The sequence below is a fragment of the Pecten maximus genome, chromosome 2 (assembly GCF_902652985.1).
Source record: "Pecten maximus chromosome 2, xPecMax1.1, whole genome shotgun sequence".
NCBI lineage: Eukaryota > Metazoa > Mollusca > Bivalvia > Pectinida > Pectinidae > Pecten > Pecten maximus.
The window spans coordinates 11,332,775-11,450,601 of record NC_047016.1 but is presented as its reverse complement, the minus strand read 5'-3'; the positions used below and the strand labels follow the sequence as shown (position 1 = coordinate 11,450,601).

The 117,827-nt window shown below is 36.6% G+C and overlaps 7 protein-coding genes across 12 annotated transcripts; 3 read left to right on the top strand and 4 right to left on the bottom strand.

The window, feature by feature from the left end:
* Positions 1–8,804: 8,804 nt before the first annotated feature.
* On the bottom strand, positions 8,805–13,175 carry LOC117317533. The gene has a single exon (XM_033872351.1). The coding sequence runs from the start codon at positions 12,823–12,825 to the stop codon at positions 10,684–10,686; it is 2,142 nt and encodes a 713-aa protein (XP_033728242.1). The 5' UTR covers positions 12,826–13,175; the 3' UTR covers positions 8,805–10,683.
* A 6,159-nt stretch (positions 13,176–19,334) lies between these two features.
* LOC117317523 (probable cytosolic iron-sulfur protein assembly protein CIAO1 homolog) lies at positions 19,335–24,073 on the bottom strand. The gene is made up of 3 exons (XM_033872340.1): positions 23,981–24,073; positions 21,152–21,542; positions 19,335–20,886 (listed from the first exon to the last, which is right to left on the bottom strand). The coding sequence occupies exons 1-3, from the start codon at positions 23,981–23,983 to the stop codon at positions 20,276–20,278; spliced, it is 1,005 nt and encodes a 334-aa protein (XP_033728231.1). The 5' UTR covers positions 23,984–24,073; the 3' UTR covers positions 19,335–20,275.
* A 221-nt stretch (positions 24,074–24,294) lies between these two features.
* LOC117317513 (ras suppressor protein 1-like) lies at positions 24,295–42,807 on the top strand. The gene is made up of 9 exons (XM_033872331.1): positions 24,295–24,507; positions 26,894–26,944; positions 29,580–29,647; positions 30,058–30,110; positions 30,671–30,789; positions 35,568–35,650; positions 36,229–36,343; positions 39,549–39,681; positions 40,919–42,807. The coding sequence occupies exons 1-9, from the start codon at positions 24,399–24,401 to the stop codon at positions 40,998–41,000; spliced, it is 813 nt and encodes a 270-aa protein (XP_033728222.1). The 5' UTR covers positions 24,295–24,398; the 3' UTR covers positions 41,001–42,807.
* Positions 42,808–44,974: 2,167 nt separating this feature from the next.
* LOC117317484 (tetraspanin-31-like) lies at positions 44,975–59,197 on the bottom strand. Of its 4 annotated transcripts, none has more exons than XM_033872306.1 (6): positions 59,054–59,197; positions 55,911–56,078; positions 55,327–55,545; positions 53,914–54,090; positions 52,879–52,989; positions 44,975–49,910 (listed from the first exon to the last, which is right to left on the bottom strand). In XM_033872306.1, exons 1-5 carry the CDS (start codon positions 59,114–59,116, stop codon positions 52,915–52,917), a joined length of 702 nt encoding a protein of 233 aa, XP_033728197.1. In that variant the 5' UTR covers positions 59,117–59,197; the 3' UTR covers positions 44,975–49,910; positions 52,879–52,914. The 4 variants fall into 4 exon arrangements, with proteins under 4 accessions (XP_033728197.1, XP_033728205.1, XP_033728189.1 ...); XM_033872314.1 differs by having other exon boundaries at positions 52,897–52,989; XM_033872298.1 differs by having other exon boundaries at positions 44,975–52,989.
* Positions 59,198–61,227: 2,030 nt separating this feature from the next.
* Positions 61,228–73,790, top strand: LOC117317473 (solute carrier family 25 member 40-like). The gene is made up of 9 exons (XM_033872287.1): positions 61,228–61,492; positions 64,458–64,645; positions 65,714–65,781; positions 66,016–66,146; positions 66,848–67,021; positions 69,553–69,662; positions 70,606–70,687; positions 71,100–71,177; positions 71,531–73,790. Exons 1-9 carry the CDS (start codon positions 61,375–61,377, stop codon positions 71,650–71,652), a joined length of 1,071 nt encoding a protein of 356 aa, XP_033728178.1. The 5' UTR covers positions 61,228–61,374; the 3' UTR covers positions 71,653–73,790.
* Positions 73,791–75,082: 1,292 nt separating this feature from the next.
* LOC117317450 (TRAF3-interacting protein 1-like) lies at positions 75,083–95,507 on the bottom strand. Of its 3 annotated transcripts, XM_033872264.1 has the most exons (16): positions 95,235–95,507; positions 93,279–93,347; positions 92,538–92,586; positions 92,132–92,244; positions 91,600–91,707; positions 90,955–91,152; positions 89,663–90,547; positions 88,651–88,710; positions 88,001–88,061; positions 85,787–85,813; positions 81,357–81,453; positions 80,647–80,730; positions 80,417–80,525; positions 79,915–80,040; positions 78,407–78,630; positions 75,083–77,864 (listed from the first exon to the last, which is right to left on the bottom strand). In XM_033872264.1, exons 1-16 carry the CDS (start codon positions 95,355–95,357, stop codon positions 77,708–77,710), a joined length of 2,490 nt encoding a protein of 829 aa, XP_033728155.1. In that variant the 5' UTR covers positions 95,358–95,507; the 3' UTR covers positions 75,083–77,707. The 3 variants fall into 3 exon arrangements, with proteins under 3 accessions (XP_033728155.1, XP_033728163.1, XP_033728168.1); XM_033872272.1 differs by lacking the exon at positions 85,787–85,813 and having other exon boundaries at positions 95,235–95,492; XM_033872277.1 differs by lacking the exon at positions 89,663–90,547 and having other exon boundaries at positions 95,235–95,492.
* A 6,677-nt stretch (positions 95,508–102,184) lies between these two features.
* Positions 102,185–107,231, top strand: LOC117317441 (uncharacterized MFS-type transporter YhjX-like). Its single transcript, XM_033872255.1, has 4 exons — positions 102,185–102,409; positions 102,885–103,058; positions 103,948–104,154; positions 104,465–107,231. The coding sequence occupies exons 2-4, from the start codon at positions 102,893–102,895 to the stop codon at positions 105,481–105,483; spliced, it is 1,392 nt and encodes a 463-aa protein (XP_033728146.1). The 5' UTR covers positions 102,185–102,409; positions 102,885–102,892; the 3' UTR covers positions 105,484–107,231.
* Positions 107,232–117,827: the final 10,596 nt, after the last annotated feature.

The following is a 117,827-nucleotide window of genomic DNA, read 5'->3' as shown; positions in this document are numbered from 1 at the left end:
GCAGTGTTCTCTGTGATACATATACACCTCAGGTACAGGTCTTGTCTTTCAATACACAAAGCTAAGTATCTGTTAATACATGCAGTGCTCTTGAACATGTTAATTAAGACACTATTTTACACTGTACCAATGACTGTTTCCACATTCACCTGCCAATACAAAGAATCAGTGATAATTGTAGGCAGTGTACCAGTGTTTCAGTTAATGTTATTGCCTTCAGTCAGGGAAGGGTAAAAGGAATGTTTACAACTTTCATTTTCAAAACTTTAGCAAAAATATTGAGTCGTGTTTTGTCATTGATCCATCTTCAATTCCCCCATATTGAAGGCTCAGTCACAACCACATTATGATCGAGGGCTGAATCAAGGCCACCTTGTGATCGAAGGCTCAGTCATGGCCACATTGTGATCGAAGGTTCAGTCATGGCCACATTGTGATCGAAGGCTCAGTCATGGCCACATTGTGATCGAAGGCTCAGTCATGGCCACATTGTGATCGAATGCTCAGTCATGGCCACATTGTGATCGAAGGCTCAGTCATGGCCACATTGTGATCGAAGGCTCAATCAAGGCCACATTGTGATCGAAGGTTCAGTCAAGGCCACATTATGATCGAAGGTTCAGTCATGGCCACATTGTGATCGAAGGTTCAGTCATGGCCACATTATGATCGAAGGCTCAATCAAGGCCACATTGTGATCGAAGGTTCAGTCAAGGCCACATTATGATCGAAGGTTCAGTCATGGCCACATTGTGATCGAAGGTTCAGTCATGGCCACATTGTGATCGAAGGTTCAGTCAAGGCCACATTGTGATTGAAGGTTCAGTCATGGCCACATTGTGATCGAAGGCTCAATCAAGGCCACATTGTGATCGAAGGTTCAGTCAAGGCCACATTATGATCGAAGGTTCAGTCATGGCCACATTGTGATCGAAGGCTCAATCAAGGCCACATTGTGATCGAAGGCTCAGTCATGGCCACATTGTGATCGAAGGCTCAGTCATGGCCACATTGTGATCGAAGGTTCAGTCAAGGCCACATTATGATCGAAGGTTCAGTCAAGGCCACATTATGATCGAAGGTTCAGTCATGGCCACATTGTGATCGAAGGCTCAGTCATGGCCACATTGTGATCGAAGGCTCAGTCATGGCCACATTGTGATCGAAGGTTCAGTCATGGCCACATTGTGATCGAAGGCTCAGTCATGGCCACATTGTGATCGAAGGCTCAGTCATGGCCACATTGTGATCGAATGCTCAGTCATGGCCACATTGTGATCGAAGGCTCAGTCATGGCCACATTGTGATCGAAGGCTCAATCAAGGCCACATTGTGATCGAAGGTTCAGTCAAGGCCACATTATGATCGAAGGTTCAGTCAAGGCCACATTATGATCGAAGGTTCAGTCATGGCCACATTGTGATCGAAGGTTCAGTCATGGCCACATTATGATCGAAGGCTCAATCAAGGCCACATTGTGATCGAAGGCTCAGTCATGGCCACATTGTGATCGAAGGCTCAATCAAGGCCACATTGTGATCGAAGGTTCAGTCAAGGCCACATTATGATCGAAGGTTCAGTCAAGGCCACATTATGATCGAAGGTTCAGTCATGGCCACATTGTGATCGAAGGTTCAGTCATGGCCACATTATGATCGAAGGCTCAATCAAGGCCACATTGTGATCGAAGGCTCAGTCATGGCCACATTGTGATCGAAGGCTCAATCAAGGCCACATTGTGATCGAAGGTTCAGTCAAGGCCACCTTGTGATTGAAGGCTCAGTCAAGGCCACCTTGTGATTGAAGGCTCAGTCAAGGCCACCTTGTGATTGAAGGCTCAGTCATGGCCACATTGTGATTGAAGGCTCAGTCATGGCCACCTCATGATTGAAGGCTCAATCACGGCCACAATTGTAATCTTCAAAAGAAATACATCAGTTTAGTGATTGGTCAGGACTTTTTTCCCGACACCAATCAAATAGTTAGTTACATGTGGTTCTTTTACTGAATTTGTCTCCTACTTATAATGTTTGGCTAATGATAGTGGATAACACTTAGCACCAAGGACTAACAACAGACGTTACAGGGATTATTTCTAATATCTGCATTTTGCCAATATTTAAGTATAATTGGGTTTTTTTCCAATTTTAATTCATAATTCTCTAAAACACAAATTAGGTGGAGCACTGATGTACATACTGTATACTGTAAATATTCCTTTTCAGGCAGAAATCTTGTCTTATAACCATTTGCGTTGGAAGCAGTACTCTCATTATGCTATAGTCCTGTAATATATGATATTGAGGTTCATATTGGGATTTTTAGCATTTTTTATCGGATATTTAACATTTTCGCTATTTGTAGAATTACAATATGAACCCTGAAATTCATATATTATAGGACTCTATTATCACTGATTCTATGGAAAATAATGTAGGGTGTGACATTCATTACTGATTTGTTAAAATTTGAGAACATGCTAAGATTTTAATGTGCCAAAATAAGTAAGTTCATTTTAGATATTTGCATTGGAAGTCAGATGATTTCGTATGTAAGTACTTTACAGCACCATTACTGATATATCTTTGTCTGTTTGACTTGTGTGGTATACGAGTAGAGACGGCAATACGTGGCATCTATCTTTTATATAGGTAATGTCCTGACATTGCTATATCAAATAACATATGTTTTAGGTTGTGTTTATACAAATAAGAGTGTATGAACTGACACACTGGTCTTCATAGCGGTGTTTACAACGATGTACGTCATTGTTTAAGTGACTGGAAGAGACAAATAGAAATTAGAAAGTATTGTATAATAGATTACTTTCTTATCTACCCGAGAAAATGTGACATGTTTGTGCTATGTATTTTGAATCTTACACTCACATTGGCATTTGTTATGCTGTGACAACATTTTGTATTTGTTATGAAGGTGTTGTATTTGAAAATGTTGTTTTTGTTAAAAAAAATGTTTTATTTTTTTAGATATCAAAGTATAGTAATCTAATATGGGGAACAAAAATATATTTATTTTTTTATGCTTTTTCCATCCGAACCCCTGTTGAACCATGTTAAAGTAAAAGTTGTTAAAAGTGCAACAATTGTCAGAAGTAAACATCCTCCCATCTATGTAATGGTAAGACTCCAACCATGTCTGTTAGCACACAATCTTTGCCATTCATTTATATTCTGGAAAATATTTTTTCAAACTTTGAAAACGAGAATTTCAACAACTATTTTGTGATATTTAAAACAACAATTTTAGGATGTAATTATGTACAATCACTTTCGGTATATTGGAAGATCAATTAGAGAAGATATCAGAAACCTGTCGATATCAGAGAAGATATCAGAAACCTGTCGATATCAGAGAAAATATCAGAAACCTGGTCGATATCAGAGAAAATATCAGAAACCTGTCGTTATCAGAGAAAATATCAGAAACCTGTCGATATCAGAGAAAATATCAGAAACCTGGTCGATATCAGAGAAAATATTAGAAACCTGTCGATATCGGTGCTCGTGAAACTTGTGCCTTGTCTTTTATCTACACTCATTGAATATTGATAAGCACTCTCTAAATTATTTATAATTACACCCTTAATTTTTTTTCTCAAATTCTTTAATTTGTAGTTTGATTTGATGTTAAGCCAAAACACAGCAGGTTACTTATCATTTCAGAGATTTTAGAATCAACCATGGCATTTAGATTACCATAGAAAATAGTGTTTTCCCACAAATTATCTCCCTCCATGTCAATATAATTTTGTGCCTTGCTTTCAATATAAGTAGCATTAATCTTGATATATTGCCTTACCACTGAAATAAGGACATGCTTTGTACTGACTGTCTCAGGCCTTTACCATCACCAACTGATGAGTGTGTGTTGCAATATTTTGAATATGTAAGAAATGATGTTTAAATTCAGCCTCAGAATCAAGTTTACATATTAAAATAGATAAACATCTTGAACAGTTTTGAGTTTTTATTTTGTGTGTCAAAAACAGTTATGGCATACCATTACCAATTCCTTTTTGGGAGTGTCACAAACCAAGATTGGGTGTCATGCCTCACTATAAAATGAAATGTTAGATCTCCTGGTCAGACCAAGGTGAGCCATACTGTGTTATCCTTATACAATTTAACAAAAACGACTTCTTCTTAATTATTTATTGGAATTTAACCTTATTTGACTGGAAGCATCTGTAAGTGATGGGGATTCAAAAAGCTACAAACGGCGGAACGCTGAGGGAAAAGGGGGGGGGGGGGGGGGTTGCAAAAGGGGAACAATTTGGATATATTGTTGACTGTGGTAGCAACCCTAGGTGGTGGAGCTTCTAATGGTAGGGGCTGACCACCAGGGGGAGGCTGAGGGGCAGCGCCAAAAGAGAACAATTTGGCTATATTACTATAAAACAGATAATTTTAAAATTTGGGGAGGTATCGGGGTTGATACTAAACAAGAATAAAACTGACGGTCTTTGGATAGGGAAATTAAAAAATAGTAAACAAAAGATAGGTGGTATAAACTGGCCAGAAGATCCGATCAAAGCACTAGGTGTATACTTTGGTCACAACAAAAATCAATGTGAACAGTTAAATCGGAATGAAAAAATAGCTAAATGCACAAATTGCTTGAATTTGTGGAAAAGAAGAGACCTAACAATTATAGGCAAAACTATAATTATAAAAAGTATCATAATTCCAAAATTCACATATCTTGCACAAACTCTAATAATACCCAAACACATAATAAAGCAACTAGAAAAGATAATTTATGATTTCCTGTGGTCTGGGAAAAAGGAAAAAATTAAACGAAAAACTCTAATTGGTAATCACAGCTGGTGGAATTAACTTCCCTGGTCTAGAATCATACTTCACCAGTTTAAGGGTAAAATGGGTTAAAGCGTTGAAAGAAAACACCCCTGCTAACTGGAAAATTACACCAAACTTCTTTCTCAGAAAATATGGGAATGACTTTTGTATATTCAAAATGAATTTGGACAGCATTAAATCCTTACCCAAGCTCAAACAAACACCTACTTTTTATCAAGAAGTTATAAAAGTATGGATCACAACAGGTAGGGGGCAAACTCTAAAACCAAGAAACCAACTTGAAATAAGAAAACAATTAATATGGGGAAACAAACATCAAATTAAACAATAAAGTTATAATTTTCACTAATTGGATTGATTCGGGTATACTTTTAATTGATGATTTATTTGAAAATGGCCTATTCTCTCAAAGAAAGATTCTAGCACATTTGACGAACAAACGAGACTGGATGTCTGAAGTAACCCAATTAAAAAAGGCTATACCAAGAGAATGGGTGAATAAACTCAGACTTACACCATACCCAACTCTGCACTATGTAATTCAATTTGGAATTTTAAATAACACAACCGGTTCAATAATTCCCTTAAATATGTTGAATAATAAAATTGTATATGAAACATTAAAAATACAAAAATTTGTGAAACCTTTTGTGTATGACTCCTGGAATAAAATACTAAACAAAACGATAAAGGAATCAACATGGGCTGGAATCTCAGAATTTGTTTTTAAAAAAATAAAGGATAATAGGATTGTTCAATTCAAATATAAGCTCATCAATCAAATAATCCCTACTCAGTTACAACTCGAGCAATGGAAAATTACAGACAACCATGCCTGCAAACATTGTGGAAAGTGTGAAGACTTGAAACACTACTTCATAGAATGTGCTTACTTAAAACCCTTCTGGAAAAATGTTCATTCAGCACTCTCTACATGTAAGATAAACACAAGTAGAATGTTTGAATTTATTGTGACAGGAAATAACAAACAATCCTGTATATCACACACCTAATATTATTTATACACTAATTGGATACTCAATCTATAGGACCTACCATATTAGTGACTGTAAAACATCAGCAGTCAGTGTCTTAAAAATGTTCAAACAGGACCTTAATAACTACATATGGAAAACAAAATCAACTCAAGAAAAGAAACACCTGAAACAGTTAAGTCATCATCTTAAGTCAGACGAGTGAAAAGAATGTACTGAATCAGTGAATGAATGAGGTATGCATGATGGTAATAATATATTCTATATTATATTGATAATTATTAATTAATTAACGCACCTTGTACATATTGTATCTATTACTATTTTTCCGTTTAACTCATATGCAATTTGTAATACTTACAATACTTTTTCATTGAAAAAAAAACCCAACTAGAAACGACTTCTTCTCTGGAACTAAGCAATGGATATCGCTCATATTTGACTGGTAGCATCCCTAAGTGGTGGTGGTGGTGGTGGGGGTGGGGGGGGGGGGGGGGGGGGGTGTTCAAAATTGTACAAATAGTAGGGTGGACCCCAGTGAGGTGTGGGGCAGTGCCAAATGACTTCTTCGCTAGTTATGACAGATGAAGCAAAGTTAATCAGAATTAAACAAGGAGTCGAGTGACCAAACGTGAAGGTCATTGGATCTTGGTGAAAGGTCAAGGTCAAATTTTGTATCTTTTCACTGGTGAACCTTTTGTCATGGCATTATGAAGCAAAGTTGATCAGAACTCAACAAGGTGTCAGCAGACAAAAGGTCAGAGTCATCAGGTCAGATGTCAAGGTCAAAGGAGCATTATTTCAGGCGCTATAACAACATTTAGACGAATCCTGTTGTAACTGAAAGATTAATTAATTATATATTTAATTGTTTTACATGTTTAGCTCATCTGCCATTGGGGTATGAGCGCCTGCAGTGTGGTGTGATGGCCATTGTCCATCTAAATGTCAACTTTTCCATTTAAACAACTTTTTCTTAAAAACCAAAAAGCCCATTGCAAAGACACTAGGCCGGTAGCATGTTGGAATGAAAAGCAAATAAGTTTGCAAATGGATAACCATGACTTATTTTCAAGATCACAGGGGTCAAATGTATTAAAATAATTCAACAACTTCTCATAACGGAATGACCAAGGGTCTTGCTATTGGGCAATTAGCATGCTGGAATGGAGAAATACCATTCAATGACTCTACCCAACTTTAAAGATAACTTCTTTCCATTGACCAAAAGCCCCAGAATCATGGTATTTAGACAGAAGTATGATGAGATAAAGGACAAGATTTTTTTCTTCTTCTTCAAATGACTCAAATGAACCTAGGCCCACTTCTAATGTTATAGGGCCAAACTTGTTTGAAATATTTAAAACTGCATCTGAATAGCCAAGATGTTGGTTTAATGGAAGGAATTAAAATGCTCCACATATCAGTCCAATGGTTTCTAAAACATATATACAGCTGGTGTACTGCTGGGCACAGCCACACTGGTCTCGCTTTCATCCATCTTTGTCACCCTTTGCCTCTGCTATTCGGTTTTCATACTTGGTTCTCCGGCTCTTATAAATCTCCCACTTCCTCAGCCTACATCCACAGGACTGTGAGCTAAATCAGAATGGATTTTCTTTTTTTCATCGGACAGAAACCAACGCCCCGGCATCTGGAATAAATACGTCCATACCAGCTCCCAGTCTCCAACTAGGCCTAAGGTAAATTTGATTTGTCAAGGAAAGGAAGATGGCAAAAGTCACAGCACCTGGGGTTAGCCAAAAGTCTTACAATAATATATTGTGTCATAAACGATCTTATGTCCATAGACATATTGCGTCATAAACGATCTTATGTCCATAGACAGATTATGTCATAAACGATCTTTTATTAATGAGCACGCTAAACACCATTAGCTTGGCCCAGATGCAACTGTTGCCGTCTTTCTCTCTTTGGCCAATCAAAATTCCGCCTGCCAAGTTTTCGCGCTGTTGATTTTCTTTCTCTTCCCGTGTAAAATCTGCTTTCAGAGCACATAGCTGTACATTCAGGTATACATCCGCCGAGTAATTGCTACTCAACATGGAGACCGTATGTAAGGCAGGGTTCCACTTCTACTCCAAAGTAGGCAATTAACATTTCCGACTTGGTTCCACCTATCTGGATTTCCAGGAGTATGGGTAGTACCCTACACTATCCAAAGGAGATTCTTTGGGTACTACTTACAGATTACTGACCAAGTAACCTCTATTGACAATGTAGAACTTTCCACTGCCTTGTCTTGTTTCCTCCCATCACTCGGCCCCTTTCTGGACCAGTTTCCTCAGTGTGCTAAAACAAAGGACCTGGACAAAATTGAAAAAAAATTCTGCGGAATAAACTCTTTCCGGTAAATATGCTATGTAATGAATTAACAGTTAACTTAGTATCAATCTAATTAAAATCTAGATGGTCATTCTCACTACGTGTACATGTGACGTATGTAGTGAGAATGACCATCTAGATTTTAATTAGATTGACTTAGTATCCATAAATTATAAACAGTTGACGCGACCATCATCTCCCAGCATTCTTTGCGCTACGCTGTACACTTTGGTATTCGTCCTACAATTTGTAAAATGTCATGAAATACTCCGTACGTGGCACATGTACGGAATCCTGCTTACATGTAGTTCCTTAAATAGAAAACTACTGATAAAACTGATTCGATACTGTACACAATAGACACTATCGAGAGATTACGTCAAAGGCAACCGGAATTTGATAACGCCGTTAATCTATATAAATATACGGGGAAATTCTTTGTTGTGATGTAAGTACATCAGACACAGCTCTCTCTTCAATGATAGACATAATGGGAACGATAGGCCACTTAGAGTTAAAAATACGAGGACATTTCCCGCGAAAATAAGATAAGATGTATTATCATTTCCTCATTTTAAGTAAAAATCGACCGGGGAAAATGAAAATAACCATCTATACGGTATACATGATCTTGGATGATGCCTCAGCCTTATGGTCGTAGAGATGCTTTCTTGGACCAATTTGCTTGACAGTCACGACCCTTCCATCATATCAAAAGAGCGCTTTATTGAAGGTTTAAACGACACCTACCATAATTTATAATTTCTTGAAAACACACTTACACAGCATGCGATAGCATTAGACTTTATGTACATATATTTTCTTATTTTCTTCTTACATTCAATACAATCATGTTTTTTTCATCAATTTTTGTCCCTCTGTCAATTGATTTGCCACATTGGTTGGTGTTATGCTCCTTTTGTGGTAGATAATTTTACATAGCAATTTGCAATATAAAACTAAAGTTTTTTTAATTAACCTGATCAATTGTAAGTTCACGCGGGTTGGGAATTTTGTTTACATTGTTTATCGTCCTATCAACAACTTTGATTGGTGCGTGCGTGTGACGAGTGTGTGTTTGACAGTCTGTATGATTGTGACAGCGCGAAGCTGACAACAACTTCATGTTTCCGATAACCTTTAGTACATCGACATCTCAATGATGCAGTTCTTCCTTCCATTTTTTTTATTAACAGAATTCCATTTCGATTGACATTTCGTACATTGGCCACTTTACACTTCATGACACATAGCCTTGTCATCTGTCTTTGTTTAAGACGATATATTGTACTCATGACAAAGACACATAATTTCGAATGGCTGTACTATATATTTATGAAATTCTATTACATACGAATAAATAAATGTTATGTTAACAAATAAATTAATGAACTTTGTATGTATAAGTGGCAATAGCCACATGTTCATTTACAAATGATATCAACCATTTGTGTGTTAGTGATGGTCAGGACCGAGTTAAACTTGACCTGCAGACGAAGAAATATAGTGGATTATGATACTAATGTCTTTTAACATATAAAGTGACTTGACTATACCCATCATCGCTAGCCAAGGTTTCTTATCAAGTTACACTCCACGAAGAGTAGTGTATACGTTACATTCAACGGAGAGGGGAGTGTTACGTAATCAGAAGCCTTGGCTAGCGAAGATGGACTTTATCAGACCTCTTTAATATTTATATCTTATCATGGATTAATATTACACCACACGAAATAAAAGCATAAAACACGTGATTTCAATTATCGAAGACAATCAATATACTATACGCGGTATTGTACTGAACCATTCAAGCGAATCAATAACTCATTGTTTATTGTAATAAGAATAAAAGTTATTTGGACCGACCATACTATAGAAAATGAAGATTGCCGTGTCCCAAATCACTATCCGTGACAAAAATTCTTTTTCGCGAGGAGAGCAATCACTATCCGTGAGGACAAATCATTATACATGAGGATATACATGTAGTACTATCCGTAAAGAAAAAGCAATATCCGTGAGGGCGAAGTACTATCCATGAGGAGAGGAAAACACTATCCGTAAGGATACATAATCACTATCCGTGAGGATATATCACCATCCATGAGGACATATCACCATCCATGAGGACATATCACTATCCGTGAGGATACATAATCACTATCCGTGAGGATATATCATTATCCATGAAGACCTATCATTATCCGCGAGGACATATCAATATCTGTGAGGATATATCACCATCCATGAGGACATATCACTATCCGTGAGGATATATCACCATCCATGAGGACATATCACTATCCGTGAGGATATATCACCATCCATGAGGACATATCACTATCCGTGAGGATATATCACTATCCGTGAGGATATATCACCATCCATGAGGACATATCACTATCCGTGAGGCCATATCACTATCCGTGAGGATATATCACTATCCATGAGGACAAAGTGATATCCGTGATGAGGAATGAGTGATTAACTGTCCGTAATAAAAATCACTCATTGTATCTGAGACACTGGACGTTGCCCTTACAGCCGCCGACCCACAGATATCCGTCCGCATCCAAGCTGATGTCACACGGACCATACAGTCCGCCTAGTCTTTGAGAGTTCAACAACATTACACATTGACCACCTCCATTTAATAGGTGAATGATATCCCTGTATATATCACAGACCAAAATCATACCAGCAGGCGTGCATGCGATTCCACCGGGTCGGAATGAGTGTGCATCCTCCTTGAAACCAGTGTAAATGAAATTGAGTTTACCTGTTTGGTCAGTAACGACGAGTCTGGCCTCCGCGGAGTCGGTCCAATCAACCACGCATACATCGTCGTTTGCGTTCTCGCATATCCTGTAAGGAAGGGAGTAAAGAGCGTTTCCGGCTTCATCTTTCTCGAATCTCTGAAGAACGCTGCCTTTGGCCGAAATTTTGACGACGAATTGCCTGCTATCAGCGTGTTTGTCTGGAAGCCCCCCTCGAACCAGTCCGACGAACACGTGTCCTTTAGGAGACGCAAACAGGCCACAAGGATACATGTCTTTGAATTTGACGAACCTAGTGATGTCTCTGTTGGAGGAGAGCTGCCATACATGGCTATCGTGGACGGCAGAAATCAAGAGATTCCCGTCAGCGTTTACCGTGATGTCGTATACTTTGGTCGAGAGAGTGACGGATCTAAGAACAACCCCCGTCTTTGTCACAAGCCGGATTGTGGAATCCTCGTGCGCCGCTATCCACGCAGATCCATCGCCATGTGTCACAAGCGCCCATATTGAATTCTTGGAAAATTTGAATGTGGTATTGAGTTCCAGATTCTCCCGTTGTGGTCGTTCATCGCTACTATCCTCTGTCGTGGTGATGGTCCCAAGCATCTCAGTCACCATATCCAGAGACATGTCCTGACTGTCTGCCAATGTCGGTGTTAGTATGGTTCCCTGCAGTTCTTCGAGTGCGGCATCTAGCGACTTGAGGGTTGATCTCAGATCTTTGACCACCTTGAAAGCTTTGTCTGGGGTACACACCGTATGACCCTGTTTCACGAGATCTCGTATATTGACTAGTCGATCATCCCATTCTGCTTCAATCCGGCTTGATGTTTCCTGCTGCTGTTTTCTGTGGTTCCGCAATGTAGTAATATTGGCAGCAGAAGTGTTTCTAAGCAGAGTTTGAATTTTTGTTTCTCTGGTTTTGATTTCGTTCATCAACTCATCTATGCGATCCTCATACTTTCGACTGAAATGTTTATTCGAGATAATACGTTGGTGTAGTTTCGGGATGTAGTTTTCTGTAAGGATGTCCAGCATCTCCACGAGCTCCTGTTTCTTTGTCTCTATAGAGTCCTCGACCGGCTTTAACTGATGGCCAAGGTGTCGGCTACAGACACAACTCACACACGCTAACTCATCGCACACTTTACAGTAACTCTCGGCCACAGCATCTGAATGTTTATTACAGGGTACAGTAACTTTTTGATTCCTGATAATACTCCCTGCTGCAGGTTCTCCTGATTGAACAACAATTTCACTATCTGCCTTTGGGCACGAATATTCTCCTTCTTTTGGCGGAGCTTTATCAGCTTCCGGTGAATGCTGTGGAAAGCACATATCGGCTTGGACAGTTATTTCATGTTTTGAATCTGGAGAGGAAATGGACACCTCGCCTTGAACAGCGACTATGCTGGGTATTACCTTTGGGTCGGGTGGCTTATTGCATGTGTTTGGCGTTATCGCCTCATCACTGTTCCTCACAAGCACGTCGTCAGGTCTGTCTTCATGGCTAACTGTAGAATACTGAAAATCATCTGGATATTGTAACACCGAACTCACATAACCTCCAAAAATTTCAGAATCAAGTTTGATAGGTTCTTCGTCCAGAGTATCTATAACGACGCCGTATTTTGAATTGCTTGTTTCTACGGTCTGTCCCACGGCCAACCTTACAGAAATATCTGACTCTCCCCCAACCATTCGGTGTTCCTCAGCTGTCTCATACGCCAAATCGTTAAGCTTAGATATTTCCGCAGCCAAATCCTCCTCGTTGACGTTTGCGTAGCTCGAGTCGAAAATCCAGTCATTCCAGGCTGTGTCCAGAGACGAGCACTGCACTAGTCCAGAAGTCGAACCGCTGTCCATGATTCCGTGTCGTTAAAACTGGCTGATATGTTAACTTGTGATACAGAAGGTAGAGTTGTCCATCAGGCAATATCCATGTTGTTAATAGGATTATTTGTGGATGTATCGTGGTGTAACGTAACGCTCCTACCGAGATAAGTGTTATCTGTTTACATTTAGTTCAATGCCCGTCTATTTATCTCAAGGACACGTCAGAAGCACGAGACTTTTGGAGATTTTATCACTGCATGGGCACGATATTCATACAATATAGATACCACTCATGTTTGATGGTGACACAATTTTGGATCACGTCCTAACTATGTCACCTATATATTCACATCTCTTTAGCTGAATATGTTAACTTATCAATCCCGAGGATATGTGTGTCCTTATCAGTACAAAAGCATGCGTGTTATACAATATATTAAATAAATACTCCACACACATATGCGTATACACAGTGACAACGACCTGTCTATGTCATAACATGGAGTTAACTCGACAGTACAATCTATCTCAGTCTTACGCGGACACAACATGTATATGACGTATCTCAGTCTTACGCGGACACAACATGTATATGACGTATCTCAGTCTTACGCGGACACAACATGTATATGACGTATCTCAGTCTTACGCGGACATAACATGTATATGACGTATCTCAGTCTTACGCACGCGGACACAACAATGTCAACACGGATGTGCACGGCCTATCTCAGTATATGGCCTATCCCTGTCTCACACGGACACACAATTTGGTAGGACGTCTTTGGCCATTCTCTACGGAAATAAAGGTTACAGCAGGGTTTATTTTTCGAGTAGTGAAAACTTCTGTTTTATGACTCCAAGTGCCCTGTTGACTTTATTAACAGGTGTTTGAATGCGACTTGTAAACTGTAAGTTTTTTTTCCTATTATGACGCCCAGGTGTTTCTCTCTTTATGGATAAGAGTATTGCCCATTTTGTAGTTCCAGTGTCCGTTGTTTCTGTTCCTGGATGTACATGTTTACATTTCTGAATTTTGAACATAAGTTGCTAACCGTCAGACAATTTCACTAATTTGTTGATGTCAGCACATGCGTCTGCTTCTGGTTATCGGTCAGGATAAATTCTTGTTGTTTCCTCTGCAAACTCATTGGTACTTGTTGATGATATTGTGTCTGGGCCATCACCTACGTTTCTAACTCCCCTAAAACATATATCTAGTGTTCTTATGGAATTTTTGTTGGATTTCTGTTGTATCTGTCTTTTTCTTTCTTGTCTCCTTTTTGTTTTCCATTCTTTGTCTGGTCGTTAGACGTTCACTATTGATCGCCCTTTTACACATGGAGCAGGTTGTATTGATCGCTTAGAGAAGTATCTGTCTTTGAAGATTTTAAGTGGTCTTGTTTTGTGTGATTCCCCTAATCTAATGGCCGATGGTATTCCTACATTAATCTCCAGTTCGTCGAGGATCATTCTGAGTGCTTCCGTGTCTTCCATTCTCCTCATCTCTCCTGTTACCATATTGGTTTCCGGGAGATTAAATGCTACATCCAGAAAGCTTTCATCTCTAACTTGTTGAGATAGATTGTTGGAGATCTGTTGATTTACTTCTCGTTGTATTTCTTTTCCCTGTGTTGTACAAGTTTCTTCCTCGAACATGTTTGCTAACTATAAGTGGTACTGTCCAGTGGTGTACTTCTTCCTCAACATGTTTGTTAATTAAATAGTAGACTAGTTCAGATTCTATTTGGTTCATTTCATCCTGCAGTATCTCGAATCTAGCTGTTGTTTTGAGTACAGACTTGCCAAAGATGTTTCATACTGTTTTAGTTAGAAAATATGATTACACTGTCGTTCACCTTACACGAGAGAATTCGCGCATTTTTCTTCCGCCAGGAACTTGTAGACAGTTCGTTATACATATGGTGCATCTCATTAATTTAAATAATTCCTCGATGTTTTAATTGTGTCTCATTATCACGTACCGTGGTGAGCTTGGTACTTGAGTGTCACTGTTCTAAGTTCTATTTCTAGGTTTAGAGTCCATTTATTGGTTTAATATGATTACAATTCCATCGTTGGTTTCAAAATATTGACCTTTGTTTTGGTTCAAAACTCTAATGCATACATATAGAATGTCCTAAGACAACACAATAGCCCCGTTGATTCTCCTTAAAATAAAATTTTTAGTTATTGGTATCTTGTTGGTACACATCCCGCCGATTCTCCGCTGTCAGTGTTTACATATCTACCATTTCCCCATTAATTCGCAGGTACCGAACCATATCGGTAGGATCAGATTCGAGATTCTCACGGTATCGTGCAGTATCCTCTCGAGTTCAGTATCAGATGACGATGTATCTCCTTTGTAAATAAACTTTAGATGATATGTACTTCCTGAGGCAAGTTCAGGGATTTGCTCCTCCATGTGTCTACATTTGCTGTCACCGACGATGATGACTCGCCGTTCGCTACCATTGTTTTCGTGTCATTTGAATAGCATTGCCTCAATTCATCATTGCTAGTTGATCAACAATCCCAATAAATTGAACTGAATATTTCATCCGGAATACATATCAGAAAGTTTTTAAAATAACAATATAACGGACAGCGAGGGGTACCTGAATAATTAATGAAAAAGAATGTTTCAGGCATATTAGACAAATTAAATCGTTTCCATCCTAAATCCTTGACAAATGTGTTTCCCGGATAACTACTTCTACTTTTTCTTGAAGTACCGAACAAGAACACGAACTGTGACCTATCTCAGTCTAACACGGACATAAACTGGACACAAAGACCGGCGTCGGTCCAAAGTGGACACAACCTGGATACTACGGCCTACATCGGTGTGACGCGGACATAACCTGGACACTAAGACCCGCGTCGGTCCAAAGTGGACATAACCTGGACACTAAGACCCGCGTCGGTCCAAAGTGGACACAACCTGGACACTAAGACCCGCGTCGGTCCAAAGTGGACATAACCTGGACACTAAGACCCGCGTCGGTCCAAAGTGGACACAACCTGGACACTAAGACCCGCGTCGGTCCAAAGTGGACACAACCTGGACACTAAGACCCGCGTCGGTCCAAAGTGGACACAACCTGGACACTAAGACCCGCGTCGGTCCAAAGTGGACATAACCTGGACACTAAGACCCGCGTCGGTCCAAAGTGGACACAACCAGGACACTAAGACCGGCGTCGGTCCAAAGTGGACACAACCTGGACACTAAGACCCGCGTCGGTCCAAAGTGGACACAACCTGGACACTAAGACCGGCGTCGGTCCAAAGTGGACATAACCTGGACACTAAGACCCGCGTCGGTCCAAAGTGGACATAACCTGGACACTAAGACCCGCGTCGGTCCAAAGTGGACACAACCTGGACACTAAGACCCGCGTCGGTCCAAAGTGGACACAACCTGGACAATAAAACCCGCGTCGGTCCAAAGTGGACATAACCTGGACACTAAGACCCGCGTCGGTCCAAAGTGGACACAACCTGGACACTAAGACCCGCGTCGGTCCAAAGTGGACATAACCTGGACACTAAGACCCGCGTCGGTCCAAAGTGGACACAACCAGGACACTAAGACCCGCGTCGATCCAAAGTGACATAACCTGGACACTAAGACCCGCGTCGGTCCAAAGTGGACACAACCTGGACAATAAAACCCGCGTCGGTCCAAAGTGACATAACCCGGACACAAAGACTCGTGTCGGTCCAACGTGGGAAACGGGGAAACAATCAAACTGTTGACCGTGTTCATGGTGTAATATGGACATATGATGACTGATTTGTATCATTTGGTGCCTTTTAAAACAAGATTTATACTACATAATAATTCGGCTGAGATGTTGAGGTTATCTTGAGAATTGAGCGGATGTGAAAAGCACACTTATGGCGTCACTTTTTGATAAAAAAAAAGAAGATCGCTGTTTTTATTCCTCTTCTATTGTACTATGATCTGTTCAGCAATATATTTAAGTCTACATTTGACCTCCCAGTCACGTGTGGATGCAAAAGTTTATCTATAGATATCGCAGTTTAGCAGAGATCAATGGGAACTTCGTCATAATATTTGTACAGCCGATAACAATCTGTTTGATTCCCGATAAAAATGTCGGTGTATGTAAGTTCTAGAACATGTAAAGACACATATTACATCTAAAGTCGTGTCATTGTGGGGGCGTGGTTCTGATAGTGGTCAATAACTAAAAATACTAGTCCAAGATCTCTAAATATCCACAGGGAATATCATTGACGTGGTTAAATGATCAGCTTGTTAATATTTGTTTATAACTACTAATATTTCACCATTTAAGTCAGTTTGAGGATATCTGAATAATCACTACTCTTGTGTTAACTGGGACCAAAGTTGCGAAAGCAAGACTACGGTGTTTCTGTTCCGGTGTCGTCGTCAGCAATACATTTCACTTTAAGTTTTGCATTTAGATCCGTTGTACAAAAAGTTATGTCCAAACCTCAAACTTGGTATATAGTCAGATTACAAAATAGACATAGCATCTAGAATGTATGGTCCAGTGACAGGCAATTCGGGATGCAGGGAATGTGGGCGTTGACATTTTAGATTCTATCTGTGGTATTCAAAAGAAACCTGAAGTCTAGTTTACATTTTAGTTTGGACATCTAAACACACCCTTTAAATAACGTGAATTTCTATAATTTCTTCCGTGTATTTTTCGTTTAAATGAGTGAATATTGAGAAATACTGGTTTTACGAAATTCAACATTTCTGCTGTAGCTAAATTTAAATGTTTGCTTAAAACTAATCACATATAAATACGCGTAATTCTTGTTGAGAAGTACGTCTCTGTTTTCTACCAAATAAGGTATATATTTAATATTTTAAATACTCCTGAAATGTTTCATAAAAATCCATGGCAGTACATCAAAAGATCGCTAGCGCATTGTTTTGCTCTGCTGGCCATGAGAGCTAGCCTATGAGAAATGATGCCGAAGTGCGACATCACTCCCGTCTGATTTCTTTTTTTTTTTTCACTTTGAAATGCTACAAATCTAGGACGACTGCATGGAATCTTATCTAATTGGTCTACATAATCCACAAAGGGAAGACAAACAATATGGGTTAGGAAGTTTGGAGTTAAGCGCCATTAAATGGAAGAAGGGTAATGTCCAAATAGGACAGAGATTGGTCAAACAAGAGGCCAATGCCCTCGTAGCACGATGGTCCAGTTAACTGATGTTCAGTGAATGGTTTCTTGATTTATCATTTTGTCAACAAAAACAAATTGTTTTAATTGTTGAGAGATTCGAGAAAGGATCAGTGACCTAAGTTTTCAAAATTCATGTTCAGCATTTATTACTCCTTCCAGATGTCAATTTTCAATGACCTATGGCAATATGTCATTGGTCACTGTGATCTAATTTTGCAAAAGTCAAGTTCAGCATCTATTGCTCATCCTAGATGGTAATTATCATTGTCATATGGCAACATTTAGAAAAGTAGGTCACTGTGACATAATTTTGCAAAGTGCAAGTTTAGCATCTATTGTTCATCCCAGATATCAAGTGTCATTGTCCTATGGCAATGTTTAGAAAAGTAGGTCACTGTGACCTAATTTTGTAACATTCATGTTCAGCATTTATTGCTCATCCAAGATGTCAATTTTCATGGATCTGTGGGAATTTTTTCAAAGGTAGGTCAAAGTGACCTAATTTTGAAAAATTTAAGTTAAGCTATCTGATTAAAATCAGCTGTTACTTGGCTATGTTTACTACGTACTACGCTTTAAAATCTTATTCCTTTTATCACTTCTTGTCAGTTCTTCAGTTAAATGATCAACATTTCATGGATGATTAACACTTTTCAATTATTTTAAATTTTATCTCAAATTTTCAATTAATGTTAAAACATAATGGTCATACATGTATTATATCAAACAGTGACTAACCAGATACTCTGTTTCATTACTCACCTCCACATTGCCATTTATGTGTGTCAGGTCTTGTTGGACTGGTCAATGAGGGATGACAGGCTTGTTGAGGTATTGGGAAGCACTGGCTCGAGGTTCATGAGCAGGGGTTAGAGTCACTGTTATCTGTATGATGGAGGCATGGGCCGGCGAGGTCCATAGCCAAAGTACGTAGTCAATATAGCCATGTAACTGCTGATTTTGATCAGACTGCAAGTTCAGCATCTATTGCTCATCCCAGGTTTCGTTTTTCATATACAGGGTCTGATAAAGGTGTACGAGTGATCGCTTGCCTGTTCTCACCTTATATATACTGACTTAGTATTTATAAATACATGTATTCAAAATGATAAAATCACCAGTAGTTGTGTTTCCTAACGTTTTCAGGACTAATATTTACCTAGAACGAATATTCATACCCTGCCTACACTGCTCTCCGGCACGACCATCTGTCAGAAATTGTTCGTCCGTCGTCCAGAGCTACGTACGTTATCGCAGCTAATATTTACCATACCATCCTCCACAATCCAAATGTTGCTGAAAACTTTTGTTTGAAAAAAAAGAATTGTATACAAATTTTAATAACTGTGAATGATTTTATTTGAATGTTATTAAAATCATAAACATAATCATACTTATTCTGATTTAAAGCAAGACAGTATATCAGTATATCACATATATAAGACACATCGTCCGACAGATTGGAATTGGTGTCAAGTCTCTGTGGGATTCAAATATAGACAACAAAATTAAGTTAATGGTTAACAGTTAATGTGGATAATCAGTAATAACTTTATTTTTAACTGTTGGGATAGAACTGGGATATCAATTAAGCTGCTTTTTCCTGACAATAAATTTCAATCTTGAATTGAAGATTCTTTCTTCGTGACATATAAAACTCTTTAACATTTCTCAAAATGTACTGCCATCATGTATCGAACCATTTATGAACAAATCACAAGCATTGTTAATCCTTTTTGAAGTCTATTTTCCTCAAAAGCTTGTATTATCACATTTTTTTTTACAAATTTATATTATATAAGTCTATTATGAACACATACAGGCAGTCTGACCATCTGTTGCATATTCAATCATACATGCAGATGTGACCTGTCCCTGTCAATCAAAATATCTTTCATCTGTCCATTTTATATTTCAACTGAACATAATGTAGCTCTGCATATTAAGACACATACATTCATCTTGACTGTTGTCATCAGTGAGGTAACTACAATACTACGAGACAATACACAGTTTAGCAAGATCAATCCTGCTACAAAATGGTCAGTCTAAGCAGTGCATTATTTAATTATTCTTGGACAGTCACAATCAAAATAGATTTTTCTAATGTTCAAGCTATTCATGTTAAAGTGCACTGTACCTTCAACACTAAAGCCATTTTATTATAGTTACAGCAAAACATACCAGCAAAACTATTTTATAAACATTATTGATGGTGCTGGGGAATAAAGAATCTTAATGAATCCTAATGACCATATGAAGAATAGATTAAAAATTCAGCCTTTTGAGTATTTCCACAATTTAACCTCCCCATTATCACTACAGGAAGCTAGTAACTGAGGGTCCTTAGGGTGCCATGAAATAGAATTCACATCCTGGCTGTGGGCTTTGTTAACTGTCACTTCCAGTCGGAAATCAGGCTGATTTTTGTCAGAATTCGGTTCCTCCACAAAAACCCGTATAGCATCATCTCCAGATGCTGTAGCTATGTGACCAGTCAGGTGACACCAGTCTAAATCGTAGATGACACGGTTATGGTATCCGGAAAGGGTACACACACATTTCCATGTTGGATCAGTACCAGTGGTAGCCACTCCCTCCGTGTTACCTGGGGGGTACTCCTGCCATATCTTCAATGTCTGGTCATCACTACAGGATGCAAGTCTCGATCCAGATTTATCAAAGCATATTTTCCATACGGTGGAATCATGGGATTCCATGGTGGCAAAGCAGGTCCAGTCATCAGTGTCCTCCTTGAAGAGTTTGATGGTGTTGTCATAGCTACAGGAGGCAAGGATCTCCTTGTTTGGGTGCCAGGTAACACACTTTACATCTTGGGTATGGGAACTCAGGACACTGGCACACTCATACTCCTCATCCTCTGTCACTGTCAATACAACACAATGTTAATATTTAATATAGTGCATATTATATCAATCCACAGTGTCACAATTTTGTAATTGTTAGTATGGCTCTGTCATGATCAGAGCAAATACATTCATAAGTGTCATTACCTTATGACTATTTCATGCATGTGGAAATCTATTTGAGCAATGCTCCTCGAAAAGGTCTTTATCCCTATTATAGATCATTTGATGAATTAAATCTTGGATGGATTATTGTATCAATGAAAAATTATTTAAAGTTTTTACCTTCCCATATCCACACACTTTTGTCACGACTACATGTTGCCAGGAGGCTGCCACCTGGAGACCATGCCCCACACTTGACCTCATTTTCATGACCTTCAAGAGAAGCTATACACTCAAATTCTCCCTCTTTGCGACTCCAGATCCCTGTGGTAGCATCAAAACTTGCAGTAGATAGATAGTTCCCACATGGAGACCACGCAACAGACCTGACTGTTCTCTGGTGGCCATCTTCTAGAACTGTCTTACATACCCACTTGTCCCCCTCTAGGCCCCAGATGCGGACAGTCTTATCACCCCCACATGAAGCCAAAATAGTTCCAGAGGGGTTCCACTTGACACACCACACCCGGTCCTGGTGACCTTCTAAGACTGACACACATTCCAGTCTAGACTGTAATACACAAAACTAATTTCATGTATAAAGTTCAATGTTATTTCATTTTCAGTATATATAACACATTCTAAAACTTAAAATACAATATTACTTTTGGCAAGGTACACAAATGACAAATGAAAGCTGAACTCTTTACAGTGTTTATGGGAAAATATGCATGTGCATTGAAGCGTACTTTGTACAGTAATAAAAACTAGAGGTCCATAGGGGGTGTCAATTCCTCCATTTATACACCATGCAAATAATTCTTCAGATCAAATTTCATCAAAATTCATCGAGTTATTCTGGACTTGTAGCGTTTTAAAAAGATAAACCTTCATCCCAGGTGAACCAAAAAAATTTCTTCATAATGATATTAATACAAAGGACAGTAACTCTGTAAATTACTGTCAAACAATTCCCATTTTCAAACTCGAATGAGATCTTGTCGATATATGGCTACATACAAAGTTTCATCAAATGTGATTGATATTTACTCCAGTTTTCATGTTCACAAAGGTCAATAATATTATTACAAAGGAAAATTACTCTGTCAATTAAAGTTGAATAATTCCCATTTTTGTATTCATCCGAGATCTTGTCGATATAATATGGCTTCATACAAAGTTTCATCAAACTTGGTTGATATTTAATAAAGTTTACTGTTATCTTGCTCACAGGGTCCAATTATAATATTATTACAAAGGGCAATAACTCTATAAGTTACTGTCGTGTAATTCCCATTTTTGAAGTCGACGGAGATCTTGTGACGTCAATTTATGGCTACATACAAAGTTTCATCAAACTTGGTTAATATTTCCACCAGTTATTGTGTTCACAAGGTCTAATAATAATATTATTACAAAAGGCAATAACTCTGTAAAAAACTGTTTAATAATTTCCAATTTTTGGAACTCGTCAGAGATCTTGTTGATATATATCTACATACAAAGTTTCACCAAGCTTTGTTGTTCTTTACTCCATTTATCGCGTTCACAAGGTCTTATAATAATATTTTTACAGAGGGCAATAACTCTTTATGTTACTGTCCAATATTTCCCATTTTCGATCTCATTCATGATCTTGATGATATCTAACTGCATACAAAGTTTCATCAAACTTATTTGATATTTACTCAAGTTCTCACGTTTACAAGGTAATTGTTGACAGACAGACGCTGGACATCATGGTATGGCATAAATTCCTCTCAAGCTTATAGATGGAAAAATTGATACAACGTAACAGTGTTGATCCGCAGACACTCCGTCACTTTCGTCACCTTTTTTTTTTTACATTATCTCTGTAGGGAGCGATCATTATTTAGGGCAAAAATGGTGGTAAAGTGACACTTTCCGATTCCAATTTTTGTTTTGTTTTTATGGTTCATCTAAATAGTAAATCAAGTGATATTTTTCCAGATTAAAAATCACCATACTGTTTCAATTAAACAGAAGTAACTTGAACAATTGTTAATAATATGTCATGGCTATCTATGGGTCTTGATTTTGACATTTAATTTGTAAGCTACCTACTAATTTCGCCAAAACAAGCGTAAAATGCAAGTTTCAGCAGAACAAATAAAGCTCATGTACCAGTAGATCAAACTTATTGCACAAACTAACCATGCTGTTGTGGCATGTCTCTGGTTATGGTCAGAAGTGTCTACAGCAGGTGGTGTGAGCACTTGTTTGACCAGATTTTACTTTATAAAAGCATAAATGTCAATTCTTTTTTTACCTTGAAACGCAAATGGCGGCTGTAAATTATATAACACAGTCATTTTTGGCATATAGGGAGGCATTTCAATCTTCCAAATAATGCTCTTAGGCACTATAAAGAACTCTGATCATAGAAAGTAGCCATTCTTTAAGAAAAATAGTTCAACAGCAGAGTTTGAGGTAAAATTGAATAATCAAATTTCTGAAAATAGACCAAAACTTCACTATTTAACGGTTGAACGGTACGTATACAGTGATAGGAATTACTTCAGTTCGCACTTCTGGTTTCACGAGTTTAACATAATTTCATTGAACTATGAAGACCATTAGTCTGATTTTTTTTTCAAAATGATACCGGCACTATGATAATGAAAATAGATCTTTTGATTTCCATGACAATTTGCATATATATATATATCACCTAACACTAACAATTTAAGTTACATAAAAGTTTATCCATTATGAAATTTATTTCATCAGTGACAATGAATCACATCGCTGAATTAGCTGTAAGTCGGATGAAGGGTTATAAGCTACAGTGTACGTAAAGCAAGGGAATGTAATCAACTAGGCCTATTGTAAATTTGTTTTGTAAGGTAACATCCGTCAAAACTGGTGACATATAAAAAAAAAAAAGGAAACCATGCCTCAACTTTCAGGGATGATTTTTTGACAACACAACTAACCAAGTGAAAATAATGATTGACACGTAAACATCTAATTGTCAGCTAGTATTACCATTGTTAAAACCCTTGTCTCGCAAAACGATGTTAAGTTTTTCCTTCTTCAACTTTGGGTAGATCTAAAGATCATGGGCGCTGACATCTTGAATGTAGTTCGGAACAAATTATATCGTTCCGCAAAAGATATTTTTTTAATCAGGAAGACAGTTTAGAGTCTGATATTAAATATCTAGAAGTGTTCAGTATAAATTCATTTCATAATATATTCATTATTTCAAAATCAAATGGAATATACTTCATATACTTCATTTCCATGTAATTTTCACAAGGTACTACATACCTCGGATGTATTTGATAATAAAGCTGTTGCAAGGCATTTCCGGTTTTGATTTCTTCCAAAACGGGACATCAGTGAAGTTTGGTGAACAAATTAGTCACTAGCGATCTTATATAGAACAACTGGGAACTTGAGCATGGCAGGGAAGTCTAAAAAGTATGTTGATGAGAACAGGGAATCGAAAAATCCCGATTTGGAGCTTGTAGACAAGTCCATCGCGAACTTGTCGGAAGTGCAAGGACTGTGTAAGTATCGTTGCCTCCTGCTGATTCGATCTTGAGTGTTTGTCTTGTGTGGTATATTTTAACTTTTAGCTCACCTTTCCAAAGGGCAAGTGAGCTTATTCCTTGGCACGTATGTCCGGCGTCAACTTTTCCATTTAAACAACATCTTCTCAATAACTAAGAGCAAGAGGCCTATACTCCAACAATGTTAGAGGATAACACGACGAGAAACTTATGACAGGCGCCGTGCATAAGTGTTTAGCACGTTTATAAGTCAAAGACCGATTATAGACTAATAAAGAGAAAGGTCTGGAACTCCTCCGTCCTGCAAAAATTGGTCAATTTCATTCAAAGTGTCGTTAAATTTTTAATAAAAAGTTAGATAGTAATATAGCGAAATAACCGGGGAACTATAATCAAAGTCCCGCAGCCCGCGGTAGGTGTCCTCAAGGTAGCATCAGACACCCGCCACAATACCTGAGTTTAGAAATAGATAGTGGGTCGTTGAGAAACACACTTCAACACCGTTGTAAAGTTTCAATCTATGTATATTCAGCAACATCAGCAGTGTACAGAGCATATATACTAGCAACACCACTCTCGCTCTCATCAAAACACGTAGTAACATCCAACAAAGTAACACCTAGGCACTCCAACTCCAACTCCCCGAACTTCTCTCTCGCTTTCACCCCTTTTATACCAGAACCTGCAGGAGCGCTGCCGGAGCAGTGCGCACCTGTGCCGGAGCCTTCCACTCCGGTTCACTTAAATGTGTAAATACTAATGTACATAACACTTAAAAAAACAATTAGCCGCGAGTAAATGTTGACCATTTGTAATATAGATGGGGCATCACTGGAGCTCCCAGACGGGTCCAGCCATTTGTAGAGGGTAATAGGGATGAGAGGCGATTAATACCTCTCTGACAGGGGCAATAAACATGAACGGGAGCCGAACAGCCAATTACTGCCACGGGCGTGGTGAATTGATTACTTCACGGATTATCATCCCGATGTGTCCCCTCCCCACCCCCCCCATCTAATTACCAACGGTCAACAGATAGACCGGCTATTAAAATTCCTAAAGCAAAGATGGCATAACAGAAAATAGAAAAATACTACACTAATAGAGAAAATACTACAGTAACCTTTAACATAACACCAAGAAATCATACCTAAATAGTATATTTCTTTCACGCGCAGCTTTGAAACTCTGAATTTAAGGGATGAATTTTCTTTAGTGGGATACGATTGAGAATATTTTTTGTAGCGAAAATGTCTATTTGCTACACCGTAAACGTGATGGTCTACAATTACAGGGTTTGGTGTTATCAAATATAAAGTCTAAACAAACTTATTTACTAGTCTAATGCTTCACTCTATTTCTCCTCTCGTGCTCCCCATGGTTGTTTTCTGCATCAACAGGTATCAGTGTCAAGTTGATGGCCATCTGCCCAACTAAAATTACTCTCAGAAGGTGGTTTTGGGTTTTGTGTTATATATAGCTCAAATGGTTAATGTGTCTGTCTATAGCTTATTTACACTTCACAGGTTCAAGTCTAAGTCCCGCACTAGTCATTGCATTTTTCCTCTTTAATCCATTTGTCACCCAGCTAAAAATACCAATGGAAAGTGTTGTAGGGACTTGTGTGTTGAAAACTTTTTTTTCTCCTATTATTACATCTTCGCTAGCCAAGGCTTCTGATTACGTTACATGTACACTTCACAAACATGGAGTGTAACGTAATCAGAAACCTTGGCTAGGGTAGATGATATTATTATAGACTATCCATGTTTGGGTGTCCTTTTAAATTTTGCTAAGTATGTACACACAACACATATCTGGATCAAGTTCATGCTTTCCCATAACAGCAGCTCTCCAGTTTAGCTTGATGACCAGTTATATATATATACACACCAGGTTAAAAGGGCATATTCTTTCGTTCGGACATCAGAAATATGCACAATTTCTATTGCTGAAATCTATACCTGAATGGCGATAATACGAGTGTTTGTGCCTACATGCAATGAAATTAACGCCGAAATGTACAAGAGAAAGGCGTATTATATACAAATACTGTATGTCTTTGCAGTAATTAGTGATACTTCGGTTCGAATTAAGAATTTTCAGGACTTATTATATAATTACTCAAAGAATTTTGGTTTATCTTGAGAGTAATGTAGAGATTATAACTTTTACTACATGGAAAAAATACATATTTTCCAGTAAGTTTAATTTTGACAACCTAAACTGTATTCAGATGAAGTAATGTCTCTTTAAGTGTCTAGAGTTGGCATATTTGTCAATAAGGTTGATTGCATAGCTGATTGTCTATTCAGAATCTACACAGAGTATTGTTTAACATAATTTAAACAGTTGTGATTAAGTTTGATTTCTTCTATTTCAGTGGATTTGCAGCACATCACCAGACTTACTCTGACACATAATAAAATAACAGGTAAACAATGGGTTATGTACTGGTTATATATAGTCATATTATGATATGCAATACAATAATTTATTGAAAACTGAAAATCTCATTGTCTTCACTAATAATTTTTTAGCAATTTGGATTTTTCTTTTTAAAAAATAACGAATTACTGCCTCACTATGTGCAGTCACAACTATTTCACAAGGCTCCAAATTGAATAAGTCTAAATAGTTTTACAGTTGAGGCAAAAAAATTAGCTGTGTTTCCACTAACGTGCCAAAAAAAACCAGGGTAGGTAGGTGGAAATACTTTATATTTTACTTTTTTTTTTTGTATCTTAGATTTGATCAATTAAACACTGGAATATGATGTTATATGCATAATGTAACATGTAAATGTACATTTTATATTTAGATTGCTTCCCCTCATGATTGTCAAATGTGGAGAAATAACTACAGGGTTGTACTCTAATTAATAAATTCTGAAATAAAATGTATACCTCTCAGTTTGCTAGTGTCATACAGTTATTCAACAGGAGCTAGCATCTTATGCAAAGTCAGTGTTTTAGTGCTTTGTGTGTTAAGTTACCTAAGGTACAAAATAAAATACAGATAAATAAGGCCTCTCTGTCACTTTTAATTGGACCACAATTCCTGAATTCAACCTGATTAAATCTGATACGTACAGAACAACATGACAAGCGACCCTGTTAATGCTATGTTGTATTACATTATTAGGTCATCTGACCCAAAGGGTCAGGATGACCTATAGTCATCGTGCTTCGTCCGTCGTCGTCCGCCGTGCGCCGTCCGTAAACTTTTTCTTTCAAAACGCTACTCCTCCTTAACGCTTGGGTGGATTACTTCCAAATTTGGTTTGAAGCATCATTGGGGGAGGGCAATCATATTTTATATAAATGAGGCTGGTCTGACCCCTGGGGCCAGAAGGGCGGGGCCCCAAAAAGGGAACTTAGGTGAATATTGCTATAAAATCCTACTCCTCCTTTACCCTTAGGTGGAGTACAACTAAATTTGGTGTGAAACATCATTGGGGGAGGGCGGTCATATTTTATATAAATGAAGTTGGTGTGACCCCTGGGGCCTGAGGGGCGGGGCCCCAAAAAGGGAACTTTGATGAAATTTTGCTATGAAATCCTACTCCTCCTTAACCCTTTAGTGGATTTCAACCAGATATGTTGTGAAACATCATTTGGGGAGGGCGGTCATATTTTATATAAATGAGGCTGGTGTGACCACTAGGGCCTAAGGGGCGGGGCCCCAAATGGGGAACTTTGATGAAATTTTGCTATAAAATCCTACTCCTCCTTAACCCTTTAGTGGATTTCAACCAGATATGTTGTGAAACATCATTTGGGGAGGGCGGTCATATTTTATATAAATGAGGCTAGTGTGACCCCTGGGGCCTGAGGGGTGGGGCCCCAAATGGGGAACTTTGATGAAATTTTGCTATAAAATCCTACTCCTCCTTAACCCTTTAGTAGATTTCAACCAGATATGTTGTGAAACATCATTGGGGGAGGGTGGTCATATTTTATATAAATGAGGCTGGTGTGAGCCCTGGGGCCAGAGTGACGGGCCCAAAAAAGGGAACTTTGATGAAATTTTGCTATAAAATCCTACTCGTCCTTAACCCTTTGGTGGATTTCAACCAGATATTGTGTGAAACATCATTGGTGAAGGGTGGTCATATTTTATATAAATGAGGCTGGTGTGGCCCCTGGGGCCAGAGGGGCGGGGCCCCAAAAGGGGAACTTTGATGAAATTTTGCTGTAAAATCCTACTCCTCCTAACACCCATAGTGAATTATTACCAAATTTGGTGTGAAACATCATTGGAGGAGGACAATCATATTTTATATAAATGAGGCTGGTTTGACCCCTAGGGCCAGAGGGGCGGGGCCCCAAAAGGGGAACTTTGGTGAATTTTTGCTATAAATCCTACTTCTCTCTAACCGTTGGGTGGATTAATACGAAATATGGTGTGAAACATCCTTTGGGAAGGATGGTCATATTTTATATAAACGAGGCTAGTGTGACCCCTGGGGCCTGAGGGGCAGGGCCCCAAAAGGGGAACTTTGGTGAATATTTGCTGTTAAATCCTAATCCTCCCTAACCTTTTGGTGGATTACAACCAAATTTGATGTGAAACATAAGGTGACGGCAATCATATTTTTTAATGAGACAGGTTTGACCCCTGGGGAAAAAAAGATGGGGCAAAAGGAGCGCTTAGGTTAAACATTTCTTAAAAATGCAATTCCTCCTTAATGCCTGAATTGATTACAACCATATTTAGTATGAAACATCATTGGGGAAAGGCAATCCTAATTGATATAAATGAGTCTTGTCTGACCCATTGGGACAGAGGGGCATGCCCCAAAAATGGGAACTTGGCTAAAATTTTGCTTTATGATGCTGCTCTTCCTGGACAAGCTAAATGGATAAAAACCAAATTTGATCTAAAACATAACTGGCTGCGATAAATAATTTATGGTAATAATGCTGGATTGGGGTGTGTGTCCCTGCTGTGAGTGTAAGTGTTTGTCAGATGACCGTTAAGGCCCATGGGCCTCTTCTATATATTTATGACAAGCAGAGGTATTTGTTTCTATCAGATAAACTTATTTTTATTTTGAAAAATTGTAGCAATTCCTGCCAACATCACAGAGTTAGCTAACCTGGAAAACCTGAATCTCTTCAATAATCATGTTAAGGTTGGTTAACATTGATTGGATGATATGTAATTATATTATCAATGGGCACCTGTTTTACTGAAAATATTACATTGTAATTTGTACGTACCTGTAACTGATTTACAACTGAAATATAAAGGATGTATAATGACTAGCCTATCATCCAACAAGACCCTGTTTCTTTATGATAATGAGAATTAGATTATATAAAAGTTCATTTATGTGAATGCCAAATTTCCATGTTGCCAGTGTTTCTGAAATTTACAGCCTTTGTTTGAATGCACATCCTCCTTCACATTAAATCAATTATTTCTGCATGTATCAATATAAAGATCAAACGCTGTGAATAAACCCCTAGAAACTTGAAATCATTGCTGATATCAACTGTTTGAATGTGCAGCTGGATAATAGTTATAGTATTTACCTTTCAGGAAATCCCAAGTACGATCAATTCCATGATGAAGTTAAAGATTTTGAATTTGGGGTAAGTTAGGTTTGCTTCAATTTTTTGCATTTAAAGTTTAGGTACAACTTTTCTTGTTCAGTTCAGTCAGAGATAAATATGTTATGATCCTCAGTAATGGGGTCTAAAGATGATGGTATGGATTTGGTTTGTGAACATTTTTTCTTTTTTTTTTTTCTTATATGTTTAGGACTTCGCTTTTTTGAGGATTTTGTTTATTAAAGTTTTATATAGTTATAGAAATAGTGAGAAATGCACATTGCATTCACCAAAAACCTGGGAGATGCATTGCTCAGTAACAGCATCGAACTAATGCATCTTGGGACAAAAATCTGAGGGGTGTGGTTCAATTCTTACCTTAAAGTAGTTTGTGTTTGTCAGGATGCTGAGATCACAAATTAGTCTGTGCCGGTGTGGTTTTGGTTTTGTCATTAGAAAGACTCTTTATCTCAATTGCTCTGGATAGAATACAGTTGGTCCTTCCTGTTGTTGAGTGAGGTAGCCACCAGTTACTATAAGGAGACTTGCTTCAAAATGACTCCGGCTTGAAAGTTAAACTTAAAAATTATTTACATTTTCAGGATGAATAAATTGAATTCCTTGCCTCGTGGATTTGGTGCCATTCCTGTACTAGAAGTTTTGGATCTGACATATAACAATCTGAATGAGAGGTCACTGCCTGGAAACTTCTTTTGTTTGGGTAAAGACAGTACTATGTATATTTTTAGGTAGATATTTGTAAAGGGAAGGAGTAATGAAAAATACCCTGCCCATGGTGGGCATCAAACTAACGACCTCTTGCTCTCATCCTACCACTAGGCTAAAGTGAAATTCTCGCTAGTCTGTGCTGGTAAGGTGACCTATACTCTCCATGTCCTACCACAAGGGTAAAGGGAAATTCCTGGTAGTCTGAGCTAGTAAGGTGACCTATACTCTCCTTGTCCTACCACAAGGGTAAAGGGAAATTCCTGGTAGTCTGAGCTAGTAAGGTGACCTATACTCTCCTTGTCCTACCACTAGGGTAAAGGGAAATTCCTGGTAGTCTGAGCTAGTAAGGTGACCTATACTCTCCTTGTCCTACCACTAGGGTAAAGGGAAATTCCTGGTAGTCTGAGCTAGTAAGGTGACCTATACTCTCCTTGTCCTACCACTAGGGTAAAGGGAAATTCCTGGTAGTCTGAGCTAGTAAGGTGACCTATACTCTCCTTGTCCTACCACAAGGGTAAAGGGAAATTCTTGCTAGTCTGTGCCTGTAAGATGACCTATTATTTCCACTTTTTACCCTACTCCCTCCCTCTTAAAGTTTTTGTCCCCAAAGACAACCACAACCAAGGACTTTAGCTCCAGGGAAACCTCTTAATCTCCTATAGATAACACTTAAGAGTGATCAATGACACCAAATCTGTAATAGGATGGAATAATGAAAAATACCCTGCCCAATGCTGGGGCTTGACCTAGCAACCTCATGGTCTCAAGGCAAACATCCTCTGCTAGGGTAAAGGGAAATTCCTGCTAGTCTGATCTAGTAAGGCGACCTAAAATATCCACATCCTATACCTCTAAGGTAAAGGGAAATTCCTGCTAGTCTGATCCTCTCCACATCCTACCACTGGGGTAAAGGGAAATTCCTACTAGTCTGATCCTCTCCACATCCTACCACTGGGGTAAAGGGAAATTCCTACTAGTCTGATCCTCTCCACATCCTACCACTAGTGTAAAGGAAATTCCTGCTAGTCTGATCCTCTCCACATCCTATACCTCTAAGGTAAAGGGAAATTCCTACTAGTCTGATCCTCTCCACATCCTATACCTCTAAGGTAAAGAGAAATTCCTGCTAGTCTGATCCTCTCCACATCCTATACCACTGAGGTAAAGGGAAATTCCTACTAGTCTGATCCTCTCCACATCCTACCACTGGGGTAAAGGGAAATTCCTGCTAGTCTGATCCTCTCCACATCCTATACCTCTAAGGTGAAGGGAAATTCCTGCTAGTCTGATCCTCTCCACATCCTACCACTGGGGTAAAGGGAAATTCCTACTAGTCTGATCCTCTCCACATTCCTATACCTCTAAGGTAAAGGGAAATTCCTACTAGTCTGATCCTCTCCACATCCTACCACTGGGGTAAAGGGAAATTCCTGCTAGTCTGATCCTCTCCACATCCTATACCTCTAAGGTGAAGGGAAATTCCTGCTAGTCTGATCCTCTCCACATCCTACCACTGGGGTAAAGGGAAATTCCTACTAGTCTGATCCTCTCCACATCCTACCACTGGGGTAAAGGGAAATTCCTACTAGTCTGATCCTCTCCACATCCTATACCTCTAAGGTAAAGAGAAATTCCTACTAGTCTGATCCTCTCCACATCCTATACCACTGAGGTAAAGGGAAATTCCTACTAGTCTGATCCTCTCCACATCCTATACCTCTAAGGTAAAGAGAAATTCCTGCTAGTCTGATCCTCTCCACATCCTATACCACTGAGGTAAAGGGAAATTCCTACTAGTCTGATCCTCTCCACATCCTACCACTGGGGTAAAGGGAAATTCCTGCTAGTCTGATCCTCTCCACATCCTATACCTCTAAGGTGAAGGGAAATTCCTGCTAGTCTGATCCTCTCCACATCCTACCACTGGGGTAAAGGGAAATTCCTACTAGTCTGATCCTCTCCACATCCTACCACTGGGGTAAAGGGAAATTCCTACTAGTCTGATCCTCTCCACATCCTACCACTAGTGTAAAGGAAATTCCTGCTAGTCTGATCCTCTCCACATCCTATACCTCTAAGGTAAAGGGAAATTCCTACTAGTCTGATCCTCTCCACATCCTACCACTGGGGTAAAGGGAAATTCCTACTAGTCTGATCCTCTCCACATCCTATACCTCTAAGGTAAAGAGAAATTCCTACTAGTCTGATCCTCTCCACATCCTATACCACTGAGGTAAAGGGAAATTCCTACTAGTCTGATCCTCTCCACATCCTACCACTGGGGTAAAGGGAAATTCCTACTAGTCTGATCCTCTCCACATCCTATACCTCTAAGGTAAAGGGAAATTCCTACTAGTCTGATCCTCTCCACATCCTACCACTGGGGTAAAGGGAAATTCCTACTAGTCTGATCCTCTCCACATCCTATACCTCTAAGGTAAAGGGAAATTCCTACTAGTCTGATCCTCTCCACATCCTATACCTCTGAGGTAAAGGGAAATTCCTACTAGTCTGATCCTCTCCACATCCTACCACTGAGGTAAAGGGAAATTCCTGCTAGTCTGATCCTCTCCACATCCTATACCTCTAAGGTGAAGGGAAATTCCTGCTAGTCTGATCCTCTCCACATCCTACCACTGGGGTAAAGGGAAATTCCTACTAGTCTGATCCTCTCCACATCCTACCACTGGGGTAAAGGGAAATTCCTACTAGTCTGATCCTCTCCACATCCTATACCTCTAAGGTAAAGAGAAATTCCTACTAGTCTGATCCTCTCCACATCCTATACCACTGAGGTAAAGGGAAATTCCTACTAGTCTGATCCTCTCCACATCCTATACCTCTAAGGTAAAGAGAAATTCCTGCTAGTCTGATCCTCTCCACATCCTATACCACTGAGGTAAAGGGAAATTCCTACTAGTCTGATCCTCTCCACATCCTACCACTGGGGTAAAGGGAAATTCCTGCTAGTCTGATCCTCTCCACATCCTATACCTCTAAGGTAAAGGGAAATTCCTGCTAGTCTGATCCTCTCCACATCCTACCACTGGGGTAAAGGGAAATTCCTACTAGTCTGATCCTCTCCACATCCTACCACTGGGGTAAAGGGAAATTCCTACTAGTCTGATCCTCTCCACATCCTACCACTAGTGTAAAGGAAATTCCTGCTAGTCTGATCCTCTCCACATCCTATACCTCTAAGGTAAAGGGAAATTCCTACTAGTCTGATCCTCTCCACATCCTACCACTGGGGTAAAGGGAAATTCCTACTAGTCTGATCCTCTCCACATCCTATACCTCTAAGGTAAAGAGAAATTCCTACTAGTCTGATCCTCTCCACATCCTATACCACTGAGGTAAAGGGAAATTCCTACTAGTCTGATCCTCTCCACATCCTACCACTGGGGTAAAGGGAAATTCCTACTAGTCTGATCCTCTCCACATCCTATACCTCTAAGGTAAAGGGAAATTCCTACTAGTCTGATCCTCTCCACATCCTACCACTGGGGTAAAGGGAAATTCCTACTAGTCTGATCCTCTCCACATCCTATACCTCTAAGGTAAAGGGAAATTCCTACTAGTCTGATCCTCTCCACATCCTATACCTCTGAGGTAAAGGGAAATTCCTACTAGTCTGATCCTCTCCACATCCTACCACTGAGGTAAAGGGAAATTCCTACTAGTCTGATCCTCTCCACATCCTACCACTGGGGTAAAGGGAAATTCCTACTAGTCTGATCCTCTCCACATCCTATACCTCTAAGGTAAAGGGAAATTCCTACTAGTCTGATCCTCTCCACATCCTATACCTCTGAGGTAAAGGGAAATTCCTACTAGTCTGATCCTCTCCACATCCTATACCTCTGAGGTAAAGGGAAATTCCTAATAGTCTGATCCTCTCCACATCCTACCACTGGGGTAAAGGGAAATTCCTACTAGTCTGATCCTCTCCACATCCTATACCTCTAAGGTAAAGAGAAATTCCTACTAGTCTGATCCTCTCCACATCCTATACCTCTAAGGTAAAGGGAAATTCCTACTAGTCTGATCCTCTCCACATCCTATACCTCTAAGGTAAAGGGAAATTCCTACTAGTCTGATCCTCTCCACATCCTACCACTGGGGTAAAGGGAAATTCCTACTAGTCTGATCCTCTCCACATCCTACCACTGGGGTAAAGGGAAATTCCTACTAGTCTGATCCTCTCCACATCCTATACCTCTAAGGTAAAGGGAAATTCCTACTAGTCTGATCCTCTCCACATCCTACCACTGGGGTAAAGGGAAATTCCTACTAGTCTGATCCTCTCCACATCCTATACCTCTAAGGTAAAGGGAAATTCCTGCTAGTCTGATCCTCTCCACATCCTACCACTGGGGTAAAGGGAAATTCCTGCTAGTCTGATCCTCTCCACATCCTATACCTCTGAGGTAAAGGGAAATTCCTACTAGTCTGATCCTCTCCACATCCTACCACTGAGGTGAAGGGAAATTCCTGCTAGTCTGAGCTAGTAACGTGACCTATATTGGAGAATGTGACTGTTTACATTAAATTTAATTGATTCTTCCAACTTGATCAGTTGACACATGTTTAACTTACCAATGAAAACTGTAAAGTGATTTACATAATGATTAAAAACAATTGTGGATAATCTTTGAAGTCAATATTGTAGCATTGTTTGGGTAATCATCCCACATCATGCACAATCTACTTCAGTGTATAGCATAAACATTAAAACAGCAGAGTTAAAATGCATTGTTTTAATTTCAGATACGTTGAGGGCTCTGTACCTTGGAGATAACGATTTTGAAGTCATTCCTCCTGAGATTGGTCGACTGAAGAACCTTCAAATTGTGAGTTACCACTAACTTCAGAAATCATGTGAACAGTCATGGAAGCAACACTGATGTGCCTAACTGGAGTGTTTAATGTTTCACAACATTTCTCCAATAATTACCTGTATATAAACTTTATAAATTTTATGAGAAACATGCTTTAAGGTAGAATATGTGTTATATGAATTTTTTTATTAATTTCAAGTAGGATTAGAGTTTCACTGTGTGTCAAGCCTCAGTGAGTTTTGATTACCAAGACTTCTTTTATGGGTCATTAAAGAGTCATTTTTTCATGTAATATTAAAAGAATTCAAACTTGTTTGTGATAGAATTCAGATTGTTATATAGTGGATTTGTGGATATAATGTACTACAGTGTAACTGTTCTTGGAAAGGAGAGTAAATGGACCCAGATAATTATTGATGTGAGCATGATTTGTAATATAACCATAGTTAACCTGAGTAAATAGATATTCTAATTACATACCCACTTTGTTTGAGTGAAAAAATCCATGAAGGTTGGGAATCTAAATAAGAAGGGTTTCATAACCAAGATATGAACGGGATATGTTAAAGATATCAACATTGATTTTGTAGTTGGTTTTGCGAGACAACGATCTGATAGCCCTCCCCAAAGAGGTGGGAGAACTGCCTCGCCTCAAGGAGCTGCATATCCAGGGTAACAGACTTACAGTACTACCACCAGAGATAGGTAAGTAATGGAGTGGAGGGTAGATATAGAGATAGGTATGTAATGGAGTGGAGGGTAGATATAGAGATAGGTATGTAATGGAGTGGAGGGTAGATATAGAGATAGGTATGTAATGGAGTGGAGGGTAGATTCGCCGACTCGGATCTGTCCTGGCCGTGGCGGGTCGAGTATCGCGCTCGGTCTGTAATGGCTGGCGGGTCCCTTCGCGCTCGTCTTTCCCGGGCGTGGAGGGTAGCCTTCGCGCTCGGTCTGTCCTGGCTTGGCGGGTCCGCTCTAGCGCTCTGTCTGTCATGGCGGGCGGGTCGCTCTCGACGCTCGTCTGTCCTGTCGGTTGGATCTCTCGCGCTCGTTCTGTCCTGGCGTGGCGGGTCGCTCTAGCGCTCGGTCTGTCCTGGCGTAGGGCGGTCGCCTCTCGCGCTCTGTACTGTACTGGCGTGGCGGGATCGCTGCTCGCGCTCGGTCTGTCACTTGGCGGGTGCCTCTTAGCGCTCGTTCTGTACGGCGTGGTGGCGGGGTCGCTCGCGCGCTCGGTCTGTCCGGGCGTGGCGTGGTCGCCTTCGCGCTCGGTCTGTCCTGGCGGGTGGCCTCTCTCGCGCTCGTTTCTGTCCTGGCGTGGCGGGTCGCCTTCGCGCTCGGTCTGTCCTGGCGTGGCGGGTCGCTCTCGCGCTCGGTCTGTCCTGGCGTGGCGGGTCGCTCTCGCGCTCGGTCTGTCCTGGCGTGGCGGGTCGCTCTCGCGCTCTGTCTGTCCTGGCGTGGCGGGTCGCTCTCGCGCTCGGTCTGTCCTGGCGTGGCGGGTCGCTCTCGCGCTCGGTCTGTCCTGGCGTGGCGGGTCGCTCTCGCGCTCGGTCTGTCCTGGCGTGGCGGGTCGCTCTCGCGCTCGGTCCGTCCTGGCGTGGCGGGTCGCTCTCGCGCTCGGTCTGTCCTGGCGTGGCGGGTCGCTCTCGCGCTCGTTCCGTCCTGGCGTGGCGGGTCGCCTTCGCGCTCGGTCTGTCCTGGCGTGGCGGGTCGCTCTCGCGCTCGGTCTGTCCTGGCGTGGCGGGTCGCTCTCGCGCTCTGTGTGTCCTGGCGTGGCGGGTCGCTCTCGCGCTCGGTCTGTCCTGGCGTGGCGGGTCGCTCTCGCGCTCGGTCTGTCCTGGCGTGGCGGGTCGCTCTCGCGCTCGGTCTGTCCTGGCGTGGCGGGTCGCTCTCGCGCTCTGTCTGTCCTGGCGTGGCGGGTCGCTCTCGCGCTCGGTCCGTCCTGGCGTGGCGGGTCGCTCTCGCGCTCGGTCTGTCCTGGCGTGGCGGGTCGCTCTCGCGCTCGGTCTGTCCTGGCGTGGCGGGTCGCTCTGGCGCTCGGTCTGTCCTGGCGTGGCGGGTCGCTCTGGCGCTCGGTCTGTCCTGGCGGGTGGCTCTCTCGCGCTCGGTCTGTCCTGGCGTGGCGGGTCGCTCTGGCGCTCGGTCTGTCCTGGCGTGGCGGGTCGCTCTCGCGCTCGGTCTGTCCTGGGCGTGGCGGGTCGCTCTCGCGCTCGGTCTGTCCTGGCGTGGCGGGTCGCTCTCGCGCTCGTCTGTCCTGGCGTGGCGGGTCGCTCTCGCGCTCGGTCTGTCCTGGCGTGGCGGGTCGCTCTCGCGCTCGGTCTGTCCTGGCGTGGCGGTAGCTCTCGCGCTCGGTCTGTCATGGCGTGGCGGGTCGCTCTCGCGCTCGGTCCGCTTCCTGGCGGTGGCGGGTCGCTATCGAGTCTCGGTCTGTCCTGGCCGGGGCCGGGTCGCTATCGCGCTCGGTTCTGGTTCCTGGCGGTGGCGGGGTCGCTCTCGCGCTCGGATCTGTCCTGGGGGCGTGGCGGGTCGCTCTCCGACTTAGGTATGTAATGGAGTGGAGGGTAGATATAGAGATAGGTATGTAATGGAGTGGAGGGTAGAGATTTACATCCAGAAAAACTTTCCTGATGTACAGAAAATCAATGTTCCATGGATTAGTACAGAAAATCAATGTTCCATGGATTAGTACAGAAAATCAATGTTCCATGGATTAGTTAATTGCAATTTTTAGATGTTTTGCTTTGCACAGCCACCTCTAGCTATCATCAGTGAAGAAAAATTCATTCTGAACACTTTGGGGAAATCAATTGCCGCTTATTTCTACAATAGAAAATAAAATCCTGATAAGTTCAGGATAGGACAGAATGATTTCTTCCAAAATAAACCAAACGATACACGATCTCCTTCCGCAAAGTATTTGTTTGTAAATAAATGATATGATTCTTGCTTTTTTATGTTTAATGACAATTTAAGATGAATAAATAATAACAAAAAATGTTCAAAATCACAGACAATCATTGAGTATTACAAACTATTTTCCGTGGCAAATTATTACGCTTGCTGTCTGGTTTGTGCAAGGGGAGTTCACCTCTTTGAGTTGAAAAAAAATGGTTCTCACCCATCGATTAGTCATGGATTTTCCAATTGGTAAGCGATAAGTGAAATCTCCGATTGTTTCTACATTTGATACATAAAATGAAAGTAGAATACTACTGATTGGTTCTGGAGTTATTTCCATGAAATAGGCCTACAAAAATGACTGTGTTTTTTGAGCTGGTTGAAGTGATTATGAGACGAAACTTTGCTCAATTCCATTACGGAGATTCCAATAGCTATAAAGAGTTTGCATGGTTTAAATCAGTCGAAATGTGAAATGCTTCTATAGTAACATAATCTGCCATTCAAAAAATCACCAAAACAGATAAGGTAGGCCAATTTATCAGTAACAGATATAAGTGTCTTCTACAGAAAATTATCAAAGATCAAATATCTAATAATACAGATAAATTGATATATGGAGAAAAAAAGCCTTAAATTGAATGCATGACATTAGAAACTTGGAACAAAAATATACTGGGACAGTAATCAAATTCACCAGAATCTTCTGCGTAGGGAATCATGATGAAGTCTATCAAGATACATGTCAGACATTTTAAACATCAAGATCAACCTGTCTAAAAATTAAACTTAGTATGTCAACTCTAGTGAGGTTTAAAATAGTAATTCTGCATTTTTCAGCAAACGTTAATGCAACCATAGCCTATTTAAAATAAACAAAATTCCTTAAAATGATACAGGATCATCATCAGTAAATCGGGCTGTAATGCACAATTACTGAAAATCAGATTGTTCCCTAATAGATATCTTGAATGGATTTATTTGAGGAGTATAAGATATTTGTTTATTTTAGGTAACCTTGATCTTGTGGGGTCGAAGCAGGTGTTCCGTGGAGAGAACAACCCTTGGGTGACCCCGATAGCTGACCAGTACCAAGTGGGCGTGTCTCATGTATTTGACTACATCAGATCTGACACCTACAGATTGTAAGTTTTATGAGTCATTTCAACTGAAAATTTCTCCTTTTTAGTCATTTTATTGCTGATGTACATGTTTTAAAGTTATTTCTAAACTTGCTAGTGCTTTGCACTTAGGAAAATTCTAGTTAAAATTATATTAGAGTGCATGGTATGAATTTCTCATACTATGTTTCAGAGAGGACTCTAATTACTGTCTACAGATATATATATGTATATGATATAGAGGGGAGGAGGGCGGTACTAATGATACATGTTCTGTCTCCTTTGAGAACAGAATACTCAGAATCTACAAGATGTAGATATTCTATAGTGATAATAAAGGGAAGCTGTGACTTTTCTTTGTCATTTGAGAGATTAAAAACTATTTTGCTTAGAGGGAGAAAAGCATGATAATGTTGGGGAATCTGTTGAAAACTCAGACTACAGACCATTTAAAGGGATCCAGCTGATATCACTATGGGATAAAAAAAAAAGTGTACAATAAATGGGGCCAACTCTCTAGGGATCAGAAGGATAGGATAAAAAAAGGTAATTTGGCAAGTCACAGCTTTAATTGACCTACCTGGAGCTATATATTGAATATAAACTCTTATTTGACTGGAAACATTGCCATGTGATAATGTTGGCAGTTCTGAACAAGGGTAATGGTTGAGATTTCCACTATACATGTACATATCATTATTGTGGTGTTGCTAAACATAGAAGTAACGTACACAAGATTGGCTCTAGGTCCAGCCTTGTCTGGAAAAATTAATCTTTTAATAGGTCCAGCCTTGTCTAGACAAATTAATCTGTTAGGTCCAGCCTTGTCTGGACAAATTAATCTGCTAGGTCAAGCCTTGCCTAGACAAATTAATTTGTGGGTCTTTAACAATGGAAGGTAAGATTCCCATCCAATACCAACATCAGCAATTTACTTCGAATCTACATGTAATTTCTGGTTTATATAAGAACATCATAGCTCCCCCCCCCCCCCCCCCCCCCCCCCCCCCCCCACCCACCCAGGGATTATTAAAATTACTGCTATTGCTATTGAACAGTTAATCATATTTCAACAAGACATGCAATATGACGAAGTGTAAGAATTCTTATGGACAAGGCATGAAATGTGTTACATATGTGTCATCCTTTTAAGTATTTAGTGTTTGGGGGATATTTTGGCATGTTTATGATAATACTGAAGTGAGCAATATAGACCCTCTAGTTGTTTTAATTGACTACTTCCTAATCACCTTTCCTGCAGTTTGTATGGCCGCCACATTGCTGCAGAGTCTGCACCACCTCCAAAGACAAATGACAAGTCCAAGAAGATAAGCCGAGGGTGAGGCGAGGAGCTGTCAGAGAGGCTGAATACTCAATTATCACTCAAAACAGCAGGGAGTCATGGAAGCTAAATACAGAGACAAATGGGAAAACCTAGACATTTATAAAGCTACATGTTGTACATCTCTGTCAGTTAAGACAGGGTTTTTATTGAAGTCATCATTCATCTTTCTCCATGGAAGTAGCAGATCTGCTTCCAAGGTCACAAAGGAATAATAGATTTGATAAAGTTTATACATTATTGTGAACTGTGCTTTTACTACAGCATTCAGCATGTACTGATTTCCTACAGAAAAACATATCTCTACTTTGGACGGAGGGTAAAGATATTACTAAATGTAATAAGATGTGAACGGTGGAATATTATCACATTCATGGCTTGAAATTATCTTCAGACTAATAAGATTCATCTTCCTATGAATTTAACACATGGAAATACAGAATATGAACTGACCATGACAATAGTTTACAGTTATATTTGCAATTAACTTATTCAAAATACTACACAATGACTAAAACCTGTTTATGAGAAATAGAGATATCAATCTAGGCAATACACTGAATTTCCTATTGTACATGTGATACCAAGCTGGTCACTTTCATGACAAATGAGACTGGGTACATTAGGAAATTCTGTGGAGTTCAGTTTAAGTTTAAATAGAAGTGTAGATGTATGAAAGGTTATTTTGCACTGTCATTTACCAATCTTTGTTAAAATATTCATTTTAACCAAAGATATTTAATGATCTTAAAATTCTCTGATAATTCAGAGTTGGCTGGCCATGTTAAGAAAGCATAGCTAGAGGCCAAACAAATATGGTGCTATTTTTTATTATGTCTATTTATAGATAGCCTAAAAATCTATCTGCATTTGCTTATCATAATCTTTCTTCTTCTCATTTATTACCAGGTAAAGAATCATCTACAGATTTGACATTTTGTCTTATTTATGGCCTGCTTCAGTAAGGTTGTATTTATATTGATGTACTTTTTAAATGAATGGTGTTGTATTTGAAACTTTTGTGGAACATTTATCAAATCACTCAAAGGATTAACTTTCACCATCTATATCTTAAGATGTTTACCAGAGTGTACGCATACCAGTTATAATCTGTACTGGGGGCTTACCTTCAGTTCTGCTTTCATTTAAATGGCATCATTTTGTCCAGCTATTTTGCTAAATACATAGCGTATATGATAATATTTGCATGTTTATGTTTTGTATGAAGTATGAAATATTGGTTTATATTGTTCTCTGGCACTTCATATGATGTGTCAGTTTTGTGTGTGTTATTATTTAAATGTATGTTACCGATTTATAGATGTATATATGCAAATTATACAATATATATGTTTTATATCCATAAAATAGTGTCAAAATTCAGAGAAACATTTACATTTTTCTTCCATCTATGTCATGCTTCAGTTGTACTACTGGCCTGTACTGAATCACTCCGTAATTAACCCTGTGATAATTTGACCCCTTCCTGTATAGACCTTTTAGGGTCATATTTAATGCAGTTTATAAATTAATATTTAAGTACATTTAGGTATGACAAGAACAAGAATATTCAAATACTACTGAAATTATTATCGCTGTTGTTTCTTTTTAAGTGATTTGAAAAAAAAAAGTTGTGAATTATTACTCACAGAGGTGCTAACAAAAATGCTTATCTGGATACCAATTTATAGAGAAGTTTCAGAAAACCTCCTGTTTTAGATATTACACAATGTATTACTACACTTGTATAACGAATGTGACTTTTAATATTATATTTATTTATATGACACAATAAATATATTATAAGCTTTTAGAAAAAGTGTTTTCTTTAGAACAATTCAAATGTTATATGTCAATACTGTAGATCACTTATATTTCTCGTAGGATTTATTTTTGTATTAATATGCGAGGAAAGTGGATCACGAATTCAAATCCTTCGCGATTATTTATACAAAAATAACACCTTTGGATCCCTGCTACCAGTTACCGATATGTTTGACTTGCAGAGTCCATGACTAGAATTGCTCATCATTTGGAATTTAAAGTCAATCCTACATTTCTACATTGCGGAATCCATGTGATTTACAGTAAGCAAGGAAGTATGCTGCAGAAAAATACAATGAAAATTTTTCCTCTTCTAAGAGGTGCACGGCAATAGAGATATGGTACAACTGGACAAATCAATACATGTACATGGATAGAGTGCTAACCTCCAGTTCTCTCTGATTGGCAACTAGTGAACTGTCAGAGAGATGTGTATCTCGACTAGGTTATGTATTGGTGTCTATAGAAGTGTATCTCGACTAGGTAATGTATTGGTGTCTATAGAAGTGTATCTCGACTAGGTAATGTATTGGCGTCTATAGAAGTGTATCTCGACTAGGTAATGTATTGGCGTCTATAGAAGTGTATCTCGACTAGGTAATGTATTGGCGTCTATAGAAGTGTATCTCGACTAGGTAATGTATCGGCGTCTACAGAAGTGTATCTCGACTAGGTAATGTATCGGCGTCTACAGAAGTGTATCTCGACTAGGTAATGTATCGGCGTCTACAGAAGTGTATCACGACTAGGTAATGTATCGGCGCCTATAGAAGTGTATCTCGACTAGGTAATGTATCGGTGTCTATAGAAGTGTATCAAGACTAGGTAATGAATCGGCGCCTATAGAAGTGTATCTCGACTAGGTAATGTATCAGTGTCTATAGAAGTGTATCTGGACTAGGATATGTATTGGTGTCTATAGAAGTGTATCTCGACTAGGTAATGTATTGGCGTCTATAGAAGTGTATCTCGACTAGGATATGTATTGGTGTCTATAGAAGTGTATCTCGACTAGGTAATGTATTGGCGTCTATAGAAGTGTATCACACCTAGGTTATGTATTGGTGTCTATAGAAGTGTATCACACCTAGGTAATGTATTGGCGTCTATAGAAGTGTATCTCACCTAGGTAATGTATTGGTGTCTATAGAAGTGTATCTCGACTAGGTAATGTATCGGCGTCTATAGAAGTGTATCTCGACTAGGTAATGTATCGGCGTCTATAGAAGTGTATCTCGACTAGGTAATGTATTGGCGTCTATAGAAGTGTATCTCGACTAGGTAATGTATTGGCGTCTATAGAAGTGTATCTCGACTAGGTAATGTATTGGCGTCTATAGAAGTGTATCTCGACTAGGTAATGTATTGGCGTCTATAGAAGTGTATCTCGACTAGGTAATGTATTGGCGTCTATAGAAGTGTATCTCGACTAGGTAATGTATTGGCGTCTATAGAAGTTTATCTCGACTAGGTAATGTATTGGTGTCTATAGAAGTGTATCTCGACTAGGTAATGTATTGGCGTCTATAGAAGTGTATCTGGACTAGGTAATGGATTGGCGTCTATAGAAGTGTATCTTGACTAGGTAATGTATTGGTGTCTATAGAAGTGTATCACACCTAGGTTATGTATTGGGCGTCTATAGAAGTGTATCTCGGCTAGGTAATGTATTGGGTGTCTATAGAAGTGTATCTCGGCTAGGTAATGTATTGGTGTCTACAGAAGTGTATCTCGACTAGGTAATGTATTGGCATCTATAGAAGTGTATCTCGACTAGGTAATGTATCGGTGTCTATAGAAGTGAAGCCGTTACAATGTACCTAGATAATGTACTTGGCTGTTACAATGTACCTAGATAATGTACTTGGCTGTTACAATGTACCTAGATAATGTACTTGGGTGGTATTGTTTGCCAGTGATTGCAAGTCAGACATACTTGTGATAATGTGATGATTAGATCCACAGTTTCAAAAGCATTTGATGAAAAAGAATTGTAGTTGTCTAGGAAAAATCCTGTACACAGAAGTATATACAGACAACAGACAACCCAGTTTCAGTATACATCCTTGTGCCTCCTTACTTCGTTGTAGGGATATTAATGATTGGTTTGTGATGATTAAAATATTGTCAGAAGGGAACAAAAACAACTTATGTGATTATAACAAGTTTATTAATGAACCTTCAATACCTGTTACAGTTGTATATAATATACAGCTTCCCCATTCACACACACAAACCATGTAAAATAGAAATCATACACAAGATAAAAACTCTGACAGTTTAAAACAACAAAATGAATGGATTTCTTTCTGAAGCACTTGCAGAGAAACACAGAATAAACATTATATTAAGTGTCTAAAAGGTTCTAAAACTGTCAAACATTTAGACAAATATTAATGAAAAATATAACCAGTAAACTGTTCAAAACAAAAAGACATAGGTTTGGCTTTAGGACTTCAATATGACAAAACTTATCATCACTTAATAAACGCTAAATAATTTTCAATATCACACTTTTGATGTTAAATCATTTAACCATTTACCTCAATAAAAGACTAGCATCATTTTAATTAAAATTGACCTTGCATTTAATTTGTTTCCCCCACATTTCTGATATAAATGTAAAATCAGTATTAGTATCATTCTGGGAATGAACACTTACCCGGTATATTTTTCTATTAATCAGTTTTTTGAAAAAATATTTTGGCAATCTTCCTTGCTTATTGATATACCTTTATGGAATTATAAAAGTAATGCCACACATACAGGTATAGAAACTATTACGGGTCAAATCAACTGACACTTCATGTACACGACGTAAAAAGAAAAGAAAAAAGGTTTTTACTGACAAACAGCTTCAGTATTAATGTAACAGGGACTTCTTGCCTTTTAATTCTGCAATTACCATGCAGTTTTAAATATAAACATAAAGTACTATTAGAATAGGTACTCTTATCCAGTAAATGTTGTACAGATTGTATTCATTTTTAATTACTGCAAATAGGGAAACAAAACTGATATCATTTTGCAGGGTCCACATTAAAACTAGACATTTTTTGATGTACAGTATATTTTTGAGTTATTAGAAAATAAAAATGTATAACAATGCTGATGTAATACCTACTGATAGTACAATGGAATGTAAAATACTGTAGCTTCAATATTAGTCACACAGAAATCACCCATGAGCATTGCATAAAATTCTTTTACCAGAATTTCTTGATTACAGGGTGTATATACTGACATGATGTTTTAACCTGCTAGAGAAACAGTAGTTCTTCAGAAATGTTAACACAAAATACTTCCAAGCATGAATAACTACAGAACTGTTTGGATTTAGCAAATTAAAGAAAAACAAGTAAACAAATGAAATATGGAACAGACCTGTAAATAATTCACGGGACATAAACATAAATATTGCACTAGGACCTGTGTTTGATTCTAATATTTTTAAAGCTATCAAATTTCATATTGATTTTAGAAAAATGTTATTTATTAAAGCTATCAAATTTCATATTGATTTTAGAAAAATGTTATTTATTAAAGCTATCAAATTCATATTGATTTTAGAAAAAATGTTTTTAACTTTGAATAATAGTTATGTACAAGACAAGGAGAGATAGTCACTCTAGTATTTCCTAAAGAAACTTTGCAACATAATGGAACATATTTTAGGGGAAGATTAATTATACCAAGATACTATTTTCATTAAATATTAAAATGAAAAGAACTTTATATTAATATATGTCTTACAAACAATACACATCAGGAAGACCTTACATGAACATACAATTACCTTCAAACCATTGAGCATATAATTATTCACAATAAATCATGACAATTCACACTGAAAATTAATACATTTTGTAAATACTTTCTTAATACAATTTTAACTAAAACAATGTAATGCATAATTTCATAGACTTGAGGATATATGCTTACACATTACTGTTGTGATTTAAGTTGGAGTAACATGAAAATGAAGAAAGTCATGTGTGAGTTGATCCAACCACAGGCTTACTCAAGAGATGACCTATGACATGGAGCTATCTCCCTCAAAAACTGTCAATCTTTCAACAACGGCATGAAATAAAAACATCTACAATTTATTTGGATCATCACTGAACAATTCTGAACCATCATTTACAAAAAAAAAGAAAAAGAAAAAAAAGAAAGGAAAAATTAAATCGAGTGCCCTTTAGAAGGGAGATAATCCTATATCCAATAATTAGTGTAGCATACATCCTTAAGTCAAATTCTCAATCCACACAAAAATGAGACTTAAAGACTAGAACAGGTCTACAATATTACATATATATGGTCCTGCACTACAGCAGGTCTGGATTGACAGTAATGTTATTTTCAGATCATTGTTTCCATACCAAGGACATGGTACACTGTATCACTAATCTAAACTATTTTAGTCATTTATACAGACAAGTTTGAAGCACTGTCTAGCACATGAAAAAGGTTTGAATCCTTAACATTAAAATAGGGTAGAAAATTCAAATGTGACAATTGATGAATTATTTGTACTTAAAGATGAAATTGATTCTACAGTAAAATCTTACTGGTACAAACAACTTTCGCTCCAAGCTTACTGTTCACTTTGTTCCGACTACTTTGAGGACGTACAGGTACATAGAATGCATTTCCTTTAAGATAAATGCCAATGTCCATGGATGTTAAAAGTCATGGTAATGCTAACAAGTGCCTGAAACTGAACTATTCAAAGATTCCACATGTGACCTACTGAACAGCTGAAATGTCATGAAAAAATGATGTATAACAATATACCTAAGACAAAAGTGCAGGAATGTCATTGATTAGAATCGAATGTTCCAAGTTATTTACAAGAAAACTTAAACATCTGTTACAGTACTTTATTGCACTCACTTTCATATTATGGTAACTAACCATGTTGCAGTAAAATCTTCATTTCCAATAAAATGTTTAACTAAAAAAACAAAAACAGAACAAAAAATGTTTATAATGTAGTGGCAGTTCATTAACATCAAATAATTGGTGAAAAGCTAAATCTCAGTTTTGGTATCTATATATGGTTTCAAAGGCAGTTTCATTGAAATACTCGAGTCTTTTTTAAGTACTAAAACAGTTTCCCTGTTTGCCTTTGTAAGGAGTGCCACTGATCATATTCCTAAAATGAAATGTTTTAATTGAAATTCCTGACTTGTAAATAAAATCGACACACACAAACATACTATGGATTTCCATTATAAGATCTATTAGATACAACCCAAATATACCACCCTTTTACACCCAGACATAACAACAACATACTGTTACTGTACAACCTGCTGTGAGCACTGCTGATGTCAGATCAATACAATTTAGCTCTACAGTTTGGGTTTAGGCCATTCTTACAGCCTTTTGAAGTATAGAAACAAAAAGGACCTAGCTATGTTTTCAATTTCATTCCAACTATACAAGACTCTTTTAGGTTGAAAAACACCTCATTTATATGATATGCAATGAAAACCCTACTCTTGGAGCTAACATGTATGCATTATGTTGGAATATTTACTATGATTGTATAAATTTTCATGCTTCCCTCAAAACAGCAGCATGAAGGAACAACACTCACTTAACAATCAAAAAGAGGGCAACTACAAAGTGTTGTACACTGTCATAACTGTAGTCATCATTTTCTAAATTCATTACTTTTGATTTTTATTTAATTGGGTGTAATCTACAGGATTACTTACACATATTGATGGGGCTTTCTTTCAACAAGAAACAATGAGTGCTATATATAGCTGATGTGACTGGCCTTTACTCTGTTCATTTATCAAATCTGTCTAGACAAACATTGACGAAGAAATCACTTCTTCAATACAATAGTTAACAAGAACAAAACTAAATAGTTACATAATAAAACTCTTATATTTATGCAAATAATAACTTTTATGTATAGAGATAATACATATTTATACTCATCAACCAAGTTACTTAGTTACAAACAAAAAAAGATTCTTAGTCCTTGACTAATCAACAGAAAATATAACAATATGCAACCTTTATTTATTATATGATCAAAACAATCTCGTCGACAACCATTAATTACACTGGGATTGCAGTAACTAGTATGTTGTTGTAATGCCACAGTTACACTCCCCACATACATGTTTTTCCAATATTTTACACAAAACTACTACAGAATGAACTAACAAATAAATACATGAAACAATATTATATACATATAAATTATAAAGGAACCCAGGTCAAAGTTGGATCAGTATATCTGAACACAACAATGTACATTTCTCTAACCTGCCTGATTACCTGTACGTACCATTACCCTGCAATGTTTACCATAGACATACTGTGTGAGTGGGGCATTATAGGAAATCAAAACATATATAAATGTACATTGAAGCTGATTTGATAAACAAGCTATAAATGAAGCATTATACCCTGTGTTGACCAAGCTTTGAACTGGACCTGGCAAGTAAAACAGGTAATACTGTACATTTGACACAGGACACTATCTGTCTCCATGTGTCAAGTTTCCAACAGCTTTATCTGTATTAACATAGAACTGTAAATAAACTGTCTTAACTAAGATATGCAAGATAAAAATGTTTATCTATAATCACATGTATATTTATATCAATGCTAGTCTTAATCTAGATTTAATTTATGCATAAACACAGACGATATTGCCAACCAAGATATTAACATTCAGTGATTTGACATACAATGTGACAGTTTGGGATACAATGAAACATGTACCCTGGTAGATATGATTTTGATCTGTGAAGAAAAATGACTTGTGCAACATATGTCTATCACTGAATCCAGAAATACGAAGATAATTCAACTTTGGCCATATTATAATGTCCTTCCACACTACATCTGATCAGTTTATCTACCTATCACGAATATCCTGGTTCACAAAATATGTATCTGGTGGAGTTTCTTAGATAAAACAAGAATACTTACAGTAATATGTGTAAATCTATATGAATTATATACTACTAATTAACTACAACTATAAAAATGCACTTGGATTTGCTTTAGGATCTTTCTGATTTCTGTATCGTAGTGCAAGCCAGACTCCAATAATCTGAAACATAATGTAAACGTAATCATTAACAATCATCTCGATCTATGTATGTTACATTTACCAGTATATATATAACATGATACCAGGCTGAAACAGTACAACAAAAAAGTTACACCATGATGTTATTAACAAATACAAATAGGTTGCATTGCTCCCATTTTCTAAACATTATATATTCTGCCGATAAAAAGCATATTGTTCCACCGATAATGTTTTACATGCATGTCATGCATCATCTAAATTTTGAAATTATCTGAAAATCTCATTACAGATAGTTACTATTGATTACTTTTTGAGTTTTCACATTTTTCTACATGTTTAACTCGTAAACCCAACAGACAAGCTTTGTCGGGTATCTGTATGTTAACTGAAGTTTAATGTTTTTTGTAATTATGTTGAGGAGAGGCTACATATTTTGTTATTAGCTGTCAATGTTCTAATAAATAATTGGGTAGGTCATGTAAATATGTAGCTAAACAATGATTAGGTTGTTATTGTTCTCTTTTTAACCCATCTTCGCAAGACAAGGCTTCTGATTACGTTACACTCCACGAACCCTTGGCAGTTATAGTCGTCAGTTCCAGCCCTCTAGCTGAGATTCCAAATTACCACCCTTTATGCATGACATTTTCAACCAATCAAAACGAGCGTTACCTATGTACTTCATCAGTGATGTTTACAAACACCCATGGAGACTTGTGTTATTTTGATAGGTAGGTGATCAATAACTTGATTAAACACTGTAAATCTTTCCCCAAACATTGTACGTCTCTGTATTTAGATAAAATGCCATGACATAGTCGACGAGGTAGCTCTGTACTGAGCGCTGCAATTTTTGTTTACTGCAAAACCAAGCCTGAATGTAAAACACGATTTGATTGGATGCCCTGGGATTGGGATTCCAGGGCACGGCAGTTTAAACACGACTATATCTGCCAAGGGTTCGTGGAGTGTAACATAATCAGAAGCCTTGGCTAGTGAAGATGTACTTCACCATGCTACATTTGGCACCAGGATCATAGTATTGTGTGTTAACCACTACAAGTGAAAATGTTTCTACTCCACTATTGTGCATTTTACTCTCTAAAAACTTTCTGAAATACAGTTACCACACATCTTACCCAGTTCCTGGTTTTCACAGTCAGTTATAGATAAATATACACTGGATAATGTTATGGTATACTTGTCAAGGTACTGGGGATCAGTAAGTGTTAATTTCTATTGTGTGATTAATTCATCAAGTATACGGTTCAATCTCTCTAATAACAAACTGCATTTCAACCAACTTACATTGTATATCAGCAGAAACCAAAATACAAACACAAGAAAATATTAGTACCTTTGTGCAATGGCACTACAATAGTTCATAGACCACGATACACGTACAGTGTATTGCCAATCTAGAAACAATGGTACTACAATACTACATGTACAGTGTATTGCCCATGTAGAAACAATGGTACTACAATACTACATGTACAGTGTAATGACCATGTAGAAACAATTGTCTACAATAGTACATAGTACATGTACAGTGTATTACAAATGTAGAAACAATGGTACTACCATACAATAGTACATATACTACATGTACAGTGTATTATCAATGTAGATGGTAAGATAGATCTACTTTATCTTCTTTATCACGCATCTGTGTTTTTTTCTATACATATATACAGTGTACATGTGTCTATATGTATTCAACTTTAAAGCTGTGAGTCAATTTGATTTGCTTTAATAACTTCACCTGGCCTCTTATAAATCCTTGATAATCATTTAAAACATAATATGATATTAATAAAGTAGTATGACTTCAGCTAGTCTGGCTGTTGGTAATCAATAAGAAGCATCGAGTTATGACCTGACTGGTACAGACTGCTGCCAGTTTCCTGAGGATGTATATTGTTGATCAATAAGAGCAGATTTGTGCGGAGTAACACAACAGTTACCTAGATATGACAGTTACTGACTAGTTTCATCTGTTTTATAATATTTTAATCCTTAACTTATCATTTCTAGAAATCTATATTTCATTTCAATGTGTGACTGTACAGTCAGATGACTGACAATGGCCATGGGATAAGCTGACGAGAAAGTTTATGGCAGGACAGGTGAGCTAGAAGTGTACCCATGGCATGTATTAACCAAACCATAAACATACAAATCAATAAAACCCTTACAACTTTCCAAATCTACCAAAGCCACAAGACTCATAGCCATCACCATAATCAAAGCAAACTTGAGGGTTACACCAAGTCATGCAATCAAATTGATTTAAAAGAACTGTTTTTTTTTTTTTATATATAATACTGCTGTTTACTGAGTGAAAGTTGCATGCTTTATCAATTCAGCAGACCATTCAGATTACCTACACACTATGTCACATTGTTGTGTTGTTTGAATGACTCAGCATTAATTCAGATCTGATTCATTTGTGCTATAGCTTTTTAGTTCCTTTAGGAAATCAGCCTTGGCACACCTAAAAGTAACTTCAACTGTATCAGTAATGTACAAAATGAAAACCTGGACCGACAGGCATTCAGTGTTAATTCTAAGTACTCATTTGGCTCAATACAATTTTTCATTGTTCATGATGAAGAAACAGTTGAATTGTTTACCATGATGTTAGTTTTTGTAATAGTTACTACATCTGTATATATATGTGATACAACCTAAATTTTCTTAATTCAACCACAAAGATGTACCAGACCAAGAGATGAATAATGATTAGAACTTCTCTGGGGTTGAGCGAGATTGAATCAGTGGACAAATTATCTTTTAATCTTCAAAATAATGTTTTAGGAAAAGGTGAGACAGATAATACAATCACCATATATTTTAAAAACTTGTTATTGAAATCTCAAAAATGTTCCTTTATTATTTCACTGACAACCCTAGAGAAGTCCTTGCATAACAACTGGGAAGAAAGCCACCGCCAAGAATAAAACAGACATAATTAGTAACATACACATTCGTGTATACAAACTTGTTAGTTTGACGCAAGTTAAAGAAATGAGCTTGGATTAGCTCGTGGATCTTTCTGGTTACGAAATCGGATTGTAATCCAAACGCCAATTATCTGCAAACGTGAAAACCACACGACACATCATGATAAAGTCTTGTAAATGCGTAAATATTTTGTTTACTTGCTTCTAATAAAACAATACACTTGTTAATCAACAAATGTTTTCCCTGACTATGAATTTCAGGATTGCAATTTGCAAGCAAGAACATTGAATTTAATCTTAATGTATACATTGAAATCTGTATAGACTAATGCTAGAACAAATTATTAGAGATATGAACATTATCATGAAATATTTGACTAACTCTTTTCAGTATATTCTTCTCATGTTTTAAATGGAAAATAATAATCTGTTATGTTGTGAGTGATGAATCCATTTGATTTTGAGACAATCACAAAGTGAACTGAAACTTCTAAAATACATCTATGCATCTACATGTATACAGCATAATGAAGATTGAAATTTCTTATTCATGGCACATTTATATAGCAAGTTTTTAAAAAACTTGTATATACATGCTGGTACATGTATGTAACTGGTTAATAAAACTGGCATTGATTTTATGATTTATTTTTAGTACAAACTCCAACCAAAGCATTTTAACATTATTCTTTTCCCAAACATTCATGCAAATCAACAACCACAAGTAACATTAATACATGTAACACCTTCCTCCTACATTTGATGTAAAACCAGTAAAACTGAATACAATACCATCTTATTTATCATAGATATGTATCTAATTAAACAGTTCTATGTTGCTTTCTCCAATAGCATTGTTTTTCCCCTTCAATTCAAATATCATCAGGAAAATTAGAATGTATTTTTCCTACAACTTTTATATATTATCTGTAAAATTGAAGTTACAAAAAGGGCAAAAATAAGCAGGCAGTTATGGGAATATGAGATTGTATTGGATGATTTTTTAAGAAAACTAAATTCTGTGACAGTTTATGATTTAACAGTGAAATACATACCTCTGTAAAGCTGAAGAACAGCCCAACACCTCCAGTTATTTTAAAGGCAGAATGGATTTCATTTTGTAATGCTTTCAAACAGGTCTGACAGGGACATTTGGCTTGTAGATCAGCTTCAGTAATATTTACGATTTTCGTACAGCAAGGACCAGTATTACCCCCATTACAGCACTTGATCTACAACCAGTAAGACAATATTACAGTTTGTATATTGACATGAGAAGACCTATATATATGGTCTGTATATTGACATAAGACCTATAAGGCTATATATATGGTCTGTATATTGACATGAGAACACCTACATATATGGTCTGTATATTGACATAAGACCTATAAGGCTATATATATGGTTTGTATATTGACATGAGAACACCTATATATATGGTCTGTATATTGACATGAGAACACCTATATATATGGTCTGTATATTGACATAAGACCTATAAGGCTATATATATGGTCTGTATATTGACATGAGAACACCTACATATATGGTCTGTATATTGACATAAGACCTATAAGGCTATATATATGGTCTGTATATTGACATAAGACCTATAAGGCTATATATATGGTCTGTATATTGACATGAGAACACCTATATATATGGTCTGTATATTGACATGAGAACACCTACATATATGGTCTGTATATTGACATAAGACCTATAAGGCTATATATATGGTCTGTATATTGACATACGACCTATATATATGGTCTGTATATTGACATGAGAAGACCTATAAATATGGTCTGTATATTGACATAAGACCTATAAGGCTATATATATGGTCTGTATATTGACATGAGAACACCTACATATATGGTCTGTATATTGACATAAGACCTATAAGGCTATATATATGGTCTGTATATTGACATGAGAACACCTATATATATGGTCTGTATATTGACATGAGAACACCTACATATATGGTCTGTATATTGACATGAGAACACCTACATATATAGTCTCACATGCTCAACTGGTATAATCAGCTGTCTCTCAGATAATCAAAAGAAGTGGTTTGAATGTTTAACAAAATTGGCCCCAGTGACCTTGAATATGGATGAAGTTAATTTCTATTTGCAAACTTTGTGGAGTACTATCCCAGGAAACTCACAATTACATTGATTCTACGCTTTTTGGTTAATCAGAAGTTTGTTGAGCATTTAAAATGTATCTAACCCCTGTGTCCTTGAATATTGGCCAAGATGGTTTTTTTCACAGGTCAAGTCATCCAAGACACCTACCAGTCAACTGTCAGGATATAGGTGGGTTTTTTTTGGTTTTTTTTTTGAAGTTCTAATGATGCAGTTTAGCATTTATTGCTAAATGAAATATCCATGAGGATATACAGAAAACTAACAAGCGTAAATAAAAAATTACTTAATTTAATCGAAGCTTACCCCGGCACAAGGTGGGTGTCCACTGCGGTCATCTCCTGGTTTACTCCAATCTGAAAAGCCACAGCAATCAAATTTGTACTGGACTGTTTCTTTGGTCTGGTTTGAGGCAAGTCTCCAGCCATTTTCAGCAAACTGTTCCTGTTGTTTCTCATTGATTGCTAGACATGCACAAGCCAGAGAGAATTGGAGCAGGAACAACATGAACAGAATAATCATATACTAAAATACATAAGGAAGATAATATCATGTTCATTCCTAAACTTTCATCACTTTATGACAGTGTAATATATATATGGGCCAAAGAAAAACAATCACTGGCTTTTTAGATACCAGGAGGACGCTAACCCCCATCCGAGGTGAAACACAGAAGAAAGTCTTTCAATTCAATTTGATTATATTTAAAATTAGTAAGCAGATATGAGGTGATACCTGGTAATAAATAGTCTCGCTATCAAATTTTGTATAACTTACTACGGATAAGTATTATTTAATTGTGACATATCTTATTGGTACTCTACTTAAATGTTTAAGTAAACATTTAGAATAAAAGAGTATAAGACCTTTATACTTTACAAAAAGGATACAAAAAATAGAAGCACTTGGTGATGCTTGATTGCACCAATGAGGCCAATGAGGGCAATAATGAATAGGAAAACTCCACAGGCAATGATCCCTCCAACCAGAGTTAAATTGGTCACTATGGCAACAACTCTACCATATGCTGCAACGCCAATCAGAATAAACGACACAAACTGAAAGTAAACAAATGAGTGACGACATATACCACATGTATTTACACATCATACAAAGAATTGTTTTAATTGTTTACAATGTAAAACAGATACCAGGGGTGAAGTAGACTTCTGTTACATGATTGTCCTATATCACTGACGGTACTGAGGCCACAATGAGTTTGTTCAGAGAAATAAAAGTGTAATGACATGAGTTTAATGGTTTTGATAAAATCTATTCATTGTAAAATTAGAAAACAATAGGAATGCTAAGCAATCTTGTAAGTAGGTAATAAACAAGTGCAATCAATGATTGCGAAAGCTCACCGGCGTCAGCAATCACACTATGCATTCATTTTTTATGTATGTATAAGCATGTCATTTTGAAATTGTACGTCACATAATATCGCTCCTAGACTTCTAATGGATGTATAAACCAAATAAGAAGGATGTGGACTTACAAGCTTTCCAAAACTTACCCCAAAAATCTTTAAAGAGGGTTTATGTGCCAAAAAATTTAAGTCCACTTAATGGCAAAATGCCAAAAAAATCACATTTTTTTTTGCATGATTTTGATATAATATCACTCCCGGACATCTAACGAATGCAAAAACCAAATTAGAAGGTTGTGAGAGCATAATTTTGGAATTACCCCAAATACTAAAAAGTTAAGTTAACAAACTGGTAAAATGCGAAAAAATTCACAAATTTTTTATGCACGATTTTGCCATAACATTACTCCTAGACCTCTAATGAATGCATACACCATATTAGAAGGGTGTGAGGTGTATACTTTTGGACTTAGAAGCTTTCCAAAAACTAATCCCAAAAACTTTTAAAGTTTTGGGGTGGGACACCCGACGTGACAGCATTATATTGATATGTGGAGCTGCTCAGTATTCACAAAATGCGACATTTCTTGACAATCAAAATGTTACCGTAATGAAATATCATATATATATATACAAGATTGGCACTTCAATAATTATAAAATGATATATTAGTATGGGTTCACGTAATCTTTTCATACATTTATGTAAACCTTACCATATGAAAACAACTGAATGCTGTCAAATCCAATTTGTAAGACCTCTGTGAGATTCTGCAGTTCTCACAGTGACGTTTGCTTTTTATTTTCATAATTAGTTTACTGACTTTAAGTGGCTACCTTATCTGAAGGTCAGAAAATTCTAATAATCAAACCTCCATCTGTACAAAAGTTAAAGCTGATTTTCAGTCTCAATTGTGTATTCGTAATTAACAACTGTCTATAATTATGCATTATATATATTGACTTGGATATTTTGAACTAACGCTTACTTTCTGAAGCATAATTTCCTAATTCACACAATAACTTATGGCAGTTGTATCTGTAGCATTTTCTAGGTTCATTGCTATGCAATGCTACAGTCAATGAAAGGAAATTGTAGTGATGACCATTTAGGGTTTCCTTCCTTTACCTCTATAGCTTAAGCTACTTTGCTAAGATATCCAATAATAAGCAAAGCAGATTACGAGGACCTGCAGTTTCTATAGTGATGGATAACTTTCTCATGCTTTGTATTTCTTACTAGTCACACCTGTTAGTGATAAACAATGATAATACATATGGTATACCCTTCGTACAAAACTTGTTACTAGCTGATCACAGCATGGTAAAAACTACAATGGTTATGGTGACAAACAAGATGTGATCACAGATGCATGACAATATAATGAACTCTACCTATCGATGATATTTAATAGACACTAGGTGTTCATACTGACAAACTTACCTGTCCAATTTACCAAATGTAAGATAATCAGATTTATAATCTGCAATTTACTTTAAACTATATGTGGGTTTAATATTGTGTAAAATATTTCGTTACAATTTTATTTGGAAGATTTTCTAAAACCACCAAATATATAACATTAATTCTCCCAACAAATTACATGCCTTTACATGTACAGTATTCATTAAAAGATAATGGTATGACCACATGACTCAATCGTAGCGGAACTGGACCAGGTTGATCATGATATCAGGGACCAGGCCTAGGTAGCTCAATCAGTAGAGCATACGGCTAGTGTCCCGGGTTTGAACCCGGTCTGGCGGTGCATTTTTCCACTCCTAATACACAATATTACAAGTTTTATAAATTTTCTCAATACTATTAAGCCTAAAAAAAATCCATGTGTTTCTAATAACCCTATAGCTACTGACCCTATATTTTAGTGCCTACCCTTTAATACAGGTAAGGTTTTTTTTGGCTATTTTCAAGAAAGGTCTATTAAAGTCAAGGTTCATAGTCTTTATAACCATAGTAAAAACTTTTCATAAGATAAAAAAATTTCCTCACCTACATACACTTTTTTTCTGGCATGTCAGCAGAAACACATTATGTTTTTAGGCCTTGTAATAAACTTTGATTTCATTGTCTGATTTTCAAAAACATTTCTTATCCACAATGACTAAATATTGATGGAATATTGTTCATTGCATTTAATTCAGAAGTATCACAATTTTATTATTTGATATTTATCTTAATATGATAATCGACTAGGATTTCAGTGAAGATATCATATTTCAGTGTGGGACGTCTTTGTCTAATATACGTGTGCACAGCTGTGATAGCAGCTGAACTGAGGCTGGGCACTATTGACAAATACTAGTTACTCATTGCGTGGTCATGTTACATCTACTGTAGCATCGTTAAATATCGTATTGATCGTCCGACAACATAAAATTAAAATCATCCCTGGCCACACGCTGCTGCGTCGAAATTATTTTCAATTTTGTTCACAGTCATTTATGTGATATTACATTCAAGTAACTGACACATGGCTATTTACACGTAGACCGGCGTTATGTCCCGAGGCCTGATAACATTCAACAACACACAATAGGTATTCGAATGCATGTCTATGCAGACTTTCTCAATTTTACCAACCTCAGTGAGATAGTAACACGGTTCTATACTATGTTAAAATATAAATCAAAACGGATAACTTACTATATATAGCACATTCAATGCAGCCAATGCATTTTTCGAACATTGAAATCCCCCGCAAACCATTTCTCTGGTAGATGTATGAACGTCGACCGATCAAACGAACTCCGTTGTTGGAGACACGACAGCAGGCGTACAATGGCGAATAATCAGGTGATATTGACACTAGACATAGTTTCGTAAAAATAAATATTCAACGTTTTTATCTAAAAAATAGTTGTTTTATAAGACAGTAATCTAGACATTTTTTAAACTGAAAAATAAATCCTGTGTGATTTTTTTAGCATTGTTTAAGGAAACGATTGTTTAGCTATTTCCATTTATTTTCGTAAAAACTACTGTAGCCTAGGGTCGTCGAAAGTTTTTCATTCGTATCAGTATCTACAGTGTCATTATATTGCTATAATTAAAACGCTCCCGTGTTCGTTCTTTCGTTTATTTATTTATTTTTAATTTAGAACTGATTATTTGTAGATATCAATTTTTTTTTCCCGTTTCCTTTTTCATTTTTTTTTTAAAGATTTCAACAGTAGATTCTACATAATACATTTACAATTCAATTTATCTATACATCATACATACAATCCTTCCATTCTTCATAATTAGTTAAAATTCAACAGTAGATCCAGAGACTTGTATCTCATGTGATATACAAGTCTCTGGTAGATCTATATTGAAGATGATTAAAAAAATTGTATGTACTGTATCAGAGACGCATATAGACGTATATACCTGATATACAAGTCTCTGACTGTATTTATGAAAGAAAGAACGAGGGATAGAAGAAATTAAAGAAAAGAAAAAGAAAGTCAGTGTGGAGAAAGAATATCAAAAATTATTTGATGTCACCGAATTTTGATATCAGATCCAGTAGATAATTTTGATTTTCAGGCCTCGTCCTAGGCCTATCAGAAAATTTGATTTGCCTGGATGGCATGATATTTATATCAGGAAATCAGTTTTTGATATCAAGTGAAAAACGAAGAATAAGTAGACATCTAGGCCTAAAACAGCTGCATGAAATTGACTGAAAATAATATTTCGAGGAGCCCGATAATCGTTTGCAATATGTTTATAAACTCAAATAGTTCAGCCTCAGCATCTATAATCACACACCTTTTAGTGCAGGGATCGACCCGATAATTTGCTACGTCATTCTATTACAACGGGATGCCACTTTTACCGAATGCAATATACCGTAGTATATTCAGGCACTATATTATTCATTAAGAATTAAACATGATGCAGCTGTCTTAATTTTTCCTGTTTTTTTGTTTTTTGTTTTGTTTTACTACGGAACTGGAAATTAGTAGAGAAGACAACCAAATGGTAGAGCTCGATGACAAGTAACAAGTAAGTACAAACCATTCTGACCAACAAGGATATCAAATTCCCTTGTCACGACCTACCGTGTAGTCGGTAGGCCAGGGCCATCTGAATGCTAGATATCATTCTCGATTTTTTAATGTGAATTTCATTTCGGGTCCAATAAAATTGAATTTGAGTTAGTATCACCAGAGACGTGCATATCTGATATATACAAGTTTCTGGTATCAATTTTTCATAACACATCGATTCTCAGTTTATCTGTCAAATCGATTTGCAATGCTACAGTGACGTGCATTGCCAAATAATAATAATGGAAAAAAACCCACCAAAAAACAAACAAGAGGCCCAGAGGGCCTGTATCGATCACCTGGTTTATTTGAGCAAGCATCAAAATAATGCTTTAATGTTCCATTTGCTAATAGCTTTATTTGTTGATATATGTTCAAAGATATAACACAGAAACAAAGTCAAGATTCAAAATGATTGTATTCAAAGAAACTAATAAGTCCCTTGGGGTGGGGAAAGAACCCTGGACCACAGGGACTTGAGAATTAGTGACAGTCTACATGTATTTGGACATCCCCTAGGTAGTGTATGGATATTTTTTTACCGAATTTTAATCTAGCAGAGACCCCCCACCACCACACACTCACTCAAACATAGGGCTGGTTTTTTTGCGCAGTACCCTCGAGGGCATAAGTATCAAGGTTTATACCTCCGTAATTTTCGTGCATTTTCTGACAGCCGTAAATCTTGGCCAGAAACCGGTTCTAGCTTTACTATTTTAGCCAGTGTAAGAAAAATGCTTGAGACCGTACAACAAAATTGTACCGGTAGATACAAGCGTTTTAGTGAACATTTTAAATCACAAACTTCACATCACATGTGTGGTGAATGGATGTGAACAAGATGTATTGGTGTAATACATAGTGTAAATAACATCGGTGTGCTGTTTTAACATGGTTTGAAAGAGGAAATCACGCTTACGAGACACGATGGGCGACGTTAGCAGTAATGGCAGCTCGGAGAAGAGTTGCAACACTGTCATAAGCATCACTCCATGGCAGCAGATGATTTCATCATGTTCGGGGGCAATACTGACTTCTTTTTTTGGTAGGTTTACCAATTGATATGCATCATCAACCCGTTTTTTTTTAAATGTTTCCGACACGTGCATTACAAAGGCATTTTATCAATAATGCATTGTTCAGTTGTTTATATATACATTTGTTTGTATATATGCTAAATTGGGTCAGAATTTTGAAAGTTACATAAGGGCTTACTAAAACAATGTTTTCGTCAGACTAAATCGGTTGGCATCATATCATAACAAACAACTTGCCATATACCTTTAGCTAGCTTTATTCCTTAGCTTGCAGTAGGCCTGTAGTGTATATTGCATTACAAATTATAGACATTTGGTTCTTGTTAACAATTGTTTAACGCTAACACCCGTACAGGATAGGGCTTTCATATTTGACATGTGTGTTCCTTGTGACAAGACCTTTCTATATGAAGTTAAGCAGACCTGCCAACCTTGACCACAGGGGCTTGGCACGATTTTCCAAATGATAGTCCATATATATATGTATATAGTATCAAGGGTAGTAACTACAAAGAGGGGGAAGACGAACGTATTTTAAAAAGCTTACCGTCTTCAAAAAGAACCACCATCTTTCCCTTCATTCGGAACGCTTCTTGGCTGTACGACCACTGTAACGACATAAACAAAGTCACGAAAGGTTAGGGAAAGATGGTGGTTCTTTTTGAAGACGGTAAGCTCGGTGATGTAATATGGAATTGGCTACGGCACATGACGGATAACATAACCAACCGACATCCTATATTGACATAGTTATGGTTACTGTATACCGCTGCAAGCATCTATTTTTCGATTTCTGAATGGTTATTGAGGTACCCATTAGAGGCGAGGCGACTATTCAACCGGACAGGGAGATTCCGACCTAGCCATTTCAGCATCTATTTCCGAATTCGTCAGGTCATAACTTGGATAATACTTGGCCAATTTTGTTCATCTCATATAGGGATTTTATTCTGTCAGTATAGACCCTGGCTTCATGCTAGTCAAAGTTTCATACTTGACTTGATTTGACACCATATTGCTAACTATGTAGGTTGTGGGCGGCCTAATTGCCCTAATCAGTGCACGAAGGAGTCAAAAGGAAAAAATAACATTTATTATTATACATATATTTTACCGCTTATAATTTATAAATAATAGATTTTTGAATTAAATATAACAGGTTATGGGAAATAATAAGCTTGGTTCTCTTGATTTAAACTATGTAATAAGAAAAAAACAATGAATAATATGTGGTCTTTTCTGTCAATCCGATTTGGATGGTAAGTAGCTGTCACTTACAAAATGGCGGGTCAACAGTGTGAAATTTTGACTAGCATAAAGAGAGGGTCTGTACTGACGGAACAAAACACCTAGTTGAGACGAAATGTGTGTTCTGGGGTAAATAAATATCTCATTTAAGCATTGAACTGTTACCAAATGGTTTTATACAGTCAATATGAAACCAATATGGGTGACAGATAAATAGAAATATTTATCTGTCACCCAAATTGTATTCATATCGACTGTATGCTACCATTTGGTAACAGTTCAATGCTTCTATTTACATTCAATAAGATTTTCTATTTACTGTAGGTTATGACGCGTTTAAATTTGTCGCTTACCCTATCACTAACGTCATCAAGTTCAAATACTGGAACAGCCGAAATTTCCAGAAGGAATAATATAGTCCCTGATGACGTTATTAATAGCAAGCACATAAGATTGTTTTTGTACAAATTTGGCTTTATTTTTTATTTCATATACGTTTGTAGGTATCGTCAAATTGTTCACAGTTGCATAATTTCTGATTGTTTAAAATCGAAACCGTTTTTTCTGCACAATGATATACAGAACATTTAGAAGTGATGAGGCGTTGAACGCTCGGAAACACTTATTTTCTATCGACTGAATGTACGTTATTTTAAGAAGAATATCAGATCTTAAATTATAAATGAAAGTCGTCTTGACAGTAGGGGAAAACGATTCCAAGGATATTTCGTTCGAAACAGATTCCAGTCTAACCGGTCAACTCAGTGTGTCTAACTTATAAGCAGATGATTTTCAACTTCACAGGGGCTCGATTTTGTAAGGTAGGCCTTTGACATCAGTGAATAACTACAAAACTAAAATCCAGTAGGCCTACACGTACACAACCGGAAACCATGTTGATACTCCTGATATTTATACAAGATCGTTTTTTATGAATACTTTACTTTTATTGTTGTTGTGTCTTGCATTTCTGAAAACTCGGAACAAGCCCCTGTGAGTGTGACGACATTGACAATTTGATCAGATTTCGTATAGATCAAGAATGGCACTTACAGTAATTTCGTGTTGACTACATTTTTCTAATTATAAAATGATACTCTCATAACTTGTGACGTTGCTTTATTTTTCGTTGGTGCTTCTGTAAATAAATGCTAGCATTCCAAAGCTCTCTAGACCGAAAGTAACTGGCGGCCATTGTTTAACCTACAACACCTGGAGCTGTATTCCTACACTGACCGAATCACTGTAAATTGTAGTATACAGTGTCATGAACACAATTTGGTTTACTAACGACATATAGACAAATGCAACACAGAATGTAAATATTTATCCATATTTGTAAAGAAGGTGTTATGTCACATCTGATTTTGTTATATTTGCACCAAAATCTTAGCGACACCAAACGGTGTTGGAGAAGTCCATGTTTTCATATAGTAGTGCGCTCTGGCCCTACACCAGACATGGTGTCAGGGCCAGAGGAAACTCGGGCTAGTCTTAACTTTACTGGTATTAATTTGATACGCTTATTTTTAATTAGCCTATATATATAAAGCTATGAATGTTTTTCATGGGTTTATTACATGACGAATATGATACTGCAAAGTCAGAGACTAGATTGATCGATATTAAAAAAAAAATTGCCTGCTCATATTTTAATGAAGTGATTAAAGGTTGCCTTTTGATCTGAAACACTTTTTCTTGTATGATCTTTGTGTACCTTTTCAGTGACACCATTAGATGTGGTGAAGATCAGACTTCAGGCTCAGAACAGTCCTATGAAGAGAGGACAATGCTTTTTATACTGTAATGGATTGATGGATCACGTGTGTTGGTGTAGGAATGGGAATGGAAACAACACTAAACCTGTTCATTGGTATAAAAGGGGCTTACCGCAGCCTTTCACAGGCACACTGGTAGGTATTGTAGCCAGCCACCATCATTTTTGTACCTACTTCCCTAAAGTTGAACCGCATTCAGGTCTTTGATTTCTCAATGGCAGTATACTCCAGTTAAAAGATATAAGAACAAAAAGTATTCAGTGAGTAAGAGAAATAGCTTGTTTCCGTATTTTGTTTATTCCTATATAAAAAATATAATGTTGTGCTCATTATTAGACAGTTATTAGTCCTGCACAAGAGATATAACTATTAAGGACAATTATAGAGTTCAAAAAAATATATTGCTACTGGTAATTAAAGGGTGGGTCTGCCAAATACAAGTTTAAACTAGAATGGAGTAAATGGAAAAAGTTAGTTGATTTATAATTTGGATATTTGCTTTATATGGCCAAGTATCATTAACCTACCAGCTGAACTGCATGTGCAACTCAACACAATTGTTCTGGATACAACATTACATGTGCGCCTGCTATTCATATCCTATCCAATATTAACCAATGAGCAATAGGATTACTTAACGTTTACAGAAGAATACAAAAGTGGAAAAAAATAGACTTCTGAAATACACAAAATATAACTAACAACTCTGAATATGAAAACATGTGGTATATTATAATAGATATAGAACTTACATTTCATTCTTGTTACATATGTATTAAAAAGACCAGCTCAACCTAATGGAGGGTGGTACAAGATAGCAAAATGTAACTTTTGGTATTACTTTATTTGACCTAATAAGCACACCCCAACCTTTTTTCAGGAAAATAAGATGGGTGAGTGAAACATAAAAAAAGTTCCTTATCTCACTGACTGTTAATATGATCTTGAGTCTTTTTACTGAATGCCCTCGATTGTTTTTTGCTACATAAATGTATTTATAAAAAAGTGTTATTTTTCACACCCAGAAATTTTTTTCTATACATGATTTTATTAAGTGCACCCCTTTGTCTTGTTGTAAGCACACCATGCACTTATTAGGTCAAATACAGTATATAAAAATATTTGTAAAACAAATATTATCAATAAATATCACTGCCTACATCTGTATGCTAACCGCTGTCGTATTCTATTTTCTATGTTTAGGATGCCTTTATGAAGATTTCCCGACAAGAAGGCCCAACATCTTTATGGAGTGGTCTCCCGCCGACTTTGTAAGTCAGCTTTAAGTGTCTGTAAACACTGTAAAACCTCTCTTTATCATTCTATGTTAAAGATAGTACTTATGTTGAACCATTATTTTATGTTATAAATACATGTATAACCAGGGATAACAGTCATTTGTAAAGGATACCTGGAATAATTAACATGGTAGGATCCATACTTTTTAACGATAGGAAAAGACCAATGATAACAGACTAATCAGGAACTATATGTTACGTTGACAGAGTGATGGCTGTTCCTGCCACAGTTGTCTACTTCACATGTTACGAGCAGTTTCGGAACAAGCTGGGCTACCGTGATGGACTTGAACAGGGGCAATGGTGGAAACCTATGGTAGCTGGTGTGACGGCCCGCAGTACGTAACATTTAAAGTCTAGATTCTGACTGGCTCCACACTACACAGTGTCACATTATAAAACAACATTCTCATCAGTATTTAGACACTGGGAAACGTATGTGCCTGTATTACTTGAAAAACAATAGTGATTTTTACAATAAAATTTGAAATATATTTTTGGATTTTTTATCAATTTGGGAAATTTACACACTTTTTAGCTAGGAGAAACAACCTTTATTGACACTGTTATCATAAACAAACTACTTAATATTTTCCCCAAAGAAATGTATTGTCAAGTTATATTAAATCATACTCTCTCTCTGTACAGTTAAAATCATGTTGAAATGTATACTGTAATGTTTTACTTATTGGTATTGTTGTATTTTCAGTGTGGGCTGTAATCAGTATTGATGTATTTTCAGCCTGGGCTGTATTCAGTGTTTTTATATTTTCAGTCTGGACGGTATTCAGTGTTTTTATATTTTTAGCCTGGGCTGTATTCAGTATTGATGTATTTTCAGTCTGGACTTTATCCAGTGTTGATGTATTTTCAGCCATGGCTGTATTCAGTGTTGATGTATTTTCAGCCATGGCTGTATTCAGTATTGATGTATTTTTAGTGTGGACTAAATTCAGTGTTGATGTATTTTCAGCCTGGGCTGTATTCAGTATTGATGTATTTTCAGTCTGGATTTTATTCAGCGTTGTTATATTTTCAGCCTGGGCTGTGACATTAATTAGCCCCCTTGAGATGGTACGCACAAAGATGCAGTCAGAACAGCTTAGTTACACTGCCGTGTGGAAATCTGTCAAGAAAATGGTTCGACGGGATGGAGTCATTAGATTATGGATGGGACTTGGTCCCACATTACTTAGGGATGTCCCCTTTTCAGGTGAGTATCACTTTCTTGTTTACACTTTTGGATCTGCATGTAATATGTTAAATAATTTTCACACTAAGGTTGATTAAGAAATTAAAGATTTTTCAGGTACCAATAAACCTTATGCTTTTAAATTAGAATATCAACTAAAAATCATTTACACTTTTATTGAATCAGTACTGTCTTGATAACCATCCTCTTTCATAAAATAATGAATGTTTTATGGTATAGAGTATGTGCAACAAAAAGATATTCAATGTCTTATCCTTAAATGTGGGATATGGTTCGATAATGTAAATACAATTTGAGTTAATTATCAAATAAACATGTTCAGCTATTAATGTTAATAATAATATTTTTGTTTATATTTGAACTATTAATGATAATGTTGGTGTTTTGATTAGGTCCTTACTTTGGACGAGGCATTCTCTGAACACCAACATATTTTATCAACCAGAGGCAGGTGTTGTTTTTGGAAACTAAATTAAATGCTATTTCAAATAAGCTGCTTTTTACCTGTATTTACCTGTGTTTTACAAAGCATATTTCCAAATATCGAGTCAATAAATATTTGGTCTAAGTTGGCCATTTGTATCACTTTTTTATCATACAGATTCAAGACTCTGAAAATATTTCATATTATTTTGAAGAAAAAAAAGAAAAAGAATTTAGAATTATGCATATATATATGAAAAAATTGTAAAATTAGAGGACGAAAATGACTAAATTATTGTTAAGCAGTCAAATTTAGAACTTAATGGAACAATGTACTTATGTATATACACACTTCAAGTTGATATCGGGGTGGAATACGTTTCAGAGAAATTTGAATTTTAGAGATTTTTGGTCAAGGTCAAGATCACTAACTATTTTCAGCATGGCTGGAAGGGGGCCTTGTGTGCTTGTTCCCTCTGGTTTTACAGCACTGTACTGACAACTGGTCTGTAATAATGGAAAGATTCACTCTGGTTTTACAGCACTGTACTGGTTTGTAATGATGGAACGATTCACTCTGGTTTTACAGCGCTGTACTGGTCTGTAATGATGGAACGATTCACACTGGTTTTACAGCACTGTACTGGTTTGTAATGATGGAACGATTCACACTGGTTTTACTACACTGTACTGGTCTGTAATGATGGAACGATTCACTCTGGTTTTACAACACTGTACTGGTCTGTAATGATGGAATGATTCACTCTGGTTTACTACACTGTAATGGTCTGTAATGATGGAAAGATTCACTCTGGTTTTACAACACTGTACTGGTCTGTAATAATGGAATGATTCACTCTGGTTTACAGTACTGTACTGGTCTGTAATGATGGAACGATTCACTCTGGTTTTACAGTACTGTACTGGTTTGTAATGATGGAACGATTCCCTCTGGTTTTACAACACTGTACTGGTCTGTAATGATGGAATGATTCACTCTGGTTTACAACACTGTACTGGTCGGTAATGATGGAACGATTCACTCTGGGTAATGATGGAACGATTCACACTGGTTTGTAATGATGGAACGATTCGCTCTGGTTTTACAGTAATGTACTGGTTTGTAATGATGGAACGATTCACTCTGGTTTTACAACACTGTATTGGTCTGTAATGATGGAACGATTCACACTGGTTTACAACACTGTATTGGTCTGTAATGATGGAACGATTCACACTGGTTTTACAGTACTGTACTGGTTTGTAATGATGGAACGATTCACTCTGGTTTTACAACACTGTACTGGTCTGTAATGATGGAACGATTCCCTCTAGTTTTACAGTAATGAATGATTGAATGATTTCTTCTGGTTTTACAACACTGTACTGGTCTGTAATGATGGAACGATTCACTCTGGTTTTACTACACTGTACTGGTCTGTAATGATGGAACGATTCACTCTGGTTTACAACACTGTACTGGTTTGTAATGATGGAACGATTCACTCTGGTTTACAACACTGTACTGGTCTGTAATGATGGAACGATTCACTCTGGTTTACAACACTGTACTGGTTTGTAATGATGGAACGATTCACTCTGGTTTACAGTACTGTACTGGTCTGTAATGATGGAACGATTCACTCTGGTTTACAACACTGTACTGGTCTGTAATGATGGAACGATTCACTCTGGTTTACAACACTGTACTGGTCTGTAATGATGGAACGATTCACTCTGGTTTACAACACTGTACTGGTCTGTAATGATGGAACGATTCACTCTGGTTTACAGTACTGTACTGGTCTGTAATGATGGAACGATTCACTCTGGTTTACAGTACTGTACTGGTCTGTAATGATGGAACGATTCACTCTGGTTTACAACACTGTACTGGTCTGTAATGATGGAACGATTCACTCTGGTTTACAACACTGTACTGGTCTGTAATGATGGAACGATTCACTCTGGTTTACAACACTGTACTGGTCTGTAATGATGGAATGATTCACTCTGGTTTTACAGTACTGTACTGGTCTGTAATGATGGAACGATTCCCTCTAGTTTTACAGTAATGAATGATTGAATGATTTCTTCTGGTTTTACAGCACTGTACTGGTTTGGATATGAGAGCTTTCGGTCAATGCTGCAGAAGATTCATGGGAAAGTAGGAATCAATTTCTGGGAGAATTTCTTTGCTGGTGCTGCCTCAGGTGCTGTAAGTAAACTGTTTATCATTGCTAAGTTCCATTGGTAATTGATGATGTAAATGTCTAGTTTAAACTCTTTTTATATTCTTCTTAGCTTCCTTACTTTTGTAAATAGAAATAGATTGCTGCAGAACCCTCACTTTGATGACAAACATACTTAATTTTCATTTTTTTACATAAATAAAATATTCACTTGTGTGTATACTATGTATTTACAGGATACATATACAAATACAGAATACATATACAAAGTAAAATTGATTTCAATAAAATCAAGACAATTTGGAGGATTAGTCCAAACATGAAATTATATGCCAAGAATGCACAGAGGATGTAGGAGCTAATTGTAGGCACTGGATGTGTGACAGATCAACCATATTCAATAATTCAGTAATTGGTAGCATACGTTCAAATGGATTCAGAGTAGTTTTGATAAATGATATCAGAAGTTCAATGCAAGTGAACCAATGCCCCAAGTAACTTAGTAAGACATGCCTATGTCCCTTTTGTAAGGGATAAGACAAATAGTGCAGGAAATAGGGTCCAAACAAACTTTTTCTTTGATGTAGGTCAACAGTTAAAATGTAGGTCACAGTAACCTACTGACACCCCAAGTATGAAGTTCTATAATGACAAGTTGTGTTGGAGATAAGAGCCAGGACAAACTTTTCTACTTTTCATAGAAGACACTTCCTCACCTAGATATACCCATACCCCAAATAAGGAGTTCAATGACAAGTAGTGTGGTAGATAGAGCCCAGACAAGATCAAGTCTCCCTTATATAAAGGGGACATTTAATGGTACACAGTTCATCATAGTGTCTTATGTGATTTGTAAAAAAAAAAAAAAAAAAAAAAATTTATTATTAATCAGTAATATGTAATAATGATATATTGATAAGTAACTACTAATGAGCAGCATTGAAACTGGATTATTATCATTTCTAACAGATTGCTGGAGTAATAACACTACCATTTGATGTCATCAAGACCCACCGACAGATAGAACTAGGGGACATGATGAACTTGTCAGGTGAGACAATGGTTTCAATAAACTTCCTGGAATAGAATTGAATATACATATATGTACTATCATTAGAAATGTATAAATGTAAAAGAAAGGAAGTACTGAAAATCATCCTGCCCTTGCTAGGGTTTGGATAAGGTCTAATTGGTCAAGGTTATTGATACAATATTATGATGAGAATTTTTTCTGTTTTTTTTAATAGAATATATAATTGATTGTTCGAGGAATCAGAGATGTGAAATGTGTGTGCTAATACTATTAAGAAAAGCCTACTTGACTAGGAATTTCTAGTGACTGAATAAGTACATATATCCCAGTGATACTGAGGTCAGTTAGTGAAATTAGAGTGTGAGTGATGCATTGTTGATATCAGTTTGATGAATTACATCTTTGCAGTTAATATTTTTGTGTCCAACAGGTGAAAAACAGACAAGCTCAACATTTCGTTTGATACAAAATTTATACAGACAGCAAGGAGTAACCTCCCTTTTTACAGGTTAGCCATTGTGTTAATGTCATGATCTTCTAATTATTTCATATTAGCTCTCAGTAATTGGATTATCAAAATATTGTTATAATTTATACCCTGGTATTATCTTTGACTGTATAAACTGGACACTATAGAACCTGCTTACTGTCCAAATTTTTTGGCCCCAGTCAGCTAATAGTATAATTTTAGACAGATTTAGTAAAGGTTGTCTCAGAAGATAAGCGTATATTACCTATCATTCATCATTTATACCCGGTAACTTTAGTCTAAGTTATCCAATGTGATATATTATATAATATAATTGTATATGTTGTCTTCAAAGTACAGTAAACAAGGAACGGCGTATTGTTTTGTTACAGGTATTGTTCCCAGGGTAGTCAAAGTTGCTCCTGCCTGTGCCATCATGATCAGTTCTTATGAATATTTCAAGTCGATGTTCAGAGAACACAACCGCCTGATGCAGAATTCATTAGCGATATGATCTTCCTCTGGCTCTTTGTTTTATCTACTGACTGGTATTAACAGCTGGTGCACACTAACAGTGACAAATCAAACCCTCCAACTGACTGTTATCAAAAAAATGTATATTAAGCAGAACAGATTAATCATTATACTGTTTTTTTCCTTGGAGGTGGAGTTTGCCATTGAGTGGAAATATAAGCCATTGAGTGGAAATATAAGCCATTGAGTGGAAATATAAGAATTGAATGACTTGACCATTTAAGACATGAGTGTGAGAAAATATTTGCCCTGATGTTGAACCCCTAGTGGTGTGAATATTTTCACTACCAGGTAATTCTGGAAATATGAATGTGATGTTTATACTTAATGACAGTGCAAGGTCTGATTACAGTGGATATTTGAACATGACAAAGGGAGACTGATATATCTATAAATCAGCCCTATCTACAGCCGAGTGGCTGTCAAATTTATAACAGTATTGTAAGGAATGTATAAAATACCTCAAGTGGAAGTATACAACTAAAGACATTTAATGCAAATTTATAACAGTATTATAAGGAATGTATAAAATACCTCAAGTGGAAGTATACAACTAAAGACATTTAATGCATTTCATTGATGGAATTCCTATCTTCCAGTGAGAAAGTAATAAGTTGTGAAGTGAAAGTGTGGGTGTAAACTTTCCTTGTAAAATGTGTGAAACACAGCTGTTATTTTTTCACTATACTTTTGTGAAGTTATTTTCCATGTACAGAAATGTTTTGTATCTTATGATGCAGAAATGCATTGTATCTGATGTATATGTTGTATTGAAGACTCAGTCTTCTGTACAGGTTTAATTTGTGAAATATATAGGAATTTAAAATTTCACTTGCCTACATTAATTTTACCTGTGATATTTTTAGATCTGCATATTCACTTAAAACAGTCACTGCAGAATATAAACCAAATCACACACAATGAATATTCCTGTGAAATGAAGATTGATTATATTAATCAGAAAAGGTGAAGATTTGTTGCACAAGAATGTTTTCAGTTGACTGATGTGGGATATTTATCTACGAAGGATATGCTGAAATTCTAGTTGAACCCATTGCGTTTCTTCATAAGATATTAAATGATCACATGTGTGTGACCAAGTTTAAGTTCATCAAAATACCCAAAAGTGGTAATACATGTACTAATTATGTGTGTCTTCAAGGTCACTTATTGTGTGTGTGCCTTCAAGGTCAGAGAGTAATTACCTAAGCCAACTTGAGAGGGTGAAGGTGTAAATGTTATATTCCAGAGTTTATTGCCTGCTAGTGTACCATGTAGCTTAATACAGGAATGATATGTAGAAAAATCTCATAATTTTTTAACAAACCTGAATTAAACACTTGAGCTTGGTGTAAATTGTAACACAAAGACTACAGAAAGGAGGTCCACATACTTTTCTGTAAATATTGCAGCTGAAAGTTGAACAAAGTTAATCATGTAAATACTGTACAAAGTAATATTTTATAAGACATATTGGTTTTATACAATTCCTCGTCCAATGTACATGTATCTAAATACCTTTTCCGTATGTTTATTGTATAAAGTAACAATATAAATTATGTACATGTACTACAGTTAATTTATGTGTTCAGACTGATTCACCATGTTACACTAATGTATATAGCCAGTCATTGTCGGAGACCAACGGTTTGTACTGTGACGCTACACTTATCACAAGTGTATTGCAATCGACTGTGATAAGTGTAGCATATCATATATTAGGTACAATCAACCGTTGGTCTCCGACCATGATAACCAGTTTGATAACTTTTTAAGTTGATAACAAGGGCATTGAAGGAGAAAATTTAACCAGTTCATGGGATATGATCGTGTCTATGAGCAGTTTTAGTTTAGTGCTAGATGTAAATTTTGAAGTAATTTCTGTTTTAATGTTTGATGTACATTTTAAAGTAATTTCTAGTCGGTTCACTGCCATGGTGACTTGGTACCTCATCATGGATGCCGAATCTAGTACACTGGGTTCATTCTTGTCAGTGGGTAACCATGTCTGGTACACTGTACCAGTCCTTAGAATAAATAGATATAAAAAATGGGTAATTATTGATTTTCAATGTAACATTGAAGAGTATTTTATAAATAAAACAATACAATATTGATTTCTAACTATGCTTGTTTTCTTTGCTGCAAGACATTAAAATTTTTAACATACATGTATATTGTTTGAAATGCTCATAATGGAAGATGCAAGATTGTTAGTTTTGATAGCCTATTCTAATGAACTGTCTTTGACAAACATGTGATTGCCTCATCACTGGAATGCTGAGTTTGACTAGTTCAGTTGTTTTAGGTTGAAGATTTTGTCGATACTTTGGGTAATTTTTTGCTACATGTGTAGCGGAACTGGACAGGTTTGATCATCGGCGACCAGGTAGCTTGGTTGGTAGAGCTTCGGGCTAGTGTTCGGAGGTCCCGGGTTCGAAGCCCGGTCTGGCCGTGCATTTTTCCACTCCTACATTCGGTGCCTTGACCAAACCTTGTTTCAAGTGAGGTGAATACTTGACAATGGGATACCCGAACCTGGTAATTTAAAGAATTGTATATCTATATCTTGTCAACTGTATTAGGTCTGTATTGAGGTGTTTGAGGGCAAATACATCCACGTATCCCGGTTTGTGGTACGTGTAAATATTGTACATGGTGATATGGTCGCATTCTAGCTTTGCGGATGCTTTGGGGATTTCCCTTAACTCCATCAGTAGAGTAGCGGACCGAGATACTGAGGCTTTGTTGGAGATAGAACCTGGGTTGTTATGTTCAGGGCGAAAATATTTGAAAAGGAGGGTGTAGTTTTGCAGAGTTTAAATACTCGGGTAGTGTACATACTGATATTGTTGGCTTCTAGTTTCGTGCTCGGAGGAATTTCCCTGTTAGCTCAATTAGTAGAGCGATCCACCAGCATGCTGAGAGTCGTTGGTTTGATCCCCAGTGGAAGCATACCACACTACTCATGCTTTCCTGTTACAGTTCAATCACTGATACAGCTAGATTTTATGCTTCAGTTCAATCTGCCTTTCACAATTGTAGAGTGCTACATCGTAACTGGCCATCTCAACAATTGTTGCGTATGAGGAATGTTGGTGATGGAGCCTTCATTGATTGCTTGGAAAGAGTTAATGGTATTCTATTTTTAGTGTATGGAAATCAAAACTGACAATACGAAGAAAATGTCTCCCAACTCATATTTTGCAGTTCCACCAGTCGGACCTAGTTCACAGGTATGCAACCATAACTTATAAACATTTTCTAGGTAACTCTTCAATACATTTGTTTGTTTCATGCTATCTTCAATGACCGCGGATATAGTGCAATATCATCATCCGTGAATACTGGTACATGTGTTGCCAACTATACAGTAATCCATTTGTCTGTATAAATAAACTAACAAGGAAACATTTTATTCAGCTTTACTTCCACAGAGAAACTTTAACAAAGTCTCATCTCATGTTAACATAAAATACATAAGTATTTAAATTACGCTTAAATTGTTTTTTCTTTGTGATGCATTACAGAATTTTCTATAAGTTATCAAAGTCATGTTTGTAAATTTGTTTGAACTGATCTGCCTGACAAATCAAATACAGATTAGGATTACCTTAGACAATGGTCCATTACAGATCCAATTGTTTTGTAGTTCAGCCAATAAAGTAAAGCTTAAAAAAATGTTTAAAAAATTGATACAAACTATTTCTTGATTAAGGTAATCAATTGAAAGTAGATGTATAATGAAATATTACCCGAAATCTGGATGGTCAAAAAACAGCATTATTTGTTTCCCTTACATTATCAACACTGAAAAAATTACATAATTTCAAATTTATATTGTGTAATAAAAAATACACAATATAATTCTACTTGGCTTTCATAATTAATTCCCTCCCAAGATCAACAAAAACAGAAATTCATAAGAAAACATGAAGTGTACAAAAAGTGATGTGAACACATCTTTCCACATCTAATGATTTTAATTTCTTCACAACTCTAACAATTAAAGTCCTGGATGAAGAAAATTAGGACAATGGAAAGTCATTTTTTGAAGCAACCATGTTTGGCAGAGTGATAGTACTTTGCAGATGAAAAGACGAATTCGTGGAATGTATCACAGACAAACATAAAGCACTTGTTGGAATGATGATGTCATCCCAGTTGTTTCTAATAGTAACACAACTTAAAGAGATTCCATGTCAAAATAAACACTTTGAAAATAAATAAATAATGCAATCACTAATTTGCTGTAAAAACAATTTTGCTACTGCAATAATTCAAAACATAATGTAGGTAGTAAAATTACAGATTCTGAAAGAAAAGGCATGTAAGATATCTATAACTCATGTTTATATATTGTGAAAGATAACATTTTATCTGAAACAATAGCTTCTTAAATGATATCCAATACTTTAGGATTGATTTTCAAGCAAAATATCAAATACAAAATAAATAAAGAAACAAGACATTCTCTTTACAGTAAATCTAGACCATCTAGCTATCGGTAACATTGGAGAACCAGGATGTTTAACAGAGTTAATGCTGTCAAAGTTGTGAATAAACAAAAAAATAATACACTACTTCTTATCACAAGTAAATATAAAGCTACAGCAGTAGCCCTGCTTCACTTTACAAAAGAAATTTAGTATTAAAATGTTACTGCTCTCTTACAGTTCAAGGGAACTAACTCTTCATTTCATATTCCATACTGAGAAAACAATATGTAATTATAAATATATACAAGTGTAACAATCCTAGTCTAGCATACACATACACACATCCATGTAACACTGTCTCAGCCACTAGGCCATTCTTCACACATAAAAAACTACATTAAAAATATCATTTTAAATTTACTTTGCAGGACAATTCTACTCGTGAACCACAGGTCTCTCAATAGGATCTGTCGGTCTACAGTGCCTGGACAAATCACTCCGTCGGCATTAAAAGCAAATGCCATTGAGTTCCTATCTATAAATATATACTGTGCTCCAACCAGTTATTGCCAGATCCTACCAGAAAGTTATGATGCCAGAAATACTTCAATATAAGTACCTGAGAATTAAAAAAAAAAAAAAATCTGAATTTGATATATTATGTCAGTACCTGGATTTGGTAGGTAATTCATATTATGTCCAATGATTATTATTTATAGACCTAATAATAGTGATCATATTTGGATGAATTTATGTTGAGGTTGAACATGAGGTCACATGGTAAAACTAGCTCATATTTCTTACAGAGCAAGCCGAGTCACAGAAGATTACCCTGTTTGATGACTGAAGGAAGCTCAATAACTCTGCAGGTGTATCTTTTCAGGTCAAATAAAAATCAACTGCAAAGTACATGTATTGTTAATTTATCAGATAGGCTTGTTAATATAAAAGAAAAGGCTCGGGGATGATTCTAGTGAGTTGATCACAGGGACCCCAGATATTTGGGTAATGCTTTCTGGAGTGCCCTTTAGTTCTCGTATCAGAATGGAGTGCCCTTTAGTTCTCGTATCAGAATGGAGTGCCCTTTAGTTCTCGTATCAGAATGTATTTTGGAGACGGTAAATTTCTTGTCTCATTTCAATCACTACAATACTATGACAGTGAGCCCATGTTCGAGGGGGTGTGGTACTTCACATTTTTATCTAAATTCATTCTCAAAATCCAAGGAAAAACAAGTACTGGATATTCTAGCTCATCTAATGATATGTACATAATTTAATGATATGTCCATGAAATCATTAAAAAAAGGGCAAATTGATAGATCATAAACATTTTCATTCGCTATTAAACAAATCAGGTTGTTGGTAGCTTTCTACTTTTTTGATACAATGTATTCTCTAAAAATAAATTCTTTCTGAAGATGATCTAGTTCTTACATGTGTAACAAGACAATGATTGATGTGTAGAGCAATGCCTCGCGTGACTATTCAACCCCGAATCTTTGAAATCTTTCAATTCACAAGTTCTATGCAAGCTATCATTGGCTTAATGTCTTTGGACGGATGACATATTAAACATGAACACACATATAGAAACTCAAGACTTGGCTATACTGCGCAGTAGTTTATCTATTTTCTGGTCATTCCTAATGATGTTGGACTTGACAGCAGCAATGAGATCCACCTGGTCAGCAATAGCCTGATCCACTTCTCCAAGCTGTGCCTTCATGGGCTCAATAGCTTTGTCAGTAATACTGCAAGTACAAAAAATATTCATCAAGCAAAAAAAAATTCTACATTGGAGTAAATTACTTTTATACCAGTCATACACTTATAGCAGAGCACATGATTAATTAAAATTAAAATCAGTCTCTGCTAGGGATTGAACCCGGGACCTCTGGCTTACTAGCTATAGTCTTATGCTTAACTGATCAAGCTAATTTCTCTAGCCCAGCGGTATATTGCGGGTTCCATACTGTTAACCTACACATCTTAGCATTAATTAATTCAGCAATTTATGTACCAAAATTAGTTTTAATGTTTATTTTGTATTAGGTATATTGTGGATTAAGTCACCAATGGGACATGATATCTTTATCACACTAGTGTAATGGCAGTTGTCAGACACACTGTTTTGATGCTGCTTTTCATTCAATAGAATTGATGGAGTTTTACTTTATACGGTTCTAAAATTATGGTGTACACAAAATTTTATAAATGGAAGAACCATTACCAAAACAATGCTTCCTCATTCCAGGAATAAACTTTAAAACAAGGGCATAAACAAATAACTTACCCCTTCTCTCTCTTTAAAGCCAAAACATGTTCCTTGTTTTCCGCTTTCCATCGCTCCAGCTCTTTCTGCATAGAGTCTAAATCTTCCTGTACATAATCCATGATTTTGCCAAGTGGATTAGCACTACGTGTCAAAGTCTGAATACTACCACGTAACTTATCTATTTCTTTCTGGACCATTTCACGTTGTTTCCGTCTCTGGGCATCAGACATTGTGGGCCGCTCCTGGAGAAAATTTGTCGCAAATTTTAGTTAAATAGATCACAAATTGATGATAAAGATTTTAAAATAAGAAATTACCTAAAACTAAAAGTTGACATTCTGATACAATCTGGAGATAAAGATTAAAACTAAAGAACTGACAAGTCAGAAAGGGCCCCAAAATGTGTGCTCTAAACCTGCGTTGACCAGAGTGTCACATTGTAATTGTCACAGAAAAACTATTTTGCAGAAACTGATTATCTATTTATAGTAACAGTGACCTTGAACCTTGATCTCAAGCCTGAAAAGCTATCCAAAGCAGGCACTTTCTATGATGAAGCGTAGTACAATTGGTCCTATAAAACTTAAGATATTGTACAAAAACAAATTTTCTATTTATAGTAACAGTGACCATTGACATCTAACCCTGAAAAACTATCCCAAGTAAGCAATTTCTTCTAGAAAGCACTGGATAAAGTCTGAGTGCAATCGGTCCAACAGAACTCAAAATATTGTGCATAGTCTATTTATAGCAACCATGGCCTTAACCTGTGACCTCTGAGCAAAAAATGCTATTCTAAGAAAGCATCGGATAAGATATGAGTGCAATTGACCCAAAAGTACTCAACATATTACGAGGAGAAAAAAAAAGAATATAAAAAAAGAAAAGAATGGACAACATAATTATGTCACAAACTTGTGGAGTCTGATAACATTAAAGGATATGTATTCATGTTTTGTTAACACTTCAGCCTGATGTAAGTTCATTAAATCAAATCTCTATTTTATCATACAAACATCTGTCTCCATGTTGCTCATGTATTATATATATATCTGTCTGAGTGTCAAATAAAGTTTTGTTTTGTAAGGTAGTAGTTGTGGCTGAAGACAATGTAAGGCAAAGGTTTGGTTTGGTTTGGTTTATTTTGTTTAACGTCCTATTAACATCTAAGGTCATTTAAGGACGGCCTCCCGTGCGTGGGACATGCATGCGTGTGGTGAGTGCGTATGTGTGTTTTAGGAGGCTGCGGTATCTTCGTGTTAAGTCTCCTTGTGATAGGCCGGAACTTTTGCCGATTTATAGTGCTACCTCACTGAAGCATCCTGCCGAAGACACCCAGCAGGACACCCCACCCGGTCACATTATACTGACAACGGGCGAACCAGTCGTCCCACTCCTTGTATGCTGAGCGCTGAGCAGAAGCAGCAACTACCATTTTTTAAGACTCTGGTATGTCTCGACCAGGGGACAGAACCCAAAGCCTAAGGCAAAGGTTACATAAATAAATTAATCATGTTCCCACTTACCACTTCTGTTTTCCTTATCTGTTGCTGTTGTTGACTGCCACCTTCCAATTCCTTCTTTGTCTCCAGAATCTTCTTCACTAGGCCTCCGTGATCATCTTCATCACTGTCTTCTGGCCGAGAAATGGTCTGCAATGTAATCAAATTATGAAAATGCAAAGATTAAGAACCTGGTAATACGTTTTAAAATAAGACGCGATCTGACAAATGTACCAATACAAAACTGATGAATTCACTATATATGTGCCATTTGATGTGCGACATTTCAACTTGTAAAGCACTGCAGAATACCAAGAGATTAATATAGTTTTCAGGTATCTTTTCAAATTCTCAACAGATATGTTTTTCTCAAAAACTACTTTTCTTGCATGAACAGACTTCCACATTTGTAAATGTATCAACTTCAATCCTAAAATATGTTTTCCCTTTAGATCAGAAACTTGTTTTATTGATAAACATGGTTGCCACTGAAAATGACTGCCATGTTTCCAGAGATCTGACCCACCTGGTCTGGTTCAGGAGGAGGAGGAGCAGATTCTTCCACCAAAAAGTTTTCATCGTCATCTGAATCTCCATCATCTACTATGACATTAGCTGGTTTTCCACTCCCTAGTCTGGAGCAAAGAAATGCACAAAAAATTCAATACATGTACTGGAAGCACTCTGTTGTAGAAGGGAACAACTACCCATGTTCTGTTATTTTTCTATCTAATGACCAACATGTGCTTTACAAACCTCATAGCTGGCTCATTCTCAATGGTTTCCTGTTTCCTCCTTGGTGGGGCTGGACGAGCACTGCTTGGTCTATTCATTTTTCTTCTGTAAGTAAATATTTTTTGCAGTGAGTCCTAGAATTGCAAGCCAAATGTTAACTAGGCCTAATGAGACCCGTTCCTACATAAATAAATCCTGTAAAACGATCACAAAAGGGACGTAACTCCTACAAAATCATTGAAGTTAAAATACATTTTGAACACAGATTTGAATGGGGTGTCAAGTAATAGAGCTATTCAGACAAATGCCAGTGAACATACAAAGAACACACAATCTAACTGTACAGTGGGCTGTATAATAAATAACATCATGATAACCTCCATGAGATAATTGAATCAATATTTAACTGCAGGTGCACAACTTCAGTGTGGGCAGATTACATTGGTAAAAAAAAGTTTGGATGAGAACTGTAGGAGTCATCTGGCCAAGATTCATCAATCAAAATTAACTGCCATTAAAATAGGTGGATACAAAACATAAACCCAGGTACATATGTATATCATTTGATGATGACTACTTCAACAGAGTTTCATAAAGTTTTGATGAAAACAGCCGGAGTTGTCGAGACAAGATTCTGTATACAGAAAGATGGATGGACTGATGGTCAGACACACAGAGGACAACATGATTCCTGTATACTCCCTGTACAACAGCACTGATGTGTAACTTACGTGGCAGAAACCTGGGGTGGGAGGTCATCCTCACCCATCGGTTCTGATGGAGGTGGAGCCCTTTTTGGTGGTGCCTGCTGCTGATGTTGTTCATCCTCTGGAAAAGGAATGACACCAAACTGTTCAGAGGAGGTAAAAGTTAGACTGATGTTACCTAAACATTATAGCTACCATTGGAGGAGTACCATACATTACATACAAAGGATAACAAATCTTACACTAACAAGAGGCCGCAAGCCTATATCACTCACCTGTTGTATAAAATGGTTACATTACAAATCTGTGACCTCTAAAGTAGGTCATGTTTTTATAAGATAAACATAACAGCAAGTTTACTCAAACCCTACATCTGATAGATCTTTGTTGGTATTAAATGATTCATTCATGTGACCTCAACAGTCTGCTACCCTCTTATGCCAGAAATACACTCGTCAAATATCACTAAAATGTTATTAACATATTTGACCTCTTTGGCCTTTTAGAGTTATTCATCCACCCCAGCAAATTAATGGCTGAATATCAACATTACCGTAAAAATCAGTAAGTAAACTGGGTACAAAAAACATAATTTGAAAATGCTTGTTTATTAATCATCAACCAGCTTGTCATTAACAAACAAATATACAATTATTGATAAAATAGATATGTTGTATTATCTAGCTGTCTAGCTGATTGATGCCGGAACTCTACAGATCTTCAATCAATGTCTATATATATAATGTAGCTACAGTTTCTGTCCAATATACACATGTAATAAAACTACAGACTATGGTATTATTAATAAAACCTACTTTTGTAATAGCTGGTTTCTTTAAACTTCACTAGAATATATTATAAATGGAATATGTTTGATTTTTTTTAAAAATGTCATTAATAAAAAAAAACAGATGATCAACCAGGTGATTTGACAATAAACATGTGAATCCATGTGATGTTAAACACATTCAATGGAGTGATACTGACATGCGGAGAGAAAACACCTACTTAACGGGCTAATGTCATTCAGCTATGTAAATGATGGTTTCTCATCAAAACAACAAGAATGTGGTATTTAAGTTGTGTATCTTCCTGTATTAAATACAATTGGTATATGAATTCTGTAATATCAAAGACACAAAGGATTACAAACTGGTTAAAATGTCTTTGTAAAGCAAGCAAAGGAATAAGCATTTACCTGGTATGTGTATGAATTGTATGAATATAATACTTCTGCCATATGAATAATACTATCTATTTTTTTTTTTTTTTACATTTGATACAATTGTATGTTATTTTATTTCTATGCTCTTCTTAAGCTAAGGATTCATTGTCCATAGATCAGTAAACACAATTTGAAGACAACTATAGCTACATCCCAACACCAAACAGATCCCAAAAAATGCATCTAAGATATATCACCACATTAAATACATGTAAACGGATTTAAAGCATGTCCTTCAAACTCACCTCATTTACTACAACTTCTATCTTACATGTGGTTCAATACATCTTTAAAAACTTCACGTCTATTAAGTACATGTGTACTTCTAATCTTCTAGATTTACTCTATCACTAATTCTCTGTTCCTGTGAAGAAACAGGACATCAAACATCTACATTTAAATATCAAACACTATCAGTCTATATCAGCACTATCTTCCCCAACATTGGGAACTCTGATGTGTATATATATATACTACATATCTACTATAACTTTTATTTTCATTCATCATCTCTTAAACTATTTCAATATCCAAAAAACAACAATTACCTAAATATCAGATAAAAATGTATGCACTATAAAACAGGAACAACAGTAATAATCTATTTATATTCCTATACTCTCACAGGAACAACAGTAATAATCTATTTTTAGTATTCCTATACTCTCACAGGAACAACAGTAATAATCTATTTATAGTTTTGCTATACTCTCACAGAAACAACAGTAATAATCTATTTATAGTTTTGCTATACTCTCACAGGAACAACAGTAATAATCTATTTATAGTTTTGCTATACTCTCACAGGAACAACAGTAATAATCTATTTATAGTTTTGCTATACTCTCACAGGAACAACAGTAATAATCTATTTAATATATTCCTATACTCTCACAGGAACAACAGTAATAATCTATTTATATTCCTATACTCTCACAGGAACAACAGTAATAATCTATTTATATTTCTATACTCTATCTACTCCGATACAAGCAGTCTATTTAGTAACCCACTCAACCAGGTACCTGAAGGTATCACTAATTTGAAACTTCATATTTTATAGATACTCTTAAAGGATAACAGATGTCTGTTGTTCAACTCTAATATAAAAAGAAATGGCACACACAGTTCAAGTTCCCAAATACAATGTATAATTCATTTAGTTTCATTATCATTCATGTCCCTTTCAACATTCAAAGTGACATATTTGGAAATAAGACAATAATTTCATTAATTTAAAGTAAATCTGCATAATTGGGTTTCGCCTCAAGGACCCAGCAAAAATTCCACAGGGTTCAGCGTGCCAGGTCCCTGTAGATAAAACTTATTCAATATTATCAGGTAAAAGAAAATTTGAAAATATACCCCAAAAACAGACAAACTGGGAACTAAAATATTTGTATTAATGAGTTCTTATGTAAACTTGATTGATGCCCTTATTGTCAGTGATAATTTGAAAGCCATGCTTGTTTAGTATCACTGTCACATCTTAGTGTGGGTTAAGTAACACAGTTCATTGTTTCATATTTCTATAAAATGTTTAAAAAAAAAAAAAAAAAAAAACAGAAAAATGCACCTTACATTGTAAAAAAACACTAAATACTGAGAAATCCCATCAAATCTTCAAGTGTTGCAGATATTATGGATTAAGTAAGGTCTGATTGCTTAAAGTTAACAGTTAATTCCTTACATCACTCACCAGGAGCAGAACAACATTACTCACCAGGAGCAGAACATAGTGTTATAAAGTAGCAAAGACAGGGATTTCTTTTACACCAGAAAATATCTATTTATAGCAGAGATTGTTTAATTCACAAGAAAAATTAAGAATGATAGAAATGCTGTAGTCTTTATAGTATAACTAGATTAATTAACTTAGACTAAAAGATTCACTTTTTAAAGCTGAGGGTCTAGTTATGATAATCTCTCACCCTGCATATGTACAATATATAACTGTAAAATAATCACAAGTCATTTTTGTGTGTAACAACACCAGGAAATTCTCTAAGGCTTTTTGGACTATATGTAGTTTTTAATACGTATACATTACAAAACAACAATATAAACGATGAAATAAAGGTATCCTTTTCATTATTTAATGTACAACATAAGCTAATGTACTTATGATGTTTGATAAACTGAATTATAGATGGCACATTTCTGTGATTAGATGACAGACATAGAGACACGTACATACTGAAGGGTGAGAGAATGGAAAGCGAGACAGGGGCAGTCTAAGTATGGAGGAGAAATCTTGTATACACCATCATGCCCATGCTACAACTACAAAACTACAAGTACCACAGTCTCTCATGCTGACCTGGCTGTTCAAAACAAGGCTTAATGCATTCTTTAAATTCGGGGAGAAGATTTTTAAAGGAGCTAACAATTTATTCATTACATACATAAACTTGAATGTCTTTTGTTGTTTCAAAACATTTGTGCCATTTTCATTAAATTGGTGAATTTCTCAAATGTGAAAGTGTAAGGATAAAGAAATGGTGACCTTATGTAGAATTCAAACTAAAAACTTCATCAAACATGCTAGTGTTTGTAAAGTAACATCACAGATTGTCTGAGCTTTACTAAGTTCATTATACAAATAATATATAAGTTTTATGTCACCATGTTAAGTTTTTAGAGATTCATACCATTTTTTAACAACCTCAGACTTCCTTGTTCTTTGATGTTTCTTTACAACACAAGTTTTCAGTGTGAATTTGACAATCAATGTGATATAAATTCAATACACAGGTCAAGGGACTGCAAAGTTATTGATGTTGACATTCGATATGCCTTGAACAACCCAGATCTTGTCACCCAAACTGGATAGCATTTGTAACTTCCAACATGTTAATCCAACTGTACTTCTCCATCTTAGTGGTTATATGGATTAAAAAAAAATCAATAAATATTCAGTTAGGAAATGACAATAGACCATATCATCATATTTAAGTAGAACTGATAATCATCTATTTACAAACACTGTAATAGAATCACATTTTATTTCTATAGATAATTTATTTGCTGATTCAATACTTTTTTGTTTTAATTTTGTCAAAAATTCTATTGAAATCTTTAAAGTTTCAAAACAATGTCACTGACATTAAATATGCCATGATAAGGTGAACAAAATGTCGGATTAACATGGAAAAGGTACCAATACATTCCAGTGAAGGGTATTCAGAGGAATTAAACATTACGCCCATCTGTCTGGTGAAAACCATACCTTCATCACTCGAATCACGATGCCGCCCTGCAAGGTTACCAATAGAATAACAAAATGTACATGCAGCAAAGGAATCGTATGTAAGCCACACTCAGAGATGATCCCAGGGGTACACAAGGGCTTTACCTCTTGCATACTGATCTTGATTTTAGTAAAAATTCCAGTCAAGTAAGCCTAATTCATCCATCACATACAAATTTGTATTGTTTTATACTAATTTTTTTTACTGTAACAGAACTATTAGATACTGTTTATGGGCATGGTCCTGTTAAGGCCATACTAATCCTGCTTCAGTCCTCTGTGCTTGCCTGCTAGTATGGATTTTATTCTAGTCTATGAAATTCCTCAGAAGGTTCTGTTTTATTTTCTTGAATAACTACTTACTCACTTTAACAATACTGCGTTGATAATGATGCTATGTAATTAGTTGGTCCACATTTAACCTAAGAGACTTATTTAAAGATAAAATAACAGATAACAGAGTAAAGAGACTTTGTTTCACTTGGATTAACAATTATCATTTGAAAGAATGTGCTGGATAGAAAACTTCTGATATTACTTACGGAAGAAAAGTTTTTCAAAATACACACACACAAAATGAAAGAAGTATCATGAACATGAATCAAGCAACATTGACAGAGTTTTCTTTAAGAAACCGGTTGTTGTAAAACTGGATGTGGAATTAGTATTCTAAATCTAGTAATTTCTAGTAATTTCACAGTGAAATGACATGAAAGCAAGTCCACGATAGCTGTTTTATAATATTCTGAACTCTGTCAATAAATGTTTCCTAAGTTGCAAAGTAAAATGCTGCAGCTGCTACAATTCTTATTTATTTTACCACACTCACACTATAGTTATAAACATTCTGCTTGCATCTAATAAATTATTGGCACATTAATTAGGGTCAAATATCAATTTGAAACCTGAAGCATTGCTTAAAACTTTAAAAACTCATTTTCCCTTTAATGATTTACAAACAGCCTGGATAAAGCTGAAATCAACACTAAAAGCAGACATCCAATAGGCCGGTGATACTACTGTACTCAAAGCTACACGACTTACTAACAAGCCAAAATAAACCACAAAATTTAAATGGCATTTGAATCATTATCATCATGGGGAGTAAGAGTTAGGATTTATAAGTTCATGCTCTTTCACAGATTTATTATCAATCCCACTATTATTATCCAAGGAAGCAGAATGCCATATTATACCAACACCAACAAATGCTTCTGTTCTTCATGCTTGTAACCAGCATCAGTCGTTAGGTTATAGGGAGATAGCACATCCTAATTATCTTTGGGAAATAGTTCGTCCTAATTATCTTAGGGAAATAGTACAGCCTAATTATCTTAGGGAGATAATACATCCTAATTATCTTAGGGAAATAGTTCATCCTAATTATCTTAGGGAGATAATACATCCTAATTATCTTAGGGAAATAGTTCATCCTAATTATCTTAGGGAGATAATACATCCTAATTATCTTAGGGAAATAGTACATCCTAATTATCTTAGGGAAATAGTACATCCTAATTATCTTAGTTTTCTCTGTAAAGATTTGACTTGACCTCCTGGAATGAACATTACAAAGGAATACACAGTATAGCTGTAGAAGAGATAGGGGAGTAGTGATTTCAGTCAGAACTAAGAGGTGATCCTGTGTAGTATATACGTAGGAGTGGTGCAGTCCAAGTGAACTGTGTTGGGGCACTTGGGCGTCAACAGATCATAGAAGCTAATGTGTGCAAAGAAAGGTTTTACACATCCTGGTAAGATTTTCTTGAGAAAAATATCCTTATTTCAAACTCAACTCATGAGTGATTAGTTTTCACCTAGATTGGTCACAAAACATACCTAAGCTTACTTACTCAACCATTTTTTTCTCAAGATATCTAAACCAGATTTGTAAATTGACTGGTTTAGTATTGTAATAATTGAGGTAATAATGGATACATGGCTATATAATAAGCCTTAATACACTCACATCTATAGGAAACAACCAATCACCAACGAAACATACAATGCTTTCTTTGACAAGATTTAAAGTTGATGAGAAATTATTTCTAAATGATTCACAGATAAATTAATTTTTTATCATAATCATGATAAAATGAAGATTCATTCTTATGTGAAAACTCATTTGTGGACATTTTGATGTTTTTATATTTAGAGGTATTGTTTTATGTCTGTTTGATCCCCCATACTCACCATCTCTGCGCCGCCTAGAACCCTTTGCTGAGGATGGACGGACTGGTCTCTGTACTTCAGACTGAAAAAAGATAAAAACAACTATTTACAGTAATTGATAATCAAGAAGAAAACAGAATTTACACAAAATAAAACAGTAAGTCATTCACTGGTTATCTACAGCAGTAGGAAGTTACTATTTCATGAATTGTCAAATATGCAAATAATAAAACTAAAAACAAACAACATTAGATAGATAAATGATTCAATATAGATATAAATATATCACATAAATGTTTAAGTACATGTAGCTTTGTTTCAATATTTATTTTACTTCTTCCCATCAATGATGCTTCAGTATATTTATGATCCAATAAGATACATAGTGAACATTAGACATGTTCACATAGGTATTCCTGGAGCATGCACACATAGGCAAGTATTCTTAATCAGACATAATTATCAACATAATCAGGTGTAAAACACGATAATCATTACTATTAAACATACTATTATCTATACATAATTACATATATTTATATATTTCATACAAAGGTTTCAGGATAAAACAGAAATGATGTGATATTTGACTTAACCCTATGTATATGGATGACCGCCTCAGTAACATGATATCTTGATGACTATATAGAAATAATTAACATGCTACTTACCTCCTGTTTTTCTCCATTGACCATGCCTTCATTTTCCTTTCCCTCATCATCATCTCTATGCTGTAAGTACATTAGATTTGGTACAGTCATGCAAAACAAACAACACATAATATCTGTGTTTGTAACAAATAAGGCATTTTGTATGTATCACTGATAGTAAATACCAATTTAAGATGAAGCAATAAGTATGCCTTCCTGGTATAAAATTTGAGGCTAAAACATCTCTTCAGTTTTTGACATTATTTCTACATTGGTGTAATGAAGCAGATTTCATGAACTGACATTAAGACATATTTGCACTCATTTAATGCTGGTGTATGATATCATTAGGAATTAAAACCTTACTGAAGAAGTTACAGTTACTGTTAATACTTGGTTCTTATCTTTTAATATTTCCAGTCAACATTGGCAAGCAACAGTAATGAGTATGAAGCAAAGTACAATTTAATTCTGAACCTTTTACAAATGAATGAAACATTCTGAATATCAATCTACATACCATATTATGAAAGATGAAGATTAAAATATATAGTGTTTATACAGTTCAGATGCATTCTCTACCAAACAATGAACTCGAAATAAAACTGTCAGATGAAACATCAAATGTAAAACCAGATACATAAGTTACAGGCATGGTATATCTAGTTGATACCAGTTCATCATAGTGAGTACCTACATTTGTACCTGTTTTCATTCCCTGTAAAATTATGTTTCTGGTCATACCAACAAACACAAATCAACAGCAAATTAAATTCATAACAATTTCAAAACCACAATCTTAAGTTAAAATCTATAACATAATAGAAAAAAAAGAGAAAAATACCAGGAACAAATACAACTCCAGCAGTCTCTGCCTACTGCTACTCCAATGGAAGCTAACATAACACCAGGAGGAAGTGGCCAATTAAACCCCAACAGTAGGTAACAGTTAACTTATACCTCCAAACTAAGGCAATGTTCAACCATAACTCAATGCGAACAACAGTGAACTCCAAAAGGACTGGAAATAGACCTGAAGGCGTTTTCTCTTGATGTCCTGTACTCTGTAGGGGTCAACCTGGTACACCTGATCCTCGTGCATGGTGCTGGACAAACCTTCCTGGCCTTGTGCTGACCTCACACTGTCTTTGTGGCGCTTTGACCTAGAGGGGCTGTTCTTTGCAATCATGGGTTGCTTGGCTACTTTGCTTTTCTGCAATCTTTTACTGGCTTTTGATCGTGAATCTAGGACAACAGAATCTTTGGATGGTGTTTTTTTACCCGGAGAAGATTTTGATGATTTGCCAGATTCTGGTTTAGTGCTGATTTTACTGCTATCGCTTTTTCCATGGATAACTTTCATGGCCTCTTCTTTCTGTCTCTCCCTGATGGCCATACGACTTTTCGTTCCTGACTTCCTTTTCTTTCCTTCTGTCTCCATAAATCCCTCATTTAGCGGTTTCTCAGCATTAACATTCCCAGTGTCTTGGTGCTCAATGTCCCGTGGTTTCTGTACCATTTCCATGTGCTCTGTATCTTTGGTTCGGTCTTCTCTGTAATCTGTGTCCTGGTACCTTTGTACTACCTCTCTGTGCTCCGTATCCTGGGGTTTGTGTACCACTTCATTACTGTATGAAACATCCGGACGCCGATTGACTCGTGGTCGAGCTGCCCCAGGACGATTTGTCCTAGGTGTTTTTACTATCTCTCTCTCTTCAACCTTTGGGATAGCATTTACAGACACATTTTCGATGGTTTTGACATTCTTGTTCTTTAAATTGGATGACTTAGGGTGATTAGGAATATCCATGTCAGACAAATTAGCAAGAAGGTCCATATCTGAGTCTGTATCACCATCTGATTGGTCATCAGCACACAAAAACTCAGCCAGTGTATCAGGGTCAGGTATGTCAACAACCTACACAGCATATAATGGAGGATGTGATGATGATATCAACTTCAATTCATTGTGTGTGGATACCCAATGTAGTAGTTTACTCACAATGCTTGTGACACCCAAACACAGTATCAGGACAATATGACTTAGATATGTAACATTACCCTATCATCATTTTGAATCCCCTATAAATCATGGGTACAAAGAAACATGAACAAGATAGGATATCGCCAAATATATCATATAACCATATAAATTAAATCTATATACTTATATAAAACAGTGAAACTAATGGAGACTGCCATGTGGGCCAATGGCTGTATTTTACTGTTCTTGGAGAATTTGCCAAAGTAGGTGATAAAAATCAATATACCATAAACTTCCAAATTACATACACACAGTGCCAACAATCTGTAAATAAATCTCACCTTTTTTCTCCTGTCCCGGTCCTTGTGTCTGTCTTCTCGGTCCTTGTGTCTGTCTTCACGATCCTTGTGGCGGTCCTCCCTATCCCTGTGTCTCTCCTCCCTATCTCGAGACCTCTCCTTCCTTTCATCTCTATCCTTTCTATCTTCCTTTTCCCTACCTCTTTCTCTATCTCTGCTCTTTTCTCTATCACGTTTCTCCTAATCATCAGTATTAGTATATAGATACATTTCTTATTCAAGGGACATGCATGTTTATTGCAGCATCAGTCAATAGTGTATCATTCTTGTTGATTTTACATTTAACCTCTAAGAATTTGATAAGACATCGTTCTTCATAAGAAAAAAATATTGAAATATTTTGCCACATCTGATTGAAATATTTTTTATAGGTCAAAGCAATTTATTTGAATAAATCTCACCAAAGCAAATCAGCCTTTGAGGTTTTTATCAAAATTCTACATGCATGCCATGGCATAAGTTCACAAACCATTTGTGTAGAGTTAGCCATAATGTTTCTGATTAAAAATGTATTGTAAATCTTTACAATGGGATTCAATACAGAAATGGGGATCTGTGTTGAGAATCAATATGAATTTTACTGTTCAGAGCAATGCTAATGTGAGTGTTTTGTTACAGTTTGGATACCTCTGGATCTTTTCTGCGCTTTTCCTCTTTGTCTTTTGATTTCTCCTTGGCAGGTTCTTCTTTGGAGCCTTTACTAAGAAATCTGCTCACTTGTGCATCATGGTCACCCTGGAAACATCATCAAAGACCCTTGTCAGTCTAAATTCTCGGATATTTGAGAGAATCCAAAAATTAACTTGACTACAGCAACCTGGACATATATACATACTGGGAACATCAACTGCGACGTAAAATGGGATTCTGACTATAATTAAAATGTTAAAATGTTCTTCGCAGTAAAAGTTATAAGATAAAAGAAATTATGATAAAAAAATTGTTTACAGGAACGAATTTAACAGAAAGTCTACTGAGGTGTGTGAAACCATTTTGAAAAGCCTACCGACAGAAGGTGGTGGATTAAAATTTTATTATCTACTGTACATTTTTTAATTTTCACACATTTAATCAAGAATATAACAAATCAATGATCTGAATTTCTTAAAAATGAAATAGGTTTCACTAGTAATGGTTTTATAAGTGTATAATTGTATACCTTCATATTGGCAGCAGCTGCCAGGCTCTGTAAAAACTCATTTGTCTTTTCTGGCTCATGCCCAGCCACAATCTTACTAGGTTTAGCTGAGATAGATTTGCCTGTTACTGAAGCTGTTGATAAAAAAAAAATTTTTCTGAGCAAAATCATGTTATTACAATACACAATGTGTACACAATACTTGGAATTATGAAGCAAAAAGTCTACTAAGATCTATTGGTAGTATTGAATATGTTCTGTATTATATTAGCTATAAGTACTTTTATAAGAGGTAAAATGACCCAATCCTTCTCAAACTCTGCAGTGTTAAACATAATTAATACATGTATATGTTAATGATTTTTTTTACCGTAACAGCTACAAAAGCAAATTCTTTCACGTTCAGCAACATATTTTATTAACTTACATGTGAAATCAATGACTTTCTGTAAAAATGCCATTTTACTGTCTTTATCCTGGAAAAAATAATGAAAGACACAATAGTATAATGTTGAATTCATGTACTAAGGTATATTTAAACATGGAAGACGTTCTCATGTTAAGGTCTATACAGTATAAATAAATCACTTATCATCAACATCGATAAATGTGACAAATACTGACAGAATTTCATTTTGAATTATCTTAATTTTCCAACTGTCTCAGGGCCTGTTCTGTAGGATTTTTATTACCTGGTGAGTATATACGTAGGTGCCAGAAAAACACATGATTGATGACAAAAATCATAAGCTTTTTGACATTCAATTATGAAGTTCCCCATTTAAAAGGCCTCATGTTTATTAGTATTATCATATATAATGCAATTAAGCCAATGGAGACTTCTTAAACAATCAAAGTCAGATCTTATTTATAAGTGTTACAGATCAAAAGGAATGACAGTCATCAAAACAATACAAAACAATGGTTCTATGTCATCATCATTATGCTTTATAATTTCTTATATGAGCTGTATACAATACAAGCATTTGACATTGGATTAACTTTTTTAACAATTCTATGTTGGACATGACTTGCAATAGAGTTTGGATTTGTAAAATTAGAAGTGGATTGAACATAATATTCAGTCATCCTTGCGACAAAAATTTGGAAATTAATTTCATTTACCTGATAAATACGGGGTTTTTTTACACAATTTATTAAAACTTACCTTAACATTTTCTGAATTCATTTCAGTGTCCGTGAATAAACCCTTCATAAATCCAGTAGTTTTTATTAACTGAAATAAATTAAACAGATACATGAAAGCTGAACTCCTCATTTACACAACATTAAAATCAATAAAACAAACGATAAGATACAAACATATCTGGATGTCATAAAGGTGTTTGGTTTAAGGACTATGAGAGTACTATAACAATTCAATGAATTGAACATTTTAACCATTGACATGCACAATTCACCCTTTACTAGACTTGTGTTACATGCATTTCATCCTCTAGTTTACCCTCTTCTACTAGCATTACATATTGAAACAACTATTCGAACGATACTGACCAATACTACACCTTCTGCTAGGGATTGATCATAGGACCTCTGGTTCACTAGTATTACACTCCATAGATTTAACAGAAAAGAATTATTTTTCCTGACCGAGTTGCATATGTACTAGTACATGATAGAATACAACAGGACAGCAAAAGAAGCATACTTCGTCAGCTGAGAGACAGAGACTGTATTTATGCATTTTGGGTGTTCAGGTGGTACAGTGGTAACACACTTGCCTTTTACCTAGGTGGCCGGGGTTTGATTCCCCGATCGGACGCGAAATGGTATGGGGTCACCTGCCCGACCACATGGGTTTCCCCTGGTTTTCTGGATTCCTCCCACAGTAAAACCCCTCGCGCACTTCAATCCAGGCCAACAGGGTTAATATAAGTTGATAGAACTTGTTTTGCAATTGTTGTTTACACTATGTACAAGCCTCACCAACCTGTTCCTTTCATACTACTCCCCCTGTTTTTCTTTAGATTTACCTGAATCCCAATGCAACCCTTTGTGATTTTAGTTGGGTGCCACCGTGAAAAAAAACAGGGAAAACACATTCCTGCTGAGTGCCCTAAAAGGAATCGAACCTTGGTCTTCGTGTGATAAGCCATGCCATGGCTCTACCTCCTGATCCAAAGAAGCATGCTGGTGTAGCGGAACTGGACTGGGTTGATCATCGGCGACCAGGTAGCTCAGTGGTAGAGTGTGCGTCTAGAATTTGGAGGGTTCCACGTTTGAATCACGGTCTGGCAGCTACATTTTCTCCTTCTCCTGTTACATAATTGGTAAGCTTGTCTACCCTTGCTCAAAGCATTGGCAGTATGCTTTAATATAGCAAGGGGATATCCAAATTTGTGGTCATTGGGGACGAAAACTTGAAAAAAAAGGAGGGAGGAATGCAGTGGAACTGGACTGGGTTGATCATCCGCGACCAGGTAGCTCAGTGGTATAATGTCCGTCTAAGAGTTCGGAGAGTCCATGGTTCCAACCCCTTTATGGCTGCTACATTTTCTTCTTTTCCTGTTACACTGGTATGACCATATTCAAAGAAAATTATTCAACACTATGTACAACCTAAACCAACCCATTCCTTTTAGATTTTTAATAATCACAAAGGCCTTGAACTAAAATCAGGTGCATAGCTACCGTAGGCTATATGTTGCATGCCAAAACATCCACAAATTAAAAAAAAAATGACAGGAGAAAACGAGGGGGAGATAAATGTCGATGCAGCATCCACACAATTTTCGCCTAGCTACAGAAAATTGAATATCAAGCTGCCTGGCTATACCAGATTTTGACTGGAATTTAGTATGTGTGGTAGTGGTACTGGATAGGCTTAATGTACTTGCCTCGTTTTAATAATTATATATTCGGTGTATTGACAGACGAGGCGAGTACCTGTGGTACGTTACTAGTACTACTATAACATATCACATTGACTAATATTAGAATCTACGTCCCATATTTATGATATTAACATGGATGATGGATCCATTTCAGCGTAAAGTACTCAAACTGTATTGTTTATCATGTCAGAGGTAAACTACATACATATAAGTCTAAACATCAGTGATGTGCCGTACAATGAGCAATTATCCAAGGTTCTATCACTTACCGATGTCATAACATCATGAAGAAATCTAAATGGTGGTTTGGATAACAATTTTTCTGTCAAAGGTGGCTTCTTGATGATTTTACCCAGTGTGTCCTGGGTTTTCTTCATTACTTTCGCATCCATGCTTAGACCTTAAGATTCTTCTGGTGAATTTGAATCAAGTTCAACCATACGTCTGTTCTACAACAATAAAGTAGCGTTAAAACAGAGTCACTATCCCTTGCTCATGTCAACAGTAAATTCGTGATTCAGTTGCTTGCAGACGGAATTCAATACCACAATTCCCCTTTCCGGAAATATAAAATATTTCTACTTCCGCCTTTAATGTTTATAGTTGCTAGGGAGCAGGTGCGTGGCGGCAATAGTCAAAGTATCACGAACTGGTGTATTTACACTCTAGTTTTTTGTGCTTAACCATTTAAAGACATCTCAAAATTGCGATATTAACATATTTTGTTGGGTAACTTTATTACAAATATCAAAACGAAAATAGTGTTGGTAAGCGCAGAGACGTGTAAGATATCTGGTAGATATCTATATATACACTTCTCTGATAGCGTTATTAAAATTGTTAGTTTAACAATAATAGCATATATTTCATACCTAATAGAAATATAATATAGGCCCATGCCTATAACATGAAAACTGTTTCCAACTATAATCAAGTTGTGATAAAATTCGACAATTCATTTCAACAGAGGGAGAGAGAGAGAGAGAGAGAGAGAGAGAGAGAGAGAGAGAGAGAGAGAGAGAGAGAGAGAGAGAGAGATTGCCAGACACAGACCTTTATTTTACTGTATGGGTTAAAGGGAAATAAACCCTAAGAGAGCTGTATTTCATGCGTTAAAATGAGATAGAAAGAAATTAAGAAAGTCAAGAATAATAACCGCTAGAATCTACTTGGAATTTTATTCTAATCATAGGAGTTGTAAGTGTCATCATCACAATTTTGATTCAGTGATATCATTTAACTTGATGTGATCAGGGAAATTAATGGGCTTTGTACAAATCCTCGGTCATTTCGCCTTTGTGATTTCTTTTCATAACTAAAGCAAAATGGGAACAGACCGTAGAACATCACCCATACAATCATTCCAGACGTAGAACATCACCCATACTCTCATTCCACACACATTAGTGTAAATGTATGATTTACGATTTTCACGAGAGATCTGCCAATGTGCCAAACGTAGGTGCATATATTTAAGTCTGCGATCACATAAAACTGTTAACGCGTCATGCATGACAATACACTACTCTCTGTTACAAACAGTTTAAAGATGTACTCCTCTGTAGTTTCAACCACGTTCTTGCCTCGTTTTGATCTTTTTTTATTTTATTTTTTGTAACGTTTAACAAAATATTGCCAATCTTATCAGCAAGCAAGAATCTGAAAAATGTGTCAAAATCTAGACGTTCTAGAACTTTTTTTTCACAAGAATTTTAATAAATTATCAATTCAGCAGCCATTTTAAAAATGAGTGTACATGTATCTCCCTTCATGAAAAGCCTATGGCGCGGGAAGGATGTCATAATTAACTAGGCAAAATTCGATTTCTGTCTAGGCAAAATTCGATTTTTGCCTAGGCAGAAATAATTTTGCCTAGGCATGAATCAAACATTGTCTAGGCTGACATATTTTTGCCTAAGCAATGTTCGATTTTTGCCTAGGCAGAAATAATTTTGCCTAGGCAAAAATATTTAATTATGACATCCTTCCCGCGCCATAAAAGCCAAAACACATTTTTGACTCTAGGTTGAACACTGAAATCATCAGTACGTGTCCATTTTTAATTGTAACAAGCTCATTTCAGCTGTACAACTTTGTAATGTTCAATACAATGAAATTGATATAAAACAATTTGGAAAATTATCCATTTTTGCCACATTTCTGGTGTAACGGAGAGCGGAATTTATCAGGTGTTTAAAGTTTCCGTCAGACGCAATTTTATGAATAGGATAGAAGCGCTTTTATATAATGTTTATGGACGTAGAAGCTATTTACATGAAGAAAATGTAAAAAGGAATGTAAAAAGAACAATGAGATTGGGGTATATGGGGGTAAACTGTTGCAAGATTTGTTAATCAGTCTCAGTCAGGTAATACATCGTATTTAACGTCCTAATCATAACTAACAGCGATGGTTTTTAAGGACGTGGCCGACACATGTCGGCATTGCTTGTATGTGCACTACGCGTTGTCATATATTAGGAATGACACATGTGATCATTAAGGTTTGGTGTGTAACAGGGTGGTCTGTAATGTCCACTATCGTTCAACAAGTCATTTAGATGACGTACATCAAAGCCAAAAATCAATACTTTGACAAATGGAAAAGTTTTGATCTTTTGGCAGGATTAGGGTAAGTAATAAAGTTCTCTATTTACTAAATAATTTTGAATGGACTCACTATGAAAGTCAATCAAAATGTCATTTGTTCCCAAAAATGTTCACAATATCATCGGCGGTGTTCTTATTGTTTTAGTATTTTGGTATCTAATTTATGTTTCAAACTTTCCTATTTCGTTAAAATATTTTTGTTATCTTTTTCATGAGAATCTGCGTTCTTGGTATAGTACTTTCGTTACGTAATTAATTAATTAATTAGGCAAGTGCATCATCGATTAATTTGGGTTAAATGTATAGCCAAGGGAACCAACTTTGATGACACAAAGTAATGTACCGATGAGTGGTCTCGAAGTGTAACGATTCTTTAGGCCGACCCCTGTGGGAAATTAACATTGCTGAAAACCTCACCTTTCTATCTTAAATGAAGATAAATTAATTTTAGGACGTGTTCATATGAACTATGATGAAAAGAATCGTCATGTGTGCGAAATTATGAACTGTACAATTACGTACCCTTGTTCCAAAACGTTAAATCTGCAAAAAATACTGAAAACATGAGTATTTTGCCATTACAAATTAAGGGGATAGGGGTAACTTAAATTGCTATTCTGAGTTAAATGAACAGGCTAAAGGAATTTCACATCCATAATTCCAAAGAGCCTTTGAGGCTCCATCTGGTTTTCTAACATATATAGGGTTCTCGGATTCCATCGCGACGGCCTGTTACTATTCTAACGAGTGCCTCGTTAAGGTTAGCTTGTAGGTCGTCATGTTGAGTTTGCCCCGGTTTTAAATAAGACTGCATTTTTGTTGTCAAACCATGTGATTCCAAATCTGGCAAAACATCCCTAAAACCTCCATCAACAACGGCATTGTCATTTTCTCCAGCCAGGAGAGACTATCCATGATGTCCTTTGTAATCTTCGTATCATTATGCCTTCCAGGTAAAGGTCTTAGTGTGTCCAGAATGTAACCATCAGGCAGGGTTATGCTCATGATCTTCAAATAGTTCCGCTTTTTCTAGCCACAGTAGAAGATTCTCTGGAGCCTGTGATCAGAACTCTTAGGAATACAGATATTTGTACCGTCAAGTATGACAGTAGCCTGTTTGAAAAAAAACAAACATCGGAGAACAATGTGTTGTGGTCCAGAATACTTTTTCTTGTAAGATGCTCACGTCCAAGGAACAATGAAACAATAGTTGTATCTAATGCTTTACCATGGAATGAAATGTTTTCAGTATACTGGAAACTGACATGTTAGAAAAGGCTGAAGACTATTTCCATGATATGTCCGTCTTCACTCAGAAAAGCAGTAGTGCATCCTGGTGGTTTGGAGTGTAATACCAATGTCATTGGAGGACGAACAACATGAAAGAATTTCCAGAAACTGTGTTCTTGTTCAAACTGTCCAGGCTTTACGATCTGTATCATCCAGAGAGGAGAAACGCAGAGTAAAGGAAAACTCCTGCTTTGGTAGCATATTTATTATGTCCAAAATATCATTGACGATTTCCTATGATCTAGAAGATAGACAGAAAGTGCTGATTTTAAACTTTAGGGCAAAGATCTTTCCCTATGAGATGATGTGAACAAATACGTCAGGAACATGGACACCACAGTTTGTGATGAAAATGAGTAGGTGTTTTGCGCGCTTTGACAAAATAGTCGAGTTTTCATTGAAAGTCTTCATACATAGTGTGTGTTTGGCACGGGAAGACTGGCCATAACATAGATCCTCTATGGATGATAACGGGATGTTCCGGTACGTATCATCATCAACACCAACGTTTTGATCTTCAGGATGCGGCTTTCGTTTCTGATAATTCTTTAAACACTTCGCACACATGCCAATCTCTTGATCATCAGTAAAGTCATTGCATCAGCATTAAGAACATCAAGCAACAAATTGTACTGGGGAAGTTTCTAGTAGATTTCTTGTTTAATGTCTCCTAAAGACAACATTACAACCCGCACCTACACACCCATCTCTCTTGTGAGATCGAAATTGTATTAGGTGTTTAAAGTTTCCGTCAGACGCAATTTTATGAATAGGATAGAAGCGCTTTAATATAATGCTTATGGACGTAGAAGCTATTTACATGAAGAAAATGTAAAAAGGAATGTAAAAAGAACAATGAGATTGGGGTATATGGGATAAACTGTTTCAAGATTTGTTAACACTATCAGTCAGGTAATACATCGTATTTAACGTCCTAATCATAACTAACAGCGATGGTTTTTAAGGACCTTTTTACCTAAAATGAAGATGAATTTATTTTAGGACGTGTTCATATGAACTATGATAACCACATAGAACAATAACCGTTCAAAAATTGCTTCAAGAAATGGTGAGAACGAAACCCCGCATCTAATTACAGGCGAATTCAACGCTAATAATAAACTAAGAAAGCTTGTCAACAGAAACGGGATATCCACGTGGGCCCAACCAGCTACTTTCTGTCAAGGACCTTTTTTTATATCAACATGTCATAGAACCTACCCGTTTCCGAGACTATTTTTGATTTGATAGTCTCTAATGAAAATGACATAGTGGTCCGTGATGTAAACCAGACACTGGAAAGAGTGGCCATACAGTCATGGGGTTTGTCTTCTACTTGTGTAGACCAAAGACCAAACATGATATCAGTAAAAACTTTCTCATGGAGACAATAACAACATAGGTGGTAAGCTTAACAAATAAACTGGAGTTGATCAATATTAACGATAGTATGTCTTTGTTAAAAAGTTATAATAGAAAATATATACCAGTGAACAAAGGCATTAGAGTGAAATCTAAACGACCCCTTTACCCAACCGTCCTTAAATGACTTGAGCTATTGATAGGACGTTAAACAATATTAAGCCGAATCATACCCTAAACCCAACCGTCCTTAAATGACTAAGCTGTTGATAGGACATCAAATACAAAGTCAAGTCATACCCCTGAACCCTCTAACACTTAAAGCGATTAGGAAGAAACAGTAATCATAGACAAAGGGACTTCACTGAAAATCACCAGAAAACTACCACCGCCATCGTACAGCAAGGAACTAGGCAACTGCGTCGTTTAACAAGCTACCACCCAATGACAAGACATTGGCACCCACTGACAGGTGATTCCCCCGCGGCACCACTTACACCTGGTGATACATTATAATTAGATACAGTTTTACCTGCCCAGTATTGGCTTCCTGTTTTCAATTTCCAATTACATGTATTAATGAAATAACAATGGTCGTCAGCAGACTCTTCTATTAGATACCAAAAGTTTACAGAAAAAAACAGTAACCATGAAATTGTTTTCCTCTTCCTAAATCAAAGAATTGATTTCCAGGATTAATTAACATTTGATATTGTAGTATCATACAGAACAGAAAGAATATAAAATAAATATTGACACATCACATGGGTTCGTATCGTTATCACCTCAGATAATGCAGTAAACATAGTTCAGGATATCGGCCAGCTATGTACAGGTATGTGGTATCGGCCAGATATATACAGGTATGTGATATCGGCCAGATATATACAGGTATGTAGTATCGACCAGCTATATACAGGTATGTGATATCGGCCAGCTATGTGATATCGGCCAGTTATATACAGGTATGTGATATCGGCCAGCTATGTACATGTATGTGGTATCGGCCAGCTATTTACAGGTATGTGGTATCGGCCAGCTATATACAGGTACGTGGTATCGGCCAGCTATGTACAGGTATGTGGTATCGGCCAGCTATGTACAGGTATGTGGTATCAGCCAGCTATGTACAGGTATGTGCTATCGGCCAGCTATATACAGGTATGTGGTATCGGCCAGCTATGTACAGGTATGTGGTATCGGCCAGCTATGTACATGTATGAGATATCGGCCAGCTATATACAGGTATGTGGTATCGGCCAGGTATGTGATATCGGCCAGTTATATACAGGTATGTGATATCGGCCAGCTATATATAGGTATGTGGTATCGGCCAGCTATGTACAGGTATGTGGTATCGGCCAGCTATGTGGTATCGGCCAGGTATGTGGTATCGGCCAGCTATGTACAGGTATGTGGTATCGGCCAGCTATGTACAGGTATGTGGTATCGGCCAGCTATGTACAGGTATGTGGTATCAGCCAGCTATGTACAGGTATGTGATATCGGCCAGCTATATACAGGTATGTGATATCGGCCAGCTATGTACAGGTATGTGGTATCGGCCAGCTATATGTACATGTATGAGATATCGGCCAGCTATATACAGGTATGTGGTATCGGCCAGGTATGTGATATCGGCCAGTTATATACAGGTATGTGATATCGGCCAGCTATATATAGGTATGTGGTATCGGCCAGCTATGTACAGGTATGTGGTATCGGCCAGCTTATAATACGGTATTGTTTATACCATGCGATAAATTTGGAACCTATTAAATCTCTTTTCAAGAACTAAATTACAAAGAAAAACAAGTTACCTGATGCACCCTCAGGTATCAATCATTGTCCTGTGTGAAGCCCCTGTTAACACATCAATGTACTATACCATCGTGCTATCAGTAAGGGTACAGATAATGAAGAAGCATATATATATTTGACACATCGCCTGGATAGCTACCATGCTCTAGTTAGCTGTACACGTATGTGATGTACCGAGCCACATGACTCGGCCGAACCATGTACGGATGACCAAATCTACTCCGAAGTTATTCTTGTAATTACATAATTAACCTTCATTTCGATATCTCAGAGGAATAGACGTTACCATGATTAATACCCGATATACGGACAGAGGATTGTGATATAGCTTGTGGGTTAAACTGGCAGTGTTCAGGAATCAGGTATGTAACGATGTGCATGTTACTAGTATATTTATATATCATTACTCTGTGTTTATGAATTACATAGTAAATCTAACAGCTTTGAACGACTGAAGGCCTATCACCGCCACTACCCATCTAGTCAGTATGTCTTTATTTTACAGCTAGAACAATCATTCCATCAACACTGTCCTTGTATAAGGATCCAATCACTAGTCGACGAACTTTACATTGTCAATATATGTCAGTATGTTTCTCTTTTTCCGGATTGACTAAAGAATATGGATCTAGATTAGGCGATACCAGCTGGTACATTTTATAGGTATTACCATAAAACAGATCAATGTCTGTAACAGACGAGTACATATATAACATATACAGGGCAACATACACAACTTTAAACTGATCAATGCGAATTACTAAAGTCACCGTCCTTTACAAAGTCTTGTTTTATTTCATGTCTAACATTCACAGAGAACTAATTTATTATTTTCAGATTGTATAATGGGACTGTTTCCGGACCAAAACTCCTCCGCGAGCCACTTTCACCGAATGAAATGGATAGGCCTGGTGGTTGGCTGTCTCGCTAAATTTGTGACGGGATCTTTGTTTGTCTTCAACGTTTATGAAGACGCAATCAAAAACACATTCAATTACACCGAAACAGAACGTAAGTGATGACGAAAGTTGTGGATATCACTACATTAGGACGAGGCAGAAATAAGGAATATAGCTGAAATTTCAGAAGGTCATAAACAGACTGCAAAAATGAAAAATAGGGTTAATGACTTGTGACCAGAGAAGGGGAGGTGAAGAAGGGGATATTGGTCGTTAAGAATACAAGTGATTATCAGATGGGGAGAAATTCAAAGTAGTCAGTGACCAGGAAGACATGAAATGAACACCATATGATAAAGTGTTGGAGGGATACCTTCAGGAGTAGGAATAAAACATGGTCGTAAACAATCACCTAACCTGCTACTAAAGTAGGAACAAATTAATTGCAATTTGGGAAAGCAAGGAACGAAATAGGAAAAAACGTTACTAGTAATACCTAACCATAGATAATCTGTATTACTATATAAGGAATATTTGTACAATAAGTGACAAGTAACGTAATACCTAACCAGAAATAATCTGTACTACTATAACAGGAATATTTGTACAATAAGTGACAAGTAACTTAATACCTAACAATAGATAATCTGTATTACTAAAACAGGAATATTTGTACAATAAGTGACAAGTAATTTGATACCTAACCAGAAAGATAATCTGTATTACTATATAAGGAATATTTGTACAATAAGTGACAAGTAACTTAATACCTAACCAGAAAGATAATCTGTATTACTAAAACAGGAATATTTGTACAATAAGTGACAAGTAACTTAATACCTAACCAGAGATAATCTGTATTACTATAACAGGAATATTTGTACAATAATTGACAAGGAACTTAATACCTAACCAGAGATAATCTGTATTACTAAAACAGGAATATTTGTACAATAAGTAAGGTTGTGTCAGTCACCGTTAGGCCATTTTTCTATTAATAGTTCAACTGCAGTCATCCCTGCTTAACATAGGACTTGGCTTTGGTTTTATTCCCGGCAAGATCTATGACAATTTTGGACCCCAGTGGGCGTCACTAGGGGGCGTGGTCGTGTCCGTGCTTGCCTACACTCTACTATGGAGTACCCCTAAATACGTTTCCTTCTACCAAAACAAAAGCTGGTTAATGGCTATCTACTTCTTCTTGTCAGGTAAGTCACTGTTACATATGCAACAATAAAATACATTCATGGCTGTATTTATTGATTGGAAAGGACAAAGAAGACATTTAGTGATTGTTAATTGTAGAGCAAAGTACATTGTATTTAAAATCTGTCCTTTTCTTAAGATTTAGACAAAGCATCTAAGTGTGTAACTTGCTTTGTTTGCAAAATGTAAATGAGAAATGGTAGAAAAAGCATGACTAATGCAACTGAAGGTAGTGATTCTTGTTGATTTCTTCATGGTTTGATACATTACTCGAACATATAAGCATACAATGTGCTTTGTGGATTTTTTCAGGTCTTGGTTCAGTTTTTACCTATATGGTGGCACTTAACACAAATGTCATCAACTTTGACGAAAAGCACAGAGGCAAAATAGTAGGACTGCTAAATGCGTTCTTTGCCGGAAGTCCTTCTATATTCGCAGTTATATATTATCATGTCATAGGAGACCCAACAAGTACCGAAAGCTTTTCGACAATGATGCTACTGTTTGCCATCGCGTTTGGTATTACAGATGTCATATGCATGGTATTCCTGAGAATTTACACCAAACCGACAGATCTTTTGGAACAACGGGAAATGAGAAGCAATGTTTCGTCTGAACATGAAGGATCTACTACCTGTTGTGAGAGTATGAATACAGTAAAGAGAGAAGAAGGGACACCGCTCCGTGATCTTCTACGAAATGCTGATTATTATATCTTCACTCTAATGGTTACGTTCGCTTCCACAGTGGGACTAGTGTATGTGGTCGCTCTAACACAAACAACCAACGCTATGAACTTCTCCTCACACAATCCCGAAGTGGTGTTGATCGTTCCCATTACTAATGCCTTGATCAGTGTTAGTATCGGCGTATTCTCCGACTACTACAGAGAAAGGTTACCACGGTTAACCATTTTGATTGTAGGATGTTTAGCTTTTGTGGTGTGTCAGGTCCTAATAGTGTTATTGGCAGATGGGTACACATGGATCGTGATTGCGACTGTATTCTGTGGAATAGGGGTGGGGCTAATCTGGTCCATCGCCCCTACCATTATGAGCGAATATTTCGATGTTGCTAACTTGGGAAGAAACTGGGGTATAGCCCTGTTCCTTGGGTCGCTGGTGGGCTTAGGCGCACAGGAAAGTTTTGGCGCTTTTTACGACGCTGCCAAGAAAGACCCGAGTGATATAAACTGCTACGGAATCGAATGCATTCGCAAAGGGCATATGGTAGCGCTAGCATCTGGTATTTTAGCCACAATTCTGGGCATAGTACTTTTCTTTAAACGTCGAAATTCAGGTCAAAATAGATTCGAGAGGTTTGAATAACTGTGTTGATTTCATATCTGCATGAACCTTCCGATTCCGACCCCAATGTGATGTGGAACTGGTGTCTCATCACGGGTTAGTACATTACATAATTGTACTTGTTTTGTGGATGAAGAACAGAAATACATTTCAATAATTGCGATTTTGTTTATCAATAATACGTTATACATTATTTGAATGTATTACAAAGAGATTTTAAAATTGAATACCTTATCAACGAATTGATGAAAGTTATCTTTATTGTTTTCATTTGTATTTTTATATATACATGTATAAAACAATGTGTTATTTTAATGTTTTAACGACTTAACACTACTCGACGTTTACATCACAGAATATTGATGCGTACCATGGACATTTAATTATGCAATTTATATGAATTATACTAAGGACGTGTGCACACATCTGCTTATGCATGCATACACACACGCACGCGTGTCGTTAAGAGATTGATGCAATGAAAATCGATCGTTTGTTTCATATCTTTCAAAAATCAACACTAGATATCAGATGATGCATCAGATAGTGTACATAAATTTCTACCAGGCTTGAATTCTAGTCGGAATTGAATATTTGTGAAAAAGATATTTTTTTTCAAATGTCAAATCTATATCTTGCGTACTAGTAATTTGAGATACTTTTGTAGATATCTTCAATTTCGAATTAGTTATTATAGTTGTTATATCACACGGTCAGCTTATTGTTGTAGGTTAGTTATCAATCACAGGTGTCAGCTTTCAGATTCAGGATAATAAGTCACATGTCACCTCTCTTTGATCACCCCGTGAAAACAATGTGTACACGAGTTGTCGCTCTTCCACCATACTTTCAATACATTTCTCGAGTATGTGATATTATTTGACAGCTTTAGTTTGTATTAAATTGTAGAAATCTACGAAAAATGAGTATCACTTTCATAGTGGCTGTCAAGCCAAATGTAATAAACTGAATTGAATAGTGAAGACAATCATTATGTTGGTTGTGTCGGTTAATATTTGAAATCTCCAACGCTTATTGTATTGATATTTATCCTATACCTAGTACTAGATACTGCATTTCCGCCCGGCACAATACATCTAAATCCACGTGACCTTATTAGACCACCGGTCGGAAAATGCATATCAACATATCAGACTAGCGGTCCGAAAATGCATATTACAGCTTTCGGAATCCCTTATAACTCAGCAGACGACCACTTCCTTTGTAAACACCGGTCAGATTGTCAAGCGAGGGAACGTGTGACTAGCGGACATAATGGGTATCATGGAGTTATATATAAACGTAATGTGCAAGAGAACAGTTAGATTTATTGTTAATCTGCTTTCTATGTCATAAATGTTTATATATCATTATTTTTTCTGTTTAACGAAAAAGTGTGATACAATTATATGCAAAAGAAACAGAGGAGGATGTTTACATTTTTTTCTGTTCACAATTAATTGATATACATATCAAATATGTATCATCGGCATTTGTTGTTGTTTCATCAAAATTTTGAATCATGCATTCATTGTATAAGTCTATGATAAATAGAATAAAACATAAAGCCACCTAAAGCCCTCGGTCTGATATTGGGTCTTCGGGCTGATATGGCACGTGATATGGATTTTACCATGTAATATTCTATATGTATTAGGCGGGGAGATATTCAAATAAAGTCACATGATGTACGATATTCACGTGCAAAATCCGTGTCCAGTTTTTATGGAAACAACTCTCGAGCTGAATAAATGAATTTAAGAAATACATCACGTTGTTTTGTTTTCACTGTCATAATGATTGTAATTAAGGAGATATTGACAGTTGTTTACCTTCAACTAATTTACATACCGATTTTCAACATACAAAAATGCATTTCTCGTGCAATATTCAAGGTAAGAGAAAGTTTCATACGTTAAAATTGTCTGGTTATATCAAACGGACGATGTTTTTGTGGGGACCTGGAAGGAATGTAAGCTAGAGTAACTTTGTAGAGTGACTATTTGTATGCATACTGAATATAGGTGTCCACATCAGTAAGTGCCGACGCTAAGTCTGAATTTACCAAATAAAGTCGGGGTTTCAAAATGGCCTAATAAGCAAATACGATAGTTGTTTGTGCTATTGGTGGCATCCGTAGTCCTACAAGTAGGCATTTAAGGTCAAACATGTACAATCGCAAGAATATAGTGTCATTTCTGTGTCAAAAATGACAAAAAAAAAATGGTTTTTGGGGAAAATGCTACAAGATCACTTCTTCATTTTTTGTTGTTGAGAAAACTGAATATGAACATTATGACAATACCATGAAGTAATTATTTGCTAAAAAGATCTACAAACAGTATAGAATGAATTGTGCAATAATAATAATTAGGAATTTTGTGCAAAGTAATAAGAATTGATTGACAATATTGCTATATATCTTTTAAAGAAAAATGAGCATAAGGGAAAATCTGTTTTGCATTGAAATATTGTAAAGTGAACTGAAATAAAATGTTTATACTTGGTTTCATTGGTACACTAGGACTGACACCTACACTAATAACCAACTAAAGTGAAATTTCCTCACTCAAAACGCTATGTTCCCTGATAACCACAAATATTAAATATTCTTACAACTGCTGAATCAATTTTCTGACAAGAACGCTACTTGATAGATTTATGTTGGTTTACATATTAAACCATCTAATCTGGAATCCAATATGGCTTCCTCGTTCTAAAATCTGATTGGCCATATCAGTGTTGGTCTACATCGTAATTCTAATTGTCACAGTCGACCATATATAATATCTGGAAGGTGACGGTTGGTAGCAAAATCTACAATACTTGAGGTTTTTCTAAAACCTTTTGACGTTTGGATGCAAAGTCTTACCGGTTTCCAAATCCTGCATACAGTACTGTACTATAGTATATGATACTGGCTACATGGGCACAAACCCCCTTGATTCTCTATTTAGTAAGACACTAGCAACAATAATCCTTAATAGGGTGTAATGATGCCAGAGTTGTCATGCTGGATCCAAACATTGTACTTTACCTTGCTCTTATTCCTCGAGTGAATCTGACATCGTGCAATGTCCCGTGAGTTCCGATGGTCCAGATCTCATAGTCACCATCATGACTGAGGTGCTCACAGATGTAGCCAGTTGTCAGTGATATTTGGTATCTACCTCAGGAGATTGCCCGAAGATATTCCATGTCTAACTTTGGAAAGTCACAATTATCCGCTGTTGCATCTAGTTTAACAAATAGTGACTTGGCCTTTCTGGTAAGATCTGGTTCATCTTTCACACGCTGATCTTAGGTGTTGTGAACACTAAGGCGCTTTCATTTTGTAGTCAGTCAGCGCTCTTTCCTTTGTGTCTCGCTCTGGTGTTCTAACATATATGGGTCCTCGGATTCCATTCAGACAGACTGTTCCTATTCTAACAAGTGCCTCGATGTCATCAATGAAATAGTTGTAGACAAATTGTGTTTTGAAAAACAGCCATTGCTTGAAGCGTCCGTGATATGACTCCACTACCCATCATTGTTGTTGCATCTTTGTTGTCAAACCACGTGATTCCAAATCTGGCAAAACATCCCTATACCCTCGATCCTCGTGGTTTGGAGTGTAAAATACCAGTGTCAATAGAGGACGAACAATGAGAAATGATTTCTAGAAACTGTGTTCTTGTCCATCTTGTCCAGGTTTTACAATCTGCATCATCTAGAGAGGAGAAACGCAGACTAAAGGAAGACTCCTTCATCATTATGTTTCTATCAGATTTCTTGGTTTCAATGTCTCCCCTTAGGATGACTTTACAACCCACACCTTTACACCTATCTCTCATTGTGGGAAAGGTACTCTATTAGGTGTTGAAGGCTCTGTCAGATGCGACTTTATAAATAGGATAGAAGCGCATTAATAAAATAATATTTCAAGTCATGGACATAGAAGCTATTTTCTATTTTGAAGAAAATTTTTAAAAAAGGTAATAGCAAAAGAATAATGAGATTGAGGTATATAGGATATATTTGTTGAGTCACTATCAGTGATATATCGTATTTAACGTCCTAATTATAATTAACAGTCATGGTCATTTAAAGACTTGGCCTCCATATATCGACATTACCTGTATGCGTGCCACGGGTTGTTCTATATTAAGAAAGGCACATGTATATATCAACGATTTGAGTGTAATAAGATGGTTTGTTATGCCCCCTATCGTCCAACAAGTCATTGGGATGACGCATATCAAAGCCAAAACACGCAAATGGTAAAGCTTTGATCTTTGGGCAGGATTATGGTAATAATAAAGCTCTCTATACATTAAACAATTTTGAATGGACTGAATATGGAAAGAAATTCAAAATGTCATTTGTTCACAAGAAATGAAGTTTTATTTCACAAATGCTAAAAAAAAAAAATTATCGGCGGTATACTTACTGTTTTAGTATTTTGGTATTTACTTCATTGGTCAAACTTTCCTGTTTCGTAAATAAGTTTTATCTGTTTTTTGACAATCTGCGTTCTTGGTCCAGTAATCAAATTACGTTATTAGTTAATTAGGCAAGTGTATCATCGATTAATTTGGGTTAAATGTATAGCTTGATGGCACAAAGCAATGTATCAGTGAGTGGTTTCTAAGTGTAAAAAATATTTAGGCCGACCAATAAACATTGCTGGGAACCCCACCTTTCAACAAAACTTTATTTCCACTCGGCCACACTTTGTGTGGAACAAGAGGTACATTCTTGTTTTAAAGATCAGTTTGGAGATCAGGGCTATTGAACTTAGATCGCTAATTTGGGTCTATTTTAAAGTACACGTTCCCAATATCACTATTTCTTATGCATGTGGACAATTGACTGACGATCATATCATATTGTTTTACTTAATTGATATGTAAATTATTAACGGACGACCATATAACATTGTTTTACATTATATATACATGTATGTGGACTGTTGACTGACGACCATATTACATTGTTTTACATTATATGTATGTGAACTATTGGCTGACGACCATATTACATTGTTTTACATTATATGTATGTGGACTGTTGACTGACGACCATATTACATTGTTTTACATTATATGTATGTGGACTGTTGACTGACGACCATATTACATTGTTTTACATTATATGTATGTGAACTATTGGCTGACGACCATATTACATTGTTTTACATTATATATATGTGGACTGTTGACTGACGACCATATAACATTGTTTTACATTATATGTATATGGACTGTTGACTACCGACCATATAACATTGTTTTACATTATATATACAGGTATGTGGAATGTTGACTGACGATTATATAACATTGTTTTACATTATATATATTTAGACTATTGACTGACGACCATATTACATTGTTTTACATTATATGTATGTGGACTGTTGACTGACGACCATATTACATTGTTTTACATTATATATATATGTGGACTATTGACTGACGACCATATAACATTGTTTTACATTATATATATATGTGGACTATTGACTGATGACCATATTACATTGTTTTACATTATATATATGTGGACTGTTGACTGACGACCATATTACATTGTTTTACATTATATGTATGTGGACTATTGACTGACGACCATATTACATTGTTTTACATTATATATATATGTGGACTATTGACTGACGACCATATTACATTGTTTTACATTATAAAGATATATTTGGACTATTTACTGACGACCATATAACATAGTTTTACATTATATATTTAGAGTATTGACTGACGACCATATTACATTGTTTTACATTATAAAGATATATTTGGACTATTTACTGACGACCATATAACATAGTTTTACATTATATATTTATAGTATTGACTGACGACCATATAACATTGTTTTACATTATATGTATGTGGACTATTGACGGACGACCATAAACATTGTTTTACATTATATATATATGTGGACTATTGATTGACGACCCTATTACATTGTTTTACATTATATGTATGTGGACTATTGACGGACGACCATAAACATTGTTTTACATTATATATATGGTGACAGTTGACGGATGAACATATTGCATTTTTTTATGTTATAAATACTCACAATAACATAAATATATAAGTATATATAAGTTTTTGAAATATTTTGTACGGAATATTTTAAAATTGATCAAGCGCAGCCTTTAATCCTGAAGGTTCCTTAAGGTGTCGGACGTGATGGTGCTATATTTTGGATTAAGTCAATTCAGGGGTTAGTTACTATGCACACAAGCTATGAACGGTCGGATGGAGACGAAAGGACACATTGATTATACCCTTACTAGTTCGGAGGAGGGGGCGTAACTCATCAGATCATATCAGTAATTATAAGCAAGCCATCGAGGAATAGATAAACTCGTTCATCGTCTCCACCAACAATATCACATGTCTACCATTAAGAACATCCTTTCAGTTAGCCTGTATCACATGTCTACCATTAAGAACATCCTTTAAGTTAGCCTGTATCACATGTCTACCATTAAGTTAGTCTGTATCACATGTCTACCATTAAGTTAGCCTGTATCACATGTCTACCATTAAGAACATCCTTTCAGTTAGCCTGTATCACACGTCCACCATTAAGAACATCCTATCAGTTAGCCTGTATCACATGTCTACCATTAAGAACATCCTTTCAGTTAGCCTGTATCACATGTCTACCATTAAGAACATCGATCTTTAAGTTAGCCTGTATCACATGTCTACCATTAAGAACATCCTTTAAGTTAGCCTGTATCACGTGTCTACCATTAAGAACATCCTTTAAGTTAGCCTGTATCACATGTCTACCATTAAGAACATCCTTTAAGTTAGCCTGTATCACATGTCTACCATTAAGAACATCCTTTAAGTTAGCCTGTATCACATGTCTACCAGTAAGTTAGTCTGTATCACATGTCTACCATTAAGTTAGCCTGTATCACATGTCTACCATTAAGAACATCATTTCAGTTAGCCTGTATCACATGTCTACCATTAAGAACATCCTTTAAGTTAGCCTGTATCACATGTCTACCATTAAGTTAGTCTGTATCACATGTCTACCATTAAGTTAGCCTGTATCACATGTCTACCATTAAGAACATCCTTTCAGTTAGCCTGTATCACACGTCCACCATTAAGAACATCCTATCAGTTAGCCTGTATCACATGTCTACCATTAAGAACATCCTTTCAGTTAGCCTGTATCACATGTCTACCATTAAGTTAGCCTGTATCACATGTCTACCATTAAGAACATCCTTTCAGTTAGCCTGTATCACATATCTACCATTAAGAACATCCTTTAAGTTAGCCTGTATCACATGTCTACCATTAAGTTAGCCTGTATCACATGTCTACCATTAAGTTAGCCTGTATCACATGTCTACCATTAAGAACATCCTTTCAGTTAGCCTGTATCACATGTCTACCATTAAGAACATCCTTTAAGTTAGCCTGTATCACATGTCTACCATTAAGAACATCCTTTAAGTTAGCCTGTATCACATGTCTACCATTAAGAACATCCTTTAAGTTAGCCTGTATCACATGTCTACCATTAAGAACATCCTTTAAGTTAGCCTGTATCACATGTCTACCATTAAGAACATCCTTTCAGTTAGCCTGTATCACATGTCTACCATTAAGAACATCCTTTCAGTTAGCCTGTATCACATGTCTACCATTAAGAACATCCTTTAAGTTAGCCTGTATCACATGTCTACCATTAAGAACATCCTTTAAGTTAGCCTGTATCACATGTCTACCATTAAGAACATCCTTTCAGTTAGCCTGTATCACATGTCTACCATTAAGAACATCCTTTAAGTTAGCCTGTATCACATGTCTACCATTAAGAACATCCTTTAAGTTAGCCTGTATCACATGTCTACCATTAAGAACATCCTTTCAGTTAGCCTGTATCACATGTCTACCGTTAAGAACATCCTTTCAGTTAGCCTGTATCACATGTCTACCATTAAGAACATCCTTTCAGTTAGCCTGTATCACATGTCTACCATTAAGAACATCCTTTAAGTTAGCCTGTATCACAAGTCTACCATTAAGAACAACCTTTAAGTTATCCTGTATCACACGTCTACCATTAAGAACATCCTTTCAGTTAGCCTGTATCACATGTCTACCATTAAGAACATCCTTTCAGTTAGTCTGTATCACATGTCTACCATTAAGAACATCCTTTAAGTTAGCCTGTATCACACGTCTACCATTAAGAACATCCTTTCAGTTAGCCTGTATCACACGTCTACCATTAAGAACATCCTTTCAGTTAGCCTGTATCACATGTCTACCATTAAGAACATCCTTTCAGTTAGTCTGTATCACATGTCTACCATTAAGAACATCCTTTAAGTTAGCCTGTATCACATGTCTACCATTAAGAACATCCTTTAAGTTAGTCTGTATCACATGTCTACCATTAAGAACATCCTTTAAGTTAGCCTGTATCACATGTCTACCATTAAGAACATCCTTTCAGTTAGCCTGTATCACATATCTACCATTAAGAACATCCTTTAAGTTAGCCTGTATCACATGTCTACCATTAAGTTAGCCTGTATCACATGTCTACCATTAAGTTAGTCTGTATCACATGTCTACCATTAAGAACATCCTTTCAGTTAGCCTGTATCACATGTCTACCATTAAGAACATCCTTTAAGTTAACCTGTATCACATGTCTACCATTAAGAACATCCTTTAAGTTAACCTGTATCACATGTCTACCATTAAGTTAGTCTGTATCACATGTCTACCATTAAGAACATCCTTTAAGTTAGCCTGTATCACATGTCTACCATTAAGAACATCCTTTAAGTTAGCCTGTATCACATGTCTACCATTAAGAACATCCTTTAAATTAGCCTGTATCACATGTCTACCATTAAGAACATCCTTTCAGTTAGCCTGTATCACATGTCTACCATTAAGAACATCCTTTCAGTTAGCCTGTATCACATGTCTACCATTAAGAACATCCTTTAAGTTAGCCTGTATCACATGTCTACCATTAAGAACATCCTTTCAGTTAGCCTGTATCACATGTCTACCATTAAGAACATCCTTTAAGTTAGCCTGTATCACATGTCTACCATTAAGTTAACCTGTATCACATGTCTACCATTAAGTTAACCTGTATCACATGTCTACCATTAAGTTAACCTGTATCACATGTCTACCATTAAGAACATCCTTTCAGTTAGCCTGTATCACATGTCTACCATTAAGAACATCCTTTCAGTTAGCCAGGTAGGGCGTAAGAATTGTACCTGCTGCCCCCATTGCATGATCGTAAGAGGCGACTAAATTTTGGATCTTATCTTTTCTTTTCGTCCTTAACAACTTTCTTCTTCCTAACGTCTCCCTTGACACTGCCTCACTTTTGGCCTTTAGTTGAGCGTTCGCCCCTGTGAGGAATGCTTTGGGTTCTGTCCCCTAGCCGAGACATACCAGAGTCTTTAAAAATGGTAGTTGCTACTCCTGCTTAGCGCTCAGCATATTTGGAGTGGGACGACTGGTTTGCCCGTTGTCAGTATAATGTGACCGGGTGGGGTGTGCTGCTGGGTGTCTTCGGCAGTATGCTTCAGTGAGGTAGCACTTTAAATCGGCAAAAGTTCCGGCCTATCACAAGGAGACTTTACACGAACATACCGCAGCCTCCCAAAACACACATACGCACTCACCACACACATGCATGTCGCACGCACGGGAGGCCGTCCTTAAATGACCTTAGAGGTTAATAGGACGTTAAACTAAATAAACCAAACCAAATCAGTTAGCCTGTAGGTCCAATTTCCTTATGTAACCACGCATGTCAGATCCTCAGTAATTAGCATGCTAACAGTTAACCTTTGGCTAAGTACGGCTCTACGTCACATTCCTTGACGTCATGTATTATAGAAGTGGTACCAGAATCGTGTTTGACAGCTTTATCTTAAAATTGCTAAGACTAACTGTTCCCTTGAAATTCTAAGTTTAGTAGTTTTAGAGAAAAATCTTTCTAACATTTATAATAAAAAATCAATTACACATGGTCGCTTACAATTATTTACCATCCCGAAAAATAACCGTAAATATACATTTATATCTAAATAAAAACGGGAGTTGCAATTCAATTTACATCACATTATACAACACTTGGGCCGTACTCCTATGTGTATATCTACACTCTTACTTAGTACTCCTTTGGCATTGTTTAACTAAGAGAAACGTTTCTTGGATGAACCACCCAACAAGTTGTTACGATTATGTATTAGTATTTCCCTATGTTAAAACCCACACGCATGCATGTCGCACGCACGGGAGGCCGTCCTTAAATGACCTTAGCTGTTAATAGGACGTTAAACAAAATAACCAAACCAAACCAAACCAGGATTGTTACGAAGCAAGTATACCATAGATCACATATAAATGTCGGTTCATCAAGAATGTGAATTAATGAAACTCGCATGTTCTCTGACCATCGGTTCCAACTTTGGCTTTAATATATATCAGATTTTCAATTACTATGCGATGTGACATCGCAACGAAAGCGTATCTATAGCACTGGATTCATTGCGATGTCTTTCGTTGTAGGCTTGTACCTCTGTATTGGTATTTACAACAGCTGAATGACCCACGGTTATCTGTCACTGCTAGATTACAGAGATAAGAGTGATAACTTGATATGTGACATTCTATTTTCAAAACAGCAGACAAGAAATGCAAGGAGTTATCATATTTTTGCTGGTAATACAGTGGGTACCCGAATTTTTTATTGTCCATGGCAATATCTTGGATTATAGTGATGTCCCAAGCGTTATTGATGCTGTGGAAGCTCTTCAGTCCAACGTTCACGAGTTACACAGTAAACAGTTGCCTACTCGCCACAGAGCTAAACTCAGTAAAGTCCGAACTTCGTGAACAGAAGTTGCTAACAAAGAAATGTCTGGAGCAACGGACAGTACCGATTAACAAAGTTCAGCAATCAAAGCATCAACTTCATATGCCAGTTCTCAGCCTTGATGCTCTTTACAGGTATTTTTAATGTCATGTGACAAATCTCAGTCTTAATGCTCTATACAGGTATATTTAAATGTCATGTGACAACTCTCACTCAGCCTTAATGCTCTATACAGGTATCTTTAAATGTCATGTGACAACTCTCACTCAGCCTTAATGCTCTATACAGGTATCTTTAAATGTCATGTGACAACTCTCAGCCTTAATGTATACAAGTATCTTTAGATGTCATATGCCAGTTCTCAGGCTTAATGCTCTATACGGGTATTTTTACTGTCATGTGACAACTCTCTTTAAATGTGTCTTTAAATGTCATGTGGCAACTCTCAGCCTTGATGCTCTGTACAGGTATTTTTATTTTCCTGTGATAACTCTCAGTCTTAATGCTCTATACATGAACGGGTTTTGTGTATTTATAAATGTTATATGACAACTCTTAGCCTTAATGTTCTAAAGTAGTATTTTTAAATGTCATGTGACAACTCCCAGCTTTAATGTTCTAAACTAGCATTTGTAAATGATAATCAATGAATACCAGGTAAATTACTGATGAAGTCAATACGATAGACGGATAAACTTAAATGACACATTCTAAATGATAAAAATGATAAAAAGAAAAAGAAAAAAAAAAGAAATGTTGATGTAATACTTGCTTTACAAAAAGGTTTATGATATTCAGGAACCGTTTCCTTATACAAAATTACACACCATTTATTTTTTTTAATATATAGATAGTAAACACTGGTGTTTTGTAGGGGTTGATCATTCCTTTCGGATGCCTGTCTCTAGCTTCTAAACTCGTTGTTTCCTGTGTTTTGTTCCACAGACACTCCTTACCTTTACGGACACCGGATCTGGATAGTAATTCAAAAATGTCATACAATAGAATTTTCTCCAACTTCTCGTTATATTTCAAGTTGAAAAGACAGAAATTCACTTCATATGAAAACATCCCTGTGTCTGTTAGGATGCATGATGTCAGACTGAGGTGTAAGTATTGAGCCAAATATCCCCTGTACTGAGAAATGCTCTTGCAGATTCACGTAACTTTTACGGAAACAATGAAGAGGTGGGGTATGGGGACTGACAAAGTGATTTTTCACGCAATCTTTCTGTTTTTCGAGATGAGAAGTATGCAGTTAGTCTGCTAAGCCTATTCTCGTTTCTCGGATCTTAATTACAACCTCGCCATTCCTTATTACTCCAAAGCCATGCAATCCTGTGACTTATACTTCGACCTTTACTAAGAACACAGCCCACAGGAACATTTGACAACTATTCTGTCTTGTAAGCGCGAGAAAGAGTTATGATTGATATGATAAAGAATAATCTTTT

What these genes read in the sequence shown, in the direction of transcription:
- LOC117317533 (XM_033872351.1), bottom strand. Translation starts at nt 12,825, where the DNA reads ATGGACAGCGGTTCGACTTCTGGACTAGTGCAGTGCTCGTCTCTGGAC.
- LOC117317484 (XM_033872298.1), bottom strand. Translation starts at nt 59,116, where the DNA reads ATGGTTTGCGGGGGATTTCAATGTTCGAAAAATGCATTGGCTGCATTG. An exon ending in ACCAAGTGCTTCTATTTTTT is followed by an intron (nt 55,546 to 55,910) that starts GTATCCTTTTTG and finishes TATGTATTTTAG; the next exon opens with TATATGATTATTCTGTTCAT. An exon ending in GACACCCACCTTGTGCCGGG is followed by an intron (nt 54,091 to 55,326) that starts GTAAGCTTCGAT and finishes TACTGGTTGTAG; the next exon opens with ATCAAGTGCTGTAATGGGGG.
- LOC117317473 (XM_033872287.1), top strand. Translation starts at nt 61,375, where the DNA reads ATGGGCGACGTTAGCAGTAATGGCAGCTCGGAGAAGAGTTGCAACACT. An exon ending in AGTGGTCTCCCGCCGACTTT is followed by an intron (nt 65,782 to 66,015) that starts GTAAGTCAGCTT and finishes TTACGTTGACAG; the next exon opens with AGTGATGGCTGTTCCTGCCA. An exon ending in AGTAACCTCCCTTTTTACAG is followed by an intron (nt 71,178 to 71,530) that starts GTTAGCCATTGT and finishes GTTTTGTTACAG; the next exon opens with GTATTGTTCCCAGGGTAGTC.
- LOC117317523 (XM_033872340.1), bottom strand. An exon ending in AAGTGTGTGGATATGGGAAG is followed by an intron (nt 20,887 to 21,151) that starts GTAAAAACTTTA and finishes TTGTATTGACAG; the next exon opens with TGACAGAGGATGAGGAGTAT.
- LOC117317441 (XM_033872255.1), top strand. Translation starts at nt 102,893, where the DNA reads ATGGGACTGTTTCCGGACCAAAACTCCTCCGCGAGCCACTTTCACCGA. An exon ending in CAATTACACCGAAACAGAAC is followed by an intron (nt 103,059 to 103,947) that starts GTAAGTGATGAC and finishes TTCTATTAATAG; the next exon opens with TTCAACTGCAGTCATCCCTG. An exon ending in TATCTACTTCTTCTTGTCAG is followed by an intron (nt 104,155 to 104,464) that starts GTAAGTCACTGT and finishes GGATTTTTTCAG; the next exon opens with GTCTTGGTTCAGTTTTTACC.
- LOC117317450 (XM_033872264.1), bottom strand. Translation starts at nt 95,357, where the DNA reads ATGGATGCGAAAGTAATGAAGAAAACCCAGGACACACTGGGTAAAATC. An exon ending in TTCATGATGTTATGACATCG is followed by an intron (nt 93,348 to 95,234) that starts GTAAGTGATAGA and finishes AATTTATTTCAG; the next exon opens with TTAATAAAAACTACTGGATT. An exon ending in GAAAGTCATTGATTTCACAT is followed by an intron (nt 92,245 to 92,537) that starts GTAAGTTAATAA and finishes TTTTATCAACAG; the next exon opens with CTTCAGTAACAGGCAAATCT.
- LOC117317513 (XM_033872331.1), top strand. Translation starts at nt 24,399, where the DNA reads ATGGCAGGGAAGTCTAAAAAGTATGTTGATGAGAACAGGGAATCGAAA. An exon ending in TCTTCAATAATCATGTTAAG is followed by an intron (nt 29,648 to 30,057) that starts GTTGGTTAACAT and finishes TTTACCTTTCAG; the next exon opens with GAAATCCCAAGTACGATCAA. An exon ending in TGGAAACTTCTTTTGTTTGG is followed by an intron (nt 30,790 to 35,567) that starts GTAAAGACAGTA and finishes TTTTAATTTCAG; the next exon opens with ATACGTTGAGGGCTCTGTAC.